This window comes from Gavia stellata, chromosome 23 (assembly GCF_030936135.1).
Source record: "Gavia stellata isolate bGavSte3 chromosome 23, bGavSte3.hap2, whole genome shotgun sequence".
NCBI classification, from domain to species: Eukaryota; Metazoa; Chordata; class Aves; order Gaviiformes; family Gaviidae; genus Gavia; species Gavia stellata.
The window spans coordinates 11205359-11327254 of NC_082616.1; the positions used below are offsets into that span (position 1 = coordinate 11205359).

General features: G+C 38.7%; 5 protein-coding genes across 5 annotated transcripts; 3 read left to right on the forward strand and 2 right to left on the reverse strand.

Moving 5' to 3' along the window:
* The first annotated feature begins 13313 nt into the window (after positions 1 to 13313).
* On the forward strand, positions 13314 to 88248 carry CCDC88A (coiled-coil domain containing 88A). Its single transcript, XM_059828419.1, has 33 exons — positions 13314 to 13414; positions 13533 to 13633; positions 31820 to 31928; positions 36172 to 36241; positions 40720 to 40778; positions 41561 to 41644; positions 42198 to 42338; positions 43511 to 43680; positions 47467 to 47548; positions 48236 to 48394; positions 50422 to 50568; positions 51609 to 51753; positions 52495 to 52679; positions 54879 to 55016; positions 57533 to 58603; positions 59170 to 59297; positions 62863 to 63001; positions 63678 to 63854; positions 64361 to 64522; positions 67361 to 67638; positions 67845 to 67988; positions 69002 to 69188; positions 69569 to 69714; positions 70337 to 70429; positions 70612 to 70826; positions 76346 to 76429; positions 77470 to 77673; positions 77986 to 78057; positions 79041 to 79121; positions 80550 to 80815; positions 82472 to 82961; positions 87264 to 87363; positions 87921 to 88248. The coding sequence occupies exons 1-32, from the start codon at positions 13352 to 13354 to the stop codon at positions 87326 to 87328; spliced, it is 5655 nt and encodes a 1884-aa protein (XP_059684402.1). The 5' UTR covers positions 13314 to 13351; the 3' UTR covers positions 87329 to 87363; positions 87921 to 88248.
* Positions 88249 to 94286: 6038 nt separating this feature from the next.
* On the reverse strand, positions 94287 to 95696 carry LOC104252740 (prolyl-tRNA synthetase associated domain-containing protein 1). Its single transcript, XM_059828603.1, has 2 exons — positions 95613 to 95696; positions 94287 to 94913 (listed from the first exon to the last, which is right to left on the reverse strand). The coding sequence occupies exons 1-2, from the start codon at positions 95694 to 95696 to the stop codon at positions 94476 to 94478; spliced, it is 522 nt and encodes a 173-aa protein (XP_059684586.1). The 3' UTR covers positions 94287 to 94475.
* A 4221-nt stretch (positions 95697 to 99917) lies between these two features.
* Positions 99918 to 110599, forward strand: MTIF2 (mitochondrial translational initiation factor 2). Its single transcript, XM_009816255.2, has 13 exons — positions 99918 to 100142; positions 100653 to 100758; positions 102051 to 102222; positions 102689 to 102849; positions 103257 to 103433; positions 103976 to 104115; positions 105346 to 105470; positions 106262 to 106466; positions 107337 to 107589; positions 108293 to 108433; positions 109269 to 109433; positions 109651 to 109791; positions 110199 to 110599. Exons 1-13 carry the CDS (start codon positions 99918 to 99920, stop codon positions 110366 to 110368), a joined length of 2181 nt encoding a protein of 726 aa, XP_009814557.1. The 3' UTR covers positions 110369 to 110599.
* Positions 110600 to 111053: 454 nt separating this feature from the next.
* Positions 111054 to 113227, reverse strand: RPS27A (ribosomal protein S27a). The gene is made up of 6 exons (XM_059828476.1): positions 113191 to 113227; positions 113049 to 113110; positions 112554 to 112608; positions 112321 to 112406; positions 111533 to 111664; positions 111054 to 111236 (listed from the first exon to the last, which is right to left on the reverse strand). Exons 2-6 carry the CDS (start codon positions 113094 to 113096, stop codon positions 111087 to 111089), a joined length of 471 nt encoding a protein of 156 aa, XP_059684459.1. The 5' UTR covers positions 113097 to 113110; positions 113191 to 113227; the 3' UTR covers positions 111054 to 111086.
* A 2308-nt stretch (positions 113228 to 115535) lies between these two features.
* Positions 115536 to 120177, forward strand: CLHC1 (clathrin heavy chain linker domain containing 1). The gene is made up of 4 exons (XM_059828449.1): positions 115536 to 115664; positions 117874 to 118076; positions 118872 to 119045; positions 120038 to 120177. Exons 1-4 carry the CDS (start codon positions 115642 to 115644, stop codon positions 120175 to 120177), a joined length of 540 nt encoding a protein of 179 aa, XP_059684432.1. The 5' UTR covers positions 115536 to 115641.
* The last annotated feature ends 1719 nt before the right edge of the window (positions 120178 to 121896 follow it).

A 121896-nucleotide genomic window follows, 5' to 3' on the forward strand; every position in this document is an offset into this window, starting at 1 on the left:
CTTGGCTGGACAGGCTTAGCTTACTATTTTAGAGCAAACAACAAAGCAACTCTCCGTTGTAGTGCCAGAGCAGTAATAGAGCACTTACTGTACTTAAAATTCAATTTTACATTCCTTGCAGAAATACACATGGTTTCAGTGAAATAAATACAGTTTAGCATGTTTGGTATTAATATTATTGGCCCCTTGCTGTTTGTATGCATTTTTGTGCCAGAATAATTTTATATGAGAAAAATATGTCTTGAAAGCTTTGGTACAGATGAAATGCAATACTTTTTACTCGGAAAATGCCTCCAAAAGGCCTCATGTGGTGTTCTGTGCTGTATACTAATCTATAATACGACGGAGTGATTCAAACTGACCTTCACAAAATGTTTAGCTCCTAGCTATATACCCAGTGAACACCTTCTGTGGTAGAATTTTCATTTGTAAATCCAGGATGCCAAAGGGAATAATGGATGGGAAAGAGAAGTACTTCCAGAGTGACAGACTGAAGCTGAACCAGCGTGAAAGGATGGGATGATGGCTGAGTAAATCCTTGAGCAAAAGGTACTATTTAATCTTGAAGACTATAGTGATGTTTTTTGTGCAAGGCCTTCAGTGCATTCACCTCTGAACACATGAGTGAGTAGGTTTGACACTAAGAAGTCAGGACAGGGAGCTCAAAAAGATAAGGTGATAGTTGGACACGCTGAATGATGCTTTGGTTGGTTAGGAGGAGATGACTTGAGATATACAGGGCAAGACTGATTCTAAACTGAATCCTTTGCAGTCACCACTTCTGTGCGCCTGATTAGGGGAGGAAAAACTCACATTTACCCAATATGCTAGTATCTGATACAATTTTTTTACAGTGTGTATTGAGTCTGTATCATGAAGTGCTAGTGGCACACAGCAATGGCAGGTGTAATGAGTCTCAAGAAAAATGCCAACAAGCCAAGGTCTCAACTGCAGGACTGGATCTTTGGGTGTGTGTAGGAATTGACAGCTGCCAGATAAAAGGGCTGAAAGATTTGTTCTCAGGGTCTGCTTCAGCCTGTTGCTTCTCCTTCAGGCCTCAGCCAGTCTCTTGCAAAAGACTCTCTGATATTTGAATCTAATGTGAGTCCTAAGTACAAAGGATAGTGCAGCTCTAATCATGACACTAGATCACATAAGCAAACTGCGTGGTTTTGTGGGAAGGCAAGTTGTGTGGGAAAGCACCTGGAGGCCTGCAAAACAACATATAGCTCTGAGGCATCAATATGAAAGGTAGTACCAACTTACTATGCCATCAACTAACTACTTTCTAACAGAAGCATATGTGTACTATCTTACCAGTTGCTGCAAACTAAAATTTGCATCGTATGGATGCAGATCATTTCAATAAGTAGTAACTGAGCTCAGTACAATTAATTTGTTTCAGTTCCTTATGTGGGCACACCCTGTAACAGCAGCATCTCTTGATTTTTAACATCAGCAATTCTCTTACTAAATTTTATACACATTGCACTTTCAGAATTTCTCATATGCTTTTACAAAAAGCTATTCCTCTTCTATTTTTTCAATGTCAGGAAATGCTTTCTCCTTTTCTTCTAATCATCTGGTGTATCTTAATACATCTTGTCTGTTTACTTCTGAAATCCTTTTCACCTGCCTAAATTTCTGAATTTTTTCTCATTCTCATCTTTTGAAGCAAAGCATTTTTATGTTGGTCTTTACTGCAGACCAGCATTGTTATTTTTGTTTAAGATTTATCAGACTTTTTTTCTTCCTCTTTTAGAGAGAACATTGCTTTTGGGAGGCTGGCATTTTAGGGTGCTTTTTAGTTGTGGAAAATGTTTTAGAAGTATTTTCTATAATCTTTAGGTCTTGTATTTCATAGCATGGCAAACTTTCAAAGTGGGGAAAAAATTATTGTTCTCAGTGATCGTTTCCTGTATTCCTCTAATGGTATCTGTAGGTAGTTATTTGGCAATGTGGTAATAGCTTGTGTAGATGTGCTGAGATAGGTTTAAATGAGTCTGCTCAGATACTAGCAGAAATTTAGCTATAATAGTAGAGGCTGTGTAAACCCACTGGGGGCTCTCAGTAAACATGTAGCAGATGAATCCAGAGTTACTATAGCTACGCTGCTAATATTTTAACTGGTTTATTGGTTTCCAGTTTGGACAGAACTTTGAGCTGCAGGCACACTTGAGCTCTGCAGACAGATGTATCCTGAGTCAAATAAGTGCCTCATCAGCATTAGAAGGCATATAGGATCTGTGATGTCATTTTCTCAAAATGCTGGGATCACAGAGGGTTGAGGCTGACAACTTTGTCTACTTTAATGGTCCTACAAGTATCATCCTCACCATAAAATTGCAGAATTTGTCCTGTAGTTGGATACAAAAATTCAGTTATGCATTTTTAGGTAGAGCCAAAATTACAGAGAGGTTTGGAAACAACAATGCTTGTTTGCATCCTCGTTAGCCTAATAGAAAACCTGTAGAAATACCATAATTGTGTGCAACTTTCTGGGGCCTTATATGTAGATAAAAGTACTATGTTTAGTTTACCTTGTAGTCGAACAGTCATCCTCGAGCCACCTACTCCTACGCCTATATAAAAAAATCCCCTCAAGAGGGCACTATTGGTTTAAGCACAATACAGAGCAGGTGCCGTTTCATCCTGATTCTCGTTTGCAGTACACTAACAAAAAAGCTTAAGGAGCTCCTAGAATGACTTTCAAGTCACAGTTAAAATAAATGTTACATAAGGTAAAGGATCTTCAATTCTATAATTCTGGTATAAAGTAAATCTAGTTATATAATTTCTACAGCCAGAATTTTGACTTTCACTTAAAATAGGATCATACTAGGAATGCAAGCTTATTATTTAGAAATTTGGTATTTACTTGACTTACCTGTTTCATTGTTTTTCGTATTGCTTCTACAGCTACTATTTTCTTGGTGTAAAAGCAGGGGGAAAATCGACTGTCGCTATATGTGACATTTTGGATTTCCTGTTACAGACTACGATACATAAATTGAGCAGACCCATAATGACAGTGAAAAATGTGATACTTATGGGAAAAATTTATTTGGTAATTTAGAGGAAGCTTCCTGTTTGGTGTCCATTTCCCAAACCCATGATAATTGAACTGCAATTTATTTCTAAACCTGTATGCTATTAAGCTTCTTTTTCTACAACTGGATTTCTCTTTGTTATCATTGTTATTAAGCACTGGGATAAGTATTAGCTCTTCAAAGAGCAGACACATAAATTTGGTATTATCTATCATAACAATGATATCACAAAGCCCAAGAAAAACTGGCAGTAAGGAAAGAAAATTACATGAAAACCCTATTTTCACTTTTTTATGATTGTCTTGCTGCAAGAGCATTTAGTAGGTAAAACTGGACTATGTCGTGGGCCCTTGAGTGAGAAATTCCTTCAAAGAAACAAGCCTTCTATTCTTCACAAGAAGGATTAGCAGTTCCTAAATGCCTGACTAATTTCTTAAACACAGTCCATGTTGCTATAAAAGAAACTACAGTACTTCTAATACTTCACTGTTACATGCTTCCACTTAACTGCACCGAGACAGAAACAGTAAAAGAAAGAACTAGACAGAGCAAAAGAGCTGAGCTCAGAGCAGAACAGTTATGAAGTCAATCTGAATCATTTGCAAGAGTGTATATCCACTCAGTGTAGAAGGATCAACTCTGAAACGTTAAAAAAACCCTCACAAGCTGGAGGCATGTCAGTCATCTTTTTAATGGAAATATGGATGACTCGGGTAAGGTATCAAGGGTTTAGATGCTGATAATTTGAGTCAGAGGTTACTGGTAGGCTATTTCCACTATTAGTGCCCATGCTCTCTGCAACAGCTTCAGCTTTTCTGCCAGCTGCTATCTGTTCTGCTGTGCTCCACACGCATCACCCCAGGACGAAAGCTTCAGCTCCAGCAGAGATCTCATCAGAGTCAGAAGACCTCTTGATACGTTGAGATAATCATTATTATTAGTGCCAACACCCCTTTTGGGTGACTGTCAGCCTAAACTATAGCACAAAATTGGCTATCCTCGTTTGCTAATTAATTTTGTTTGTAAAATACTCCTCTGAGTGAGAGGGAATAAATGTTACCATTAAGGACTTAAATAGGCTTTCAGATGAAATACCATAACCAGCTGCAGGTCAGCAACAAACCATTCTTTGTTAAGGTGTTTTCCTTTTACAGAGATACAGACTTAACAAGCTGAATAATCTCATCTTTTTAAGGTAGACTGTTAAGGTGGACTACTTCTATGATCAAAAATATCTTAGAGGTCATACTAGCAGAAAGGAATTGTAAGGAATAAATTTTAAACTACTCATTATTTTAGTATAGCATTCTCTGAGAAACCCTGTGAAAAGGGCTACAATATTCTCCTACTTACAGTTAATATTTTATACATTTTTTGACCTGTTACTAATATTTAAAAGTAATAATCTTAAGCAAAAATAAACCCTTTCTGGCCCACACAAGAATTACCAAGCTGGAATCAAGACTGATATACAGAAATTGGAATTCTAATCTTGCCCAAGTTATTAAAAAAAAAAACAAACAAATACAATAATTTTAGTAGATTGTTTATTAATGTAAGAATTTAAAAATCAGTAGTGTATGAAATTGCTTCATAATAGATTAAAAAAAAATCTGACATCTCAGTATAAGCCTCAAATTACAAGGAAAAATTGCTCTTTTGCCAAACCATCCTTTGACCTTTAAGCCACCGGCACACTATGCTATATCCTTAACTTAGAAATTTAATAATCTCAGAAATTCTGTTAGAGCAGTATGTAAAAATCCTAAGGAACTTCAGTATTGTATGACCATCTTAGGAAAAAAATATAGCATTTTATAGGTATATAAAGCTGGCAAGAATCTACCCAAGGAAGATTTTTAGACACTGGAAAGGAATATACAATCTAAAAAATGGGGTAGATTGGGGTAAAAAATGGCACGGTAAAAATATCAGAAAATAAGAGAATGGGAAATAGCTAAGAAGTTCAGATTTGTTAACACGTGGTAGTGGTTACTATTTTAATTGCTTCTACTTAATATCATTTTCCCATTTAATATAAGGGTAGCTATGACAGTGTGATTTAATACATAATAGGAACCTTGGAGTTCCTTCTTAAGATTACTTCTAATAGACTACAGAAAATAACCTAGGTATTGTTACTACACACCATTACCTCATTCAGTAGATGTAACAGAACTGAAGATGATATGAATGTGCTAGTAATTTTGTGCTACTGAAAACAGCCTCACCATTTACTGTGATTCACTAGACCTGCTCTGAATCGATGTTTTGGAATTTTGAGGTGCCTTTACAAACCTTCATGGCATATTTTCCAGAGATGAACAGGAGTAGGTAAGAATTCCAATTTTGTGTCCATCTCCAATTAAAATGAATTCACAATTAAACTGGTATCACAGTGAATTGAACCATCTGGACGTAATGCAAACAAAGGGGTCTTACAGTTAACAGTGGCCTCTGAAGGAGGTGTGAATGAGTAGGCTGTTCCCAGTTTCAGGTGGCTCCTGATCCACACTCTTTAAAGAAGCTTAATCAGGAATGCTATCTAGTAAGTGTAATTACCATTTTCATTCAGCATTAGTTATTTTTTCTTGACTGTTAGTTTTTTCTATTAGTTAGTTCAAATGTTTTAGTATCAGTCTTTTTAATGTAATGATGTGAAAGAATAACTTGTGTTTTCTTGCTCTACAAGCTTGTCGAAGGATCTTCCCAAAGGCAAAATAGGGATTTCTTAAAAGCTTTTAATTGCTTCACTAGTATTTCATAGAGAGAAAAGCTGTTTTCAGACGTAAATAATTTGACAAATAACCAGGGGTAAAATGAGACAAGAACATGAATAGATAATCCTGAGGGAGGGAGCTCAGAAGAACAGACATTTGAACAGAATTTATTCTACTACAATTATGTTCTTAGCGCTGTGTATTTTTCATTCTTCTTGTGGGCATAACTAAGTCCATGTACACAAACCGAAATATTGAACACAGAAAGGTACTGTATCCAGTTAATTATTTACTGACCTTGGGAAGATCCTGAACACCATCTCCAGCTGGTGAGGAATGCCTCTCTAATGAGACATGCTAACATCAAAGGTGATGCAGGGCTCTATGTGAAATGGAAGCTAATAACCTCTGCTGAGCTGATAAATATGGGTTTCATGCCAGCATTGCCCAAACTACTGGGGTCAAGTGACATCAAGACTGCAAATACGTGGATGAAAGTAGGGAGGCACCAGCAACAGTCTGTGGCAAAGGATAGGGAGGCAATTACCAGTAACATGGTGCTGTGTGAAGCAAAGCAAACTTAATGTCATAATAAAATGAAACTGAGGCAACTGGAGTTTGAAGAGGTAAGCAAGTCTTTCACAGGTGATACAAAACCTCTTCTGTTTTGTTAAGCTGAATGGCGAGAGTGCTCTGTACTACAGGAAAATGCTAGAGAAGAAAATCAGCTCAACATTTCTGTACGTTAGGGATCCAAGGTGGCACAGTGCTGTTGATACAACTACAGTGTCTTGCTTTTCTAGCCACTGATCTGCATATACACAGCTAGCTGTAATTGCTAACAATTAGCAGACGGGGCTGCACTTTGTTCTGTGTCAGAGGAAATGCATCCCGTGCCCTATAATTCATCTTTCTGACCCAGTTCATAAGAAACACTACTCATACTGGCAGGAACTTGTTTGACAGAAGGCGTGTCAGCAAGAGCTTTTGCTCAGTCTCACTCCGCTGGCCACAACAGAACTTAGTACCAAAGCTATTGTCCTAGGTAACAGCTGTTCTTGCTGTAATGTTTAAGGCTTGCTTCAACAAAAAAATCCCAATCTATTTTATTTTGTATGCAGCAAATAACAAAGGGAAGTCCATAGACAACATTATTAGACAGTCTTGTAGTTCACAGATGAAAGTCAGAAACACAGATAAATGTTTTATTGGCTAAGCAGGAAAAAGATCTGAATTGTAATACTAAGTTCAAATTTTTTTTTTTTGTAAGGCAGTATTTGTCTGACATTCTCTTAGGAGTCTAAGCCTATGGAAATGTTTAGGAATGGCTATTAAATTTAAAAATCAAGATAAATACTTTATTGTTTATTTTGATCACATCAGCTGACTTGCCACAGTAACATCCTTCCTGCTAGTCCAACTGATTGAAAAGGAACAAAAAGCTGTAAGCGCCTCCCTCTTCACATGAACGGCAGTATTAAATATAATACTTTCACCAACTGTTTCACAGTTTAAGTACCAATGTAGTTCTTCAAGTAAATTAAGACTTGTCTACTGTGCAATTCAGTGATATTGTAGGAGTTAGAATCTGGCTCTACTGTTGCAGTTCTACCCCTACCAATATACTGCATTGACTTCTCTTGAGTTTAAGATGCAGTGTATTTAAAAAACATAGTTAAGTACTTAAAGTTAGAACTTATAATCAAGTCAATGTTTATTTTTAACAACAAATCGTTATTGGAAGTCACAGCTACATTTGTATGAATGTGCTAGATTGTACTTCTAATTGAAATTCAATTGAAAATGATGGATTCGATATCCACATGGCTAAAGAGGAATCAGATTGACGTGGCTATGTTAGCTAGGCATGCCTGGAAACGGTAAATACCTGTTCTTGGAACTAGCATTCTGCCTGACAGGAAATTCTGATGCATTTGCATTGATGCTCATGCGGAGAACTGTCCTGGATCGCAGATATCCATACAAGATATTCCTTGACTGCTGTCTCTATAGTTATTTCTTGTTACTTGGTATAATTGGACATAAACTGTAAAATGCCTGGGATCTGTAAAAAAAACTTAAATGGACAACAGCCATTTTCCCCAATCCCCTACTGTTCTGTTCTTAATTTTTCACTCAAATTACTCTTATTCTGAGGTTACTTACAGTTCTTGCTCAGAAAGTTCCCTTATAGTTGATGGGGAATTTTGGTCACATCAGAGCAGACACAGTAACACGGAAGAAATCTTCAAAAATTGTTGTGGAATTTCCACTTCATTATTCATGTTACAGAGGCATTTCCCCTTCTTTCCACTCCTGTGGAACAAGAAATAACTTTTAGTCTACCGTACTTGTGGCACCTTTAGGAATTCCTAGCCATGCTTAAAAAGACAACCCCTCAGTGCTCCTACTCTTCCCTTTATTGCCCCATCTATTCCTATAGACTCGGTTTGATAGGGGAACAGGTTTCTCTGGGAGCGAACATAGGACAAGGAAGGTGACTGTCCTTGTCATTAGCTTGCAGTTTTCACTAGCCACTGTCCTATCAAGTCAGTCCATATTCAGAAAATTCTAGTTTTGACTGCACCCTGCTGTGGACCCCAAGCATCCACACTTGGTGTCTGTTTTGCCCTCTTCTGAAGTTTCATCAGGCCAGGCAAAGGCCTAGCAAGCCGGCAGCGCAGATCGGTAGGCAGAAACAGCAGCGAGAGCTTTCTCTGCCACCTCCTTCCTTTGCTTATGTAGGAGAGGAAGAGAAAACCACTGCCTCTTGCGTCAGCTAAAGATGGGTAGATTGTTTATACTCTCCTCCCAAAACAGTCCCCTCCCTTGGCTCGCTGTGGGCAGGGCTGACCAGAAATCTTTTGACAAACTCTGCCGAGGTAAATGGGGCTGTACACAGTTACGCTTTCCTGCTGTCTGCAGACTTAAGGCATCACTTTGTGTTCTAATAATTCTTTTTCAATTTTTATTTTGCAACAACAGGCATAGGAAATTATGCTATGAGAAAAACAAGCTCAAGTGAGATGATGAAGTAATTCTGTAATTTGCAGATCTGAGGTCAAGGCACAGATTGTTTATTATTTCCGTGTCTTCTGTGTGGAATCTTTGTGGTACCAAAGGAGAGGCAATAGAAATGAGATGGGGATGCTTTACCCATAGAAGAACAAACTCTACACTTCAAATAACGAGGTTAATATCTAAATCTGTACTTTCAGAAGTAGTAGGCCACACACTGTGTTAAATACTGACAGGTCCATTCTAGAGAATGGACATGTGAAAGAACAAGACTGTTCTCTGTGCATTTTTTCAAATTATGAAAAGGATAATTTTTTTAGTTCTAAAATATTCCTGAATATGCGTTCCTAGAATAGTTAAAACTATTAAAACTTAAGTTTAATAATGTTTCTGCATTTTATTGTTTCAAAGTATCATTCAAACTATCTTTATCAGTTCTACTAAAGCCAAAATAGAGCATTTTGCTTTCCAAGGAGAAGATAGAAATGTAATTTCAAATTGAATCATACCATTTAGGAGACCTGCATATACACTAATGCAATTTGAAAGCTAGGAGTGTGATCTTTAGGAGGTGTACAGTGCTGGGCCTGTGAGAGGAGGAGCATAGATGGGTTCTTATCATCTTAGGTGGCCCACTGGTTTGCTAACTGCGGAAGTGGTACTGGTCTAAGCATCCACCTCACTAGACACCTGAGAATCCAGATGTTCCACCTTGGGGGCAAAGGAGTAGAGGGAGGAGGATTTCAGTCAGCTCACACTGAGACATAAGCAATCACCTGCTACCAGCAGTCTCTATTTCTGGGTCAGTTACCTCAAGTTGCCAACTTCCATCAGCTGGTACTGAATTGTAGTAACAAAGCTCCTGGATTTACCACTGTAAGTGTAATCACAAACTTGCTTTTAGCAGTCTTCCCAGGTAAAAAGTGCTAAAATAATGCAGCCAAATATATCACAAGCTACAGGTTATAGTGATGTGGCCTGGCCACTGGAAGTAGAGCTGTGAATTCTAAGTATTTCCCTGATCAATACTCCTGAAGACTCCTGACAGCTATGCTAAAAATGGAAGCCTTCCATATTCAGCTTGGGATCAGAAAAACAACCCAAGAGACAAGCATTTCCTTCTACCTTTTAAATAATTTCAAGGGATGTCTGTCAAACAAGGGCTCAGCAATCTAAGGTCGACAGCTTCCTGTCCTATGGCAAGTCGTCTCACCTCTCTTAGATGGCTGCATTTTAAACAAGTAGTTTGCATCGCTCTGCAGCTGAGCACAAGCGAGTGAGCGAGCTGTCCAGGACAGCCAGAACTGGTCAAGCCTGGCTACCCCAGGAGGCACCAGCAATGTCCCTCTATAGCATGTATAGGTATCCTGCTGGTGCCTACATGATGAACACTGAAGGCAACTGAACAATCTCTAGTTTGTCCAATTTCTTCTAGCCATCACTACACTGGAAGTAGCTACCATTTCAGCAATTGGTTCTGACTGATGTCTGTGTATACCTGAAAAAGAGGTAAATATTCTTACACTTGGTTTGACAAAGTGTGAGCTACAGAAACTATACAGCTTCTTCACAGGTTTTTAGGGCTCTTAGTTAAAAAAAAAAAAAAAACAACACCAAAACCACACAAACAAAAAAAACCCAAAAAACCCAAACCCCAAAACCAAAAATAAAACTTATGACTGTTTCTGGATATCTTTTCTGAAATTTTCTCTTGTACTGATCTCCAGTTCTAATCAGGCACTGTAAATCATCTGAGATAAAACAGCTTACAATGTATTTCATAAAGATATTATGCAGTATTTATCTAAAATGTAATAGTCTTTCTGCAGGAACAGTGACCAACAGCCATGCTGAGAATGTACGCAAACTGGACGGTGTAGATGCAAGTAAAAACATCTAAAACTGTTTAATCAAATATTTATCTCAATGTTATGAAAACTCAGTGTAAAACATTTTTCAGGAACTCATAAGCCAGCTGCTGTTACTAACATGTGAGTACTACATGGGCTATCAACTTCTACTAGCCAGTCTCTGATTCCTAGAAATTGCTTTATGCCAAAGTCATGACTGCCTAATTAGAGCTCAGAAGAAACAAACCCATGAGCCAGGGAAGTTCCATAGAATTGCATGCACAATTGCATATTATATACTGTTGCCAGATACAGGGAGCTTAGCGGTTGGTTAGTCAGGCTTTTACAAAAATGCTTTTGTAGTTGTCCTTAAGGGCTAGTAGTTTATTGGGAGTTATTTCACCCATGGATCACCAGATTCTTATTCACATCCAAGACTGCAGATTTTTTCCTTGCTCTTTTTTATTTCTTTTGTTTCACAGGAGGACTATGCGTTCACTCTAAAGATCTGGTTTCGGAGGGGAAGACTCAATTTTTGCTAAAAACGTGTAATTGTGAGAATCAAAAGTCATTTAACTAGGCAACTTTGCTTAAAAAAAAAAAAATAATCCCTGGAATACGAATTACATACTAATATTTCAAGTTCCATAATTTATTTTTCTAATCTTTTAAGACATTCTCTCCAGTTTCACATATGGGGAAAAAGTCATGACTGAAAATTTTTTCCAATGTTGGACCATTAGGACAAATACTATATCCAGTATTTGGGTTAAAAAAATCCTAATCTGTTTAGCTGTTACTGTGCTGTTTTTCGAAAGGACTTAATTTCAGTCACTCTTACTGCACTGTTTTGTAGTGTGTTTTTTTTTTTTTTCCTATGTATGTAGAAGTAAAGGTATTTGGGGAAAATGCTGCTGCAATTTAATTTATACTACATGGAAGAGAGGCTGGATTTAGTTTGAGATTTTGTAGAATGCTTTGTCTATAAACTACATAATCTATTAAGCAGATACGGTCATGTTAATGCAGTATTTGAGATTTGAAACCCAAGTGGCAAGAGATGGCTTAAGGACAATAGCTTAGGCAAGCAAATTGCTTGTCATCATTTGCTTTTCTGTAACCGGGTCGCCCCCCCTCCCCGCGCTCCCTTCCCCGCTAAATCTCTCCAGAAAGCTGGATTTTGTGTCAACGTGGGTGCGTCTGGATATCCCCTCCTCAGGAGAAAACCTCTCCTCCTTCCCCCTCCCCCGAAGGGCGGGAGCGTGTGGTTGGGGTGCGGACCGTGCCATTAATCCCCCATTTTTCCTCTTCGAGGGCGTCAGCGACTCCCCTTCCCCCCCGTGACGAGTTATTTCCTCACGGGTACCTTTTTTCCCCAAGGGGAATGGAAGAGCATCTCCCTCCCGCGCCCCGGGGCGGGGGGCAGACCTGCGTGTGCCAGGCCCCCGCCGCTTCTCCTCCTCCTGCCGCTGCGGGGCAGGGGCCGCCTCAGCCGCGCTCCCGCCTCAGCCGCCCCCCTCACTCGGCGCGGCCCTCGGGCTCGCGCGCGCCGCCGCAGCGCCCCTGCGCGCGCCGGGCACGAGTCCTGCAGCGGTCCCCCCCCCGGCCCCGCCCCTTTCTAATTGCGCCGCCATCCCCGAGCGGCGGTTGAGGGCGGGGGGAGGAAGGGACCCGGGCTGGCGGAGGGATAACCGGCTGCCGCACACCGACCGGGGCGGAGGGATCCATACGCTGGAACCGCCCGTCGGGGAGGGAGGGTGGAGGGGGCGAGTGATGCGGCGCGGCCGGGCCGGCTGAGGCGAGGTGGCCGTTATTTGGGAGAAGGGGGGTGGGAAGCGGAGGTGGTGCCGCGCAGCCTGCGGCGGGGGGTGGTGGCAGGGCGGCGGGCGAACAGCTGGACGCGGGCGTTAGGGCTGGGGAGGGGGTCGGGGGGCTCCGGGAGCGGGGGGCGGCGGTGAGGGGATCGCTGAGGGGACGGGGGGAGCGGCCAGCGCGGGGGAAGGGCGAGGTTGCGGGGCGAGGCGGCGCGTGCCGGCCCCGTCGCTGTCGTGCGTCGCAGTTTGGTGGAAAAGGGAAGGGGTTGGAAAAGGGAACCGATTTAAAATAGCCTCTCGTCCCTGCCGGGGACTGGTTCCCTCTCTGTGGGCTGCCGGTGCCGTGGCGGGGGGGGGGGGGGGAGGCAGAGGGAGTCTCTGGTGTGCAGCAGCAGCCCGGGGGGCTTGGCCGGGGGTGGGGGTCTGTGCCCCCCTTGGCCTCCCCTCGGCCGCGTTTGGGTTTTGTGGGGAAGGGGCAGGATGAGCTTGCAGAGTTCTACTGGAATGTCTCCTTCCTTTCTGGGGAGCTGCCGCTGCTGAAGCAGAATTTTCCTTCCTTTCTTTTTTTGTCTGATGCAGAATCCCAGCAGCTAGGCAGCCTCCCTCCTTTCTTCCCGTCCTTCCTTCTACCCCTTCGCTATGTAGGAAGGGAGAGACATCAATGGAAAGGCTGAAATACGCGTAGATGGACTTCCAAATGCGCTTTTTCTCCAAAGAGGAGGATAAATCCCAGTTGCCAGTGCACTGACTTTTTTGTTGCCGTTGCTTTGCTTGGTAGAAATGGGGTTCACTTACTCCAGCTAAATCCTTGGAGCATTTCAGAGAGTTGCTGCAGTGAAGGACTTCTCATATTTTTCGCATCAGAGGAGCTACATTGATGTTAACCATTTTTTTGTAAAATGGAGAATGAAATATTCACACCCCTTTTGGAGCAGTTCATGTCTAGCCCTCTTGTCACCTGGGTAAGCATTCATTTTTCCTCACACATTATTCATTTATTTGCTCATTGTTTGAAGATAAATGCCTTGCGGCAGAGAATGAGGTGGAGTTAGTGTCACGGTGGCGATGGTTATGTTTTAGGTTAAGACATTTGGACCGTTAGCTGGAGGAAATGGGACCAACCTGGAAGAATATGTGGCGCTGGTGGACGGCGTGTTTCTGAATGAAGTCATGCTGCAAATGTAAGTGTGTGCAAGTTGTGCCTCGGGTTTATTTGTTGCTGTTGTCTTGGTTCTCTTGTCTCTTTTGCTTTCTTGTGAAAGCTCTTCCCCCCCCCCCCCCCCCCCCCCCATGTTGACCTTGGTAAAATGTGGTCAGTTAAGAGGAGACTTTAGAGCACAGTGGATATTCTTTACGGTTTAATGTCTGAGTGATGTATTTGCAGGATGTATAGTGTAATACAGGCTGAATCATGATATGTAGAACTTAGTGGAAAATTGGATGACTGTAAATAGTTTCCCAGATTTCCACTGGGAAGCATAAAGGTTCATTCTGCTGTAAGTCATGCTCATAAACAAAATTTTGAATAAATTTGCTTGGCTAATAAGATTCTAATACCTATCTTGATTCACGTGATGTACAACTTACGGATTGTATGAGAGTCACATAATGTTGTTCACTGAGCAAATGGACTGTCCTTTAACTCCTCCTGCTTTATTTCTCACAGTTCCAAATTAGAGTAGGTAGCAGTTGTGCAGTAAAGCTGATGTTTTAATGGAGAGTATAGGATGTTTTCTGGCTATGAACCACAGAAGAAACATTTTTCATGGTTTTATAAGTTGTTTATTGAAAATTCTGATTGTTAGAAAAATTTCTTTGTAACTATAGCAACTTTTTGTTAATCAGTTTTGACTGGAATGTTGCCCACTACTGTAATGCTAGAGAGTAACACTTTTGTCAAGTGTCTAGTGATATAAAAATGTTAATAGTGGAAAAAATTTCTCCATACCTTTTTTTTTTCTCGATATTTTAAGTCTTTACAGATAAATACACCTTTTGTTTGTATAGGTATGAAAAAATACAGGCTTATGGATGGCTGGATAGATACATCAGTGTGTGAGCAGCTTGTGTTGACAGCTGTTCCTCAGGAACACTGCTCAGTTTATAATTTTTACTGATACTTAGTACTTTAAAAGTTTTTGCTGTTGGTATTCAGCTTGTATAACTAACCTATGTAAAAAGATCTATACGTTACCACATTTAAGTTTGAATTCACTACCTTTTGAAACCAGTGTTTTCTTTGTCACCTACTTGTGGAACTAAAATTCCAAGTATTCACTTCTGTAATATTGAGAAACATGGAAAACTTGGTGGAATTGAACTTTTTGAAAAAAATCTTGAGTGTATTTCTGGCATATTTTAATAAGGATTTTAAGTGATGTATTCACTGAAGCATACTTCTTTTATTTTACAATTTTTTTTTTCTGGGACTACATATAAATTAAGTAGCTTGTCAATTATGACCATGCATTTAACATGTAGAGCTTCTATTTGGTAAAAATATTTGACAATTGGAAGGCAAATTTAGTACTGGAACTAGAACAAGGTGATTTTGAAGACTATAGTCTTGAAATTAAACTTTATCAGTAATATTTTTTTTTAATACTAAAAGTATACATTGGTATCTGATACATATGTGGGATGGGTGTATGTAAAATGGAGAGCTGCCGAGAGGGAACGTTGCCATGCTTAAGGCATTGTGCGTTGAATTTGGCTTTGGCTTTGTGCATCTTTGACCTCATACCATGATTACTGTAGTTTACTTAGGAGGAGTTGTGTGTGTGTATATATAAAAAAAATACACATGGGAGATGTAAATTTAAAATAAAATCGGAGCAATTAAAAACAACCTTAAACTAGAGGTGCGTGTAAAGGGACTGGCGTACAAATAAAACTAATTTTACAAATACGTAACTACACTGGAAGGTGTATTTTACTTAAAATACATTTTTGGGGGACTGAAATGTATTACGATTGATTAGTACTTAGAATGGAAGTTTCCACAACTGTATTCTTATTTTGGGGGGTGGGGGTGTTAGTTTGTTTGTTAGTTTGTTTTGGGTTTTTTGCCGGGATTGAAAGAGGGGAAAAAACGTTTCATGTTTTGCAGACAAATTCCGTCTCTGGTGAAGTCACTGTGGAAACCTGTGTTAACTTCTAGTCCTATTCACTTTGAATAGATACCTATGAAACACGTGTCTTCATTTGCAAAAACATTTAAAAGATGCAGGTCCAACTAATCATCAATATAACTTACTTTCAGTGTTTTCCATTTTATTAGTTTTTATCTTTTTTCCTTTCGGTCTTAACTACCATATGTTGAGGAAATGTGGCAGAAAACCGTATATCATGTGACTTCAACATTCTGAACAAAAACATCTTGTGTTTGTTGTTTTGTTTTATTTGTTTGTTTTTTCTAAAAGCTGTCAATGACTGACTTCACATGAGAACTAGAGATCTGTGGTTAGGAGCTATGGCACTCTTAGAAGCTATAGAGAAATGTTGCTTTTGCAGAAGTCACCAGGAGTGCCATTCGTAGAAATATGTGGAAAGCACCGCTAGAAGTTGTTTTCTTTTTTTTACACAAGTTGTGTTATATGGTGCTTACTTTTTACTCTAGTTTTGAGATACTTGAGGCTCTTAATGTTTTGGTGTGAGAGTACAGCTAGTGTGTACCTGGCAGCTGAGGACTTTGAGATGTACCCTTGTTGTAGCTCGTTTCCTGTAGTTGGAAAGCCATTGCAGCATTAGAGGCTTTGAAGGGCGTTAAAAGCATGAACAAGTGGAGGCTGTTAGAGGTGTTGTGGTCCTGCTTTATATATACTTTATTTTTGCAAAACGTTGAAAAAACAAATGCTGTGACCATAAAAGTGAGTGTTAATATTGGATTAGGCATGGCTTGTAAACAGTTACACAATCAAAAAAAGTGGCTTTGTTACTTAAAGAAGGTTTTTTATTCAGTTAAAAAAGAGTTAATCCTGCCCTCCCTCAGCTACAAGTGAGAGTTTGTTAGTATGGCATTTGTTTCTCCTTGTGCTTGTCTAGACCAAATTTATTTGCAACAATTGTAATGATTCAGACAGAGGAAATAAATGTTAGCATTGGAATGGTTGCAGGATAATGGTACCGAGATGGTCGGGTTTTATCCGTGTTGAGTTTATTAGTACCTCATACATGAGAAAGGACAATTATACGTCTTTTGCTTTTGACTTTTTTGACGTTTTAGTACGCGTGAAAATCACACAGGTTCCGTTCAGTGTCCAATTACATCTGAAGAGCTGTTCCTTTGCTGGAAATGCTACAGGCCGATTTTACTACTATTATTTTTAATTTAATTTTATTTTTAATTAAGGAGTGTTCCAGTATTGTAATATTAGCTCCTAAGTTGAGAGAATGTCTCTCATTTCCTGTTTAAATTTAGGTCCAGTTCTTCAAAAGTATTCGGTTACCTACCTTCTGCTGGGATCAGTCAGTATCTGATACCTCTGGATAGAAACCCCATCTGTCTTTCTAAATCTGAGCCTTTTTCTTTGTGTTCTTTGATACAAAAAAGGGTCATGCTTCTTGGAAATAAATCAGAACGCAAGAGATCACTGCAGTGGTGTTCTGCCGTGGCAGGGAGGTGGAGGAACATACTGAGGATACTTCATACCTTTACTATACCTTTATATCGTAATACTACTAACATTATGAAGTGCTCCTGTACTTGAGTAAAATATGTTGTGCATACTACTAAAATAAGTGAAATGGTATAATTCAACGGATTAGTAACCTGTCGTGCATCTAGGTGCAATTACAGTAAAATAATACTTAGTTGTCCTGAAGATATTTTTCCAGAACATGACTAACAACACCTCTTTTTTTTTTTTTAGTCTTAGTATTGTGCTGTTTATATACTCTTCTGATCCAAAAAGATCAAGGTATTCTTACAGAAACACTCATTTTCTGAGTGTTTTTTTATTTTCATTTCTGCTAGGTCTTGTTCTCTGATGTTTGTTAATTGAATTCCAATAGGTTTGTGTAAGAAATGCTCAAAGTCTTGTAGTATGAACTGTGGTTTCCAAACTGACAAGAGTCTTACTAGAATAAAAATACACAGCTGCAAGTAAATACAAGATTGGGACTTTCATTACATTTACAAGTTACAAAACATTACATTACAAGTAACAAAGGCTTGAAACTCTATTTTAGTTTTTAATGGTATTATTTTACTATGCTTTGTATTTGTGGAAATGAATTTGTTTTAAAGGAACTATTGGACAGATATGGTATGCAGAATTGGTAATGTATAGAACCAAATTCTGAAACTGAGTTAATTTAATCCGCTGTCTGGAGAACCTGTCCGCTTTCACCGCACTGTTCCATTCTGAACTTTTGTCTCAATGGAATATATTAATCGATACTATCCATATCAGTTGTTGCATCCAGAGATGCTGAAAACTACTTCAACGGATGAAGTCTTTTATTTTTCTCCTGTTTTTCTCCCTTTTGGCATTCTCCCACTGGTTTTCACTGACTGGATCCACATGCAGGCCTTTCACGCCCATAGAATTTTCCAGGTGGACTGGCTGACTGTTTCCTTCCACCACTCTGGTGGTGTGTGCCTAGAATGTGTGGACTGCTTCATTGACTCCTTTTCTGAGCTCTTAGTCTGTAGTTGTACGCTTTTTTTCCAAACAGTTGAGCTTGCCAGCCCATACTTCTGGCTTGCCTATATCTTTCCCTGAAAACTGGACTCCATCTCTAGTGCTTGAGCCAGCTGCGTGGCTCTGTTAAAGAGTGCAGGAACATGCACTCCAGTCCAGTTAACTCCTTCTTGTGAAGAAGACCAAATAGCAAGTGGCAGCTTCAGCCAGGTTCTGGCTGGGCGGGGAAATGAAAAAAGTTTTGGGGAAAACGAAATTCGTGAGTTTGGCAGTAAAAATATGAGCATGTAATTTAGAAAAAAGTCGAATATTACGAAGTCTGCACCTTTCTCACTTTCCTGAAGCGAATGGATTTGATTCACAAGGAGACATGCTCTGTCGGGCTTCCACAGATGCAAGGTAGGTGTCACTCTGGTAGTTTGTGAGAGTTGTTGCTCTTAAGATAGGTTCTGCAGCAGTAGGGCCGAGATTTTTCTTAAGGAAAACTGAATTTATAACACTCAGGTTTTTTGACAAGAAGCAAATTCTTTAGTAAGTGGTCCAGCAGAATGTGCACCGTGGTCAAGATTGTTGGAATTAAAACCTTTTGATTACAAAAAAGGAAAAGATAGTTGTTATAGTGTAACGATGATTAATTTTAGACTTGAACATCTGCCTGCAGTGAGCTTTGAATTGGGCAAATGAGGTGGACATAGGCTGATGCCTGTGCTTCTGAGGTGCTTGGGTTTTTGATAGCTAAAGGGAAAAAAGGTGCAGGTTGAACATGGAATGCTTAAAGTGTTTGATCTTTGTTTATGTCTCTGTTTCACTAGGGTTTTTTATGCTTTGTGCCCTTTTCCACAGTTGATGTCCACTTTCCTTCATCTTGTCTACTCTGATTTATTTCCATGCAGTAGGCTGTTTTGTGGTTCACTCCTGTTTCTTGCAGTATTTTGAAGATTAGGAAGTAAATAATCTAATCTTCCTCTGCATGTACACATCTGCTTCTTTGCTGTCTTCTTCATGTGCTATCTTGTATATCTTCCTTTGACTCTGTCTCCTTATTTCTTTTGCTAGTGTACTACTTATCCCATCCTTAGTCTAGGCTAGTAGCTGGGGCCAGGGAATGAAAGCTGAGTTAAACATTTCTTTCTACATGCAGAGGTGCTCTATTGAGTCTATCTACCTGTTCCATAAATAGCAATCTTAGTTGAAGGATCTAAAATCAAAATTACTTGTTTCAGCATTAAAAATACTCTGGCAAGGAAACAACATATATTCACTATGGCTTTACAGTTTTATTTTCAGAGTATTTGCATTTCACTCACATTCTACATGCTGTTTCAAAGCGTTCTGTGAAAATAATGTAATAAACTTACTAATAGCTTTCTAGGCATATATTTTGTGTTTCATTGCCAGTAAAGGGAAGTAAGAGTATACTGACAAACTGTTTCCTTCTATGACGTAGCTCAGTTAAGGCTGTTTTATGTGTAGGGACACCTGTATACTACATTGAGGACTGCAGGGCAGAGATGCCTGAGCGAGGCAAGGGAGGAAGTACAGCCGCAGAGCACAGTGCAGCACTGCTGAATAGAGCTGCCCTTACACAAGGCAGAGTTGGCTTTAGCTGAAGTCACAGGACCATGAGGGGAATGCCACGAATGTGACTCTGAGCCAGAAGATGATGTCTCCCGGTTTCGCACTAGTGGCTGTGCCGTGTGCTTTAGCGGTTCAGGGGTGATGTCCGAGTGGCTCATCTAGGCATCATTTGCCCTTAGCAGCACCCAGCGTTGAGGCTGGGTGAGCTTTTCAGCTCCAGTTATGGCTGGCTGTAGTATTTCTGTTTGCGGGGCTGACTTTGCTCTTCACCTGCCTCTGTTTCTGTGCGGCCGCTGTCCTAGCTCCCTGTGTTGTAAGGAAAGGTAATGCACAACTTGTTGTGCTCTGATTTTTATACCAGAAAGGTCAGTTTGCCCAGGTGGCTGAGCTGCCCTGAGCCGCCCTACAACGTTGCCATATTTCTTGGCGGTATAACAGCAGTAAATTCCAGAGTTTGAGGTTAGCTACAAATATCTTACCTGGGCTGATCAGCTTGCAAGGCTGTATTTCTTCAGGTTCCATGGCTACACCACAAACCTTTGCAAAGTATTGCTGTGCTCTGATCTTTCTTTTAAAAACTAATCTAGCTAACTGACAAATTGGTTGCTAAATCAAGCACATCTTAATCCTATGCTAAATTTGAGAAGCTTACTTCCAGATTTTCCTCATTTGTTTCTTCTGTTAAGAAGGGGCTTTTTAGCTTTGTGTTCTGTCATATGTTCCTCTTATTTTTGGTTCCTCCTCCTTTTTTTCTAAACTAAATAGCAATTTGTTGCCTTCCTTGTCTTTCATACTGTACCACTTTTCCCTATGTAGTAATTATTTAGGGATCAAGACATTTTTTCGAAATGCTGCTTTGTTAGAGCACATGACCTCAGTGGTCAGAGATTATTTGGTAATAACTGTGTGGGAATCTCTGTTTATTTGCTTTGTTTTATAGAGTCACATATTTATGCCTTAAGATGCTCCAAAGAGGCATGGCCTCTTAGGCAATTGTTATTAAGCAGTATTTACAAAATGCCCCCCATTCATTTCATTGGACTAATTGATGTTAAGGCATTAAATTGAAGCAAGGCTGCTGCTTGACCCCAACTCAGTTGGTGTGCTTTCCCGTTGCCTTACTCCGAGGAAAAAGTAAAAATTATCTTATGGTGTATTTTTGGATTGGGAAACAGTAAGGGATGAACCCGTAAGTGGCTTGTATTATATTCCTGGCTGTTGTGCTTCCTTTTCTATAGTGATAGGAGATAAGAGTCCATTTAGGTTTATTATAGAATTTTATCTTATTTTAAGCTGCAGGGAAATATTTGCTCTAGTTTTCGTTTGTGTGGTATCTTTGTTTCTCTTAATTAAGCCCTTGAGCAAAAGATGTCTGGTGTAATTTCCTGGTAGCTTGGGAATATACTTGCTGTATATTTAGAGTATTGTGTATTACAGACAAAAATAAAATACAGATACTAGTTGATGTATGATAGAATGTAGACAGATATACTTACAAAGTGCTGGTTTGCATCTTAGCAAGGATATTAATATTAATGTTTTAAGATGAAAAGAATGCACTGATTTTACAGGCTTTTATATGTATGCTTATCTTGTAGCTTTGGGTGGTTAACAGGGGTAAGGTCCTTCATGTGCTGCTCTATTTATATCTAAATCAGTAGGGGATTGTACATGTATTGGTGTGCATGCAAAACTTGCAACACATTTCAGTTAGCGTGCTGAAGCAATGAAGTTGCTCACGTGGATAAAATTTTTACAAGAAATGTAACTTATTTTCTTTGGCAATCCCCTTAAATTCAAATGCAAGGCTCCTGGATATATCTTATTCTCTGGAATAATCTGTACAAAGGGCTCAGATCTGTCACTTGGTTGTCTAAAAATTGGTACGGAAAAAGATGAAACTGTATATTTTATTGTTATTAATTTAGTTATAGAAGTTTATTGTACTTCTTAAGAAAGGGAAATTCTAGAGTCATATTGTTCTAACTAAAAGTATTTAACGGAAATCTATGTGGCACTGTTTTTACAACTTAAGATCTTTTTAGTCCCTGAAACTGCAATATTCAGGTAGCTTTGGTATCATCTCACTAGGCTGATCTTACATCAGTATTTCCTGCGTTTTTTAATACTCTGTGTGCTGAGATGTTTACCTGTGGTCAGACTATTTTGAATCTGAAGTACTAACTAATTATTTTTGAGAATTTATAGCTTCAGCAAAGTTCAAAGTAAGGAATGAAATGAGTGAACATTTTTCCAGGTCTTCTGAAGGAGAAATTATTTTCGGTTATGCTATGATTATCAAATAAGGTAAAGTACATACTGCTGTAGTGTTGGAAGGTGTTTAGGGTGGAAGAGAAAAACTTGTATATACAAACTTAATATCTTATGAGGGTTTTTTTAAGCTTAAATAAAGAAGATTGCATAAATGTGTATTGCTTTTCAATCCTACATAAGTTATTTTCCCTTATATCAATATTTTACATATTTTAGAAAGCATATTAGCTCCACAAATGTCATTTGCAAGGGTAATAAGTGTTTACTTGCTTTTCGTCTCTACCTCTTGCTGCTTCCTATCTGTGATGACAACTTTCTGGCCCTATTCTGCTTCTTTTATAACTGTTTCTGATGTTACTTCCAAACTCCTACCTGTATGTTTGCAGAATGTTCTTTCCCCGGTAGATTGTAAAAACATTTTCTCACTTTAATGCACTCTGACGTTTGGTATCAAGTCATGCTGCATCTTGTGATCCAGATCTGTGAGTGCTTACTTATGTAAAGCTAATCTTACATTGTCACAGGATTATTGTGGGTGTAAATGTTTGCAGTGTTTTAATGGTCAGTTACATTGAGGTGTTAATCACAAAGTCAAATAGTTTTCAGTTACTCTGTTAATTAGTACTGAATAGATATTAAAAATTGAACAGAAAAACCCAAAAAACAAAACGACCCTTGTAAGATATCTAGATTTGTTGAAGTAGTAAAGTACGTTTGTCAGACTTTCTGGTTCTCATCTGTTTGGTCAAAAAGAGTTTTGTTTGTCGAGTTGTTTCTTCTAGGAATTCTCTACTTAATACCCAGGAATGTTTATTTTGTATGACAGTATTAAGTGCTCTGTGATGCTCTGAATTCTATAGATGTTCCTTTCCATCAGTGAAACTTTTGGACTTGGTGGAAGCCAGCTTAGCTTTTTTACCTGTGGAGCCCAGGCTGCTCTGCGTTCTCATTGATTGCTGTGGGGAGCTCACCCAGGTTACTCAGTGCAGTAAGTGATTCACTATTTTCAATTTCTGGTAGAAAGTGGTTTGGTTTTTTTTTGACGTGGTACCTTTTAGCGTTATAGGAAAAGAGTACATCTGATAGTCAAGTTGAAACGATAGTAGTAAAGTTGTTTCATACTATGTGATGATAAAGACAGCTGTTGCTCTGTAAGCTTGGCAGTTACAGATTTTTGGGGGGTGTTAATTCAGTGATACAATTGTGTGCTTAGTAAATGACAGGTGAACCGTTCTATTTCCTCTCTTATTTTCTCTTATATTTTGCTCACCTGCATGCATCTTCCTTATTACTAGTAAGGAAATCTGGGTTGTTGTAGACTCTGCTGTTTTTAAAACCCTGTGAGGGAGAAATTAAAGATCAGTCAGCAGACCTTGAACATAATATGATTCTGCCTGGCTGTTTGCACATACCCATGTAAACCTGGGAGTGTACAGATGTGAGGGGGTGTCTCTTCATGCAAATAATACCACTAACAGTGGCACCACCCAGCAGAGCAGTTGTTGGTCGGAACAGCCCTGAGGTCATGAGGCACAGCAGGTTGGTATGGACAGAGAAGGAACAGACAGGGTTACTCTGCACAAAGGCTTGTGGCACTGCTTCAGATACAGCTATTCTAGCACGCTTCAACCATGAGTAATTAGGCAGCTCCTCTGCTGTGAGTGCCAACAAGAGAGCTTAGGCACTGTGCAGCTACCCTGTGAGTAGTTCAGCCTGGTCAGATGCTGCAGAGCTAAGGCAGGGAGTAAGAAAGCTGTGCGCATATGCTCGGTATCTACTCAAAAGTTCTGGGCTGTGTTCCCTGTGATCCCCACCAGCCAGTCGACTTGTTGTAGGCCACTTGGTTGTGTGGCTTTTTTTAAAGTAGGCATAGGGCTTCAGCCTCCTAATAGTTTATGATGTTGGACGTAATCTTAGGAAATGGGGTTTTGTGCAAGGGCCAAAAGGCTTATGATGTTAGACCTACTTCTAAAACTCACGTTAGCATGAGGCAAAAAACCTTTGCTACAACTGTTGAAATTTTGGTACATATAGTCAATCTTTGCTAAGTGCAGAGTTAGCCAAGTGTCCTTAAATTGAGAGATTAATATGCACCTTACTTTGTGGTAAAGGACATCTCAGTATTTGTAATGATATCTTTAGATGTTTGAGCAGATGTGTGCAGAACTGCATGAACATTTTAACTGTGCGTTGATTGCTGTTCGAACAGTATTGTCTCAAGGGTAGAAATACAGGTGTTTTACAAGTAAGAGGTAGATTGTCATAAATGCCCGCTGAAAAGGCAAAGAAGAGTGGTTAGTATAAATCACAACATTTGCTTGCTTATTGCAAGTTAGGATCCTTTTACTGGATCCTATGCAAGTGCACAAAGATACAGTGGCTAAGCAGGATTCAAAAGTGAACACTTGAGCGACTCTAGTACGTACATCCCTTATGTCTTCAGTAAGTCAGACTGCCGCTCTCCACTTGTAATAGTCATGTGTGCGTTGTGTAATATCACTGGGCCATCACGTCGTTCAATATCATCAATACCTTGCAGCCTCAGGGCTTGCATGTCTTGTATGATGCTCTTCAAGAGGTGGAAAGATTTTATTGCCATCTATTTTTCAGATAAGAATGTGCTGAGTTAGTTCTCTGCACGCTTCAACAGTGGATAGTCTGTGTCATGAATTATTCTTTAGGGAAGTCATCCATTTAAATCCATTTCTATCAACACCGAAATCCTGATGAACGTGTGCCAGAGATACAGAAAAGGAGTTAAAATTTTTTTCTTTATCTTTTTGATAGGTTTAGCATGGAAATACTCTTTGGCAGTAGAAATTGATCATACTGATAGATGCAGGAGGAGTTTGAAGTATGCCATCTTGTACCAACGTTTCTAGAACGTGCGTGATCACAAGGTTCAGATAATTACAATATTGTACTTCAGAATCTGCCCCATTCTTTGATACTGTAACTCCTGCAGACCGACCCTTTGACTGTGATTGATGGTTTTAAAGACTGATCAAACAGTACACTGGTGAAGCCAGTGCTCCTTTTGTCCCATATGCAGAGGTGCTTCTGGTAACTTCATTGCCTCAATGTACTGCTTCGTCTGGTGTCGCTTCAAATATTTAAAGCGAATTGGAGATTCTCCAGTGAAGGCCCTGGTTTTATTTAAACTTTCACAGTAAAAGGACACTGCTGTATTAAATTTCTTAGTAAAACACATTTTGTACGTGTTTTATTATTTTTTTGCTAATAGTAAATAATGAAAATGCTGCTTTATTATTTGACATCTATCAAAAAATTACCATAACGGTAATTACTGAAATATTTGGCAGGAAGCAAGAGTAAGCCTTAGTATTCCAATTAAAGGGACTTCACAAAAAATGTAACTTTATTAGACAAGCAACATCTACGTGTAAAAGTGAATACTGTGCTACTATAAGCTAAAACACAGAGTAACAGTCAATATTTATTACCCTTTGAGATGTACACTTCTGTAGAATTTTTTCCAAAGTGCTTGTTTCAGCATTTCACTGTACTTAACAAATACATTCAAACAATGATATATCTAAAATTAGGGTGCGTTATAATACTAGACTTAATCATTAAGTACCATCAAGGAACAGATGGCAAGAGAGGACACAACTGGTTTGCAGTCTGCATAGATTTAAGCATGAAGCCATTAAGCTATCGCATTCCCATTTCTGATAGATTTTGGTCAATGAAAAATTAAAGACACATAATCCCCGATTATATGAGGTCTCAATCTGTAATTCATGACACTGGTAGTATTTCGAAATCACCGAAGTTCTCTCTGTAATCAGTAGTTTTAAACTAATGCATTATTGGGCTAGATGCTCTTGTCTGGTTTTATTGCTATTGAAATTAATGTATCTTGTCATAAGTAGGTTGCTCTTAAATGTAAAATTGCTTAAGGGTATCTTTTACTGCTCTGCTTCCTATTGACTTTCAGACAGATTTGCCCTATTTTGCTAGGCTATTTGCCACTGAAGCAGCTCAGTATCTCCACCTAATAAAAGGAGCAATTCAGAGTTCAGAGCATGTATTGCCTTAAAAATGTTTATAGTGGAACTAGTGCAGTAGCCACTATAATCTTATGTTTTAAAAATATTGGTTTTTAAAGCTATCTTTTACAAAGGTCCATTTTAGAACTGATTTATTTTTAAATTATTTCCTTTGCATCTTTTTGTCTTCCCAACAGCATGTGCTAGTTTATTTCAGTGGTATTGGACCAAATGTGTTCTAATAAGCAGAATTGTTTAGTATTAATAAAAATGTAATTATTATAAAAATTTTCTCAGACATAAAAATGAAACAATTCAACATATGGATACAAGTAATTTATTAAAATCTGTAATAAATTAGTTGCCAAAAAATGTAAACTAATTTAAAGATGCATGCTCGTGAAAGCAATACAGATTTTGATGATTTATGTTTAGGATTTTACCTTTCTGTATGAAAAATATTTGCACATTGTGTTTCATTAGTTTTTCTCATTAGTTTTTTCAAATGCTTCATAAGAAAATCAGTATGTCTCCTCCTGGCTTGGACCAGTCTGACAAAATACGATTAAACAAAAAACATATAATTGAAAATGTGTAGCTAACATCATGCTATGTTATTTCCTCTTTGAGAGGGATGAGTTAAGACATCAATACTTAAGCTGCCTTTTGAGAAGATGGACTATATTGACTAAGTGAAGATTATTTAAAATGGTGTTTTGTGGATTAAGGAGACTACTGAGCTTTAAAGTTGGAGGCTTTGAGAGAATGAGGCCTGGTTATCAGTATTGGGAGTGAAGGTGAGTTTATTTTTTAAAATAACGAATTTCTTGCTGAGGGACATAATCACAGTTCTTTTGATAACAGTGCATGGTACGAGAAGTGATTTGTCAAGCCTCTTCTTGGCTGTTCAATGTACTTTGCAAGTCAAAACTGGCAGTTCAAACATAATCAGCTAGAAATCAGTGACTGAAGACACTGGTAAATACAAATACTGAAGGATTCTTCTACCAAGTGGCCTCTAAATTAAATGTTTCAACATGTGGGTCATTTTAGTAGGTAGCCTATTAATATTCTGTGTTTATAATCGTTTAATGATGTATTGTGGTTAGAAAGATTTAAATTACCTTAGTACAGAGGTAAAGTCCCATTTGCACTGGTAGTTATTGAGAACAGGATTTCATTTTGGGAAGAGTTAGAAACAATTTTTTTCCAAGTAAAAGTCATCCTAGTCATGGCTAACATGTGTTGATTGAGAGCATCAAAGACAATTTACCTCCCTCGTTTGAAAAATAATGACCCAATATGACAATCTTTACAAGAAAGTGACAAAATCAAGGAAATACAACTTCCTACTAGCTATAGTGAGTAATTAAGGCTACATGTTGAATTACAGTAAAAATTATTTGTAGATATTAGTAGTGTTAGTACTGATATTTAAGTAACTTAATTTTATGAATCCTCAAGAGCAAGGAGTTAAACTTCTTGTTACCATAATCTGTTTGAAAGTTCTGCTGAAAAATGGTAAGGGAACTTTGAGTTTTAGTTTTGTTGGACCTGTAGCCATAATATTTTGGAAAATTTTGAAATTATTAAAATAGATTTATTCTGTGCACCGGGTTGTCCTGAGGCTGACATTCTGATTTTAATTGTTGATAGTCTGCACTAGCAGAGGATCATATAACTGGACTGTGAGTTTTTTTCAAGTGGTAAAGATACAGTTCCAGAACACGTCTGTGGCCCAAGTTTTCCCAGCAAAATTCACGATCCCAGTAACTGTTTCCTGCAATTCGTGCCAAAGAAAAAAAAAAAAAAAAGTGGAATGCTTTCTCTTTTAAGATACAGGAATGAATCACTTTGACCCAAAACAGTGTAACTTTTATCAAAAAAGAAGCCTGGAATTTCCGTAAAATGTAAGGAATGTGTGTCACCCATTGAGTTGGTCTTGATAGATGAAGATATGCACCACATAAAAATAGGTATATAGAAGGGTATACATGGGGTACACATGGGGTGAGTTGGTGGAAATAAAGGAATGTTATTTTACTTTCAACAGTAGTTGAAAGATTAAAAAAATCTTTGATATGTATCAACATTAACTTTGACGCAAGACTAATACCACAGAATTTCTAATTATCTTTGTCAATGCATAATTTGGTAGAGTTGATCCATACGCTGTTGGATTTCTAAGGATTAAGATGGAGAAGATGAAACATAAGAATGATTTGCTGTAGTACTGTTGACAAAGTGTCTGCTAAAGTGTTCTAAAAATGCTCAGCTTCCATTAGTATCTGTTAGGGCATCATTTGAGAGATATGAATGAATTATTTTTGTACTGTGAAGAGAAATGCTGGTATTCAGGAGCAAAGTCCAGGTACAAGTATAATGACACTCTACAGTTCCTGATCTTGCCCAGATGTTATAACTTCTGATTTCAAAAATTTATTTTCATATCATTAGATAAAACACAAAGCACATGTGCTGTATCTTTGGTGTACACAAGTCCCAGTAGTGAAATACCGTCCTGCAAAACACGAAGGTGGCAGTGGTGAGAAAGGTGTGGAACTAAAGGCTGGTGTTCTAAGAAATCTTGGGCTCTAATTACCCATTTTTTTTCCTCCTCCACACAGATATCCTTAGCACTGATTGGTTTTGCTGTTCAGAAATTTGGTTTTGTGTTCATCTCCCATTTGTAGTATTGGGATAGTAAAAATTTGTCTTAGAAGTGTGTAAAGATTTATGTTTACATAGCATTATGAAGACATAGGGCTATACAAATGTTAAAGTTTTTGTTCTTGCAGGATCATCTAGTACAGCTTTTGAAATGAGAAAGTGTAAAGCCTGAGCTTTTATGACATTTGTGTTTTGAATTCTTGTGGTTGCACACCAATTTTTGTGTTGATACTAAAAGAAGACCTATTACAATATCCAGGAAACTCTAGTGCTCTCTGTTTTGAGTGCTCCAAAGGGAGAGTCATCTAAAATGCATGGCTGTAGAAATGCTACTGAAGATGATGAAAAAGCCTGGAGATAATCCGATAGTCATTAAGATTAAAGATGAAGATTAAGTGTCCAAATCGGCCTTTTTGAGATATGAATGTAGAAATAGGAGACGTCAGATGATCTCTATATGCCATCAGGTCAGCAGGATTTATCCTGGATTTTCTCTTCTGATTTTAACAAATTTGAATGAATTCAGTTTGGAAAGGAGTTCAGTTCTGCACATCTGCAAAGTATAATCGTTTTTAGCCCACTTAGTTCCTTTTGCAGCTACAGGTTGGCTGAATTAATAAATCCAAGGTGAGATCTTAGTCACATAGTTTTGGCTAATATATTCTAAAATGTACTTTTAATTGTTTATAGTATTTTTAGGAATGTGGTGATGAGCACTTAGGAATGAGGCAATTACCCATGTAAGAATCTGTGTCCTAATTTTCCTCGATATATATTCATGTCTACGTGAAAAAAGATGCTATGCTCACTGCTTTTCCTTTAGAAATGACTGTGTGTCAGAAGTGCGTTTTATATATTATCTGACTTCCTTTCCCAGCAGTGGTTTTTTCTATGTTATTCCTATTCATGCTTACAAGCCAGGAAATTCTGATAGCAATAAACTGAAGAAAAGACATGTCTCTTAAAAATTATAACATGCTAAAACCAAAGAAAGCTGTAACAGGCAAATAAAAGTTTGTTTAGGTAACTTAAATGTAAATGAAAAATACGTAAATTTTGTCTATAGTGACACTGTTACAAATAGCATGTGAAACTACCAATCAAAGTGATAAATTCCATCAGAATAAATGATGATACTATTATGTTCAGTGGTGTAGAGGGAATAGCTCATTTTTGGGGGTTGGTTGTTTACACTTACACATTGCAGTTGAATTGACTCTCTGTATGGAAATGTATGAATTGCATGTGTATCGATGATCTTGCAGACTACTTACATGTAGTTTCTTTAGCTAAAATATATCTGTCCTGTATCATGCATATTCTTTTTCTGGTGTCCTCTGCACAGCCTTCAGTTTGTGTGCATCAGTAGCACCTGGCTTTCAGGTTGCAAGTCCTAGGTGTCCTGTCAAGACAATGCGTGCTGAGCTGTAACCTGCTCCGTTCAGTCTCCTTCTAAGGAACGCTGCAGGAGTTCGCTGTGTGATGGAGGTGCGGTTCCTATTCTCCAGGTGCAGGTGTACCTGTACGCCACCTGGCAATACAGTACGCCCAAGTAATTGAGGGAAAGCCTGTGATGAGCCTTTGCATGCTGCTTAGAACCCAGGGGATCCATCTGTGGAAAAAGTGTAAATGCAGACCTTCCCTGAAGTGTGACTCTCTAGTAACTGAAGCATCATCTGTACCACACATAGAATAACTACCTCTCTCTTAGACAACACTTGTACTAAAAAATTGAAGAATTAGGGATTTTTTTTTGGCAATGGCATTTCTTTTCCCTCAGCATTCGGTTGTGTCCACTACAATATTCAGGTAATTTCAGTATTATAGCAAGTTACTCCTCTTTCTGCATTTGATTCCTGAGTATAATCCTTTGCCTGGATGTGTTGTTACTGAATTCCATTTTACTGCTGTCACACCACTTTTGCACTTTATCAGGATCATTCTCAATTGTCATAGTGTTCTTTGAAGTTTTTTTTCCTATTCCTCCCGATTTTTGCCAATGGCAGTTCTGGTAAGTGTATTCTGTATTCCATTGTCTAAGTCATTAACGACAGTGTTGAATAAAACCAAACCCAGCAGGCACACACCCTTGCAGGAACCTCCAGTTTGACAGTGAGAAGTTGGTAGTTTCTTGTTTGAGTGCAGTATTCCAGACAACTGTGCGTTTATCTGATAATAATATCATAAAACAATACAATAATATCATTAAATATCAGAAGTTGTGTTGTGCAACTGTACCAAGTATCTTTGTAAAGTTAAGAAACATCACATTAGCCGTCTCTCATGAATTCTGTAAGCCTTTTACAGGGTGTTATGGGGGAGTTGCATTGGTTCTGCATTGTTTTCCTTGAAAAATCACAATGAATGGTTGTTGTGCTGTCTTCTATGTGGTTAATAACTTGGTATGTTACGAGGTATTGAAAAAGGGTGACTCATCTGCATTTCCTCAGATCCGTTCTACTTTTTCAAGGAAAAAGGGATTGATTTCCTCTCTGAAGCCAAGATAAACCAGAAAAAGATCTGGTAGTATGTGAGAGTACATGACAAAAACTCCAATTAATAATCCCTTTGTTGACAGATTTCTGTCATCTGTAAATAAATTTAAAATAACTTTGTGTTAACGTGATATATTTCGTATTCTTCATTGTTCTAAAAGAGAAAACGTACATTCTCTTTTTGTGCCTCATGATAGTAAAATAGCATTGTGTAGTTTTTCAGTGTATAGACATTTGTTAATGTAGCCAGTCTGAATTCTGTTACTCGTAATTGTCTGCATCAGCAAGAATGATTCCTGATGTCTGCAGGGTGTGCTGGAATATTTACATTACAGCTGTGTTCTGCTTTCTGTATTCCGTCAGGGATGGGGCTGCTTGTGGAGAAGTGCAGAGCCACAAAAACTTTCTTCTTATATTCGTTCTCCGGTAATTGTGATGGGAGCTCCCAATTACATACTGCGTTAATAGCCAAAAAGGGTGCTAATCTGACTAGCTGTATCAGACTCAGATGTTTCAAGTTACTTCTTTCTGCCTTTGGCAGTCGCTTCCACAACTCCTTATTTACTTGTGGAGGGGAAAAAAGGCATGGTAACCAAGACTCAAAATTGTTATGCTGTACATTAACTATATAATTTGTTATATAGAGAGCTTTAATGATTAATGTTCAGTGTGTTTAATTTATTTTTTTTCAGTAATCCAAAGTCTGCTAATCAGAGGATAAACAAAAAAGTAAACAATGATGCATCATTAAGGATTCAAAATTTGTCTATTCTGGTGAAACAAATAAAAACTTACTATCAGGTCAGTAATTGTTTCTTGTATTATGTTTTGCTTAGAATTGTTTAGAAGTATTCTTGTGTCGTTATGCCTTTAAGTGTTACAATAATATTAATATTTTCAGATATTGCCTGGATGATTGGTTGTTTATAAATCTGGTCAAATTTTCTATCACACTTAATTTACAGATATAGCAGTAGTCTGGAAACACTTGTATATGAATGATGATATGTTTATACAATAGATATTCTGCATCTTTGATTGCTCATACAGTACATTAAGCAGTATCAGGTGGTATTTTCTGAATTGAGGCAAGTTTTGTGCCTATGAGGGAAATTATTAAATGTGCATTTAGTCTTATCAGTGGAATCTTTGTAAGAAAAATGTGGTAACATTTATTGGGTTTAGAATTAATTTGGTTTTCAGTATGAAAAAATCAGTGAGGTGGTAACAATCAAATGGGAATTCATAGTAAATGCAGTGATTATCTGATCTAGAGCTGTAAAATAGCCATTGAATTTTTGTTTTATGTGATAGGTAAGAGTTGGTACTATGCCTTCCAGATGCAAAGCCTAGTGTGGTGTACACATGGACACGCTATAGTAGGACACTGCAGATGTCACCAGTGTCCCTTATAGTGTGTCTTCTAATGCCCTTCCACAATTCCCTGCACCTTTCTGCCAGGAGAGTCCCGATCTGGCAGAAAATCTCCTTTCATCTGCCTCTTGCAGTGAGTGCATCATGGCAGAGCCTGTACTCTGTTGTATGCTTTTCCTCATGTGTACGCACGCAGTATATGTTCTCAAAAACTCCAAAGTACAGTGAAAATTCCCAGCTGTCACTTACTGCAGTGGTCAACCACTATACATCTTTCTAGCTAGCACTCTGTGCGTCTGCATACTTCACATTGTTCTTTTCTTGGCAGCTACTACATGTGGGTATAAGTGCTGCCTGCGAAGACCCATATGCTTTCCCATGTCCTGATGGTAGTCATTTTCGACCAGGCATTAGTGTTTCACAACTGGTGCAGCGGAAGGCCCAAACTCTGACAGGATTGATGTCTATTTGAATACAAAGCATTCCCTGTGCTTCTTTGGCCTTGTAGTATCAGCCGGTCCTAGTGCAACGGTATCAGGCAGAATTGTTTGCATGTAGGTATCTTACCTTTGAATGATTCAGGATTGTGAGTGTTGCTCCAAACTTTTGTGTTAGAAATAATTTATTAGAGCTTTTTAAAATAAGAAAGTATTCTTATTCAATAAATGTTAAAATCAGTCACCATGCCTTTAATGGTTCACCATGCCTGTGTGAGTGTAAGCTATATAGAACTGCATACACTTTTTCTCCCTTTCCCTCCCCAGTCTCTCAGGCTTCTAGTCTTGTGAGATGCCAGCCTCTTCAGAGAGTGCAAAGGGAACTTACAAACGCTGGAGGTCTGGCATTTTAGCAGGAGTAAAGGCATTTAGTAGCCAAACTGGAACGCTTGTTCAAATTTAAAATTGCTTTTTGCATGTGTTGATGTTCACTCAGAGATGCCCATGTGCATGCAGAGAGGTTTATGCGTTGTGGTAGTTCAGTGGGTTTGGAGAGAAGTGTTAAAGGATGGACTGTAGTCTTTGTTTCCTCTCAGACCTAGTGCAGCCTGGCAGCTGGCGTTTTCCCACAGCCCGTGCGTGGGTTAGCAAGGCAGCATAGCAAACTCTGTTTCAAGAAGGGGTCAGCTGAGTTCCTGTCACCTGTGAAATTACCCAAGGCAGAAGAGCTAGTGCTTGACGGATGCCTTGGAATCAACCTGAGAGGCCTCTCGTAGGCGGGGGTACGCCTTGGCAGAGGCATGGGCCCTCACACCGGAGTGCTTGGCAGCTGGCTGTGCGGGCGTCGTGCTTGGTATATGTTCTGAACGGGATGCACGAGATCTGGGAGTAATGGAACATGGAGAATAATCACTGTATTGAGGTATGAGATTAATGTCTGGAATATTACAGTAGGAATAATATATTAATGGGCATGGGGATTTTTAATTTTTAGCATTACATTAACCTTACTCTTAAAACTTTTTATTGTGAGCCTGTCCGTGCTAGTTTATTCCATGTGTTTTTATAACATCTATGGAAAACATTCTGCAGTTTAGCAAATAATTGCATCAGTGTTGTATAGGTACTTGTGAAAAAACCTGCACTGATAGAATATAACATTCAAAATTAAAATGTTATGTTAGATTATACAAGTTTTTTCATTCCTGCATTGTCTTTGTTCTTCTCTGTAATTATAATTGCATCTTCTTATGCCAAGGAAGCTGCTTTACTTCCTTATAGCATCACCAAACTCTTACTAGGTCCGAAACCGGTCCTTTGAGCCTATACATTTCCTGGCAGCATAAGAGTGTGGTATTGTTCTCAGCAGCTGATTCAGGAGAACTGATTCCCCTATAAGTTTTGGTGGGCTTGGGAGGTTTTGTGCAGTGAGCTTCCATGACTCCCATGGATGCTCTGTCAGCCTCATTTAACAGATGATGTGCGAGTCTTTAATAAAATAAATGCTAATGAACTCTAAAAGTTTGTGCAAGCAAGGCAGAATTTTGTAAATAGGCTTAGTTTATTTTTGCAAGTTAAACAACAGTTAAAAGAAATACGTGAATTTTGGGACACGCAGTTTCCAACTTCAGATTTTTAATAGAAGCAGTCATTTCAGAAGTAAACAGACTGAAAGCAGTTGCACTGAGCTTCCTGATGAAGTTAACACCGTGTGACAGAAGGGTGGTAGACACCTCTGAAGCAAGGTAAAGGTGTTGTAAGAAAAGATGCGATAATGTCATTAGTCTGTAGAGTACACATTTCTTCATTACCCCTGCTTGTACTCTGCTTCACAGTAAGAAAAGCTTTGTAATAGCATCATGGAATTATGTGAGCTATTGCAAAAAAACCAAACGGCAAAGAAGCCACCAAGCCTTCACTTTTTAAAGTATGTGATTTTCTTTTGTAGTAGCTATAAATACACATTGAATTCCTTTACATTTTATCTGTTCTTTATTAATTTAAAACTTCCTGTGGTGCACTTCATATGTTTTTTTTTTTATTTTATTTGAAAATTGTCTTTACCAAGATCTTGGAAGTACAAGAGTCATGGTTGGTTGAAATTCATGATATTTGAGTAGGTCGAAGGTATTTTCTCCCTCCTTGAAATTTGTCTTAGGCATGTGCAATGAGAGTACCTATTTTTCAGTCTAGTATTAATCAGTTCAGATACATTTATGTCCTATATTAACTGGTGAGAACTTTCAAGTATAGCTAATAATTTCCACAGGTGTTTTTCAAGTAATACTGTCATTTTTCAAATCTGGCATAAAATGAGTTGGCTTATGTTACGTTTTTAGCTTACAGTCTGACGCCTCATATGTGCCTTTTGGATGTAAAGCGGCGATGGTTCTGGAATACGTTGCTTTTGAGTATGAACGTTGTATGTATTAATGAATCTGTCACTGTGGAAAAACAAAAAGCATGACTCCAGAGCTGCCGATAGGATGGCATCTGCTGTGAATAAACATCTGGGAACAGGAGGAAGACTATTCTGCTTCGGAAGAATTAGGCTCTGTCTAGACTGAGGATTTGACCTGATTACAGTCATTACTGGCTGACAGAAACTATCCATTGATACAATCTATAGAATAGATAGGCAAAGCTGCTGCTTGAGTGTGTGGGACTTACCAAACTAAAACTCCGCCTGATCATGCAAATAGGATTTTGTACCTTTATATTCAGGATTGTCCCAGCATAACTACAGCAAAAAACCCTGTAATTTTCACATCTGTGTTTTGGTGAGGCCACCAAGACTATGGGCATGAAATAGAGGAAATTGATCTTTTGTAGTCTAAACACAATTTAGAGCCAATACAATAAACATCTGTCAGTAAGCTAGTCAGAGAAACATGAACACTAATAATTTGAAGGAGTTTTGCTGCATTCTGAGACAGAGGATCTAGTTGGCTGAAGATCCATAAGTGAGCCCATTGCCATGAGAGGATTTTACTATGTTGATGTGATCTTGCAAACCTATAAAACAAGGCTTTTGTAGAAGTAATTCATACTTATAAGTTGTTGGGTTTTTAATTAGAGTCCAAATAATCAAGTATTGAACATGTACATACTAAGACCTGATAAGTTTTAAACTACTTATGTAATACTAATTTCTCTTTAGTGGTGGTTAGTATTTGATGTTTGCTTTCATTCAATGCACATGATTTCAATAATACTTTAATTAACTTTTGTAGGAGAACTTGCAGCAGTTGATCATGATGTCGTTGCCAAATGTATTAATAATTGGCAAAAATCCTTTTTCTGGTAAGTTTATTTTTAAATAAGATGAAAATTTGTATCAGTGTAATAATTTCTATTATTTCACTGGAAATATAATTCATATAGGATTGAGCCTTTCAACAGAAGATTGTGCAAATACTTTTAGCAAATAAGTGATTTAGTAATGATGAGTAACACTTTCTTTGTTCACACCAAAGGTCCATACTTTACAAAAATGTGTACTGTCCAAACCTCAGCACTGGCTGTCATTAGGATTTATGCTGAAATGAAGTGCATTTCCCAGCAACCAGTGAGCCACTGATAGGACAAAGTATAAGTTTCATGTGTTCCCAGCTATTACGCTTTCAACTTTCTTTACCTAAGCCACCCCTGAGAAAATTGGCAGTTCAATGCATCTCACTTGATCCGACTCCTAATCCTTGTTTTTCCTTCCCCAAAACTCTCCTGCTTCTCTTGCATCATTACCTGAAAAATATTGCAATTACCTTCTTGCTTTCTCCCCTGAACTGACACTGTCTTCTCCATGCTCCCACCTTCTCTGCTTCCAGCTCTGAGAATTGCAATTTTCAGACCAAGAAAATTAGCCTGTATGGACCCAGCTGACTATCCACAGCCACTTGGGAATCTCTGCACCATGCTCTCAATTCCAGAAGCACGGAGCAGACACATCTGGCCTGCATGGAGCCACTATGGATTGGGCAGAATTTATTTACTTGGGTCTAATGTGTCCCAGGTGTTCTACTTCTGATGTTCTAGCACCTCAGCAGAGAGGTTAGGAACTACTCTAACAGGCTGTGTAGCTTCCCCTGGCTTTTTTTATTTATTTAAGATGTCTTATGCCATGCTTCCGTGTTTGTGAGACAAGATTTTTCTCATGAGCAAGAAGAACCATCTGTGTTACCTCACTTTTCAATTCCAGGGTTCATAATGTTGATAATTCCCATATCCCATCTGCATATATCCCATTTATGTAGGTATCTTGATGTAATTTTTTTTTATTTTTACTTTCTGCTTTTGAATATTGCTGCTTTTGCTTCTGAGGTCACAGCCTTTTAAGTTTTTATATGTGTAGATGCTGTAATCTATCATATGCACCAAGAAGTGTGAATGTGGTCTCTTTTTCTCCAAAAGAATAGAATCCATCATGCTTTCATATTTTGATTCCAGACTTTCTTAAGGTTTTCGAAGGAGTCCATGGATTTGCCTAGAGACCAGATTTAGTGGAAAAACAGAATTAAAAAAAAAAAAGTCGTAGTATTGTTTTTGTAGGGATGTTTTTAATTTTCTTTAAGATACTGAGACAAAATACGTCTTAACGATATTGTGTAGTATAAGATGAAATTTTATTAAAAATGCACTACAAAAACCCACAAAGATAATTTAGTATTCAGTTGTATGCATAAAAGCCTATGCTCTGGTCATTAATAAGAAAGCTTCTTCCTGTTTTGGGACCTCAGCTAAGTCCATGTAGCTTTTGTGGTTTGGCATCCGGAACCTCTGGTGGTGTATGCATTGCTCTCCTGTGGGGACGTTACTGGATTTGTGAGAAAATAGGGACTTTAGCGTAGCCCATATATTAAAAAGATTTGTTATGTATGGACAATATTCTTCAAGATGTTTTGGATTCCTGCCTGAGTTCGTCGTGGAGTTTGATCTGAATCAGAAGATAGACCTGTTCTTTTGGGTTCCATCCAGAACCTTTCCCCTTTGAAATTTAAGACTACTCTTCTTGTGTCACCTTGAAGAGGACCTCATGCCTATAGGGATTTTTAAGCTTTTTTTTCTCTGGTGAGCAAGCCTAGCGAAATCAAACCTCAGTGACCTTTTGAGAGACTTGCTATGTAAATCTGATTGCATCAAAGCAAGCCCCCATAGCAACAGTTGATTCTCTGATAACGATTAGGATTTGGTCCGCTAAAGCTTAGGCTGTAGCTGTGATTTTTCACAGGAATGTCTCTCAGATTTTCCCCTTTGCACTTAAGGAATGAATAGTAGAGAAATACCAGAAGACGACAAATTGCAGAAGGCAAGGGCGGATGAGATTTCAGGAAGAGAAACGTGTGTGACTGTATCAGAGGCAGGTGGCTAATCAAGGAAAATGCAGATAGAATGCTGGATTTGAGCTTTGGTAAAAAAGAGGTCATCGGAGACTTTATAAAGAAACATTTCAGTTGAGCTAATTGGCAGGAAGCCAGTTTGAGGAGAAAACTGGAGGAGAAGAGCTACAGGCTGTGATTGTAAATGTTAAGTTAAATTACAGAGGAAAAGGAAAAAGGAGATAATGACGACGCAAATGTTCTTTAATGGGGGGAGGAGGAAATATTAAAACAGATTCATATTTCTGAGGGAGCAAGCCAGGGGAGGATGGAAGGCCACAGAGGATATGAAAGTCAGGGGTAAGAGTGAGTGCAGGGAGGATCAAAGGATAGCATAGGGTAGGGACAAAGTTCAAGCAGCAAGTTGGAGGGTGTAGAAGAGGATGATCTGTTTCTGTATTGGTGATGCAGGAAAAGGAAGAAAAACATAGAAGATAGTTGGTGGCAGTGGGAAGCTGAGGTTGTTCAATATTTTGCCATGTTCCTTCAGGGAATGTAGGGGAGAGACATGGAAACAATATTCAGGTAGGCTTTTAAAAGCCAGTCAAGAGATGCTGAAGCAGTATGCAAATGAGCATCCAAAGAGGAGTTCAGGGATTGCTTTACCAAAAAAAAAAAAACCCCCTGTGTGATGAATTTAATGGGATAAATGAATTTAGGATATATGATGTTGGGATGGATTTCTTCTATTACAATATTCTGGTTAACCTTTATTGATTAAGACAGGCAGCCAGGTGGAATTCCCCTTCTTTAGCTGAAGTAGTGTGCTTCTGATGAAACATGTTCATTGATGGGTTCTATTTCTTCATAGCTCGAGTCTTTGGGATACAAGTCTGTATAAATGATTAAAGATCTCCCATTTGAGTTCATGTTCTTTGTAACCTATCTACTTGACAAACCTCTTGAAAAATTTAAACATTACATGTTCATAGGGATTACACGTATCTCCCTCTAAAAGAGGCAGGTTGAATCAATGTTGAAAAAAGGCTCTCTACTTAATATTATAATGCACAGAGACCTCCTGAAGCCAAGAGGAAGGTGAAGCTTAGCATCTATCTCTTTCATCTCTGCTTTATGGCAGCAGGCTTGACTCTTTACCGAAAGCTAATCAAAATCTATAAGAATTATGTATCCTTTCAGGCTTTTTCCTGATTTCTTTTTGATTTCCTCTTTTGATCAAGATTACCTCCTATCTGTAACTTTTTTGAGAGGGATTTTACATTTGCTTTACTTATAAAATACTGTAGTGAATCAAATCAAAGGACAATTTTTCAAGTGCTTTTAAGTGAATAGTTACATCTTTCTTACGTGGGGGTTCATCCAAAATAGACTTAGTTGCCCAACATAGAAGACGACTGCAACCTGCCATTTCGGAAGAAAGATTCTGGTTGAATTTTCTTTTAGATGCTTATAACCGTCTCGTGATCGTTGGAGATCATCTGTGATTAGAGTCCTTTAAAAAAAAAAAAAAGGAGGGGGGACTTCAGTAACTCGGGTCAGGTTCAAGAATGACTATGCATACCTTAGTACGTGCTAGACATTCACTGTTTGCTATTTGGATGGAGAGTGAATCTCTTGGTGATGGTAGTAGGTACACCAGCTGTATTGCAGAGTACAGTTTTGTAGAATACAGGTCAGATTTCTAGCCAGACCCAGCATTGTTAAGTTTGACAGCATAACTTTTGTCTGGTTAGCTAATAATGAAATAAACTATTGGCTGAAATCCAGAGTATACTGTAGAAAGGATGATGTTAGGGCCCTTTTATTCCTAGATAGGCCAATGGATAGTGTTTTCTGTTTCAGTAAAGGAAAATGATACATGACTATATAGAATTTAATTCCAACTAGCCTAAGCTATTTTGCCATGCTTAAAGCGTTTGCTTTATGGCATTGATATTCTAGCTATAGCATATTTTTGGTAGCAGGATGAGGACGTTTTGAATATAAAAAGTAAAACATCCTTACTAATCTGTAAACAGAGTTCTTTAAGCTTCTTTAGGAGATTAAGATGCTTAAGGCCAGATTTGGAAATACACTTTGATTTTTAGATGTACAGATGAATATCTCGTGTGTATATATATGAGATATAGCTTTATAAAATAATTTAAATGAACTTGTCACCTAACTCTTAGAGCTTGAAGGTGGCAAATAATTTAAGCACTTTTGTAAATATCTCAAGATACCTGAGATTGCAGTTGGAAACACTGAAAGTTGGCAGTTAAATGGCAAAAAGGACTAAGTTGAAAGCTGGAAAGATGGGCGTTTCTTCATCTTTTTGTTTTCTAAACTTGGTTAACATAAATTGTGTGAAATAATGAGTAAACCTGATGTTTTCTGAGGGGTAGGGGAAGAAACTTAAATAACCATTTTTCACCTATGATTTTTTTGTTCTTGTTTTCTTCTTAGAGCCAGGTACTGAAGAAATAAAAAAACTCCTCCTGCTTTTACTTGGTTGTGCAGTTCAGGTAAGTTTAATGATGTTATATCTGTATGGAATGGTTTAAGTGTTACCGATCTCTTTTCTTACTATTTTAATACCTGAGGTTGTATATAACTTTTACCTACCTTCCTCTAGTGGTCCTATTGCATGCCTTGAAAATCTGGATATTCTTACAGCTAAAATGGCTACAACTGTACACCTCTTACATTTCACAGTACTAATATAGCAAACCATGTATGTAGGATTTCTAATAGTTTATTGATTTTAATATTGTTAATTCACCTGATAACTGTAAAGAAAGGAAGAAAATGGTAAAATACTGAAGAATTATCGTACTGATAATATCTTGCTGAAACTGCTTCACGTATTTAATAAACTTTTTTGATGGACTGCTGTTCTTACTAGAAAAGTTTGTACCATTCAGCTAATTAAACTGAAAAAACAGAATCAGTCATATGTCTTAACTTAAATAAGCAACTTGAGTACTAGAGGAGGACACTGAAAAAATACCTCTAGAACTCACTATCATAAAATTTTAATAAGTAGCCATTAAGACACCACTTCCTTGCCCTATTTCAATAGCTGTTTTTTCTTTATTGTTTTATTAGTGTTGAAAGTTGTTATAATTACTGTAACATGGCATAAAGCAAGTATTTATTGGTCAACAAAATTATTGAGTAATTTAGTATTATGATCATTGTAATGTCAGCTTTATCATTTTTAGCTCTTAGAAATACAAAGGAAGAATGAAAATACTTGTGATTTTATATGTATGTGTGTATATAAAATAGATATCTTTATTTTTAGTGTCAGAAAAAAGAAGAATTTATTGAAAGAATCCAAGGTCTGGATTTTGACACTCGAGCAGCTGTTGCAGCCCATATTCAAGAGGTATATTGTTGTTATTGTGCTTTTAATTTTTTTGGAGGTGGAATATCATATTGTAAGAAAATTAATTGCATTTCTTCAAAAGCAAGTAAATCAAATATGTGATTTGTGTATCTAGTGTTTTTAGTAAGCAAAAAAGCCTTTATTTTTTTAACTTGATTCAGAAAATAGTTCATGATCTTTTGGATTACATTGTTAAAGCAGTACCAGGGAGCCAGTATGTTGCTCCAAGAATGTCTTAGAATTACAGCAAATTTAGGTTGATGAAATTTTCAGATGCAAATCTATTTATAAAATACAATTTCATGTATGTGATACGTAATATATATTATGTCATAGCCACCTTTTGCTTTTTATTTTGCTAGAAGTACAAGGTACTACTTTCAGGTAGGTAAGAAACTATTCTGTAATACACAATTTAACCTACTTTACATGTTTTTTCATACCTTGCCTAGAGAATTTAACCCGCAGAGTTTCAGCTTTATTTTCTTATGCTTCCTTTCTACTCTTATAATTTAAAGAGGATTTTTTTTCTCTTCCATTTCATTCCATGTAGGTAACTCATAATCAGGAAAATGTGTTTGATCTGCAGTGGATGGATGTCATTGTATTGACACAAGAGTATGTTGAACCTCTCTTGAAAAATATGGCGTTACATTTAAAAAGACTTATAGATGAAAGAGATGAGCACTCAGAGGTATGGATGTAGTTTGTTGCTTAAGAAAATATTTTTTTTTAAATTACACAGCTTACCATTTTTATAGCTAATAGTTTAATGTATGTCCTGTTAGCATATTTAAACAAGGCCTCCTTACTGCCAAAAAGTTGTTTCAGGTAGTTATGGTGTGCATACTAGCTGTTGAATACTGTGACAAACTGGAAAAGGTAATAACAGATGATCTTTTTCATGTAACCAGACTCTGAAACAACTTGAAATAACCTTCATCTGTAGTTAGAAACAGAACATCCAAAGCTGTATCAGCTGAAGTTTCCAGGGTTCAGTAACCTATTGGTTTGCAAGCCAGTCACTGCAAGGTGCCTGTTATATTACTGTATCCTACTGTACAGCTTTGAGTGAACTGGAGCAGAATTCATACTAGGAGAGCAGATTTTACAAGCTTATCATGAGGCACAATCATTGTACTGTGTGAGAATCAAGAAACAGAAATGTATTTAATAAAAATTGCAAGTTATGAATCGTCTTGGTGGTCCAGATTTGCCCCTCAGTAGAGTGTGGATATGTTAATGTTGCAATTATTCCAAATACTCCTTTGACAGTTAGTAACTGTCTTTCCAGTTCACAGCCTGGATAAGAGTAAAACAGAAACTTAACTGTGAGGGGAGAAGATGTGTGGTAACCCTTTTATTGCAACGCAAAGGAAAAGTAACTTTAAAACACAAGAGATCTTCATATTAGGATAACACCTTTATATGATGAAATAGGAATATTCCTATAGGTCTGATGCTTTATTCAGTTAACAAGGATGCTGCTGCTCACTGAAGAGCACCAGTTTCTTTAGAGATTTATATTTATCCTCGTTTTCAAGGAACTCATGCCATTTCATTACCCAAACCATTCCAAGCACTGACAGTTTTGTGGACTTAAAGGTCTAAATTTGAGTAGTTTAAGAATAGCCAAACAGTACTGTTAAATAGCTGTGCCTGTTTGCTTTAGGTATAGAGGTGTATGTAGGGCTTCTAACTTCTTTTACGGCAAAACTTTTTGTTATTCTTGCTTCATTTCAGTCTTACTTATTAAGGCAGTGAATGAGACTAGTTTCTGACATATAACTGGCACTCTGAATGCAATTCTGTGCTTTTTTCTTTCTCTTTTTTTTTTTTTTCTTTTCCCCCCCCTAAATTTCTTAGACTATCATAGAACTCTCAGAAGAACGGGACTGTCTCCGTTTCCTACCTCATGCATCGGCAGCACAATCACCTTGTGGATCTCCTGGCATGAAACGCACTGAAAGCAGACAGCACCTTTCAGTAGAGCTAGCAGATGCCAAAGCAAAGATACGAAGGCTCAGGCAAGAGCTGTGAGTACACATAGATTGCAGAAGTGTGTTGAGAGTTGTAGGGTTTTAAAATCCTGATGATTTCACACAATAGTAGTACTCTATAGGCAAATTCTTCATTCTTTCAACTGTTAAATTACATTTTAAAATGCCTTTTTTTTAGTTACTGCACCCCAGGAAGCATATTTTTAGCATGTAAGCATATTTGTGGACCAGTGTGACAAATACAATTTTTCATCTGTGTTTATATTAATTTGTGTTATGAATTCTATTGATGTTTTAACCGTAAACATACTGAAATGGGTGAACTAGTGCTGTGGTAATTTTGTATCTGTTGTACTCTGAACTTTCTGAAAAACTAACTATGTTTGAGCAATCTCTTGAGCGTGTTACAATACAGTAATAGGCTCTTTGCTCTGCATAAATTGTTTGTCTTTTAGAAATACTCACAGCTAATCTCTAATCTGATGCAGCATTACCTTTTTCGTTTACATATTGTGTCCATATTGTTGTTTCAGAGGCAAGTTCTTTGTGCTTCCTCTACTGTTCATTAGCATTAATTAATGTCTGACTATAGTTTTAATATACCTGTATTCATATACGTTTCTAAGAGAATAGCTTGCAGTTGAGGCAACTATGGGGTGACACACTCAAGAGCAGTTGCATGGGGCAGGCAGGTAGGGACTGGAAGTAAGAGCTGTGTCCTGACCATTCCAGGATTAGTGGCAAAAACGTCCTTTTTAAAAGGAGATAGTGCTGTAGCGATTCCTTATCGGCAGCATGATTAGGTTAGCTGTTTCTTGTTGGAAATATAGTAAGAAATAGTCATCTATGGTTCATTCATGTTTTATGAAACATTTTAATTTGTTGCAGATAGGAAAAAAAATTATCATTAGAATAATTTCCTGTCCCCCCTCTCTTTGCTTCTTTCTGTGTAGAAGGTTCTTTGTCTGCACAACACTTGTTTGCTCATGCCCTTCAATACTGTTACACTTCTATCTGCCATGCCACTCTGTGGAGAAAAATAAAAGATAGAAAGAAAATTATGCAAACCAAACTCCACTAAATCTCTTGACCCACTGCAAATCTGGATGCAGTGAAACAGACTTTGAGTCAGGGAGTGGTTATTTATGTCTAACGAATAACGTAATTTGTAAAATGAGTAAATTTTATAGCTCGAGTCAGTTACGGTTTCTTACAGTTTCCAGCTTGCTACGTTCATCCAGTTAAGGGAGTGCTCTCTTCTCCCCCTGGTGCGGACCCCTTAGCTAAGAGCTATATTCCGCTCCTTCACCTCATCCAAATACTGTGAAAAATCAGTCCCATTATAACAAAGACCTTTGTTTCTTTGTTTTTCATATTCTAATGAAAACCTTTTTTATCCCTTCTATTTTATGAAGAAAACTGATTCAGTATCAGTACTTAGTTTGTCTTCATAGTCTAGGAGCAAATCTGAGCAGTAGCGAAGAGTTATTTAAAGAGAAAAACAATAACAAGCCAGTGGAGAAACTCTGTCTCCCTATAGCAGTGTGTAATGTTGTTTTAGCAGAGTGAACTATGTGCAGTTTGAATTTAAAATACAAATGTTAAATCTGAAGAGATTTGGTGTGTATGTATATAGTAATTTGCCTATGGTTTAGAAACAGCATAAATAAAGATTTTTAATCCAGCATACATTGTGGAGAGAGGAAACAGGTAAAATTAAATAAAAAGTTGAAGGTAGTGTAAGTCACAATTATCAGCTCACTGTTCTGCTCTTATCGGAGTCTGTTGATCAGATCATCTCTGGCTGGCTGGATTAAGTATCTGGTTGATTTACTCAGAGGATCCCCTTCCCCCACTACATCTTGGTCTTCATGAAGAAGCAAGGACAAAAAGATAGGGCTCTTTTTTTCTGATGTCTGTGTTATTATGTGTCTACTGAAATGAGCCCGCCCAGGATATTCTATAAACAGCTGCACCAAGAAAATTAGTGAAAAAATTGCTGTTATTAGCTTGATTGACAGTTAATAGATAGCCTAAACAGTGAACACTGGTATGTTCTGTATAATTTAGTACAATCCTCTCTAGTCTGTAGCTGAAGCATGCAATTAGGGCAACAGTGATGGCTCAGAACATTTCACATTTTGCACTCTATTTCAATTCAATTCGTAAATAAATTTCCTTTACGTGTAGCAGTATGTTTAAAAAAACTAGGCTTTGATAAATTAACTTCTGCCTGTAGCATTTGGTATTAAATGCTGTGCATGTATTTGATAAATTTAAAATCAGATTGGTTCCAGAGTTGAAAATATTCAGCTTAAAATTTATTTATAATCTGGCTTTGGCAATGAACCTTCATATCGTGTTTATTATGCGCTTATACAAAAGGCCTGTAAAGATTATTTTTCAGTTGGATGCAAAAGAGCTATTTGAGGCTTGTAATATAGAAACTCCAGAACTGCAAATTTTGCACACCTAATTTTCTGTATTAAGTCCTGTGTGTTTCTATGTAGAACAATAATATAGGAATATGAATGTTAATAGAAAAGTTACAGTAATCTAACATTACACAAATACAAATGTATTCTGTATTTGGTTTCTGAACACCGATGTAGAGGGAAAACTTTGATATCTGCTGTGGACGGTGATGTTGCAGTGAGCTACGCATAGACGAACCCTTGTTTACTTGTAGGGTATCAACGACCTTTTTGAAACAATGTACGGTTGCAAAAAGATCATTCATTGTGAGATTGGCTCATTTTAAAAAACACCTGTTCTAGTTTTGTTTAAAACAAATATTTTTTTGTTAGTATGATTACTTTTAGGTTGTATTATACGTTTCAGTCCGTTAAATTCTCTTATTTCCTCCTTTTCTACTTCTGTTTTTGTTTCACACGTGTATTCCAAAATATTAAATAATATAGTAACATGTTTGAATATGCAATATATCTTTTAAGGGTATACGATTTTGGATGTGGTAGGTTTTTTCAACAGTGAATACTGTGCAATTGTATTTTGAACGTTAGGTATTCTGCATCTTGGAGAGAATTAAGTATTTCCCTTGCATTTACTCATTGTTTAATGAACTAATTTTTTGAGCATCGAGAAATAAGTGTTAGCTGGAAGTTAAGAATGAGTCCTGTAAAAATTGTAGTATTCTATGTCAAATTTGGTTTTATTATAAATTTCTGAATAGACTAAAGCAGACACTGCATTATTTCCATAAAATTAAAGTTCATTATGCGTTTCATAAAATTATAAAGGTTATTAAGTGGTACCTTCTTTTAACAAGTAAAGGTACCTGAAAACCTTAATTCTTCTCTGTAAGAAAAAGAAATTGCAAAAGTATAAAAGTGCTTTTAAAATCCATTCATGCTTAGGGACATGATTTAGTGGTGGACTTGGCAGTGTTGGGTTAACGGTTGGACTTGATGATCTTAAAGGTCTTTTCCAACCTAAACGATTTCTATGATACTATGTGTATTGTCTGGGGTTTTTTAACCAAACAAATCCCTTATCCCTTAATCACAAAAAAAATCCCTTAGTTACACCCTAATGTTTTCTGCCCTGGATAAATAGGAAATCTTAGTGAAAAACAATTTAAAGGACTAAGAAAAATCTGACCAAATTATAAAGATTAGATATAGACTAAAACCTAAAGAATATCTAAAGCATAATGGCATACCTAAGTTTTACACTCTGATGTCCATGAAATCCTGGATTAAATAAGGGAAGCCTTACAAATCTCAGTATTTTGTTCTCAAACAAGATGATAAGTATCAAGTTTTGCAGTCATATTTAACTGTTCCGTGTTTCTCTTTTAAGTGAGGAAAAAACTGAGCAGTTGCTTGACTGTAAACAAGAACTTGAACAGATGGAAGCTGAACTAAAGAGACTTCAGCAAGAGGTATGGGTTTTATAAATCTATTGTTTAAAAAAAAAAGGGGCAAAAAAAAAAAAAGTTGCCACCACCAGAATGATCCCCCCCTCCTTTTTTTTTTTTTGTTAGGAAGTATGTTTTCATGTGGTTTTTTGTTGCACTCTGAACATGATCCTGTGTAATATATTCCTTTATTTGGTCTGGTATGCTGGAAAAATACGCTGAGTTAGGTTAGTATTTCTTCGCTAACTTTTTTTGTTTCCACGTTCAAGCAATTTACTACCAACATACCCTGTGAATGTACACGTGCTGAAGATTTCTCAAAAACAATGCGCTCAAATTTTGTCTGGTTTTCTTTATACTTTGAGTCTATGTGTTGATAATGTGGGAAAACATCTCATTCATTTATTATTAGGATATGAGTGTATAAAATTATTGGGGGTCATTTGAGAATATTATCTGTAAAAGAAATGCGCTGTTCTGAAATTTACACATGTGTACGTACCTCTCCTTGAAAAAGGCCGGTGCAGTTTTCTTGGAAATACATCATCTGGACTGAGCCTCTAAAATACATTATTTTTTTACCTTTCTCGGAATTAACTTACAATATCCCCCTGCATTACCCTGATTTAAATAATGAAGCAGCTGTGTTATCCTTCAGCATGTACTGTCCGGTATTCTTGCCTTTAATTTCTGTTTTTTCATATTTTCTAGAATATGAATTTACTCTCAGATGCCCGTTCTGCCAGAGTGTATAGAGATGAATTAGATGCTCTTCGTGAGAAGGCAATTCGAGTCGACAAGCTTGAAAGTGAAGTCAGCCGGTATAAAGAGAGGCTGCATGATATTGAATTCTACAAAGCTAGAGTGGAGGTATATTGAGGAAAAAAAATACTGAATAACTGTAATTTTTTGTTTGCTGTGGCCTTTTCAAAGTTATTTTGATGACTTAAACATTGGGATGTGGAAACAGTGTTACAGCTTCTTGCTCTGCGATATATGACAGTAAGCCTTTTGTGATAAATTACAGTTTTTGGGTAAGGGTCCCTGTGTCTAATGGCATGCAGTTTCATTTGAAGTCAGCTGTATTCACTAAAGCTCTAATCTAGCAAGGTCAGTAGGAGCCTCTGTTTAGGATATATACTATGTATTGAGGAACCCAAGGAGGCGTTAATTAAAAATATTCTATAAATGTAATAATTTCTTTCTCCTCTTGTGGGTCTCCTAAGAGAAAGTAATCTTCCAAGTAAAGCGTTGAGGAAATAGTGGCTATACACATAAACAAGTATAGGACGATGGCATTCCATGGATAAAAAATACAAGATATTGCTATTCAACTTGAGCTCAGTGATAGAGGTCCAGCGCTGTAATTTATGTTCTCAAATTTCCTCAGAGTTGTTGGCTGTTACCTAGATATGATGTAACAGGCTAGCATACATGGGTCTGGAAAATCAGGTACTGTGAGTGGTGAGCATTATCATCAGCCTGCCTGCATATGAGCAAACCTTTCTATGTGAGCTAGTGAAAATCATCTTACATGAATGACTGTAAACTGAATGTATTCTACTACTGTTGTAAGAGGGACTGAAAGCAGATGGTTAAAAAAATGGGTAAAGGAAAAGAGATTCGTGTACAGGATTTGAAAACAGTGGAAATTTCATTTTCATAGAATGTTTAAAATAGTAAAAACCCTAAAATTTGTTTACATATTTTGTAGCTTGTAAACTATCTGATTTTTCAAGCATGTCTGAATAGAGACAGATGTTAATTAGTTGGTTTTGCTTCATAATAATAAGAAGTTAACTTAATATTTGTGTAGGGAGGACTATGAAGGATAAATATTTATATGTTATATTTACTGATCTTTTTTCAGATTTTGCAGCTTGACTGTATGCTGAAGTTTGAAAAGTTTTGTCTTTCTATCATGAGTAAAATTGGCAATTACATGGTTTTACATATTTTCGTCAGATGCCATTAAAAAAAAATCCTCTATGTACATAAATTAAAGCTGTTTAGGACCTTTGCATATGGCTGGTTGTATTTTAAGAATGTGGTTGCATTTTTAGCATCATGTCCTGACTTTGGTCTGAAGTATGTTTGCCCAGTGGCCTGTAAACCTAATTATGGACTGTAGAAAGTTATTCTGTTAAGTTTTGTTCTCCGTTTCCTGCAACCCAAAGATTAGGGAGTTCAATCTGATAATAAGATAAATCATGGACTTAAAGGAGCATCTACATCCATTTCCAGTCTTTGGCAGTGGCCAATAGTAGATGCTTAGAGGAGAGTAAAAGAACAGGGCAAGCACTTGGTGGTACTTTCCCGTTGTGCTCGCCCAGCCTCCAGCAGTCTCTGCTCAGGAAAATCGTACTCAGCGGTGGTACTTTTGAGCGTTTTGGCCTTCTCTTGCATGCATCAGATAACTTCTCAACCCATGTAAGCCTTTTCATCTGCACAGTCACGTAGCAGTAAGCTCCACAATTCAGTTACATGGTGTGTGAAGTACTACTTTTTATTTGTTTTGAGCCTGACACCTGTAATTTTTATTTCATAGCACCTTTTGTATAGCAGTAGTCCACATACGTGCAGTACATCCTTCCAGGTCACATCTTGGATCACGTGGTTTGATTGTGATTATGAACACCTTATTTATTCTTAACGGTTTAGGGACTTTCATTTCTCTTAAGTTATGTAAAATTTTATTCTCATAAAAATTTCGTAGGTTGCAGTTACATGAAATTGCTCTAAATTTGTTTTTTTTTAATGGAAGTCTGTTACAGCTTCTAAATGAATGTTTTAGCATTAGAGCAACGTTTCTAAGACTAGGTATGATGTGTATCAAAGTTTGTATTAATAAGGGAAATACCTTTTTTGTGCGGTTTTTTGTTGCTTAATTCTTGCAGGAGTTAAAGGAAGACAATCAAGTGTTGCTAGAAACAAAGACAATGTTGGAAGATCAATTAGAGGGGACCCGAGCCCGTTCTGATAAATTACATGAGTTAGAAAAAGAGAATTTACAATTAAAAGCTAAATTACATGATATGGAGATGGTAAGTGTAAATGGAGGATGACAAAGACAACTGATACGCATTGAATTTCATTTCCATTTTTAATAAAAGAAGAACTTCAGTGAAAATGGTGTGGGAGAGGAGGAAGGTATGTCTTGATTTACTAACGTTTTTCAGATACGGCTTCCTACAGTAGCTTTGGTTCCTTCCTGGGGAAGAAAAAATTGCAAAGGCAGTACTCTCCTTAAAGGCAGTACAGTGTTTAATCGGATAGATAAAATATGATGATAAGAAATAGAGACTCATAATTAAGAAAAGTAGGATCAGGTTTTTTTGTGTGAAGATAGTCTGTTGTCACTTAAATACTTGGATAAAAGAGGTTATTCGTGTATTAAATTCTGGCAATATAATGATGTGTTTTTCAGAAGGTTATTCCCCAAATAACTTCTGGTTTTAACCAGTTCTTGTCCAAAAAGCAAATATTCTAAAATATAAAGTCATAATTTGCCTGGGTGGTCTGGGGTTTTTTTTAGTTTTCCTTAAGGTGTGACACATTATTACCTTCTGTTTACTTTCATTTTCTGCAAAATGTTGAGGCTTGCAGCAGCAACTTATTCCTGTTAAAGTAGCACGTGTGGGGAGAGGGGTTTATGAAGAGCCAGATGAGATACCCTGGTCATGGACTCCGTCCTGTTACAGCTTTTTGCATCAAAGTAGTCTTATGATAGTTTAGAGAAGGTACAATTATGCTTCTCAGTCCATTTGGGTTTTGTGTGTGCTACCAAGCTGTGCTTATTACATAGACTTTCTTTCCTGCTATTAGGACGGAAGTGAACTTTGAAAAAGAGTAGGTAGTCATTGCCATAGATTATGATGAGAAGAGGTGGTTCTCTGCATGTTTTTCTTTACTGGTTGTTACACTTCTAAGTTCTCCATATTTTTGTTTGTTCTTCCCTGTCTCACTGTGTATTAGCAAATGGGAAAATGCACTTGGCATTTCTCTATGGCATACTAGATACTAAAATATTTTGTACATGTTGAGACACTTTTTTTTTAACGTTACATGTGAAATAATTTTTAAGGAGCGTGATATGGACAGAAAGAAGATTGAGGAACTAATGGAGGAAAATATGACTCTCGAAATGGCTCAAAAACAAAGTATGGATGAATCATTGCATCTTGGCTGGGAACTTGAACAGATAAATAGGACTACTGAACTGTCTGAAGGTAAACTTAGTAATACTTGCAAACTGATGAAACAGAAAAATTGAAAGTTCAGAGGCTGGACAGTATTAAGAAATTACAGCTCCTGACTTCTAAAGTACAGGGTCTTTTGTCCTCTGGAGAGATGTGACGGTTTGGGGTTATTTTTGTGTTTGTTGTGTTTGGTTTTTTTACTCAGTCCTTTGTATCCTTGGAGATACATCCTACATTAAAAGTCTCTGTTCTTGCAATTCTTGTTCACTTAAACAGAGGTGTAAAACCCATAAATACCTTGGAGCTACCTTGTGTTGCCATTCAGACTTCTATACGCTGTAGCACAGATCTTGAGTCGTCTTGGTTTTGTGTTCTTAAAGTTAAGGAAGATTTGTTGAGGCTTCTGAGAGCAATTGTTTGCAGAGATAACTGTGGCAAAAATTTCAATTCTTCCAATATAGCATGCTTGGTCATACACTGGATCCCATGCAGAGAATTTGTGGAGATTTAGAGATATATATCTTTAGTTGCAGGAAACAAATCTCTGCTGTGATTAGGAACTGTAGGATGGGTAGGACATTTCCTTTTATGCATCTGAAGTGTTATCTGTTGGGTAAGGAGGATGGGTCATTAATCCTTACTAGCTCTATTCACCAAGAAGGCACTGGAGGAGTGTCAAAGGCTTCTAAATCCCCTGAGTCTGAAAATGCAAAGTGCAAGAAATCCAGGTAGTAAGTAACCTTTTTTTTTAATGGTGCTTTTCTCTTACAGTGCCACAGAAATCACTTGGTCATGAGGTAAATGAACTGACGTCAAGCAGACTACTGAAGTTGGAAATGGAAAACCAGAGTTTGCTGAAGACAGTGGAAGAACTACAAAGTGCAGTGGGCTCTGTAGAAGGCAGTAGTTCAAGGATTCTGAAAATGGAAAAAGAAAACCAAAGACTTAGCAAAAAGGTAATCATCAGTATATGGTTTTTTTATGAATTGTGTATGAGTTGCCCAATGCTGCTTGCCATTTTCTTTCTAAACGGTAATTTTATGAATTGCTGTTATTTTGGGTAAAGTATTACTAGGGTCTAAATGGTGTTATGTGTGTAAGTTTATAGTAAAAAAAGAAAACAACCTCAGAGAGGGTTTTCTCTTCTTTAATTAAGCTTTTTATTAATGATGTAAGAATGGGACCATTTTATTCAGAAAGGTCTTATACTAGTGAGGGGAAAAGAATCAATAGGTTAATACTGGGAACATAGTAAGTAGTGAAAGTGTTTTATGAAACTTGAGAACATTATTTTGATTTTTGTAATTATTAAGCAGGGGAATGTATGTGTATGTTGACATATCAGCCAGTCTTCACCTAAGCAAAAAACTTGGTCATGTGTCCTCATTCATAATTGAGAGAAGATGGGCCAAGGAATTGATGAGCAAGTGAATGGGAGGAGTTTGTCATATTTATCTGTGCTGATCTACAATATTTTACTCTCCAAATTATGTATATCAAATAGAATAATTTAGCCAGTGATATTTATAGAGAATAAAAATTTAAAAAAAAGGGAACTAATTACAGTGGAGTGAAATGTCTGAAGTTTCTGAAATAGCTTTTACTTCAGCAGATGTCAGACATTAGAGAGACTATTCTTAGAAGAGTGGGTAAGAGATAATTAAAAAAAAATTGAAAGAAATCCCTTCTGTATTCCATACTTCCATGTTTTTCTGATTTCTTAACAATAATGGTATTTTTTGCAGCAGCCTGTATGGTGCTTTGAGTTTCTGTACGGTACCAGAAAGACAGCTAGGAGGGTACAAAAGAAAGGAACAGGTATAAGAACCAAGCAATAGTAGGTCCTTGTAGTTGTCTGATATTGTTCTTACAACTTTGGATGTCTGGTGATGCGTCCTTTTTCTCACTTGCCCCTAAAAACAATGTTCTGAATGGTGATGACTTCAGCAAAAAGAGTGAAGTTGAACAAATCATCTGTTATGAATCCTCTGTACATAGTCTATTTCTATCTGGATGCACTTTCTCTTAAAAAACCACACTGATATAGAGTCTTATAAATACAATCTAGAGACAGTGACCACAGGAACTCCGCTTCCAATGTCCAGTTGGCAGTTGGGAAGGCCATGGATAAATTTGGTTCCCAGACAGAGTCTGACTGCATCCCTGCTGGGGTGATCGAGCCAGTTACTTCTCCTTTGCAAAAATCAATGAAAGTGCCAATATCCCTGTAAAACCTGCATTGGTCTGCTAAGCAAGGGACCAGGAAAATCTCAATTTGAGAGGAAGAGGGAAAGGGAAGCAAAAGACTGGTCAAACATTAGTATTCTCATCCTAAGAGAAGGATTTAATTTGGGTACTGACCTGATTTGCAGCCTTGCTTTTTGCCTATTTCCGATCATTGAATTGGTTCACAGAGGAATGAATTCCATTCTACTTCCTTTTTGTGATTTTATTTCTCAGTATTATTTAGCAGCAATTTAATGTATCATTCAGATAATTTGTTTCTAAAAGTATTCCCCCTGCCTGGGGTCTGAGTTATGTCTGGACTTGTCTAGGATTGGGGAATGTGGACAGTGAAGGTGACTTAGAATATAAACCTTCCAGCAGATGACTGTTTAAAAATACAATGTGTATGTTGCTTCTGAGTGTCTAATGATAACTTATATGTGACAGAAAAATCAAGCTTGGTTATTTTCACTTGTAAATAGTATTGCTGTCTGGCAACATGAAGAGAGTTGGAGCCATTTGACAAAACAAACCTGTGTATTTAATTCCCAAGGAATCATCAAAAGTGTCTCTTGAACTAGTTAAGTAGGATCAAACAGTATTTGACCCTTTGTAAGCTAAAAGGGACTTGGAGGAGCACTATAAATCTCACTAAAATGGAATTTTAAAAGAAAAAAAGATGCTTGGGAAAACATCCAGAGCCTAATAAAATCTGACCAATTTTTTTATGCAAAAATGCTTTATGGATATAATCTTCTGAAGTAAATTTATTCCTAGAAGAGATTAATTGTTTCAGATAAAGAATAGAAAATTCAATTTTATTCTTTCCTTTAACCTTCTTTATTCATTTTTATAAGAGTACCTTCAACCCAGCTAAGAGTGGTACTATAGTCATGTATATTTTGAAAAATTCATTTCTTTTTCCCTAGCTTGAAGAGCTAGAGAATGAAATTAGCCAAGAGAAACAAAGTCTTCAGAACAGTCAAAATTTGAGTAAAGATTTGATGAAAGAAAAAGCACAGCTTGAAAAGACACTTGAAGCACTTCGAGAAAACTCAGAGCGACAAGTGAGTAGCAGAATCAGAAGTCTTAATGCTGCATTGTTCTGTACTGTTCTCCTTTTGTACTTTTTTACAGGCATAAAGGGATTCTAAATGTAGCAGATTTGCCAAAAGGATGTATCTGCAGCAAAATAGCTTGTCTAAGACCTGCAGCCAGTGAGAGGCATGACTCATTTTTAGCTGAGGCTTTACTGTTAGTTTTAGAACTTTTTAGTGTTTTGTAACGCTTCTGTGGCTTTCATGGGCTGTGCATTTGCTATAGTTGCTTAGAAGGGTGCAGCTCAGCCAAAATAGAAAATTGGGAACTTTGGAGGTAAGCCAAAAACCTCTCAATGGAGGAAAACAGGTTCCAGACGGCTGGTCGGTGTTTGAAGTAATGTCGGAGTATTAATGAGAATTACAGCAGCCCGTCTCTTGAAGGGACCTGACAGAGACCAGTGTAGCAGAGTTGGTCTGCTGCTCTCTGCTGACTCCGTTCCTCCTGTGTCGCTCACGGTCTTGTTTATCTGGGGTAGGAACCATCATATCCAGCTTCATAATAGTCCCCTATACTGAAATGTGTTCTAGCTGTGGCTTGTAGCTGGGTAGCAGAATTTGGTTTTGGTTGCCAGAAACAGGCATCTGGGTCTTTGTAAAAGAAATGAGCTGTATTTGGGAGCGTACTGAATGTCACTGAGGTATCTGTATCTAATGGGTGCTGACACCTTGTAAGGTCTTTGCAGAGCAATTCAGAGGACCTGTGGGAAGGCAGCCACTAGGAAACGAGTTATGGAAACTTCTGGAAATCCCATCTTGAGTAATCAAGTCCTTCAGAATTAGGACACTGATACTTCTTGATGAGATTGATGAGATTTAAATTAAACTAAAAAATGACAGAGTACACTATTTTAGAATACGGAATACTGTATTTCAAAAATCTGGAAAATTTTAAAGACCCGATTTAATCAGAAAATGAAATTCCAGACTTGGAAAAGAATACGAAAAAAACCCAAAGTTGTACTTGACATTGAAGCTTTACTTTCATTTAAAGAGAACAGTGGGGAGAATTTTAAAGAAAATACTCCAGCTTGTCTTGTTTAGAAGTGTTCATTGTTACAATAATTGATTTATACACTGTATTAGAAGTGTGCCCTAGGGAAAACAGGACTACAACTTTCTGGAATAAGTCGTAAGTCCCAATTCAACCATCAGGGATAACGTATAATGGTTTAAATGTGTTGGAGTAGGACTGACATTTCAGCGGGACTATTTCTGCTCAAAAATAGTATACTTGGGAGGTGTGATGGGTGAGCAGCTTGTGTCTTTCACAAATTCTGTGCTGAAACTTACTGGAATCGACTGTACAAGGTTCATTTGATTTCATCAAAATTACAGAGGCATTGATCATGATTTTTTTTGTTAAGTTTGCATTACAGAAGCAGAGTTCATGGAAAGTAATTCTGCATGTTCAGTAGCATATCAGGTTATGTAAAGAAGTGTTACAAAGTTGTCGGTTTAGACACCTGTTAATTAGTTTCTCATTGATCATTTCAGAACAGTTTGTCATTGCTGGGAACAGAGCCGTAGAATAGTTACATTCAGACTTAAATATGAAAGAAGAGTCTATCATTTTCTCAGTCTGTTTTTCATTGCAACTGGCACTTTTGCTTTTCTCCAAAACAGTTTATTGTTGAAACATCCCTTATGCTATGTTATTAGTGTATTCTTAAATATTGATCTAAACCGTTTTCTGGATTTTGCTATCTGTAGTTACATACCCAAATAATTTCAAAATATTTGGAGTAACTGAAAAAATCAAGAAATACTAAAAATTAAGGTGTAAATGCTGCCTTTATCCTTGAGGTAGATCTGGGAATATGTTAACCTGAGAAAATAATTGAGTTGTAATATGATTTACTTACTCTGGAAACTGTTTTGGAACAGCATGTCCAAGGGTTCTTTTTGACTCAAAATTTAGTGTAACTTTGTGTTTCTTCCCAAAGTGTTATTGACTGGGATCAGGATGCCCTCATATCCCACAGATCACCTCTATTTTTTCCTAGTGAAATAAAGACACTTTTGTGGCTCCCACACCTCCCTCCATCTCAACTTTGGTTTATAACTTGACTGCAGTTTTGTTCTTTGTGGACACAAATCTTTGGAAATTACAGAGTTAAAGAAAAATAATCTAAATGTGGGTAAACACAAATGAAAATGAAATTAAGCTAAGAAATAGATACACCTTTGTTTTGGTTTGTGCTTCATTGGTTTTATTTTTATGTTACCTACTAATATCCAAGAGGAAAATATCTGAAGATTCATTTTGACTTATTTTGTTGTCAGACTTCCACCTGTGTACATAGACAATGGTTGTAATGCTGCAAATAAAATAGATAACAATAGAGTAAGAGAATTTTTTAGAAAAACTTCAAAGGGAAGTATGATGTAATCTTATTATCTTAGTAGCTTTCAGTTTATATATGGAAGTAATTACTTGTTGGCATGTTGCTCACCGGAGTTTACAATTTTTCCCCCCAAATTAGATTAAGCTATTAGAACAAGAAAATGAACATTTGAATCAAACTGTAGCTTCTCTGAGACAACGCTCACAAATCAGTGCTGAAGCGAGAATGAAAGAAATTGAAAAAGAAAATAAAATCCTTCATGAATCTATTAAAGAGACCAGTAGTAAGTTAAATAAGATTGAATTTGAAAAAAAGCAAGTCAGGAAAGAACTGGAACACTATAAAGAGAAAGGGGAGAGAGCAGAAGAACTCGAGAATGAGCTGCATCATCTGGAGAAGGAAAACGAACTATTACAGAAAAAAATTACTAACTTAAAAATTACTTGTGAGAAGATAGAGGCCTTAGAACAAGAAAACTCAGACCTGGAAATGGAAAACAGAAAACTGAAAAAAACTTTGGATAGCCTGAAAAATCTGACTTTTCAATTAGAATCCTTAGAAAAGGAGAATTCGCAACTCGATGAAGAAAACTTGGAATTAAGAAGAACAATTGAATCTTTGAAGTGTACAAGCATTAAAGTGGCACAATTACAATTAGAAAATAAGGAACTGGAGAGTGAAAAGGAGCAACTTAAAAAAAGCCTTGAACTCATGAAAGCCTCGTTTAAGAAAACTGAACGCTTGGAAGTCAGCTACCAAGGCCTAGACACAGAAAACCAGAGGCTACAGAAAGCCCTTGAAAACAGCAATAAGAAGATTCAGCAATTAGAAAGTGAATTACAAGATTTAGAGTCTGAAAATCAGACTTTGCAAAAGAACTTAGAAGAGTTAAAAATCTCTAGTAAGCGCCTAGAGCAATTGGAAAAGGAGAATAAGTTGTTGGAACAAGAGACTTCTCAACTGGAAAAAGATAAGAAACAGCTAGAAAAAGAAAATAAAAGGCTTCGACAACAAGCAGAAATTAAAGATAGTACTTTAGAAGAAAACAACGTAAAAATCAGTAATCTGGAAAAAGAAAATAAATCTCTATTTAAAGAAATAGTTGTATATAAGGAGTCATGTGTACGCCTGAAAGAACTAGAAAAAGAAAATAAAGAACTTGTGAAAAGAGCTACCATTGATAAAAAAACCCTTGTCACTTTACGAGAGGTAAACAGAAATTGGTTACCGTTCCTGTCATAATCTGTTTGTAATGTAGAGAAATGATACCTGTATTTTTGAAGAAAGTTTGTCTTTTGTATTTTTTATTCTTTAATCTATATACTATTAGCATCTTTAATGGTTACAGTAGGGAAAGCATTAGATAATAAAAATTTATTTAATCATAATCAGAATAATATAACCATATTACACAAAATTCTGTAAGGTTGCTTACAGACTGTCATGGAGCTTTTGTTAAATGAATGTTGTTCAGATTCTTCACGTTAGTATTTGTTCTGGCTGAAACGTTTCCCCTTTACCGTAATGTTCAAGACCAAATTTGAAAGGGGAGTTCTACAGAAAGGAAGGGAGTAAACAACTACAGTGAAATCATATTATAGTTAACAATGTAATGTCTGATATAGCTGAAAGCTAACAATTGGAAGGAAAGGAGAGTTAACACTGAGTTATTCAAGTCATGTAGTGATAAAAGATTCTTGCCTTGGCACTTCTAGAATTAAGGCTACATTATTTTATTTATATGATAATACTGACAGTAATTTTTTCTGTGTAAGGACTTGGTGAATGAAAAATTGAAGACCCAACAAATGAACAATGATCTAGAAAAACTTGCCCACGAACTTGAAAAAATAGGCTTAAACAAGGAGCGTCTCTTGCATGATGAACAGAGCAGTGATGACAGGTGAGAATGTCAGGGCCTACCTGGAAGAGTGTAGAAATGAGTCTTTTTTATCCATAAAGATGAAATGGTTTTACAGACTGTTTTTGTGCATACCCTTAGATTTAAAGGCACATTAATAGACCCAAAATGGAACTTGCTGTTCTTTGAAATTAATAAGGTAGTTGATGTGCTTTTACATTCAGCTGTCTGTGACAGTGAGTTACCACTCTCTGTTGCTAAGAAATTTCTTGAAGTATGTCAGTAGATACAGGTAACGTATAATTAAAAAGTTTTATGTTCTAGTTAGCAGCAGGAACAGTAACAGTAAAAGATAATAGGCCCAAAGTGTGGTGTGGTTTTTTTTTTTTCCTTTTTGACTGCTTGACTGATAGAAATGTTTTTTACCCTTTTGACACGTAATGGTTACCTTAAACTGTCTCACTCTTTCCTTACAACTATTTCCTTCCAAATCTTCCTACCAAAAGGAAGCTGTTTGCATTCCCACTTACGCAGGCTGGGAAGTGTCCAGTGCTTGAGTCTCCAAAACTTCGTACTGGCTCTATCACTGTACCACACCTGCCATTATAAAGCAGCTGCTATCCTGACATCTGTTTCCTCTACTGTATGTTGTGTTCTGTCTTATCCTGCAGGGATTTAGGGAAAATTTGTGACAGGAGAAAAGGAGACTAGTATGGGCTTCTAGCCAATCTTTATTTCACAATGCTATTCAGTTGTTCTCTTTAAAAAAAAAAAAAAAAAAAAGCTGCTGTCATGATCTGTTTTTACAACTGATTGTCATGAACGTATAGATTGATTTGGGGCTTTCTATGTCAAAAGAAAACCAAACATTTTTTTCTTTCTTCAGTTTCCCTTTCTTGCTGCCAGTGCTGTGTTACTGGGGTGGTGCCAGGATCCTGTAGGGAGGATCTGTTACCACGTCTTGTTTTCTGCCGGTGTCTTTCATCTACCTTCCTCAGCTCACAGATGAGGATTTCTGTCAAGAAGACTCCTCAGAACCTTGACTAGTGCAGTTTCTTCCCATTTGAGCATTACTGTGTAGCATAAAGTGCATAGTATGTGTTTAGTTTGTCCTTAGGTGAATATACCATACAAAGTAGAAGTAATTCTTGAGCTGAGTTGAAGCTTAAACTGCTTAGATGAAGAAGTCCAGATTGAGCAACATGTTTCTAAATCACGTGCTAGATTCCAGGCGGTTGGAGTGAGCACTCCAACAAAGGGAGAGAATATTGTTCTCTAAAGGTGCTGTTGCAGATTATATCAATGAAAAGATTTATGAGTCTGCTTCTACTTTCCAGGCAATGGCGCTTTCCTTTATAAGCGCTCACACTTCTGAAGATCAGATGTTGTGAGTTCACTTCTCATAGGTTAGTTGATTTGTGACACTGTATGAATTATGACTTTAGGCCATACAATACTAGTGTTTTCCTTCGCATTTTACAGAATGATGTTATAATAGATCTATAACTTATAGTTTGGAAGAAATTTTGGAGTTACATGTCTCTGTGGACTGGGGAGTTTTATGCAGCTTTCATTAAATTATAATCTGTAAATGAACTTTTAACATATATCTGGCAGGTATCATGACCTGTTTCATTTCTTCCTTTGCTTCCAGGTTAGATGTGTGTGGGAATTACACAAACAAGTAATTTTCTTTTCATTCCCCCAACCTCCCCTTACTGCTCTTCTAATGGGTATTCCTTTTTCAAGGAGTCAAGGCACATTTTTTGCTATGTATATATTGTATATTAAGACTTTTGACTAAATAGTTTTACATGTGAAGGAATTTGGGCTACACTACTGTTTTAAGCTGTTTCTTAACTTCATGTCAAGGTGGAGGATTGTGAATGGGCAATACTTGTTTTCAAAGTGGAAATGTTGGTTGGTTTGAACTTTTGCTCTGCAGCTATACTGCCTTTCCATTATTCTCAACTTTTTCATTCATCCAAAAGGTACCTGGATTGCTTTCCTTGTATTACTACATAGGTAAGGCATTAGCAATTGTTTCATCAGGCCTGTAGAAAGCTAGGTTTGTTTTGGCCAAAATTACTTTTCAGTGTATTTTTGGTCTGCCTCTCTCATTTTGATGACAGGAGTTAAAAATGCACAATTTTTCTCTCCCTGATTGGAGAGAGCTGCTGGTGTTTCTTGTTGAATGTTCTTGGTAGCACTTCAGTCTTTCTATTGGGGCCTGAGCTGACCACGTTTGAGTTAACTTTGGAGTGTTTTCCATTTTCACTTGGCTTTCAAATGGCTGTTGTCTTTAGACAAACATTTGTGGATTTTGACCCCGAATCTGAAATACCCAAATCTTCATGATATTAGAAAATTTGTACTATCTTTCTTTATTAGTGGTTCAAAAGGAAGCTGGATATTTGGTCTCTGCTATTAGTCTTTTTCCTTCTTTGTTTTCTACATAATTCTATAACTTTTCAGTAACAGAAATTCTTATTTGTAGCTGAATACATGCTTCATCTCAAGAAGATGAAATGCTGTCTATTCTACTAGTCATAGATTGCCTGCTGTTTCTTAAGTCCCTGAGAATTACTTGTCATACCTTAAAATCTAGGATCCTCATCCTACTACATGATGCTACTGGACAGCTTTCTGCTTACTAATTCTCTTACCATTGGTCTTCTGCTCCAGTTCCTGACTAGATCTAATGCTGTTGTCCATTCAGGAGTCTCTTGCAATCTGTTCCATTCACTAAACTGATAGATTATTCAGCAGTCAAGATTAGAAAGGGGGATATTAGTGGTTTGTTTTGTTTTATCCTACTGTGGGGAGAAGTGGGATGTTTTCCAGATTCTGAGCACATGTACAGTGACTGAACTGCTTAAAAGTGATTAATGAGTGTGGTTTTCGGTATTTTCTAAAAAGGAGATACTGTTCTAAACTGATACATTCTAAATCTGACCACTTCTCTCCCAGATATGTGGTTTGGGTTTTTTAGGTGCCCTACAATATTGTAAATATGGTAAAAAATGGAAGCTTTACACCTCAGGAGTGGTAACAGTCTTAAAATATCAGCAGCTGGGCTGAGTGAGCAATTTGCACATTCATACATCAAATAAGTATGCACCTGCGAAGTACTATGTTCCCTCTCCTTCCCTAGTGCCTCCACTTTGTGTGCTGGCAGGAAATGGAAACTGATGAAAATCTTGCTCTCCAAATACTTCACATCCCAATTTAGTTCAGGTCCCCTCTGGATTCGCTGGAGCGGAGCCAGAAGGAAGAGTGCTGTCATCACATACATGCTAATAATCCAAATAAAGCCAGCACCCCACTGGTGTGGCTGAACATGGCTTTTTGTATGCCTAATATGTTTTTAAAAAAAGAAGGATTCAAAAATGTTTTTGATTACCATCTTCTGTTTGTTTTAGACAGAGGACTTGATATACTGAGGTGTATACTTGATAATACTGAGTTGCTTTTGAGTAGAGTCAGCATTCAAGCATTTTTGAATGTAGCTATGAGGCTACTGTTTCAGAACATCTTAGAATTTAAATACCTCAAATAATTTTTTGAAATACATACTTTTTGTGTGTGTGATGTCATTGATCAGTAGGTACAAGCTTTTGGAGTCAAAATTAGAATCCACACTTAAGAAGTCTCTTGAAATAAAAGAAGAAAAAATTGCTGCTTTGGAGGCTCGTTTAGAAGAATCAACAAATTTAAACCAGCAACTGCGTCAGGAACTTAAAACAGTAAGAAGAATGACATTTTTTTCTATACAATTAAATGACTCCTATACCAGCTATTGTTACATCTACACTTGACCTTTTGTGTAAGACAGCAAAAAATGGGCATTGTTGGGGTAATGTAGAGCAGGACAAAGGTTATGACTGCATTTTAAGACTGCAATAATACAGGCCCAGTGTTGAAATCACATGAGAAGTTGTTGAGTTTATTCATTGATCATTGAATATGTCAGGTGGATAAATAAGCTGAAGCTGATTTGATTTGGGATGCCAAAAATAGTAATTTCTTATTAAGTTACATCTTCTGATCTACCTTGAACAGCCTCAGTGGACTGGTTAAAAAAAGAAATACAATCTCCTTGGTTGTTGTACTTTATAATAAAAGTTGGGGAATATAGTTGAAAGCACTGAAATAAAATAGAAAACAGAGGTCTCTTTCTGTTAGACAGGTATGACTATCGGCCCAAGTGTTTGTTATGGTTAAGCTATCAGTATCCATAAATTATTTGTACATCATCTCCCCAGACATACACAAAAAGCAAATTTACAAATACGGTATCATAGATAGAGAGAGATACATAGCACTTTCTGTTCTTTGAAAAGTGATATCGTCATGTAATAAATAAGGATGTAGAAAATGGAAAATTCTAAACCTAATGTAAGTTGTCCTAAATAATTTCAGGTGAAAAAGAACTATGAAGCTCTCAAGCAAAGACAAGAAGAGGAAAGGATGGTTCAGAATTCTCCTCCAAGAAGTGGAGAAGACAATCAATCTGTCAATAAGTGGGAGAAAGAAAATCAGGAAACCACTAGAGAATTATTGAAAGTTAAAGATAGATTAATCGAAGTAGAAAGGAATGTAAGATGTGTTTTTAATATTATTCTGATTTTAATTATTATTGTGAGCTGTTCCAGTAATACAAGTGAGAGTATTGTTACAAAAGTATGCCATTTATCACCTAGTTTACATACCAAGCAGAATCTGAATTAAATGTAGTTTATAAAGCAGCTGGATCCTGCACTGAGAGATGCTGTAAAGCACCCGACCAGCATTTAAAAGGAAATGCGGAAACCTGAATTTGCCCTTTTGAATCCACAGATCTCTCTTAAATTCCTCATATATAATCCTTATTTATGTGAGTCGTGGAGATTTCTCTACTATAATATTGGTTACCCATTTCTTCAGTCTTAACCTGTAGTGATAGTATCTCTGTCTGTTACTTTGTTATATAAGGTGGTTTACAGTTTTGTTCCACAATGCAGTCGTGTTATGTTACTTTGTTTGTTTTGGAGAAATAGGTTTTTTTTCTTGAAGCTCAGTAAACAACTGTGAACTCAAATTTTCCTTTTTTTTAATGTTCAAAGAATGCTACACTGCAGGCAGAGAAACAAGCACTAAAGACACAATTAAAGCAACTTGAGACACAGAATAGCAATCTGCAGGCTCAGATTCTTGCACTTCAGAGGCAGACTGTTTCTCTACAGGAACAAAATACAACTCTACAAACTCAAAATGCCAAGCTGCAGGTAATATTTTCCTATTTTGCTTTCAAAAAGAAAATGAATTCAAAGTTTTTTCAAATGAAAGCTTTAAAGCTAATGGCAATAATGTATTGTAATTCATATTTTGCTTCTGGTACAGACATGGAAAAGAAAGTAATGTGCAAATAATCTGTACTAAGAGCAGTCAAATAATACTTTGTTTGCTGATGAATAATAACATTTCTAGAAGTTGCTTTTAATCCTTCATGTTCCTCTAATTTAAACTCCTGACTTTAATTTCCTCTACTCCTAAGTATATCTTATCCAGTCTTCTAAGATAATTTTTTTAAAATTTCTTTTTTACTTCTAAATCAGGTCAGGGAAGAAGTGTGTCCAAAGAGGCTCTTAATAAATTCAGTATTTTGTCTATTTTATAAATAGAGTTTTTAAAAAAGTAAAATCCATACCTAAGAGGAAAATCAAAATGTTAGTAAGTACAGAAGATTTGAAAACCTTTGAAAACTACATAAATAGGTGAAGATTGAATTCAGATAATTCAGAGGCAAAGAAAGGTAATGTGTGACCATGGAAATTATAAAAATGGTTGCCCACAGTGTCTTACAGCTCTTATCGCCAAAATTCAGATGTCGTTCTTCATAGTTTAACGGGGTTATTAAATACAAATCTTTTTTTCCTCTCTCATAAATGAAATATTCTTGTTAATGGATCTAATGCTTTTTGGAGCTCTAAGAATCAAAACTACTTAAAAGAGGGAACACAAAGTGCCCAATTCAGCAGAAATAGTAAACAGTGTCAGAAATGATGGAAGGTGTAGGGAAATCAGAGAGGAGGAGTCTTTAAACAAGTAAACAAATAATGCATTTTGTGATTGCCTCATGTTATCATCCTGTCTCTTTCTGGAAAGCAGAACACGGTTGTACCACAGATGCACTTTCTGTCTACCACACTGAAATCTAATTAGTGCACAGTACTCCCCTTTGTGGCTGGAAAGCCTATGAACAAAACCCAACATTTGTGCACGCGCTGTGTCTCGTCTAGTTGTTAAAAATTAGTGGACGTGGGCATGGAACTATACATCTTAAACAGATGAGGATAGATCTCTGGGATTCAGAACTCTGAGTATTTTGTAATACCATTTGTCAAAAAAACAGGAATACCTGTGTTCCTTTTTTGCCTCATGAATTGCACAACAGCACGGGCCTTTCCTATCTGATAAACATGGAGAATGAATTAACTGTAGGTATTTGAAAGTATTGAGGCAGTGAGTTGGGAGGAGGAAGAGTTTTCCACCATTAATTTTTTTTTTTTTTTTGTGGTGAACCTCACCAAGCAATGTAATTTTTGTTGCCGGGGATGACTGAATGGTGTTATACCCAACAGACTAAGAGAGGGAGGAGTTCTCCTTCCTTGAGAATTCAGCTATTTTGCTTATAGCTTCAGGCAAGTTGCAGGACAACTCTACATCCACTCTAAATCAAAATGAAAGGTGAAATATGTTCATGACAATAAGCGTGATTAACTGTTAGCTAAATCTGAAGTGCAAACTAAGCTGGTCTACATGGACTACGTCAAAACTGTTCTTGGGCAACTGTAATTCTACTATGCCTTCTGATACCGATAAGGAATATACAAGAGAAAGGGTGTCTTAAAGGATAACTGGGAATTCTGAACTAAATCAGACTCGGGATTCAGTCTGGGAGGTTTCACAGCATACACATGCCATCGGACATTACTTCATTTCCAGTGAAACGTTCAGCTTCTCATCTGTAACAAAGAATGCTGCAGTTCCGACAGAAAGGGACTTGTTCCTTAGTAACAGCGTGCACTGCAGTGATAGATTTTTTTATTTTTTTTCCCCCTTAATAGATACCCTGAGGGTATTAGAAGCCTCAATAGTTTGTGTTTTTCATCTCTTGAATAGGAAGGAGAAGGAAACTAGCCTAATACAGGTCAGATGACAAGCATGTTAGGTATCGTCAATTCTTTAAGATATGCAAGGATTAGATTAGGTTCATCTTTCCAGAGGCATGCAAAGTAAAGTTATTGTTTGGGGTTTTTTTAATCTGTCTAATGTTGAAGGCTTTAATGAATTAGTAGACATTAATACTGTTCTCACATAATTGTTGGAGAAATTGTACTCTTCTACAAAAAGAGTGCTTTCCACGGTATGTAACAACACGTACATCAAGTGATCAGCTGACATTACTGTTGTTGGAAGAGAACTGTGAATGGCAGTTCCTCAGTAAAACAGAATATGGGTAGTTCCTTCCAGGAGCTATTATTTTATTTCCCTTTCTGTTAAATGGATGCTACTGTTTGAATCTCATTGTAAAGGATGTGTGGGTACAATAAGGATTTTATGGTGACAATAGAGATTCTGTACAATAAAGATATTTAAAAAAGAAAAAATACCTATGCCAATATGAAAGTTCCTTTTAGTCACGTCACAGATTTGGCTTCTGTGATATGAGGGTCACTGGTGATCCATTTCTCTAAGATACTTTGATAGTAGAGCTGTCAGTGCTGAGGGGAAAATGTGTCTCTCATCTAGATAGCACTTTAACAGATATTTGAAGGTAAATAACTTGATTTCTTCCCCTGCCCTGTGTCAATTTAAGCATACGCTTAAGTGCTTTCTTGCAATACTGCTATAAAAATATTCTTGGAATAGTTTGGATTGGAATTGTCTATTAGGATATAAGAAAAAAGTATTCCCATTAAAGTTTGTCAGGTAATGGAATAACTAGAGGGTTGCTAAGATGCTAAGGGTTAAACTCAAGAAATCTTTCAAAAGGAGGAGATTGACAAAATAATCTGGACTATGATATTAATTTGCAATTCTTGTCACATGTTTGACTGCAGGTTGAAAATTCCACCCTTAATTCTCAAAGCACATCTCTTATGAATCAGAATGCACAACTGTTGATCCAGCAGTCTGCTTTAGAAAATGAGAATGAATGTGTGCTCAAGGAACGTGAGGATCTGAAATCATTGTATGATTCACTTCTCAAAGATCATGAAAAACTGGAACACCTGCATGAACGCCAAGCTTCCGAGTATGAATCTCTGATTGCTAAACATGGAAGTCTTAAATCTGCACACAAAAATCTGGAGGTGGAGCATAAGGACTTAGAAGATAGGTAAATACTAATATGCATAAGTAAAATGAAAGTCTGCGATTCCTGAGCAAAAAGCAAAAACCACCCTATAACTAGTATGAATAGAATCAGTATTACTTAAATATAACATTAAGATCTTAAAACTGTGAAAGATCACCTTTTCAAAAAAAATCCATGTTTTCTTGTCATTCCAAAAACAGAAACTTAAGTCTGATTTTTGTTTGCAGGTACAATCAGTTGCTGAAACAGAAGGTGCAACTGGAAGAACTAGAGAAAGTACTCAAGACAGAACAGGAGAAAATGCTGCAGCAAAATGAAAAACATGTATCTGTAGCAGCAGAGTATAAAAAACTTCGTGATGAAAATGAAAGGTAAAGCAAAAGTCTCGTATGTGTATTAGTAGAGCTCTGAGCACTTGCCAGTACAGTCTAAACAAATGTTGTATCCTCTCACATTTCTTAATACCTGACGCTGCAATTCAGGACATTTACGAGCCATACCTTATAGCAACTCCACTCCGCTGGTCTGCGATACAGTCATTTCAGAAAAACCGAGCAGGGAAGGAAAAAAACACAAAAAATAATTGCTGTATCCTGAGGATACCGAATTCCATGTAGCATCTTGAGGAATGCCAGGTCAAGCACTGTGCAGTCTGGTTGTGAGTTGTAGAGGGAACAAGCTACTCTGCGTGAGTTGCTGAAGGGGCAAGATAACTGAGGTTAATGCCAGTAGGAGTAGAAACAGAGTGGATGGCGAAGCCCTGCTTGATCCCTGCAGCTGAGGTATAGCTCAGTAACTAGTCTGGTTTAATAGTATTTACATAGCATGATACTTCCCCTCTCAAGAATAGGCATTAAGGTTTGTTCATCTGGCAAAGAGGCTCACAATTAAATGCCTCCTACCTTTGGTGTTATGTGAGGATTAGTAGGAACTGGAGGTTGTTTTTAGAAAGGGACATGGCAGGGCCCAGTAGGGACAAAGGGAGCCCAAGAGTCGGTATATGCAACCTCCATGATTGCCAAAGTTTGGACCATTCCTATGTCCTTACTGGTTTGTGTTGGCAAGAAATTCTAGCCGTTTTGTAAGATTCTTGTATTTTGAAAAGTGGCATCTTGAAACTAGTTGTGATGTCAACCTTTAGAAATCCTGCTTTATTTTTAAACATATGAAGCACCTGGAGTGTTTGGCTTAAAGGCAGAATGCATACCTAAGAAAATTAGACTAAGACGTGACTTACCTACAGTATGTGATACCAAGAAATTTTTATATGTATTCTATGGAGTAGTATAGAGCCCTGGAAATTTCACACTTCAGAGGGAATGTGGGTTATGAATACATTTCCTTCTATCTGCATGTTTTCTTTTATGGTGTCTTTCAATTCCAGGCTTACTCATACATACAGTCAGCTCTTGAGAGAGAATGAAGTTCTCCAAACTGATCATAAGAATTTGAAAACATTATTGAACAATTCCAAACTGGAACAAACACGATTAGAAGCTGAGTTTTCTAAACTCAAAGAACAGTACCAACAGCTGGATATTACATCTACAAAACTAAATAATCAGTGTGAGGTATGTGAGAATTAGGCTATTTTTCATGACTGGTATCATTGTAATATTTATGTAAGTGTATTTGTAGATTCATAAAATCATATGAACTGCTTGAGAAGAATTAGTCATTTGGTTTGTAGATAATGAAGTGGGCCTGAAGACCAATTAATTTGCCTGTTGTACAGGCAATACAAAAATTGGGGCTCGTGTTAGGTAAACTGTTTTAAGTTATTTAAAGCATCAAAGAGGCTTTTATCAGTTGAGTCATGATTTAGTTAAGTTTTCCGTTTGATTTGACTATCGGAATCCTTTGTAGACCTAAATTTTCTTGATAATATCATTATCTGTGTGTAAAATATGCTCACATAATATGCATGTACCATTTCATATATTTTTAACAGCTGCTTAGCCAGCTTAAAGGAAATCTGGAGGAGGAAAACAGACATCTACTAGATCAAATTCAGACACTAATGCTACAGAATAGAACATTACTTGAGCAGAATATGGAAAGCAAGGATCTCTTCCATGTAGAGCAAAGGCAGTACATGTGAGTTTTTTTAAAACAACAAAATTACTGTGATTAGGGCAGTTACACTAATACCTATATTTTTTTAAAAAAAGCTTCTGTTTTATATAGAAATTATTATTTAAAAGTTTCTCTTTTTAAAATAAAAATTTTAATTATACGTGAAAAGCAGATAACTCAAACTACAAACTATATTTTTAGTTCTAAAGGATCAGTGCAACTGTTCATTACTGATGATGCAAATGAGGAATAAAAATGTTATTTATTCCTCATTCTACTACAAGCAAAGTTCCTAGGTTTGTTTGTAATCTGTAAACATTTTTAGTGAATTAGAGAGAAGATGTGCTTGTCTAAATTATTCTGTTAGAGCCTATATATACTTTATTATTGTTAAAAAAGGGGGGCAATTCTATTGTGTAACAAAGGCTAATGGAAATCTTTTCAATTTTATATCATAACGTAAATGTAAGACTGCTTGTTTGCTATATCTCTTTCTCAGTTTTTCAATGAGAAACAAGTGCTATATAAGAATTCTTCATGAAAAGTGACAACTTTCAGATAACAGATATCCAAAGGAACATGCTACTTGCACATTATATATACATTTTTTGAAGCACACATTATCATTTATTTCTGTTTACAGTGACAAACTAAATGAATTAAGGAGACAGAAGGAGAAATTGGAGGAGAAGATAATGGATCAGTATAAATTTTATGAACCGTCTCCGCCACGAAGGTACTGATTAACGTGGCGTAAGCAACGCCACAAATCTAAAACATGACATCTGTTCCAGCTGAAAATCAAGATTCTGTTAAACTTCAGGGGAACAGAATCATGTCTGTGTTCTTGCATACAAATTAGGAAAAGTCTGAAGGCATAAGTAATGTATTACAAATGTACTGTATTGTTGATAACAGAAGGGGCAACTGGATTACTCTGAAAATGAGGAAGCTGATAAAATCTAAGAAGGATGTTAATCGAGAACGTTTGAAGTCTGTGACCCTTACGCCTACCCGTTCAGAATCCAGTGAAGGATTTCTTCAGCTGCCCCACCAGGACAGTCAGGATAGTTCCTCTGTGGGCTCAAACTCTCTTGAAGATGGCCAGACCTTGGGGACCAAAAAGAGTAGTAGTGAGTACTGCAAAACACTTTTTTTTTTTTATTTTGATAATCCTTGGCTAAACGTCTTCTTGATATAATTAAAAATTAAGAGGTGCTTGTAAAAGGCTGTGTCTTTTGCAGGATTTTTAAAGATGATTTTTAAAGTCTTTAGGAACCAAGCCTGAATTCATTTATTAATGACAGATTTATACTGACTTCTTGCAAACTCCTTGAGCGTTTGGGCAGGAACTAGTTTTTAGCATTTCTGTAGCTCTAAATGTAAATGTTAAAATACATTTACAGTGCTTGGGTAAGATGAAGCAAGCACTGTTACTGGGTCAGACGAGCAGAATTTTGGATAGACTGTCAGATGCCACCACTAGTACCCTATTTTGTTTCTCCCTCTTGTCCCAGCATGAATCCTTCCCCCAGTCTTGGAAGTGCTTTCCAAGCTGTGGCTGTGCTAACATCCTTTAGTTGCTAGAAAGATCTTCTGTCTGAAGGTGTTCTTCCAGCGTCTCACAAAACCAACAATGAAGAATTTTGCCAATATTTGAATATGCAATCGGAAGAGTTAATGTAGAGAAGTAACCTCTTAAAAAGATGTGAAACGTTACTGATCCTGAAGATTAGAGTTAAGTGGCTGAGAGGGGGACTGAGGAGGGTTACAGAGGTGTGAAATACTCCAGGCAGTTTGCTAACCTTGAAAGAGCCTGACAGCTGTCATGTTAGGATGCCCACAGTATAAAAGACCAGATTCTGTGCAGCATGTGTATTTATTATCTATATTTTTTGTTATCCACTCCTGGCACAAATCATAAACTGCCCAATTTCTCACAACTTGAGAAATAATATTACAGCAAAGTTATCAGGTTGTACTGATTCTATTTAATAATTATGCACCAAAAGCATTTTGGCTATGCATGTAAAAGCATCAGAATACATGTGTATCAACACTCACTTAAAATCTTTGCAATACTTTTTAAAAATCTAATGTCTTGGGTTTCAGTAGACAGCAGATGGATATTTTGGTTTTTGTGCCAGCTATGAATTTGCTGTGGTAGAAATGATTAAAGCCATTGTGATGTATTTTTTTCTTCCATGCTTATTGCAGAAGCTTAGCCAAAGTTAAAAACATCTGAAAACACTATTTCAGGGAAACTTAAAATCAGATTTTTTTAATAACTGAAGAAAATAGTAGGTTTGAGGGTACATTTTATCACTTCCATTGCTAACTTGTCAATTTGGGAAGCTTAGCATTTTTCAGTGTAAGGGTATGTTAAGGTTCAAAACGGGTATTTCTGAATTTTAAAAAAAGCAACTGTTGCTTTTACATGTAAACTAAGTCCATCAAGTCTTGTAGGATTCAGGAGTGACTGAAGCTATAGTGGATGTGTCTGCAAGTGTGCTAGTTTGAATCAAGAGTGTGCATGCTTTGGTTCAGACCATGTGCATCTGTGTCAACAGTTTCATGTTCTGGAACGGCTCTTTTATGTGACGGTTTTCTTTGCATGATACTTGGGACCTTGTAGTGTGCAGTTACCCTCCTGGTGGAGCCATGAACGAAGTTACGGTGGCTGGTCCTCAAAAGAGGTTTGAAGTTGTTCAGACGTCATTAATTTTTTACTCTGTGGACTTGTTCATGTTCCCCTTAATCCCAGTGTATTTATCCACAAACTGGAAGGGCTGATCTAATTCTGGATCCTAACCTTCTTCCTTTACATGTGTCGCCATGGAAACCACAGTTTTTGATAGAATTTGGATGACTTATGTGCCAGTTCAATGCTGACAATCTTACTGAGACAGTTTGCACCTGATAAAGTTTAGAGACTATCTCAGTGTGAGAAGTACTGGTCATGGTGCACGTTTTGCAGTCTTATTTCTTCTGCTTTTAGAATGACTGTAAATCCTAAATATCAAGATACTGTGGCTCCCTTCTTTTCTTTAAGAAGTGACTTGGCAGTAGCGGCTTCCACTGAAAGAAGCTACAAGAAAGAGAAAACCTGTAAGTTGCCGCCTGTCTATGCAAACGCTCAGGCATTGCAGCTTTCCACACTGGTTCTGTTCCACCCCGATCTCCTGCATCTGGGAATGGCGGTGTTTCCAGAGGGAACTGCTGAGGTGGAATGTCCTCCGTGTCCTTCAGAAGGCAAGAGAAGGCAGCTTGCGCTCCCCAAATTGCAGTCACTGGCACAAATTAGTGGTCTCAAAAGCTAGAGGACAGAGTATCTGACATAAAGGGATCTTTGAGATCTATAGGTTTCCTACCCCATATCCCCTGTCAGAGAAAGCGAGAGGAGATACTGCTTCCGAAATGAATTATCCTGCTGTGACTACTACTGATAAACAGATTCGCTATGTGAAATCTGTAGATTTTCTTCTTTTGAAGGTGGTGATGGAGGCTGCTTTTCTAATACAGGACACTTTCTTATGCAAATGTTTTCAAGAGACCTACTCTCTTAAAAAGGGGTGCCTGTATGGCTGTTACTGTACGCAGCCTAAGTTAAATCCTGCAGGCAGTGTGGATACTGTATGCTCCTCTGACAGCAGAGTTTCACCTTTGCTTTTTGTACCTGTGTTCAGTGTTTGAATCAGGCGAGTACCACAGGTCTGACATCTGCTTTGTGCAGAGCCTTTTTTCTCGGGGGGGGTGGCATACCATTCTGAGCTTTTGCATTAAAACCTGGGGCAGGCAAGTGGAAAATTTTTTTTCTGTGGACAAAAACAGATTACTTTTGCTAGCTCCCACTTTAACCATTTCAGATTATTAACAATGTCCCAAAGAATTAAGGCTGTTAGTAAGCCTGCCGTCTTTAAATAGTAGCGCCAGCAGCAGACACATCGTATCATAGTGGAAGTAAAAGTAGTATATTGGCTCCATTTTCTATTACCAAAACATGTAGAAGATGTCTGCCTAACATTTCGGTACTATCCATACAGAATTCTCCGGAGTATTTCTGGCAAACAGTAGGAGGATTACAGAATGGGAGTTCCTGATCAGGGGAGGAATTCTACAATACCCATCATTCATTTTCAGCTGAGAAAGCAAGAACATATTCATAGAATACTGAAAAGAGAAAGAAAAATTAATGAATTATAACTAGAGTTCTTTGAGTATGATTATTAAGACCAAAACAGTTCTCCTGCTACCCATTTTTAAAGTCTGTTGGAATACAGGTATAAAGAGCTAACGCTGCCTGAGCTAAAATTGGTGGTGTCCTGTTTGTTTCTGTTGTAGCTCTGCCATTCCAGTATTTTTTTGCAGGACATTCCTTCAGTCGTATTCTATGCAGAAATTACTTACGTAATTCCTCCTCTCAAGGAGGTTGCATTTTATCAAAGGACAGGTTCTGATGTATGATTTCCAGGACATCAGTAGCTGCAGTGGAGTTTTCTGTTTGGTACAGTTGCTGAGAGCCATAAATCAGCCCTTTTGGAGGTGGTCTGTATTAATGAACAGGAATCACAGATGACTCAAATGATTCTTGAACATCTTCTGGTTACTTTTTAGTAAGATTAGGGTGGGCGTTTTTAATTCAGAGGGATCAGTTATGTTGTCTATAAAGGATTATAGAAGTTACAAAAGAGTCGTGTTTCTACTAGTTTTCGTCATCACGGTGAAATAGAACAAAATTACCTCTTTGGTTCAGCATTAGTGTTAAAACAGATGAGTTTTATACCTGCTAGAAAACTAGTCTGATGCTGTGCCTCATACTCCTTTGGCAGCGAGCTATTCAAAGCTATGTACTTTATATACAATTAGACAACATGCATGTCTCCTTTATAGGCGGTTTAGCAGCCTCTCTGCTTTGTTGGAGCCAGTTAGCATCTATTTTTATGTTGGTTTTGGCTTATTTCCTCTGGATCTACAAGAGGAGGAATGCTTTATTGATCTGGAAAAAAACAAAACAAAAATCTGGTTATTTTCGAGTACCTAAAAGTGCATGTACAGAATAAAAAATATCTGTATACCTATGTAGAGAATAATTCAAAGGTGAAATTGTACTTAGTGTACTTTTATCTTACATAGGTAACACACATGCCTTTCTTTTCTCCCTGTTCTTCCCCACACCACATCATAAGGACCTGACATAGGAGGGTGTGTGCTGTCCCTCTCCGGTCAAGATACAGTTGTATTCTGCAACTGTGATTGTTTTTGACACTTGTGGCTGTGCCAATCATGCATTCATTGGAAGTTGTAAAATGTATTGCATTGTAAACGTCTTACTCTAAGTGCAAATGCAGAATAATAGGGTGGAGATGGAGATTTATTTCTCTTTCAGGGTAGTTCATGTGCACTTGTAAATGCGTATGTATATATGTACTGCTGTATGAAACAAACTGCTGTATAACAAGGTGCTCGCTGAGTATAAAACCAAGGCAAATGACAAAGCGCATGTCTCAAAAGTGGCTTCAGAGAGAGGAAAATAAGCAGATCTTGGGCTGATAGACTGGACTATGCTGCTTTCATACCTGCATAAATAAGAACTTTTTGGTAATTTCATTATGCATTTCTTTCTGGATCTTTACATGCAAGTTGTTTGCATGTGGCTCCCGTATGCTTGGCAGTCAGCTGACACGTTTATCTGATGCTTCAAAACTCAGGTGTCTGCCAGTAATCGGTTACTAATGCAGAATAGCTGAATCTAAGGACAATATTAACTTGTGGTTTCCCCCTCCTCCATCTTTTAATACTATTTGTAATTTTAACTCTGTTTCCTGATATTATGTTATCTCGATTTTTCTCTTAGCCCTCCTAAAATGTTGTAGGAACGCTCATATTTGGATTTTCTTTTGGTGTTTTTGTTTTTTTAATCTTTGGTATTTTTTCAGCTAAAAATTTGAGGTATACCATTCCAGCCAATAAATCTTGATTTTATTTTTCTTATTACAGATTTGAAGTGGATTATTTCAGTAAAATGTTAAAGTCACTGCACACAAACAGTAGATTGAACATAAGGTCCATGTAATTTTTCTGCAAGACAGTAGATGACCAAAATTATTAATGAGCACAAAACGTAACAAATGAAGGCTGATAATAGATTGTGTCCTACTGGAGATGCAGGGCAAAACATTACAAAAGTTATTAATATCCAAAAAATGATGATGTGAACATAGTTTAAAGTAGATGTACTTAGAGTTGCTCTCATTTTAAGCTTTTTTTTGCTTCACATTTTTCTTTATGTTCAAGAAATGTTATTTTTCACAGTAAAAACTATATAATCATCAATTTCTGTAATTGTCGGCACAGAGTTACATTTATTTTTTCAAGAGTTAGAACTTTCAAACTGTATTACACTCTTCATTATTTTCGGTGCATTTCTGAGTATATTAAAGTTTTCATAGTGTAGTTTTCATATTTCAGTGTAGTTTTCATATTTCATTATCACACAGAAGCATGAGAATGATAGTTTTTAGCATAGCATACATAGCTTAAACTCAGACATTCATTTCTGTCCTTAGTTTCAACATTTAACTTCCATCTGTTCTTCTCCCTTTTTTTCTTTCATTTCCCTGTTTCCGTTTTTCCTCATGCTATGACATAAAAGTGGTTGCACTGAAAAGACTGCCCTTTTTGAGGAACAGACCGAAGGAAAAAGACAAAATGAAGGCCTTCTACCGTCGCTCCATGTGTAAGACTTTATGACAGTTCAGCTTCTTTTAAATGGCAACACTGGCTTCCGTTACTAATTTTTCACTAACCTCTCCCTGGACTGCGCTGTATTTTTCCTCCTATTTTGCAATGTGCAAGTCCTGCTATAATACAAGGAGCTGGAGCTTTTTCTTTTTTCTTTTTTTTTTTTTAAACCTTGGCACTGAATACTTTATATATGTGCACATGTGCACACATGTACCCACACATTTACATGCACAAGCACACGCACATACATATATACATATTCAGTGCATTGTGATTGCATATATTTGTATACATAGTCGTCTATATACACGTCTCTATGTGTATATAAATTTACAGTGCACTCTGTTAACCTAAATAGTTCCAAATTACACATTTCATAAGCCCTTTGTTAAGAAATCACTGTAATTTTTTGTTTAAAGACAGTGTAGAAAATAGTGCAAGGCTGTATGGTGGTCTGTCACTCTTCAGTATTCATCAGTTGTTGTTGCCAAAATGTTGTATTGATTTATTTTCTTTTATAACGAGGGGTGGACAGTTTTCTCTAGTTTTGTGAAGTAAAGGTGAATATCATCAGACATCATCTTTTTCAGATCCTTTTATTTGTTACTATGTAAAATACAGTATCCCTGCAGTAACCTGCACTGTACAAGGATCCCGTATCATTCTTGACATTATATTGTATTAGCACCTTTACCCATTTTATCCTTATTCATTCCATTTTATCATTGCAAACAGTATATCAAAGCTTCTAACATATATATATATTACATATCATTGCAGTGCAAGCATGGCGGTTATACCTTGTAAAATCAGTTTTAAGAACCATACTGAGCTGAAAGAAGTCCTTGACTTGTAACACTCCGCATTCATTGAGCTGATTGCATGTCATAACATGGATGATCTTGTGTTTATATCTTCCAGTATTCAATACGCTTTAATGCTTAGAAAACTGTCAAACGTTTTGCGGTACAAGATAAGAACAGAAGCAAATACATTGACCATGCTGATCATTTGCTTTCATTTGCATCCCAGCCATGAATGACCTGGTGCAGTCCATGGTCCTAGCAGGAGGACAATGGACAGGTAGTTCTGAGCATCTGGAGGGTCCTGATGATATATCCACGGGTAAAAGGAGGAAAGAATTGGGAGCTATGGCCTTCTCTACTACAGCTATCAACTTTGCAACTGTCAACTCTTCTACAGGCTTCAGATCCAAGCAGTTGCTAAATAATAAAGGTATAGGTAGAAGCTTTTTGCACCGTGATGTGACTATGTGTAACAGCAATTTCATGTAAATATTGGGTTTACTTGTATTTTAGGTTTTCTAGCAAAAAGCAACCTTAGTAATTGAGTTGCAGTGCTAAGATACTGAATAGGTTTAATACCTGCAGTTACAAAATGTTTCTGGATTTTCCTACAGAATGTTACCTAAGTAAAAATGGATTGGTTTAAAAAAAACCACTTTTGTATATTTTACAGATGATAAATATTTCAATAATCTTTTCATTTTATTTTATTTTACATCTTTTTTTATGTCTCTGTGTATAGATGCTACATCCTTTGAAGATGTAAGTCCACAAGGTATTAGTGATGATTCTAGTACAGGATCAAGAGTTCATGGTAAGATGTGAACTTTAATTAAATGAATTAAGGATATATTATGTGAATGTTAAGAAAGTTGGCAAAAAAAGTGAATGGCGTTGTTACAAGTGAGCATGCTTTCTGTGATTTGCATATCTCTTGAATGTATAGTATCATTTCTTCAGATTTTTCTTTTCTTTCTTAACTACTATATCAGATAGACATTTTCTACTAGAGATATAGAACATCTATGAAGTGCATCTGAACAGGATCAAAACATTTTTCCTTTAAAAATTTATTTGGAGTTAATAGTAAAATAAAAGAAGTTTATAATTTCAGTCCTAAAAAAAGCCAAATCCAAATCTGGCCTGATTTTTCACTGTTTATTATTCAGTGAAACCTGAATTTGTCATGTACTGTATTTTATAAAGTCATTACATGTTCCTTCAAGCAAAGCTATGAAGTGAAAGCTATAATAGATAATTTAGAAGTGAAGTTTTAACTCTTCTATAAACACTTAAAATTAGTATGAGCAGCAAACATTTTTGAAGATAATAACAGTGCATTTCCCTTGTATTGGATAGGAGTACAGGACATTATCTGTGCAGATGCTCTTGCTCCTCCTGTTCGTGGCATTTCAACAATGTGCAAGGTTCCTTGTCAAATCTGTTGTAAGTCACCTAATGACGAGCAGCTTTCTGCATGCCCATCCTTTCATCTGTAAAATCCTGGTTTCCCACTAACCAATCCGTTCCAGTTCTAAATGTACACTCTATTTCTCTCTTCCTCTCCCTTGTACCTTACTATTCCTGTAGTGCCCTTTTCTAAAGTGTCCTCTTGGACTGCCTGGAAATCCCTTCGCTTTCTGATCTGTAAGAAACCACTTTGTTGACAATGGGCATGCTCAGCCTGTGAAATAGTGCATGATTCCTGCCTCTGAGCATTCTGTGATCAGAATGTAAAGGTACCGTGTCATCTGCTAAAATTTTGTTCATCATGGTGTCTCCTAATTTTCCATTTAGCTTCCAGACCAGCCAGCCTTGATAGTGGCAGAACATCCACTAGCAATAGCAATAACAATGCTTCCCTCCATGAAGTCAAAGGTATGCTGTAGGTGAATTTACATACATGCTTCATTTCCGTTATTTTCTATGTAAGACCATCTATATAGGTTAAAAAATTCCCCCAACACACCACAGCATGTTTTTCTTGAAGCATTTTATAGCCTTCATTCCCCAAATTAGGAAAGGATACAAATACTAATAGAACTTATGTTTTCAATAAATATTAAAAGGGTGATATTAGTATATAAGTTTCAAACTATTTTAAACCTAACCCAAGTAACAATGTTACAAAATAAGAATTCCCCCCAAATCACTTTAAAATCACTTCTTTTTAAGTAGAGAAATTGCTCCATTTTTTTCTCCTAGCATCCTACTCCATGTGCACTGCTGCTGTAAAGCTGTGTAGTGTGCAACACAAACCAGACAAAATGTCATACGTAATACCATCCTGTAAACTTCTATATTGTGTTTTTAAAAGATTAATAACATTCCTGGATTTAGTAATATTCTCTAAATTTCATCTGTTACGAGCCTTGATATATTTTTGTTCATAATGGCCATTCTAGCTGGAGACCATTGTCCATACTAGACTAGAAAGCTGCCAACTGATGCCTTCATTTAATATTCATGGCTTGCGTTTATTAAACAGTATCTCTTTGTTCGGAAATTTAGAGATGAATGTTAGCTTAAGATTTTTATTAGTTTATTTTTTGTTTGTTTGATTACTACCTTCTGTAGAAGATTCTTTGAGGTAGTCCTTGCCCCAGTTTCTATACAGTATTAGAAATTTCTGCTGTAAACAATTTGTATTTCTTCAAACTTAAGTTCATTTCTTAGGAGTGACATGAAGTAGGAAATACTTGATTATTCATCAAGTTTTTTTATGCAATTCACGATTACTGAAAAAGAAAAAGAATTGGTGTTGTGGAATTTATTTTGCATTTAATGCCGTAGGCTTCCTTCAGGTCACAGTTGTAATAAACTGGAAGTAATGGCAGAAACTGTTGGAGAAGCAGCATTCCTAAATAGTACTTGTTGAAGAACTAAGTTGAAGAAAACGTTTTCTTTCCATTCCATCCTTTGTATTTCATTTAATGTAAAACTCATCAATAGTATATCAGAGTGCGTGCCTCACAGTGATGCTGAACAAGAGTGGAGGTGTATCTTTAGCCTCTTGGAATTCAGTGTTCTGTAGGTGGAGGCCCAGATTATAAGTGGAAGGTAGTTTTTTATTCAAAAGCTATCATGTCATGTTTAAAGAGCTGTAAGAGGTAAGTCAGGGGAGTGCAATTGTATTAATAATGTATTTGGTGTGAGTGAAAAAGGACAACTGGATTTTTTTTAGCATTTTAAATAGAATTATTGTCAACTGAATCTGATAATGTTCCAGATTTGAGTAAGGTTATACTGTTTTGCAGCTTTCATGTATTTTTCTTATGGAGTACTTTATACCATTTACCACAAAAGCAGGTGCAGTTAACAATCAAAGCAGGCCACAAAGTCACAGCAGTGGAGAATTCAGTCTGCTACATGAACATGAGGCTTGGTCTAGCAGCAGCAGCAGTCCTATTCAGTATTTGAAAGGTCATACCAGGTCTAGTCCTGTGCTCCAGCAAAGAACGCCTGAAACACTGGATGGTCGTGGAAAACGGATCAAAACCGGTTCTCCTGGAAGTGAAGTTGTTACCCTGCAACAGTTTTTAGAAGAAAGCAACAAGAGTACCTCAAGCGAGGTTAGTTTAAAAAATATTTTAACTATGTATTATCCCATATATGGGCACAGAATTAATAGAAGACTTATAGTGAGTAGAATTGCTTTAAAACTTTGTGGAGATACTGGTTATGCCTGCATTAAGTAGTGCGGACTGTATCCCGATAAACTGTACTTGCTGTATTACACACAAAATCATTTGAAATTGTGCAGCTTGACCCTTTCCGGGTTACCGAATTAGGTAAGAAAGTTGATCTCCCCTCCACAAAATTGTCCCGTGTACTGATGCATGGTACACTCATCCGAGTTCAGAGGGAAGGCCGTAAGCTCAATGTAGGTTTACTTTTCTTCTTCCAGTTCAGCACTTGTCTTCAGTAAGAACTGTTGTCAGATCTGTCTTACATCAGCAGGAAGGAAGATGCTTTACTTCATTCCCTGAGGTTTCTCTTTTTAGCAGACTCTTGTCTGCTTCAGTTTCATCTTTTTATCTCTGCTGAGCAAAAATCTGACCTTGGAACTCATTGAAATCTGAGAGGACTAAGACAAAGCGAATGTTTCTCTAAATCAGTGACAGTTTGTTAGAAGCCCAAAATCACCTTGTCTCTGCTAGTATTCTAATTTCTTCACCACTAGTTTTTGAGTAGATGTGTCCAAAACCTAGAAGTGCTCTAGGATGAAGAGAGCCAGTTACTCTGACTAGGGCCTCTCAAGAGTAAGGATCAGACTCCATCTATTTTTAATGACACAACTGAAACTGAAAAATACACATTCACAGCTGAATTTTCAGATTGGGGTAGTCTGTGACTTGAGTCTGGACTAAGTTTCTGGATTTTTTGTTAGACCTAAAATGACCTCTCACCTATGGTCTCTCTGACAAGGATTTTTGGTTTTTAAGCATTAGACAATACTCTTCTGGCAACAGAAATAAAAGAAACCATGAGTCATCAAGTCTAGGCCACTGCTGTTCATGAATCACAGAATCCTTTTCATAGCGTCATGGAATCATTCACGTTGGAAGGATATTCAAGAGGTCTCTTTCTAGCCTTCTGCCAGAGCATTTCCTTCATGCTCTTAGCTTAATTCTTTCCAAATTGTCCCTTTTACCGTTTTGAAAAAGACTGAAGTCTTTCTGTACTGAGTCTGTGAATAGTATTCACCTAAACTTTTTTTTTTATCTCTGAAGTTCTCCAAAAAGAAAAAATTGGGAGCTGTCTGGTGCAAATTCAGGCATCAAGGGTACCTGAAGGTTATGTGCTTTGTATTACTTCTGCAGGGTTTTGTCTTTGTTATTTGCTTTTATAGAGAATTTAAGCTTTTAGCTCCGGATGATCAGTATAAGTTAAAATAATATGAAATTGCTTAGGCAGTATTGATGAGAGATGGCAGAGGGCAAGTGAGTGAGAAGATGAACTTGAAGTTTTGATCATCTGTTGCATTAATCAGTATTATAGGAACTAATTCCAGATAGTTATGATCTGCCTGACACCTAACTTGTAAGCTGTACAGAAAACTCCTGAGTATTTACTGTAAATGTTTAATACTGCTTTTAGATCTGAGAAATCTAAAAAAAAACAACCCACTTTTTAGAATTGTTCTTCACTTACGTCCACAAAGATTGCTTAAGAAAAGGTCAAAATTACAGTTTATAAATTCATAAGAAGTTTCATGTTTTTGACAGATGAAATCTGCGAGTGAAGAAAATCTTCTAGATGAAGTCATGAAAAGCTTATCTGAGTCTGCGGAGCTGACAGGAAAGGAAAAGCTAAGAAAACAGCCGCCTGCCGGCTGTGGTATTGTGAGATCATTAAGTGTAAAAAATACAGTTGATTTCTCAGATGGACGATCCATTAAACCAGAACAACTCGTAAGGCCCAGCCTTCGTAAAACTGAAGATACCTACTTCACTAGCTCTCCGATAAAATTTACACCAGGCGCTCAAGGGAAGGCCAAATCAGTTAAAGACAAGATACAAGCAACTGTATCACAGCGACAATCAAGAGATTGCAATCCTTATGCTACCTTACCTCGTGCAAGCAGCGTGATTTCTACGGCGGAAGGAACTACTCGAAGGACAAGCATTCACGATTTTTTGTCTAAGGACAGTAGGCAACCTGTATCAGTTGATCCAGCACCATCCACCGCTGACAGAAGTGTTCCATCAACCTCTAGTGAGTACTCAGCACACCAGTTACCCTCTAATTTTTTTCACTGTGTGGCTTACAGAGTAGATTGTGTTCCAGAAGGCAATGCAGCTAATACAGTTAAACCACGTAATTTAGGATGTAACTCTGATGTGCCTAAGACTTCAAGGATGGAAAGGTCAAATTTTCGTGAGAGAACTTTGCTAAGCACAAGTGTGTTTAATGATCAAGTCAGTGTATCTGATAATGACAGCACAGGATCATTTGCTGTGGCTCAGCCATTTTTATCCCTTAACACTGAATTAGTTAGTAATATAAGTGGATTGCCTCAAAGATCTACATCAAAAACAACTGATCGGGCAAACCTGTCAGCATTTAGATCAGTACAGAAAAATCAAGAACAGCCTTCTGCTAATCAGAAATCTGATCATAGTGACCTACGGTCAGTTCGAACTAGTGAATTTGTTCCTACCACCTGTGTAAACACTAGTGAGGCTGAATCCCTGCTACTGGTTTCTGAAGATAATAAAACCGTGTGGTATGAGTATGGTTGTGTATGATAAGGAAGTTGTATTATTAAATATATATATATATAATCTAATATGACATATAGGTGTTCTTCTCAATGTCCACTGGATTTAGAGAAAATTTCACTACAATGAAAAAATAATTTGTTAGATCTGTGGGTTGTTTTTTTCTAAGAACAGTGGCATAGAGCTCAGCTGTGTACTCTAGCATGTTTGAATGTAAAATTGTAACCTCGCCAAAGTTTGCATGAAACATTAATTGCACTGTATATATTTTGCATGCCTTTAAGAGTCTTTATAATACAAACTATATTTTTATTTGTCACGCATTACAAATATTTTGTTTTTTTTCCTGTACATTACTGAATGCATGTTAAACCAATCGCATGCTGCATTGCCAAAAACGGCACAGTGAACAACATACTTTCCGGTACAGAGACAGTACTTTTCAGTTGTGCTCGTGGTTTCAGATGTATCAGTAACACATTGATTATGTATTTGGAGTAAAAATACTTTTTTCCTCCCTCTTTCAAAAATGAGATACTAATGAAAAGAAGCATTCAGAGAGGTTGCGGTGCCTTACCCTTTTCATTTATGCCATGGCCTGGCATAAAGGCACTTTGCACAAGGAACAAGTTTATAGCCCAGTAAGTCAGTGCTTCTAGCTTGCACAATAAACATGAATTACTGTTCCTACTTACTAAAATATTTGAACATTAATAAATATGAAAACCATCTGTAATCCTAAACATAAATGATAATTCTTACGAAGAGGTAATAAATAGACACATGATACGCAGCACTTGCAATGAAAAAATGACCCTTTCCACCTCTCCCTTTTGTATGCTTTGTCTTTCCACGTCTGGTGTACAAATGTGGTGAAGTGTACGGTTTTATCAGGAGTCAAATAACAGAGTTATATGAGACTCCTTGTGATGTATGGTAATAAAAACCTGTATGGATTATGGTGGAAATTCATTTTTTCTTCTTAATAGAAGTAACACTAATACAACAGAAAACAAGATGTGTAACAAAATAACAGAAAAACTGTTAAATTAACGCAGTTAAATAAAAGAAAAAAATAACAAATTTCTTGCCAAGTTACGGGAGTACAGGAATGCTTAAGCCAATAACTCCTTAAATTCCAGATGACCAGCTAAAGAGAAATGTTGAGAAGTAATTACTTAATACGCCACTGTCTCTGCAATTGCTTGAAACTTCTAAATCGTAAATATGAACAGAGTTTAAAATTGTATCATACTTAAACTACAATTACATGAGGCTTTAGACACTAACACTTTTTTGCGAGAGGAAGTAGTTACTGACAGTTTTTGTAGGCCAAAATTACATATGCTATAAAAAAATTGAATGAAAATATATCTAGAGGAAAAATATTTAAAATTGAAAATAAATATTGAAAATAATATCATATTCTGATTTTTACAATTGAATTTATTTTGCCAGCAGTTTAGTGGCAGTCACGCTACTGCTGTGCGGGTTGAACTTTAATTCCTTAGTGTTTCAGTAGGGAGGGGTAGAAGTGCTGCAAATACACAGTTCCTCAAGGAAAAGCAGCAGACGTCCCGTATATTAGTCAGTAAGGTCTCCATTTCGTACAGGAGAATTGGTAATAAAAGGCGGAGATAGCCCTTTCCAGAGCTCCAGCTGCATTTCAAGGTGGGGAAGAGGAGTGCGGGGAGAAAGACATTCTGTGGAGGGTAAAATTACCATCTCAAAATGTAAAGCAGCCATCCTTTACCACGTCTGCAGGCATCCATTATTTTGGGGCTGATAAATTTCTCACTTCTCTTCAACGTTGTTTACAGCATGCTGTTATTGCTGTATTCCCCCTAGAGCTGTCTCACCATTTAAAAAAAAGGAATTCAAATCTGAAATACAATCTTAATTTCACATGTATTTAGTGTCACACAGCGAGATCAGCGTTCTGATCTTGGGTCACGTCATTTGACTTCATTTCCATTCATCTGTAGATGTGTTTGAAATAGCTTTGAGATGAACAGTGCCGTTACCTGAAGTGACACGTGCGTAATACATTTTGCAAGTTATTTAAGGAATGCTAGAGAAAATCTTCTTAGCCCTGACAGTGCTTATTATAAACCCATACTGTGCTACCAGTATCTGTATTTTTCTTAACTGATTGCAAGCCTGTGTCTTGCAGCGAGACTGCTAGTTGTGAGCAGAACGAGGTTTGTAGCTAGAGGTAGTATCTTCTACTTAGATCAGCTGCTATTGTTTGAGAAATCGGATAAGCTTTCAGGCATGCTATTATCTTGTTTGCCAGCCTTGTCTTGCTTAGGTCCTTAGACTGTCACAGCTACAAAAAACACCGTTATTGTCTCCAGATATGTTTATTACGAACTCTCCAGCATCACCACTGAACCCCGATTGCAATCATGAGCAACGCCAAGGTCTAAAGAGAAATTTTAAAGGTTACCCCTGTAGAGTGGAGTTCAAGCTTGCTATTAAGGCAACAAAATACATTTTTTCCAGCCGCTGCCCATGGGGCACTTCATTTTGCATTGTTTCATTTCTTTTCACAGCACTAAGCTTTCACAGGCAAACTGAATCTGATCGGGAATACTCACGCCTGATATTTAATGCCTTTTGAGCCTGTGTTTTACCTTACTCCATTGGGGGGGCAGCATTAAAACAGCTTCTCTCTTAAGCACACAGGGCTTCAGAGTAACGGAGTGTTAGTGTTTTTGAACGCTAGTGTCTCAGACCCTCTGGGAGTTCTAGACTAACCTTGTCCGGCTCAAACTAGTATTCTGCATTTTTTTATAAATTTGTAATGAATGACACTTCAGTTCTGAGGATAATAACTTTCTGTGCTCCTGATTTTTTGCTCCATTGAGTTCAGCTGCAGCAGTGAAAGCATGCTGCTAGAGACTTTTAATGTCTCTCAGAAATAAATTGTCAACATTTGTTTATTATCTCTGAAAGAAAACAAATGTTTTCGTGTACAGAAGGATTATTTTTTCCTCCGCTTTTTGGTCTTTACCCTTTAACAGTACATACGTCATGGATGTCTCTTTCGGTCCATGCTCAACTAGTGGAAGGATCTGTGAAATTCCTTTCAGACCCAATCACTACCGCTCCTCGGCCGTGCAGATGGCTGACTGTAAAACACACGGTGCGCTTGCTCATTTCTTGGTCCCTGCTGCCTTTAAAAATGATAAGTTAGGGCTTTGCATGTTAATTATAAACACTAAATACGTGGCTGATGGCCAAAAAAGGTTTTGTTGTTCAGGCTGAGTAATTTGCTTGCAGTTAAAGGTTTGCTTGATGCTTTGCTTTAAGTGGATAGTAAATTAAGATACTGCATTTTGCACGTTCAGGCTGTTGCATGCAAAGATAATTTTCTGTTTTGCAGAATTGAATGTGAACATTTCTGTCAGTGTGTAGCAGGTAAAAATGCAAAGATGAGTTACGTTCTCTGCGAGGTTCAGTCAGCCTTGATTACATTTGACTGGTTTTTTCCTTTTCATTTATAGGCAGAAACTTAGGGTTAGTGTATCTAAAAGTTAAGTATATCTGATTGTGGCTTTGAAAATAATACCTGGTTATTCTAATGCTAAGATGAATTTTAATGAGTGTAGCTGAGTAGGCACTTCCAGTGAGTTTCTTCTATCCCTCTCCTCTGTCCTTCCCTCTAAAAAAAAAAAAAAAAGTGTTTATATATCCTTTTGCTCTACTAATAAGTAGAATGTATTTTATGCATGAGGGTTTTTTTCATGTCCTGATAAACACAATGAATAACATGAAATGCTTTTCTCTGCAGATGTGGAAGCTATCCCAGAAAGCAGAAATTCAAAAAGCAGGTCTAGGGAGCAACAAAGCTCCTAATTCTATTGCCCACTACATGAGATGTGGGCCAAGTGGTGAGTTTCCTGCCCAAAATGTAAATGAGATTAATTTCATTTACAACAAACTAACAGCATTACATACAAGAACAAGTGCACATTGCATTAACCAGATGTAAATTCTGCTTGCTTAACTGGCTTCTATCTTGCTTATTAGTTAAGCCAGAACAGGTTGGTTTACAGCAGTTATTTTGCCTGTGTAGGCAGGGAACTTCATCCCATTTAGCCTTTTGCCTGTAAAAATTAGATTTATTTCTATTTTTCAAATCTCTTGAAGAGTAAAGTTCAAAGAAATCACATTAAGAAGTAATATTGAAGTCAGTTCTTAGAAAGGGGCAGATAAATCTAAAAGCATAGTTTAACAAAACATGTAAAGTGATCTATACTACAAGGAAACTGCCTTTTTATAAAGCTTGTCTTTGGCATTCTGTCCTTCTCTTGACTTCATTAAAACATCTTTGATGCATGCTATTAGTGCTGTTAGTTCTGTTAGTGACTTAACTCTGTATTTTATACTTCCACACTTTAAGCTTTTCTTATGTTCTTCTCTCTTTCTACCTTTCAACTGAACACAGAGAGAAAAGTGTCCTTCAGTATCTCAGTATGAAGCCTTTATATCTGAAGTAACAAGACAGCGACTGTAGGAATCATTAATAAAAATTAAGGGAATTTTTTACATTCTTCGTGACTAGAGCAGGCAAGAAATATAAACCTACCTACCTTCCTTCCTTCCTTGAATCAAGGAGCTCTACTGGAGTCTACTGCCGAAAATTTGTAGATGGTCTTAGGAATTATTGCACATTGCACTGTTAAGATCTACTGAATAAAGGACAGTTCTCATCTCCCTAAGGACCAAGAATTTTAAGGTCTCAAGAATTACTCCAGGAAAAAAATAATACTTCTTTCATCTTCTGTTTATGAAATTAGCCACTGATTTGCTTAAGCTTCTGCTAATAATTAGCCAAAAAAACCCATAACTAGCAGTTGATATTTACTTCTGTAAATCTAAAATAAATGCTGTAGTATTTTGTTGAAATTGACTGTATATACAGATACAAAAACCTCACAGCTTACTTGGCACTTCACTGCCTTATTTGGTTAGCATAATCTGCATGAAATTGCTTTTTAAAAAGTTTATGCTGATTTTTGTTGCATACTGCAAGAGAAGATTTTGTTTACGTACATGAAAAAGTTCGATAACTAACAAATGTGGGAGTCATGGGATAATCGTATTATATAGAAATTGTTTGTCATTTGTGTTTTTCACATTCCCAAGTTATTCTGCATATATATATGTTCAGATGTTTCTGACAGGAAATTGTCAGGTATGATTTTTCTGTAACTTTTATTTTAATATAAGGCTGTTTTCAACAAATGGCATTTCCAGGATAAGACTGTCTTATGATGTTTGTGTATTGACTGATTTTTTTTTTTATTTTTATTATTGTTTGTCTTTTGACATAAGCTGATTGTGGCTTAGGAGGTTTCTTGATGGCAAAAAGAAATGTAAATAATATCATGTGCATTTTACAATCAGTTCCCCTTAAGGTTATCCTTTATTAGTAAGATACATTTTGTTCATTACTGATTTGTATTAAAGTCAACAAATGTTATTGGTACGTTCAGTGGTTGCACACATTTGTTGTCTTGAAAGCATTTGCAGAGAGCTCAGAGGAAGTGTACATGAACTTACAAGCAGATCCAAAATGAGTTATCATAATTCTATTTTATTACAAACCAGTAAGCACATTCATATTCCTGTTCTAAAGAGTTAAGTTAGCTGTGTAACCTCCTAGTGTCCCGTCTTCCAACAGGCATGTACAGCCATCTCCATTCACATAAGCAGAGGTAAGCGTGAGGCGTTCGCAGCACCAGGGTTGCAGGCTGCCTATAAGTTGATCACGCCGCTGTGTCGCGGAGCCACTACAGCTTCCTCGGCTTATTCACGGCTTGGTCCTGGAGGCTTACAGGTTTTACCATTTGTAACGTCTCGAGCGGTCAGGGACACTTGGAACAGAATCATTTTTCACTGGAGAGAGAATGCAGTTCAAGAGATTCAGAAGCATACTGGCAAGTCATCTTCTTATTGTACTGAAATTTTGTCAAAAAGGGGAAAAAAGAGGAAAGTTTGGTAAGCTTTAGAAGGGGAGATTTTCTTGTTTTTTTTCCTTAAAGTGACTTCCTTCTGAAATTACTTTTTATCATAAAATGTGCTAAAAGATCTAGATCTAAATGGAGTATTTTGGTTTTACAATAGAAGTACTTGGTTCATCCTGGGATTGTTTTCACAGAGAATTTAAACATTTTTTTGTTTTTTCCTTACGTGAAAACAGGACCAACTTTGCAGCTCTCCACCATATAGAATTTCCATTCTTCCTCTGAAGACGTTTCTGGTATTTCATTAAAATCATTGGTTTATTTTGATTACCAGCTCACACTAGCATCCCATTTCTGGTCCTTTATTCTCAGTGTCAAGATTTTCACTGATGTCAGTGAAAGCGTGGGGAGTTTTGTGGAGTATCACCACAAATTAGCAGTCCCAGGAGTGATCTGAAGCCTGGAGCACCCCAAAAGTCCAGCTCCACAGCGGTTCTGTAGGCAGCCTGAGCTCAGTTGCATTTGGAATCATTTCCCACGTTATAACTGATACTGTGACGTTTTTGAGAAGGATTCAGGGTGTTCCAAGCCGTGCAGTGACGGCTGCGAGATGTCACCGGAGGGTGGGTGGGATGGATGGCAGTGGCTGGAAGAGGCGCAGTGCGTACCTGTGTACAGGTAATTTGTGTGCTCCAGGAGAAGCGTACTCCAAGCAATAAGAATCTGGTGTCAAGCCTGATTTCTGCGCCGTTCCTGTGCTGCCATGTAGGCAGAGCCATAGAGACTGAAGGAAAAGTTGCCTTCACAGAATTTCATAGGCGAAGAGACGAAACCTGGAATGCCGGTAGCCCTTACTAAAGGCATAGCTGTTACGAAAGAACTGAAACACCGTAAATAGTAGGAAAATATCTCTGATTCTAAATTAGGACATCTTCAAGCTCATTTCAGGGTCTGATTGTGACTGGATTCTCCTAGCTCTCTTTGACAGCAGAGGACTGATGCATTTCAAACTCTTACACCCTAACCATGTAGCAGTGTCACTATTTTTAGAAGAACACACGTGTCTTGAATTAACAGATTTAAACTGTAGTGCCAAATGCTGTTTGTATTCGCAGAATCCGAGCAGTTGTGTGTGTTTAGGTCCTCCGAGACCCTGGGAATTAGGCGAGAGTGGCATATTGCCATGACTGTTGCACGGCATGCGCTTCTCTGGGAGGAGCATTGCTGGGCACACGTAACCTGCCCTCACCACGCATGGCTGTGTCGTTTTTGTCACACGGGCATCTCCTGACGTTTCATTTATTAGCTCAGCTCTTTCCTGGATTTGTTAAGTTGTCCAAGATTACCTGTCACAACTTCTACACTTGCTTTTTGCATATATTTACACCTTCTTAAAGCACCTGTGCAATCCGAGCCAGGGTGTAGTCACAAACTTTACAGTTACTATTTAACTGATGATGTGTATTGGAAAAGAACCCCCTCATCCAAAAACCTAAGCAAAGTTTCCTTGTGTGAGAGAATCCCAGGAGTTTGGGGGCAGAATTCATCCTGCTAGGTTAGAGTCAGCCTCGGAGTCCTGGCGAGTGCCCGTCTGTGCCATCGTAAGCAGGTTTCCACCCACTCCATCTGCATCGGTACAGAGGCCAGGGTGGGATTTGGGGTTGTATTTGCTAAATTAGGCAAAAGCAGCACTGGGGACGCACTCACATGTAAGAGATCGGAATCGACTTCTACCAGCACCTTTTGCAAAGAAGTTTCAGAGCAGCAGAGCACTGGCCAGGAGGTTCTCTGTGCTCTGATGATTTTTGAATTCTTTTCTTTTCCCTTAATCTTTCTAGTCTGTGCCCTTAAAATAAAATAAAAATGTGAATTGAATTTGGGAGCCGCTCCACATTTTCTGAAACACAAAGTCCCAGGGGAAGAACACGGCAGCTGTCGGGCACCGTGCAAGCGTACATACACAGCCTTTTACCGCCAGAGTTGCCAAGTCTGTCACTGCTAGTTCAAGATGACAAAAGAGATGGTTGTACTATACAATGTATAATTTTTATTTACTTTTCTGATAGTCTGCTGAGGATTTAGTAACATTCCCAACATGTATTATTTCTAAACTTTTTCCAAGGCGTGATGCAGCCTCAACAAAGGAGCTCATGTGTGATTTTTAGAGTTAGGTGATAATGTATATGTAAATAATGCTTTGATATTAATAAAACTGCCTTAAAGGAATGTACCTAGGTGTGAAACAAAACTTAAAAAGCTCTTATTTAAAATTGTAATTTCCTTTACATACTGATTTTTTTTTAATGTTTGCCATTGTATACATTTATTAATGATGTTATTAAAATGCCAAACCAAATAATTTTTATTCTTACTTTGTGTGTACATGTAGACACACTTTTTCTGGAAGCTGCCGTTTCCGGAAGGCTGTCGGTGTTAAGTGATGGCGCTGTGGTCAGTTGATGATGTGTTCAGTGGGTGTTTCTTCCAGAAGGAAACCGATAAAACTGTAGCAGAATTTTTCTGGACAGTAGTTGTGTAGTTTGTTTCGTGTTCTTTATTTGTGTGGACCTGTGTAGCTTTTAACTATACACTATTTTGATATTATTTTTAAAAAAAAACCAACAAAACACTAATTTCGTAAGTAAATACAAAAAGAAATTATAGATTTGCCAAATGTAGTATTTGAAGCTTTGATTTTGCTTGGTCATTATTTTTGCTGGGACAAGTCTCAGAACCTCTTCTGAAGACAAAGGTAGCTTAGGTAGTACAGATTTTAAGATGCGTGAAGTAAACTTGTAAACTGCTATTGTGCACATCTTTAAAACAATTTTTCACGTTTAAAGCTTTCTGGATTTAAAAAGCTTAACAAATCCAATTTAATCTTTTTTTTTTTTGAAGTGATAATTGATTTTGGGGTACCACAAAGAAGAAGCCGTAAAGGGGAGGGAGAGAGAGTGGCAGGCGGAGGGTAAGATAAATTTTACTCTTAAAGGCACGTGAGACTGTATGTTTAGCTAATTCAGTAACACATTCGTCAGTCCAGAGTTCATTGATCAACCCAATATCCCAAATACCAGACGTTCCTTTCAGTCTTTTATTTAACAACAAATATAAAATGACACGTATCTGGACATCTTTCTGGTGACTATTCCTATTCGTTCAACGTTTTTAGGTCATTTCTTTCCCGTTTGAGACAACTGCCATGATAGGCGGGGTTGGTTTGTCTCCTCCCAAGGTAGAGGGGAGAATTTAAACTGCTCTATCGTGAAGTATTCTGTCGTTAAGCTCACATCTCTGAGAACAGGTGCTGCATCCTTCAGAAATGAAGGAAACCGTGGCAAGGATGTTGGTGAAGTAACTTGCCTTGCCCTAGAAGATGCTTTTTCTTTCTTAGTTAATGGTAGTTGTTCATTTTGTAAAACTAAATATTTTGCTTTCTTAATAGGAAAAAAAGCCTCAACACAAATGTTGATGTTCTCATAGAATTGTTTTGACCATATAGAATGAGAGTGAGTTAAATTGGCTGATTTTTGCCTTGTCTTTCTTTGAAGTGCTTCCCTTTATCACTTGGTATTGCATCCTTTAGCATGATGCAGTAGCAAATGGTCACCCAAGATCGCGAGTCCTTTTGTGTGTGTTTTCTTCGTGCCTTTGTTCTTTATTTCCGTTCTGTCTCAACTTGTGTTGACGCTATTGCTTGCCTTTAGGCATAGTTCGTACATGACGTTTTCATTAGGCTGTGTTCAAAAGCCCTTCTCCCCGTCATCTCCAGATTTTGTCCCTCACTTTCACTACTCCCGTCTTTGGGTTTTGTGTGGGTACTCGTTGCCACAGTATGTTTGCTGGACTTCGTGGAGCCTCTGCTGCTTCTCTCTTCAACACAAAATCTGCTTGAAGGGGGTTTTACTAATTTAGGCGGGAGAGGGGAGAATTAGAATAGAAATTTAATGTTGAGAATGTACTGGTCTTGTGATAGTAGATACCTTTTATACTAAATATATATCATCTACTGAAAGCCAAATTGGCCTCCCCTCAGTGTCTTAAACACGTGGATGTTTGTACGTGCAGTCCCCTTCTCCTGAAGGGAGAACCTCAAGTACAGCTACTTGTTGTACCATTTGTTCCATTCCTGTAGGCGCTGGTTAAGGGTACGGTGGAGCAGAGAAGATGCACGTTCTCCATGGGTTTGTGCGTCTGTAGAAATCATGCACAAAAGTTAATACAGTTCGGGTTGTATTAACTTTCCTCCCAGGTGTCACCAGGACGTGCCACACCTGGTCAGGAACCCGCAGTGACACTATTCCTTGGAGCTCTTCCGCCGGGAGAGGCTGGTCCTGGGGTTCGCACCCCGCCCCGGTTGCTGTCAGGTGGCTCCTCCTGTCCGGCTGTTTCTGGAGAGGCTCTAGAAATGGGCATCTGTCTTCGTGGGGCGACTAGTAGCTGTGTTGTCTGGGAATTACCAGAGGAGTTAATAATTATTTCCCAAGGGGAGGATACTGTGAAAGTCAAAATGCAGCTAAAAACGTAGACAATCAAATGCGTTTTCTGTAGTGTAGCTATGTTGTTTCTTTCTAGGTAAAAATAATAAAGCAACATGTAGTAGGGGATAAATGGGTACAGGTACACAATCTAGACATCTCCGTCATGTGTGTATTGACAAGTATTTTAGAACTTCTAAGTTAATTTCTTATTTCCTAATGATGTTAAGTTTAAACCTTCAAGGCCAGTACTACACATGGGAAGTTCCAGTTTTACTCATTTTATTAATAAAGATGATAAAATTATTTTAAATAATGCTTTTTCTACTTACTGGTTACTTAGTGGTAGATTGCAAACACGACTTTTTAAGAATATTCTGTTAAACTTCTAGTAACACGAGGACAGTATTTTTTTCTCACCAGATTATACAATACAGACTTCCAGAATTGAAAAAATAAGGACTAAGCCTGTTTTTTCAAATTTTATTTGTAATGAGACTTTCACCAGTTTTGCAGTACAAAATCTATGCCTAGTAACAGAAAAGTGAACTTCATCTACTTAATGTCTTCATCAAAATGCACAATGATGGGATCATGGCCTGTTGATCTCACAAACTTCAAGAAGTCGCTGGGGCTTAAGCCCATGGTTGCAGAATTTGTCATTGGGTGAAAATACACCTTTTCGTGGCCGCCCTCCAGAAAGCCAGCATCCAGCACAAACCTCACATCTCCCTGGTCACAGAAGAGGGCTAGTGGTGTCGCACAGCCCTGGCCCACTTTCAGTTTTTCCAGCATGGCATTTTCATCAGCAAATCTTAGGTTTCCACTTCCAACGCCTAGTTTTTTAGCAAGATCATTTAAATTGATTTGCCTGTTGTGCAGAACAGTCACCAGCCAGAACCCTTTCTTCTTTTTGTCTTTAAGAAAAAGGTTTTTACTGTGACCTCCTTTCATGTGTTGGACGTGAGGCATCATTTCTTCCACAGTGAACACCTGGAAAATACAATTGGTGTAGTGTGAGACTCTATATCCTATTAGATTTTCAGTTGCGTACTGGCAGCTATCTTTTGTTAAGCACTTAGAAAATACTGAATGTTATACTCAGCCTAAAAACTGTACCCTTTTATGAAGGAATTTTAAAAGATCACAAATAAAATGTGACGTACTGCTCCTGCACACTGTCCAAATCGTTTCTGTCTCATGTATACAGCTAGACCACCACGCTTTAAAAATGCAAAAAGGCAGCCCCGACAGCACTCCTTTTTCCAGCTCCACCACAGGCTGGAAATGATGTGGTGCGCGCACCTTCAGCTGGGAGTGAGAAGTCTGGAAAGCATCTTGGATGCTGTCGACTTCAGGGTGAAGAAGTGGATGGGCTGTAGCTCCTCACACTGGAGGGGAGAGGGGGATCTGGGGGACAGAAACGTGGAGGGGGAGCGACTCTACAACTGACACTTGCTTACGCTAAAAAAATCACGTACAGGGCCTAAAACTGCCCTGCAGCCTGGTCCGTCCTGCTCGTACGCAGACTTTTATTTCCGGATTTAAAAAAGACCCGGAGGACGCCGAGAGGCAGCGCGCCTGGACGCTGCCGGCGCGGCCCGCTGGGAAGGGGAAGGGGAAGGGGAAGGGGAAGGGGCCGGGGCAGCGCCAAGGCCCGCGGGGAGACGCTGCGGCGGCGGCGGCCCCTACCTGGGGGTGCTCGGCGGTGACCGTGGCGATGCCCAAGTCCCGCAGCCGCTGCGCCAGCGCCTCCCGCAGCTCCGCCGCCGCCATGGCCGCCCCGCTCCGCCGGGCCCGGGCAGCGCGGCCGCGCAGCGCCGCCACCGCCCCTTCCGCCGGCAGCGCCCCGCCGAGCGGCGGCTTCCGCCGCCTTAAAACGCCGCCTGTGCTGCTCCGCGGCCGGGAGCCCGGAGCCCGCGCTGGGAGAGCCGCGGCGGAGCCGGCCCGAGCCCGCCCGGCTCCCTCGGCCTGCGCCGCTCTGGGGGTTCCGCCGGCCGGGACGAAGCGCTCGGCAGCTGGGTCGGTCCTGGCGCAGAGCGCAGGGCCGGACGGGCCGCTGAAGGAGGGCCGCGAGCAGGGCTTGTGCAGGAAGCGAGGCGTGAACAGGCTGCGTTTGCAGTAAGCTTTGATAAGGAAAAAGGCCGTAAGCTTCAGACCTGGATGTAAGGGCTGAACGCATTGTTGCTGTAACACTTCTAACCTGGAAGTTGTTCTTTGGGTTGTTTTTTCTTTCCAAGTTAGATCGGAAGCGTGTGAGCACAGGGTGCACGTCAAAACACGAGCAGTCTTGGCCGTCGGGTCGAACTGAAAGCAGGGCAGTTCGGAGCCGGTGCTGAGGCCCTTGCCTTAAAACCAAACACTGGAACAGGGTGCCCAGAGCCTGCGAAGAATCCATCTCTGGAGATAACTCCAAACCCGACGGGACACCATCCCAGCAGCCTGCTCCCCCTGACCCTGCTTGGGCCAGGGCTTGAGAGCGTCTCCAGAGGCGCCGTCCCACATCCACGGTTCCGTGAGGCCGTGACGGCAGAGACCAGAGCTTGCTCTTTCCTTCGGGACAGAAGAACCTGGCTGTCCTTCCCGTCTTACAGCTCCACGGGCCTCCTGCCATCCTCCTTCGGCCTCACCTAGCTGGAGAACAAAATTCTCTGTAACACCTCCCCATAGGACTCCCTGTACCTCCCCTCCTGCACAGTGCAATGCATTTCATGTTTCTTAAAACAATCTCTTTCCTTGTCAAAAACAACACGTTAAATTGTTAATTGACATTAAAATTAAATTGACATTAAACTAATTGACATTAATGCATTGCTTTGACATACACCAGGTTTTCCCGTCCAATGTGAACTGTATTTAGTTCAAATACTGGTTTCAAAACAGGTATTTGTCTCAAATATGTACCAATTAAGTTTTTCATACATGTGCTTACTGTAATTTCAGGTGCTGTCGTGTTGCCTAGGTACAGTTTTGCTGAAAATGTTGCTGCTAAATAAGGACGTTCTGAAAAATTAAAAGCTAGAAAAATCAGAAGAAGGTAAAATGGTTAATGATACACACTAAAAGTGAGAACTGCATAATCAAATGGGTTTTTTTAAAAGCAAACAATAATAATCAAGAATTGCAACTAAGGGACAAAGCTAAGCGTTAACGGCCACGTAGTTAAGTGGAAAATATTTCTACAACCCAAACCATCATCCTGACCTATGACATCAGAAATTATTTGTTTTCAGTTTGCCCTTCAGAAAAACAGGCAACCTATAATAAAGCTTTAAATTAAAACAGTATGAATCTGTGGTTAAGAGACACGTGGATAAAATCTGATCCCACGCTAATTCCCAGAGCCTTACAGCAGTGCATAGAAAGGCTTCCAGGCAGCATCCAGCGGAAGATCAACTCAGAAAGCAGATTTACAGTAGACGCTGGTGACTGTTTTGCACGCTAAATTTATCTTTCAAATAAAACGTTTTTCAGGTCAATCCCAGACTCCCCAGACAGTCCCTTTGCGTGAAGGGCGCATTGCCCTCGGCACGCGGGCTGGCAGCTCAGCGGTGTCCGTGTGCGTGCGCTGTCTTTCTGCCCGATTTGTCTCCCTGTGCCGGAACACAGACCGCGTTTAACGCCCTTTGTACAACCTTTGGTATTTACACTTTTTTTTTTACTGTGGTGTATTTTTGAGATTATTTTTCCCATTTTACCTTTGGAGAAATACTCGAGGGCCCTGTGCATTTTAAGGTATCAGTTAGTACCTGGCACATTCCTCAGCAGATGGTGCCACTGAAATACAGGCACTTTTTTGTCAATACTCAGCATCATAAATGAGCAAAGACTTGCAGGAGCGAGGTACTGAGGGCAGCAAACACATAGCTCCCACCTATTCCAAGTGTGTGGAAACCACCTGTGTGAACTACCACGAATCCTGCATTACCGGCGAAGCATGTGAAATACGCGGCTCCAGCATACGTAGAGGAAATTACGGTTATTAGAGGTTAACACACAATTCGCAGCGGCCTGATGGAGGTCGCCGTAGAAGCAGTGCTGTCCCAAGCAGGCCCCAAAGCTAAAAGATGCCATGGGATGTACCTTGGAATTATCTCTGGGTTTTACAAACGGCACTAACCAGGTAACATTTTTTTTCCCTAGTCTACTATTTCAGAGATGCCACAATAGACAGAACTTAAAAAATCAGCCATGTTAAAGCTTCAGATTGGAGGTGGGTGGGAGGACATTGCAAAGAAAAGCTAGTATCTCCTGGTAGGCAGGAGAACCCGAAGTTTAAGTGTGTGTATAGATATATACACATCAAAAAAACCCCCAAAACCCTAGGACGAGGGTAAAACAGCTCGGAAGAAGGCACCGCCGCCCTCGGCAGCGCCGCCCGAGACCGCCGTCCTCTGAGGGGAACTCCCGCCTCCTGTGAGGGGAGGCTCCGCCCCCGCCCAGGCAGCCGGCCGGTGCGGCGCACGCCGGCGGCGGCCACTGCGCCGGCGCGGTGCCCTCGCGCCGGCCGGCGCCTGCGCAGAGAGCGGCTCGCCCGGCGTCAGGCAGGGAGGGGGAGCGGGCGCGGGCGGCGCGCGCGGGGCCGTTGGGTTCCCTCAGCGATCCTGTCAGGGCGGCCGCCTGCGGCCAGCGCTGCCCCGGGGCGGGGGACAGCGGGGAAAGGGTATGGGGGGCTGCGGGCGCGGGGAGGGCTGCCAGCTGGCGGGTCCCGGGAGCTTGGCGGCCTCGCAGTGTGCCTCGTCGCGGTGTGGTCCCGCCCGCGGCAGGGTGAGGCTGTTCCTGAGGCGGCTGTCGGTGGTCGTGCCCCCCGGGGGTGAACGCCGTTCGTTAGACGAAAGGCCTGTGTAGCCTGGTGGCTTCTCTGCAGTAGCAGCCAAATCGATGAGCGCAAGAGCAGTGCGAGCTAGAGGGGTGCGCCGGTGCTGGCCACTGGTGACCCACGGGCTCCGAGAGCCAGGAGTGGTTTCTTTGCAGTTAGCAACCTCGCGAGGATTTCTCCTCTCTGAGCTTGTGCGGTCTCGCCTTGGCCTTATGTGCCTTTTCGGTGTATGCAGCGTCTTGTGGCGGCTCCTGGGGGTTCCTCGGTTTTACCGATTCTGCCCCTTTAAAGTTCTCTTTAGGAGGGGGAAAAAAAAAAGTAGTTGTTTTTGGTTGGTTAGTTTGTCATTGCTCACTTCCTGCAGGCATCCGGATGCAAGAGAGTTTTTAAAGGGGCCGCAGTCATTCTGGGAGGAATTGATAGCATTTCATTCATTTGGAGCTGCTTGGAATATGGTACAAAGCCACCTTTGAGAGAAGACATAGAAGGTAGAGAGAATGGCATCACTGAGCAGAAGGACAGCACAGGCAACTCTGAACAAAAAGAGAAGTTCAAATAGGAGGCTGTCATACAGGATAGTTAGTAACATGACTCAAACCAAAGTTAAGACAGTTAAAACAAGACGTGGGGTGATCTGACAGAAGCATCTTGGAAAGCTTAATTGCTAAGCCAGGGCTTAGCCTCAAAGGACGTCTCTGTCCATGTGACAACACTGGTATTACTGCAGTGCTACAGTCTTGTAGTGGTGTTATACGCTCATGTAAGCAGCATTTTGCAAATGTGTTTTACTGGCTTAGAGAGGTAGGTTGCACCTGGGTAACTCTCAGTATAGCATGAGGAGTGCAAACGTCCCTTTTTTTCTAGGTAGCGTCAGAGAACGTGAAATGGGGACTTCAGAAGTTTATATTAAAAATCAGTGGAGATAGGCGAAAGATTTGTAAGCTGTGGCGATATTAGTAGATCTGTGTGTCTACAATGGGATACTGGAGAAAGGTGAAGTGCTTAAGGAAACTGAGAAACTGGAACAGTTACTAAGTAGTTCAACTTTCTCAGCATTAAAAAGCCTGTTTTGAAACATAACATTTGTGCCTTGTGTTCCTGTCCATACTGTCATAGGAAAGAGTGTCTTTCAGCTTTGAGACTGATTTCAATGTGTCCTTTGTGTTTTCAGTGAGGAAATGAATCGAGGGTTGATACTGAAGTTTGAAAGTCTGGTCCAGTTACGTGGTGCTTGCCAGCAGCTGCATACTCTCTCCTACAGAGAAGTTAACAGAGCACAATGGAAGCCTGTGCAGTCATCTGCACATCCCGTGTGGTCCGTTCTTCTGTACCCACAGTTCTGGCAAAAAGACAAATCAATCAGTATTGCCTTGTCGCAACACAGGCATCTAGCTACAAAGGAGGTAATTAACAAAATCCAATAATCTCTGGTTCTGTGTGAAATTTCAAAGTACAAGAGCTCAGTTTGAGCATTTTGATTACAAAAAAAAGGAGCTATATTAATGAATATAGAGAAGTTGTTATAAGTTTATAAGACAAAATGTACTTAATGTATGACTGTATTGTGACTTTCTTTCAAATATTGACTTAAAGTGCTTATACCAGCAGCATCATGAATCTTGCAGAGGCAGGAGGAAATGATTACAAACAAAAATGAAACTTACTTTGTTGATTTTTTTTTTCCTTGTTTTGAACAATTAAAAATGAAAAAAGATTAAGTGTAGTATGCTTTACATTTTGAATATTAAGTATAATGTGTTAAGTCATTCATTTATTGTAATTCATTAGTATTGTAGTCAAAAAGATGCATTTACATCATATGGCTTGAGACCATTGTCTTTTTAATGTTGTTTTTATTATTTATTAGTTTATGCCAGCTATGTGTTCCTATATATGTGTCTAATTCCATGTAGGAGACAAAAAAGAAGAAAAAGAAGATACCGCTGACAAAAGGTGAAGTGGAGATAAGGCCGAAGATGACTATTGAGGAACTTGCACGAGCTATGGGTAAAGACATAGGTGAGAGCCTGCTCTGTTGTTTGAGACTGTATGAAACGCAACAGGTAAATTCTGTCATGCCGCTACCATGAGTGGTAAAGGCAAAGATGTCTATGATGGCATTACTTAGTGGTTGCTAATCTCTCCCTTAGCAAGGTAGATTGTACCCATACCAAAGAAAATGTTGGTAGACACAATGGCAGACTAAAGAGAAAAAAAGTTGGGCCATCTGAATTACCAAGCAAGGCACTTTAATGTGAAGAAGCCACAAGACTCTTCCGTCTCCAGCAGAAAGGCTTCAGATCCACAGGCTGCTCTTTGACTGTGTTCCCCGAGTGCTAAATTATTCTGGAAGGAAAAACTGCACCCGGGTTTGTCGAAGCTGGACCCCCATGAGTAAAGAACTCGTGGCTAAAGAGAGAAGGCGCAAAAGAGCTTCAGCCTGTAATCCAACCCTTAGATGTTCACCTGGGAGCAGGAATCTTTGATTCAGGAGCAATATGTATTTCATTAAAACAGTTGTTTGATTAACTGGGAGTGGGCAGAACTTGTCTGGAAACACTCCCCTCTTTAGGTGACTGCCCTAACAACTGGGTTACAGAAGCAGTTCTCTGAATCCCATGAACCATTCCTGGTTGCATAGTGGCTCAACTTGACCGGTTTTCAATGATGTTTTAGGGGGATTATTAGCATGTTTTGACTATTGACATTTGAAAAAATTCCATACCTGTATAATACCAGTCTCGAATTTGTTTTTATCCAGCTGGGTGCTTTTTCTGGCAAGCTTCTCTCTCGGCAGTGAGGAGAGAAGCAGAAAAGCCTGTCATGTCTTGCTGTACATTTCTGAGAGAGATTTGTGATGGTACTTAGGTCGATGTATAGCAATTTCTGACTGCTGCAGTATGTTTTGTATTTCCACTACCAAAAAAAGTGCATATCAATAGGTCTATCAAATTTCTTTCCTCCTTGAATCACTTTTTAGCTATTTGGTTTAGATGATTTTCATTTGTTTTGTTCTTAGGGCTTAATGGGAAAGTAGGCTATGAAAATCTGAGTGAAAAATAAGATTGTAGCATCTAATGAGGCAGTCATTTTCAGTAAACCTTTCTGAATCAAGTTCTTCTCTGCACGTATGTAGTGTAACAGGAACTTTTAGATAAAGCTAACTAAAGGAAAAATGCTTGGTGAATGAAACTTACTAGCACAATATAAACTACTATTGAAAAAGTCTTAAACTGTGTGAAGTGGGTTTTTTTTTTTGTCCCACATGTTTTTGTGAATGTAATTGTTAAATGTCTTTATCTTCTCTACAGATCATATTTATGAAGCGCTGCTATACACAGACGTTGACCTTGATTCACTAGAACCAGATTCCATCTTAAATGAAGACCATATCAAGCTAATTGTTAAAAAATCAGGAATGAAGTATAAATCAGCAAAACTGAAAGAGGAAAAAGAAAGAGAAAACACAGATGCTGTGAAAAGGTAAGTTGTGAACTGGTCTTTTTGGCTCTTTTTATCCTATTTGTTTCTGCAAGTGTGTTTCATATACTCTATTTTCTTTGTTCTGATGGTATGTTGATAATACCTGGTATAGTCACAATCTGATAATATTTAAAAGGTATAGTTTACTATTTTGATTTCTTTGGCTATAAAACTGATACTCAGATTTGATTTGGTTTAGGTGAGCTTTTTTCTTCGCCGTTTTCTGAAGAAAAGCCAATTCTTCTTTGATATACTGAATTGCTGTATTAATTGATGCAGCAGTAAGAGTACTAAGAGGGCTAACTGTGTGGTGTAGCTAGGATTTGCCATTACAGTGGGGAGAAGATAGGCTCACCTGTTCATCACCGAGTCCTGGTAAACGGCTCTTTGTTAGCCATAGCGGGCATGCATGTCACTCAGTGAACTTTTTTGGTATTTACAAAACATGTTTTTGTTTGAATTGTAGGCCTCCTGCAGACCCAGCAGTACTGACCCCACGGCCCCCGGTTGTTACTATCTTGGGCCACGTTGATCATGGGAAAACAACCTTACTTGACAGTCTACGAAAAACTCAGGTGGCGTCAATGGAAGCAGGAGGCATTACGCAACACATTGGTGCTTTCCTTGGTATGATTCAAGTGTATGTGCATGTGTATTAAACAGTTTACTCTCCGTCTTACATGATGAGCTGACTTGCTGCCAGTTTATTGGGGAAAAACATTGCGACATAAACAGTTTGTATGTAAGACAGTATCACAGCTGTCATAAATATGTGGATGGAACTTTGAAGTGGATTGTCTGCGCAGCTGAAATTATATTTAGACTGTTTTGGATTATGCAAGATCAGAGGACACTTTTTCTTTCCTGAGGAATTAAAAGCACCTTTGACTTCCGTGCCAACAGTTACCTGTCTGCCTAAAAATATGTCATTATCACTAAAAAGTTCTCAAAGGAGTGATGCTTGATTTACAATGGGTCAAATAAAGCTATGTGAAACGCTGATTTTAAAATGTACCATATACATTTGTTCACAGTGCATTTGCCTTCTGGGGAAAAGATAACTTTTCTTGATACTCCTGGACATGCAGCTTTTTCAGCCATGCGAGCAAGAGGTACCCATGTCACTGACATCGTCATACTGGTTGTAGCGGCAGAAGATGGAGTGATGCAACAAACTATAGAATCCATTCAACATGCTAAAAATGCAGGAGGTATGGTGTTTAACTTGTTAATATTACATTTTTTAAGTGAGTGGCAATCCCAGTACACAAAGTTAATATGCAAGATGTGCATTACTGTGCAGCTCAAATAATGAGCACTTTGCAAACATTTAGTCACCTCTCAAAAGAAACGCCTTGAATTGGAATCAACAGAACTTGGGAAGTAACTGTTGTAGTCCCGTTCCTTTTCCGCTGCGAACATGTTTGAAAACATACTGAATGTTGCAGTAAGACATAAAAATACATAAAATACTGATATTTTTGCAGGACTAGCAGGTTTGCAAGAATAGCATTCATAGGGTGTGTGTGGGAGGTGTTTATTGTTGGGGTTTTTTTTTTCCCCTTCCCTACTAAGTTAACTCCTCCAGCTTTACTCATGGTAGCTCAGATCTCAATGGCTGCTGAGGGAATAGGCACCGAGTGCGATGATTTGTTCTAAGTGGTCATAAGCCACTCTAACCTTTTATTGCGATTGTGCTAGTAGCAGCAAGTTTTGGTTAGGCTGGTAATGAGTTCGTTTGTTCTCTTTTTAGTTCCTCTAATCCTTGCCATTAATAAATGTGACAAACCTGAAGCTGATCCTGAAAGAGTAAAGAAGGAATTGCTGGCTCATGATGTGGTCTGTGAAGAGTTTGGAGGTGATGTTCAAGCTGTAAATATTTCTGCACTCAAGGTAAAGTTTTGGTGGAAAAAATGATGGTGTTCATGGGCATCTGATATGTTCATACAGCTGCATTTCTATTTGGCAGCTGGAAAATAAAATGCTTATCTTCCTGGTATTTGACACCTTACCGCGAGCTAAATGCTGCTGGCTCTCAGCAGAATTGTTTGAAACATACTCCTATTGTAGTTTGAGGCTCAGACCTTCAGTAAGCAATAATACCTCATTTTTCTTCTGGAAACCCAGTGGATATTTTCCAGGTTAATCCTAATTGCTGTTTCCTCATATATTTGCTCATTATATGAAATGCGTGCAAAAATCAAGGTTGGTGATAATGCTATGCATGAAGGGAGAAATTCCAACAAGGGTAAAGAAATATTTTCATAACACTTGCCTAATCACAGGAACATGTTTTTTTAGTGGTCTTACCAGATTTACCATCTTAGATATCAGTTGTTTGCAAGGATAAAAACTGCACTAAAATCTGAACTTTAGTACTTACTTTTAGTTTTGTGGTGGCCAAAGCAGCTTTGTCCAAACTGATGCAGCAGGGCCTTAGGCTTCTTGCTGTCTTTCTAAATGCATCCCAAGTCATTTTCTAAAATTTCAAGCAAGTTCAAGACCTTTTGAAGTCATGCCCTTACACTTAAAAATAGGCATACATAAAAATGGCTTCTCCATTCATCTCTGTAGCACGTGTTGTTGACCTAATTTCTGTAGGTCTGGATCTGCTGACTAACAGCTAGCTTGTTGTATCTGTTCTCAAAAATAAAATGTAATTAGAACAAAGGAGGAAAAAAAAAAAGAAAACAGACCAACAGTTTTGTCTCTTTGATGTCCTGGAGTCTTGACTGGGTGGTAGATGTCATCAAGTTTCAATTTGTCTGTTTAGGTGTTTTGTTTGTTTGGGTTTTTTTAATTTGCATTCCTAATATACTTGTAGCAGACTATTGCAAGGTCTTTTTCTGCATCCTTAGCCCAGATGCTATTGACAGAGAAGCAAGGAAACTGTCCTTCCTAATGTTTCATGCATTCTGGACCAGCCGTGTAGCAGTCTTAATAGTTCATTACTTTAGTGCCGTCCTGCCTTGAAGGCAAAGGGATCTGTGCTGTTGGACTGTATTGCATTGTTAGAAGTTGTGAATTAAATGGGGGATTTTGTCACTAAGATTTCAAATTCTGATCTTACTTTTAATTGGGCACTTCCTTTATTCTATGTATTTTGTGTATGGTTTTGTACAGGGTGAGAACCTCATGGTTTTAGCAGAAGCAACTGTTGCTTTGGCAGAGATGTTAGAACTGAAGGCGGATTCCACAGGTCTGGTAGAGGGGACTGTAATTGAGTCTCGCAAAGACAAAGGGAAAGGGTAAGTAATCTGCCGCCTTTACAACTTCAATGAAGCAGTTTGTAACAATGCAGAGATACTGTTCAGGTGGTTTGTACCTCAATATTTAACACTGAACTTTTTGTTGTTGTTGTTAAATAAAAGTGTAACGGTTTCTTTGCAGTGTTTGTAACTAAGGCATTGAAACTTACTCTACAGCATAAGAGCCAGAAAAATAAAGTTATAAACTGGTAGGGCAAAATTCATCATATGACTGAAATGAAATCCTGTAAGCAGGGGAGGTAGCTTAAAATGCTAGAACAGATAAATTTTTTTAAATGTCATTAAAAAGTAGGAATTATGAAGTCAATAGTCATAATACATAGACAATTTTGGCGAATTGTGTGTGACATGACATTTTACTCTTAAATATCTTAGTGCTTTTGCAGGTTCTCTGTGAACAAGGTGTGTTCTATCCTCTTTAAAAATGAGCGGAATTCTTGAAAGTTGTTGGGTTTTGAGTGTTGTTTTTTTTTTTTTTTTGGTGGGGGGTCACTTAATGTTTAAAATCAATCTGCTTATTTCACAAATGCCGTATTTTGTATTGATCTGCAGAAATGAAAAGAGTACAGGACAGGTTTTGTGCTTTTTGCCAGTCACTTTACAATTTTATTAGTGCTCTAATAAAATGTGTCACAGGGATATTCTGCCTGTGGTCGATCACAACTATGTTCTGTTTTGTGTTTGCTTACCTTAACTATGCTAATGGTGAAAATAGGGAGAAGAGTCACTTTGATTTTTGTCTGTTGTTTTTCTCCTCTGCTCTTCGCTAGTCCAGTTACTACAGCCATCATCCAAAGAGGAACTCTGAGAAAAGGCTGTGTTCTGGTTGCAGGGAAGACCTGGGCAAAAGTGCGTTTCATGTTTGATGAGAATGGCAAAGCTGTAGATGCAGCCTCTCCAGGCATCCCAGTGGAAATCATGGGCTGGAAGGAAGTCCCTTCAGCGGGAGATGAAATCCTTGAAGTAGAATCTGAGGTACAGAAAGAACCATTTAATGGAAAACTCATACTGCAGTAAGGTGGATGGGAAGGAGCTGTGTAAAAAATAAGCGATGGCTTTCATTCTAAATAACCCAGATAATCTGATGAAGGATGAAGGCCAAGCATGGGTATTAAAGAGACCGGAGCTAGGTGTTCTGTAAGAGGAATGAGAATTTGCATGTTGCCTCATTCTTTTCCACTGCCCCCACCTCTCCCCTGCTGGACTGTCCTCTCCTCATCTCCATGCATCCAGATTAACCTGTTTTACAGTCACGTGAAGAAAGCAGGCTGCCTCTCCAATTCAAGATGAGTCACCTTCGGTTCATGCATTTGCTTCTCACGGTCATCCTGCCTTCCTCCATGCTTTGTGTGCAGTGACTGCAGTCCCGAATGGCTTCTGCTGGGGTTATCTGGGATATATTCTAAATGTTCCCTTTCTAAAGGCACAGAAGACTTTTTTTATATGATTTACACTATCACCTTACCTGGATAACAGTCCAGTTCTTAATGATATCAGTGTTTTAATTTTAGAATGAGAGAACTAGTTTCTGGCAAAAGAACATGCATAAAATATAGCTTGAAATAGGTGTCGTGAGGGCTGGACAAATACCACATGAAAGAATGAACAACAATTCTCTTCTGCAATGCAGAGATACCGTAAAAATAGGCCTTGAGTCATGTTGTTGTAGCCTAGGGAGGAAGCCATTGTGCTCATTCTTTGCCATCCTTGCAGCAAAATCTATTGTTAAACATGAAAGAAAATGAGTGAGCCTGTAGAGAACGTGCAAAAGGGTGAAACTGCATTAATGTGGAGTTTTCTGATGCAGTGCTATGAAAGGTAATGTTTCTGTCTCTTCCTGCCCAGCAAAGGGCACATGAAGTTGTGGCTTGGAGAACCTATGTTGAACAACAGGAGAGGATGAAAAGGGATATGGAAGTCATTGAAACAAAGCAAAAGGAACACAGGATGGAGTATGAGAAGAAGCAACAGAAGCTAGCCCATCTGACCTGGAGGCAGAGGAAAGCAGAGCTGTACAAGGCCAATAAGCATCTGATGTTTTCAAAGCCTAAAGAGAGAACAGAGATGGACAAAAATGTGCTGTCGGTAATTGTTAAAGGTGCTGTCCTGTTCTGTTTGCTGCTCCATTGTTTTTGTGCTTCTCACATGCTCAGTCTGAAGCATAGCTCTAAACTATTAACAAAATTTCTATTACCAGAAGTTTGATCAGTTTAAAACTGAACAGATAATTGAACTTCTCTCAGTAAGGGGAGGGGCAGCAGAAAACATCCTGTAGTCAGAAGGATGCGCTTCCAGCAGGGCCAGAGCAACGGAAAAGTTTATGAGCGTAGTCCCCTTACCCAGGAACTCCCGAGTAAAACCCATACAAGTGCCTATACGTATATATGTAAATTAAATATATATATGTATAAAAAAAAATACAAGCTCTTTGAGCAGCAGTACTGCATCAGCAAAATGGAGGACAAGAACAATTGTATATTAGTTAAAGTGGGACAGGAGGAACTTGGTTTGACCTCCCATTTAGTGATACTCAAGCAGTAATGGGTAGTAGCTGAAAAACTATGCAAACTTGACCTGAAAATGACAGCAGATGTGGAGCCTCTGGTCCTATTGTATTTATTCAGTTCATTTTTGGAATTAATAGACTTGTTAGATGTATTTTAACAAACTACTGAAAATATAGTAAGGATAGATGTCAAAAGACTTTATGTTGCATAGCGAGGAATTGTCATTCCCTTAGTTCTACTTCAGTGTTTCTTTGATGTGTACAAAGTCAGCAGTACTTCCATTTATGTGTGCAGGTGATGTGGATGGATCTGTTGAAGCTATTCTGAACATTCTGGACAGCTATGATGCTGACGGTGAATGTAAATTGGATATCATTCATTTTGGAATGGGAGATATCAGTGAAACTGATATAAGTCTTGCTGAAGCATTTAACGGTGAGTGTGTGTTTAAAAATCTGTTTACAGTTAGTGCAAACTCCTTATTGAAATGGGTAGGTCTCATTCTGGTTTTGTTTTCTCAATAGTAATTAGCAGCATCAATAAGGTAAACTTACACGCATCTTAAAAATGTTTCCTTTAACGTCAAACAGGAGTGCGGGCAGGGAAGACTAGAAACGCCATGAAAATAAAAGGACTCTGACAAGCTGGTGCCTGTAGTTGAATTGTTAAGATTAAACTGTCTCTTCAAGGTTGCTTTATGATGCTCAAACAGGGCAAAGCTAGAAAAGTTGGTTACAAACGAATTTCCTTTTGCTCAGGGAGGTAATTGGAAAGACTCAGTAGTTGTTCCTGTTCGTACCCTGTAATTCTCACCTGCTGTAGAAGTTGTGGGGTCATTGGACTTGCCATAGTCCACAGGTGGACGAGAATGATTTAGTTCACTTCCGGCTTAATTTGGACAATGAAACCGTTTTTCCAGCCCCAAAATGGGGGGTCCTTGTCCTTTACATGAGCTCTGGTGAGCTGTGTGCAAGCGTTAGTTTCTGCTTGGATACCTCCAGTTCTGTCATTGGGGAACTTTCCATGAGGGCTTTTTTCAGCCATTTGTTTTGATACAAGGTTAGTAGCAGCCTGTGCAATGGCGGGAGAAGTAAATGGTCCCTCCTTAAAAGGGAAGCAGTGGTAAAATGCTCTTTCTTGTTTTGCTGAGCGCTAATTCTATCCTGTGCTGCAAGTTCAGCATTACAGAATAGACACAGCAGACGCTTTCACTTACTGTTTAAAGAGTGATCTCTTGTAGTCATCCGTTGCTGATTGTTTTATTTACCAGGTGTTGTATTTGGATTCAGTGTGAAAGCCAATGAAAGTATTAAACAGCTGGCTGCTAAAAAGGGAATAAAAATTAAACTTCACACTGTCATCTACAAACTTATTGAAGACTTGAAAGATGAGCTAAATAGCAGACTACCCTCATCTGTGGTGGAAAATACAATAGGTGAGTTTTCATTGACTGTTAAATTTTTGCTTCATGATGTGGCCTAAAGTTTATTCTCCAATGAAGTGTTCCTATTGTATCAAGTATTTGATATTCTTCTGTAGGTGTTTTTCTCTTTTGTTAGAAAGCTTGGTAAGGGGAAGAGCATAGCTTGCTTCTATATATTGCCAGTTTGTTTTTCTCATGTACTTCATACAACTTTACTTTTTCCTTTTAGGGGAAGCTTCTGTTCTCAACATTTTCTCTGTAACAGTAGGAAAAAACAAAATTCCAGTAGCCGGATGCAGAGTACAGAAGGGGCTGCTAGACAGAAAAATGAAATTTAAGTTAATCCGTAACAGGGATGTTATTTGGAAGGGTAAGTGTAACTGCCACAAAACATGTATTTGCATTCAGTATTAGACACTGCTAGTTCTGCGTGGAGTTAGTGCAAAACGTACGCACCTGATTGTAGGGCAATCCTATATGCTATTTAGGATAGAGTTGCTCCCACTAGAGAAAAGCTGCAAAATGCCACTGTACTGTTACCCAGACCTTTTTCTAACCACCAACTCTGGCAGGAAAGCAGTAGCATCACAGGATTAACGTGCTGAAAATGGCTCATGTCTGATTTTCATTAGCTGCAAGTGCTCACCATCCCTGTTTCCTTGCTTTCATTTTGTAGCTACAAGGTGACACATTAATTCTGTAGGAAGGGCAAATCGAAATGCTTCTGTGCTCTGATGTTAGTGGGTTCTCTTTCTTTGATGCACTTTCTCTTTGTAGGATCTTTATCATCACTGAAGCATCATAAAGATGATGTCCAGGTAATAAAAACAGGTATGGATTGTGGCTTAAGTTTGGACAAGTATATAGAATTCAGTATTGGAGATGAAATTATCTGCTATGAAGAAAAAGAAGTTCAACGGACAACTTCCTGGGATCCAGGATTTTAAAATAAATTTGAATACATTAACACTAAAGGACATGTATTGTTCCTGGCTGGCCTTCAACTCTTAACATAAGATGAACTTTCAGAGATGCACATGAGCTTCTTTGTATCTGCTGTTTATAAGACACATGTTCTGCCTTTACATCTTGTCAAGCAACCAGCTTACCTCATTGGAACATGGGATAAACGACACCAATTCAGTGCAAGCAGTTTAAATGTGTAAAACCATCACAGTATAAAGATTTCTGATGACTATCTATTGGTTCCAAAATTAGCTGAGCCATCTTCTTTCTGCCCCTCAGTGCTGCTATACCATTTTTCAGTGTGTAGTCTGCATTTTGTTTGCAGGACTGTACTACCCTTTTGTAGACATGACTTTGGACCTCCTGATCTCCTTTTTTCTGGATTAGAACTACTGTACTGTCTATGCCTCTCATGTTTAAAGAGACCACTTCTAAGGGGTGAGCTGGAGTGTTGGGTGGTTTTTTTCTCTGCCATTGTACCCATTATCTCCTTTGAAGGAGACTTGACTAACCAAAGCCACTCTTTAAAAGAAGTTGCTGCTTCAGTTCTAAAGCCAAAGTATTTCATCCTAGTTGGCAGCCAGCATCCCAAATCCCACAGATTTCTCGATTATCAGCAGAGGGAAAATACAGTGCCACCGGAAGCAGAAATAAATCCTTAAACCGTACAGAACTTCAGATTTTTATTGTCTAGTACATTTACTTGTCCTCAGGTTTATTGAAGCAGTATGTCAGACAGCACTTGCCACAGTAGTGTCTGTCGAAGTGACTAGCCATGAAAACTCCAGCTCCGCACTCCTCAGAGGGGCACTCCCGGCGCAGACGGCTGATCTTGCCGTTCTCATCCACCTGGGAAGGGCAAAGAGGCAACATCTCACATATACTTGCCACCTTTTAGCACCGATGATAATTTTGAGTATTTTTCTTTGGCAAAGTAGCTTTCGTGATAGTTACTACATCAGGTTTCTCAAAGCAAAGTTCAGAAGTGCCCAATTGCAACAGTCAGTTTCACTTCTATTTAATGGGGGATATTTGCAAATTGAAGGACTTTAAATACACCAGGCTACACCCAGATTAGCTACAGGCTTCATCCTTCATGGTGAGAGCTAAGTTTTCATCAAGCTTCTAGAGTTAGTTCTACATACCTTGTAGTACTTAAGCACTGCAAGCTTAACCTTCTTTCTCTTATGCTTGTTCTTCTTGGGAGTAGTGTAAGACTTCTTCTTTCTTTTCTTGGCACCACCACGAAGTCTCAGCACAAGATGAAGAGTTGATTCCTATTTGTAAAGCACATGAAATAAGGTCAAAATGCTTTCTCAAAACAAGAGTAGCATTTAAGCAGGCTTTTTCTTTTCTCTCAAGTAGATCTCTCAAGCACCAGGCAATTAGGAGAGCTCTAAAAGGATTATTTGCTATTAAATCTGCAAATGAACAGGCTCCAGAGAACAGTGGGCTGCTGCATCCCAAACCCCAAAAGGTTCAATTACTGTCCTCAGTTCTAACTGCAACTGCAGAATACTTTTATGATGTTAACTAAGCCAAACTGACAGCTATTTGTTGCTCTTCCTTTCTAGTGGCACTCACTGGCCTGACTGTCAGGTTAATCTGGCAGAAGCGATCCGGATTTTTCACGTTAGCCCCCTAAAGCAGCTCACCAGAGCGTGCCCAGGGCCAGGGCTGAGAGAAGGGAAGCACTGGAAGCGGAACCTGTTAGAAATGTTTTCTTCTGGCCTGAAACTAGAGACTGGGCTGCAGCAACTGCCAGTTCTAGTCCTAGCATCAGTATGGCCCCAGTCAGAAGTGCTACCCAACCCCAAATCAACTGGTTCGGTTGAATCCATCTGAAGCCTTAGGCTCAGCAGCAACTGTCAGTCTGTTCCGACAGTGCCAGCTAGTTGGTACTACAACACTCTGTTCAGCCTTTCCTACTCACTTTTTGAATATTGTAGTCAGACAGCGTGCGTCCATCTTCTAGCTGCTTACCAGCAAAAATCAGTCGCTGCTGATCAGGAGGAATGCCTAATGGTGACATAAATCAAGATGAAATGAGGAATGTGAATTATGACATTCCGTAATAAAATAGTAGGTTGCTGCAGACAATCGCATGTGCATAAGATACAAATCAGTCCAACAGGGAAGAGGGTAGTAAGTGCATCTTGAACTTACCCTCCTTATCCTGGATCTTAGCTTTTACATTTTCTATCGTATCAGAAGGCTCAACCTATTACAAAACAAAGCAACGGAATGAAAACGCCCTCTGCCTTTTAATTAGCCCAGAAAAGCAACAGAACCATGAGGGGCTTCAGACGCATCCCCTATGCTGTCACGGCCGTTTCGGGCCCCCCATGGGGCCGCTAGCTCCGGGCACGCAAACGCCCCGGGCGGCGGCAGGGCCGGCGTTTCGGTGCAGCGGAAGGCACCGGCCGGGCCGCGGCTCCCCTTCGGCCGGCCCGGGCCGCCGGACACGGGGCGGCACGGAAAGCCCGAGGAGGGCGGGCGCGGCCCTGCCGCCGCACGGGGCCGGGATGCGGCGAGGCCTTTGCCGGCCTGCGCCGCCCCGGGCCGGGGGTCGCGCCTCCGCAGGGCAAACCCTCCCCGGGCACCGCTCCCGCCTGCCCTCGCCCGCCGGGGCAGCGCGATGAGGGGGCCGCGGCGGCTCACCTCGAGGGTGATGGTTTTCCCCGTGAGGGTCTTCACGAAGATCTGCATGGCGAGGCCGGCACCTGCGGGGGAGAGGCGGTGAGGGGCGGCGGGGCGGGGGACGGGACGCGGCCACGCGTGCGGCCGCGGAGCGAGGACTCACCCGCGACCTGCTCGCGGAATGGCGGCTCCCCGAAAGAGCGCCGCGCCGGCCCGCACGGGGTTTCCACCCGCGCCGGAGGAGGGGCGGGCGGCGCGGCGGGACTACGGCTCCCGGCGCGCCCCGCCGCCGCCAGCCGCGCTGAGGCCTGCCGGGAGCTGTAGTCCCGCCCGAGGGGCGCCATGGGAGTCGTAGGCGGGACCGGGCGCGGCGGGGAGGGGGAACTGCAGCTCCCACAGTGCACCGCGGCTCGCCTCGCGCAGCTGCAGGCGCCAACGGTCGCCGGCGGCCGTGAGGGGAGGAGGCGGCGCGGCCGTGAGGGGAGGAGGCGGCGCGGCCGTGAGGGGAGGAGGCGGCGCGGCCGTGAGGGGAGGAGGCGGCGCGGCCGTGAGGGGAGGAGGCGGCGCGGCCGTGAGGGGAGGAGGCGGCGCGGCCGTGAGGGGAGGAGGCGGCGCGGCCGTGAGGGGAGGAGGCGGCGCGGCCGTGAGGGGAGGAGGCGGCGCGGCCGTGAGGGGAGGAGGCGGCGCGGCCGTGAGGGGAGGAGGCGGCGCGGCCGTGAGGGGAGGAGGCGGCGCTCCTCAGCCTCCCTCACGGCCGAGGGCGTGTGCGCGGACGCTGCCGGGCGGGCTTGTCTTTGCAGGGGAGACTTTTGTGCGCTGTAGCCGATTCTGGCGGTGCCTGTTGGTTTTGGGGTCGCGGGTTGTTTCAGGTAGCTGTGTTTCCACAGGGCTGCGCTGCAGCATGAAATCCCAGAAATCGGTGCCCTACCCTCGGTCCGGGCCTGTGGAAGCAGTTTAAAAACATCCTACAGCCGCCTTGCCACCTGCAGGTTCCCCAAGAATTTATCTGGGTTTGTAGGGCAAACATTTTTAGAATTAGAAAACCCGTAAGTAAGTTAGGACTAGAGTAGCACCGAGAGTCGCGTTAATTTGGAAATTACTTATTAGGTGGTTTTATGCTTATGAATTGAATATGGGAAGGGTTGAAGCAGAATGAAGACTTGCTTGAATACATGAGAATCAGCTGATGCTATTTTAACAATTTCAACTTCCAGGTTTTGATCTGAGGCACTTGTTGAACAAAGGAGGAAAGGTGTTTATACTTTGTGTAAGAAAGGTGCTAGGTTGCTATGCCAAACCATTGCATGGGAGCAGAGAAACATTCTGTCTTCCATCCCACCCTTTTTGAGAAGGGTGGGAGATTTCTGGAGAGCGTACAAACATACGTATTGACAGAAACTGCTAAAGTGGGTTGTGCTGAGCAAGGACCACCTGAGGAGTGTTACGTTACATACAGTAATGCGTTTAACAAGGTAACAAACGTTTTTCAGTTAAATGAGCAATGAACAATAATTAATAAGTAAAAAGTGGTTTGCTGCTTCTCTGTCTTCTGGGGAAAAAGGGTATAAGCAGATTGATTGTGAGCTGTTGGTGGTGTTACAGAAATCAAGGATTGGTCTGTTTTCAGCTGGTTTTTATGCCCCTGTGCACACTGCAGTCAAATAGAAGCCACTATGATGAATTCATACTACCAGTAGTTACAGTAGGGTCCATGCTTGATAACCACTTTTCTCAACTTCATTGCAGTTTTGAAATTATAAGGTATTACAAAGCTGTCCTTCCTAAAACAGGAGAAAATCTACATAACTAAAAAGACCCATGACATATATCCCATGTGCTATGTATTAGCGTTAACAGGTGTTATAGTTTATAATTTCATCTTCCTCACAATGTTTTTGTTTGCATTTGGAAACACAAAATTCAGTGATACTGATGATGTCAGAGACTGAAGCAGTGGAGTATTTTGTCCTTCCTTTAGAAGGAGCCATAGGGGCATTGCTGAACTTTACAAGATCAGCGTGGGTTTTTTCACTGCATATTTTATTGGCTTTTGTTCAAGATTTAAAGGCAATAACTGAGAGGAAAACTGTGATAAGCTAGTATTCAGGATCTGAATTACAAAATTACAAAATCTGTAGTCTTAGCAGCATATGTTCTATTTTCTGTATTCTCAGTTGAAAATCTGTATGTTTTAAAGACCCCACCCCACCCCGAGATTTACCCATTACCTGTCAATGGTAAAATACGGTCATGAACCCTCTGCCTTCAGTTTTGAGCAACCTTCATTTGGAGTAATTAACAAAGCATCTGATATGACTCAACCTCCTAAAAGATTTAGTAAGAATTTTGTCAGAGGCATGTGGTGGGTATCAGCAAACAAAGTCTAAAACTTAAGAAGTCTGAAATAGTGAAAGGTACTTTTCTGGGTGCTCAGCCAATGACTTCTGTTTTCATCCCTTTAGCTGTTAGCTGCCTTAAAGGAAGAAATCTCCCTTTGCTGAAGTATTTTGACACTCTGATAAACTCAAGTACTGCAGCTGGACGCCTTCCAAATTCAGCTATAACCCTGGAAGCAATCAAATGAGCATTGTCTGAAAAGCAATTACATCTAGGAATGCGTTGGGTTAAACAGCAAAGGTATGTGGTTCTTCTGCACTGAGATTCACAGAGGGGTATGCCATCCTCCGTTACTTCCCAAGTCATGAGGCTTTGCCTTTTCTTCAAAGTAAATCCTTTCAAGCAAAACACAACCAAAAATACATTAATGGATGTCTTTTTTTTATTCTTCTGTTAAATTCTAAATTCAGTATGAGTGTAGACCAAACAAGTAATATCAACAGCTCCTTCTGAAGGATGCATTTTGTTTTGGTTGCTGTCAGCTTTTCATACAGCATTGTAGACTCCAGTTTTGTTTGAGACTCTTTTGTCATACACTGTACTAAAAAACTATACGGATAGAAGATTTTCACAGCCTTCTGTGGATTAAAAAACCACAATTACTAGGATATTAATTTCTTTCATTTTATTGTTGATGTCAGTACTAGATTCACAGTTTCAAACACAGTTACACTAAAAACACAGTTAAACTGTAAACTCTATACCTGCGCTTGACCTCTGTTTTTCCATTTATGGGGATAGGATACAATCATATTTGAATTTCTAGAAATGTGTCTGTTTCTGCATTTTTGATGTGGGGAAGACATTAAGCTGTCAGAGAGATGTTTTCCTAATCCAATGTAGATTTGTTTGAAATGGTGAAAATCCTACTAGAACAGTTTGATGTTAAATTGACTATAACGGTTGCCTCTCTGCTGAAAGACTCCTGAGAAGAGCAACAACGTTCTTTAACACTAGCCCATATTTCAGTTTTACATTGGGGTTCTAAACCACCTTGTGTCAGGATCAAAACACCACTTCTTTGTTTCAGTCCTAACCCGTAATCTGTCCTACTAATGCAAAAAAATTGTTACAGCCTGCTCTTTTGACATGCTGAAATCATCATTGTTCTTATAGTAGTAAGAACTCGCTAGTTACATCATCACACTGAAACAGTGTTTCTCAAGCCATGCTTTATGACCACCTTGGGAATCATAAAATGTTACTAAATGCAAAGTTAGTAGACAACAGCTTAGTTCCTCTAGGGTGGAAGAGTGAAAAGCAGCTGTAGTTTCTAGTTTCAAGTATTACGGATCTTTGCAGTGAGGGATCTGCAAATTGCTTTTAATTGTTTGCTGGAGAAGCCTGTTGAAAAATACTCTGTTACTGAAACATAACGATGCCTTTTTTGTATAGGTAAATAGGAGCTTTACCTCCTAGTCTAAAACTGTAAAGTTCTGTACTGATTTTAAAACAGTCTTTCGCAAGTACTAAAAATAAATAAAAAAATCCTAAACCACTTAGATTGTAGGCAAAACTGGTAGCAACACCTGTAGCAGAGAGGTTACGTAACACTTGACAGTATAAATCCCTGTGATTGCCACACTATTTTGCTGCACTATATTGTATAATAATTGCCACACTATTGTGCCATTGTAAGTGTGGCAAAATTTTGTCTGTTTCCCATTCCTGTCTCCTTAGGTAGAATTTCTTAGGAAGGTGTTAAAGCCAGCTGAGCTACTTCTGAGAGTCATACTACAAAATAGCTTGTTTTTGTTAATATGACAAAATTTCCTCCACTCTTTCTTTGAATCTGCTTTGTACTTTGAAGAAAATGTGAAGTTGGATAGCAAGCTAAATGGCTCAGGGTGTTGCCATTTTCTGTTCTTCTAATAATCGCTGGAAATCCGACTAGGCTTCAAAAACTCACTTTTTTTTGATGTGTTCCTCTGAGGTTATTGTGAGACTGACAGTAAAAATTACAAATACCACCAGTAGTGAGTAAACCTGCTTCCACAGGCTGTGCTGTGGAACGTGCAGCAATGGCCGCTCTGCTACATCACAGCTTGGGAACAGCACAAGCATTTCCTTTATTCCTGAAACCAGCCTTGAATCTCCCACGTCCAGGAACACTGTAATCCTGCAGTTATTCCTCCCAGCTGCCAGGGACTGGAATTGTGGTAATCCCTGAAAGAAATGTCCCATCGCTTCCTATTGCTTTCAGTGCTCTTAGAGCCCTCTCTGCTGCAGTTGGGAGATTGAAGAAAAGAAGGAAGAGGCTACTTTCTCAAAGGTAGAAAATTCAGGCTGCAAGAGGGGCAGAAGAGCTGAAAGGGTTATAGCTTAATACTTACACATGCAGAAATATGCCCATCTACACAATCCACTTGTTGTAACTTGTTTTGAAATATTCCGAAGTTACGGAACACATTAGTAATGCTGGTTTGTTTTATTACCTTGTCTTCTTCAGGTTAACCTTTTCTGAGGCAGTAGGAGATACTGTTTATGACTACAGGAAAGTGGAACCAAGCAATGAGTCAAAATGCCTGGTTTTGGCTCAGGTCGCCTATGGTCAGTCTGGCGCACACAAAACAGTTGCTCTGTGCCTGTGTAAACAGGGCCAAATTTTGGGAGCAATGGGTTATATTCAGCAACTGGAGCATTTTTCTTTAGGTAAATAATAAGGCTCTTGTATTGTCTTTCGTGATTGTTCTACAATGTATTTATTTCAGGTTTAACGGTGATGTTTTGGACCGCGTTTGTATAGAAAGCATTTGAAGTGAATACAAATATCCGAACTTTTGTCATTGTGTTTACCGAGACGTCAAGAGTTCTGTTAATGTCCCTATGTATTTTTTCATAATATCAATACACCCATGCTCTGATGAAGTAAGGAGTCACTTTTTGTACACCTGCTAGAAAATCTCCACATCATTTTGGGGAGGACCTCAGTAGGAGGCTGTGGGGGTTCTCAGAGCCTACAGTTCTAAAACCAAGGTTGTCCCTCTCTGGTGGATAGTGAGTTCATTAATCAAATGACGAAAGCAAAGAAAGGTGCCCTGTGTTCTTTCTTAGATTCCTTTCTACTTAGCTGCCTTCTGGCAGTGTTCTTTTTTTCTTCTATATGTGTTCTTGCTTAGACTGTTTTTGCTCAGTTAAGTTACAGTTTTTCATTTTTGTTTTATTTCCTGGCCGTGTTTCAGATAATTTTAGGGGAGGATTTTCAAGTTGTCATCTCTTCTGGGGTTTGTTGATTTTCTCATTCTATGAGATTTCTAAAATAATTACAGGAAAAAATATTCCTTATATATATTTTTTCAAGTAAAAGAAGGTTAGATTTTAATGTCACCACTAGCTTTTCCACAGTGTTCAGGGAAATCGGTCAAGATCATTATGGGTTTTTACGGTGAGGAAAGAGAGAGGTAACCATATGCAAATACATAATAATCTTGGTATTTGTTTTTTCAGATGATTACTTCTTTCTCTTGGAAAACCGTCCTAGCACTGCATTAATTTGCTGTCTCAGTCAACAGTGGATTAGAAAACCACCATTTTCATCTATGGAGGCTATAATCCTGTCTTTTTTCTCCGCTGATCACAAAAAGCATGGGTTTGAGCTATTGGAGGACATGAGCAAGAAAAGTAAGCACAGCAAAATTTTAATAACAAACTTTCAAACTTGAGATTTCAACTCAACTCCCATTTCAGCCTATAAATTACTTTGGGTTCAGTGCTCCTAGTTTATAATGTGATCTGAATAAAAGCTTTTCTTTCACAGCGAGCTGAACTGTGCATTCTCGCATCTTCCAGAGCTCCCCCAGGGGTGAGGGTCACTCTGTCAAATTTGAGGGTCCATCTTGCTTGCGCTCACACCCAGGTTTGGTCTGTGCCATTGTGCAGAGCACCCCTCAGGGCAGCCCTGCCACTGAAATAACTCTGGAGGCACTTTGCTTGCTTCTAGCAGAGCCTCTGTAGGCTGGCTTTTGGGCTACCTGCAACTTCAGCACTTACTGCTTAGGATGCAGAAAAATAAAGTCCAACTTTGTTGTAAGGTTTGTAATTTTTCAGAGGGACTTTTTTTTTTACACTGCCAGACACAGCAGCAGAAACTCTTCAGGCAGCATGAACTCAAGCCAAGGGCAGACAGCGGCAAAAAACCACACGGGCAGCCAGCGCCAGGTTCTGAAACTACTCTGCAGACAAACTAGTACTTACTTATCTGCCTGGACTTAGCCAGGAAAAGTGCTTAAATGTAAAGATAATATTTCTGAAAGTTAGGTTTTCTGCATCCAGGGAGGATTATTTGCATCTATTGTGCTTATTGTGTCTTGCTCCAATAAACTGCCCTCAACTTCAGTGCCTGCAACTCCCCTGTCATTCTGTTGCTTGCAGGTTTCAGAAATGATTTTGAGTGCAATTGTGGATTTTGGCTGTTAAGCTTTTTCAATTAAAATAAACACTGTTTTTCTTATGGGTCTTTAATTTGGTCACCTTTCTTTTTTTTTTTAACTCAGTCTTAGGATTTATAATCCATCTAAAAAAACAGTGAATGATTTGTGCAGTATACTTAATGAGTAGTACAAAGCTTATTAGGGCAAATGCAGGATCTGTAAATGCGGTTGGTTTTTTCCTAGATGCATTGGAACAGGTTATTCTAAATGATACCATCTGTACTTTGGAAGACTGGAATAAGATAGCAGTTGCTTGTGCAGAAAATAAGCATGAAAAGTTATCTCAGAAAATCGTGTCTTACCTCACCGGATGGAGTGTTTGAAAATTCGCCGCTTGAAGATGAAAAAGATGCAAGGATAATGGAACATGTTTTCTGGTAGTTTTTCTGTGTAACAACAGAGGGAGCTCTTAGAGCAGTCAAGCGAAGAAGCCTTCTAGCTCTTTGTACGAACTGTGGTAAACACTAAGCATGCGGAAACAGTGCTGAGAATTATTTTACCATCAAATATCAGTTATTTGTCTCTTTTAATATGTCTGTGTGACCATGCATGCATGTTTGTATTTTGTTTAACTGGAAATGTATTCTCAGTGTAGAGGAAAGTTGGCATATTGTATTCCGGAATGGTAGGGTAATGGTATGCATGTGCTTTCCATCCTGTTCTCAGCTTCTGTGCATCGTGTCTGTCCTTTAGCATAGTGCTGGAGGGAGATACTGCACAGGGTTTAGAATCAGCGTGGGTAAGGGAAACTGCTCCGAGTGGATCATTGTTCTGAGGGAGCTGGACAAAGGGCATTGTGCAGTGTAGACATACCCTGATGCCTTGGTCATCTTGTTTTTTCCCCCATAGGCCAGAAGGCTTGCATCACTAGAGTCAAAGTACAAGTCATAGCATCAAAATGATCTAACAAATTCTGCCAAAATACATCAAATGTCTACTTGGAACAAATTTGGGCTTCAGTTATATGCATGCACCTGCTCCTTGGATTGCTGTGGGAATTGTGTGGTTTGAGGACCATATTACACTGTAAGAGCCAGTACGGGAACTTAGCTTAGGCTGATTATTAAGAGATGGGGAATTCACTCTTAGGGAAAGGAAGATGTCCAACTGCAGTCCTACGCCAGCAGATTCACTGGGTGCGTGTTGGCAGAGCCTCTTTTTAGCTCTCAGCCCACAACCAGTATAAACAGGAAGAATACTGAATGTCATTTACTGTTGTCACTGTGCTACATGTTCTCAAATAACAGATATCTCTATAATTAAGCTAGATATAACTACTGCTGTTTTGTTTCAGTTTTAATACATTTTGGCACTCTTTAAAAGCTGCTGGGCCATGTTTATTATACGGACAAATCTGCAATGTTAGGAGTCACAAAAGAACATTCTTTAAAAGAGAAGAATGACAAGTCTACAGATATTGTAAGGATTGTGTGGATGAGGAACAGGGAAAGGTATGCAAGTTCAGTTTTCAACATGTAGAATAATACATTCTGTAAATATAACCCTTAAGTTAAATATATAAATGTAGAGATATTTTCTGAATTAAATTAGTGTTAAGTATTTTTTTCTAGTAATGCCTGCCATTTAGTAGTGTCTTTCCAAATGCTTGTGAATTATTACTGCTCTGAAGAGCTTGCAATTTATGCAAGTTTTAATAGCGATACACTCTTTGTAATGAGCATTAGAACTTATACCTCAAGAGTGGTTCAAATCTGTCAAAGACTGGACAGTTTAGTAGCACTTGAAGTGCATTCGGTGCTGTAGAAAAAGGTAAGTTCTGTGACCCTGCAAAGTAGGCCCTTGCCAGGATGCTTTTGTAGTTGTCTTAGCTGATCACATCTTTTCCTAGGACAGATTTTTTTAATCTGATGTAGCATTTTCTGTACTCCATCTGCTATGCTAAGAAGGAATTCCTGGCATTTTTAAAAGTCAAAGGGCAGTTGATATAATCCTATTTGCAGGAGAAGGGGGAGAAAGGTGATACTGTCAAAAGAATGTGAGAACAGAGATTTAAAATATTTATTAAAGTTTCAGTTTAAAGA

What these genes read in the sequence shown, in the direction of transcription:
- CCDC88A (XM_059828419.1), top strand. Translation starts at nt 13,352, where the DNA reads ATGGAGAATGAAATATTCACACCCCTTTTGGAGCAGTTCATGTCTAGC. An exon ending in AATGAAGTCATGCTGCAAAT is followed by an intron (nt 13,634 to 31,819) that starts GTAAGTGTGTGC and finishes ATTTTTTTTCAG; the next exon opens with TAATCCAAAGTCTGCTAATC. An exon ending in GAGAAAACTCAGAGCGACAA is followed by an intron (nt 55,017 to 57,532) that starts GTGAGTAGCAGA and finishes CCCCCAAATTAG; the next exon opens with ATTAAGCTATTAGAACAAGA.
- LOC104252740 (XM_059828603.1), bottom strand. Translation starts at nt 95,696, where the DNA reads ATGGCGGCGGCGGAGCTGCGGGAGGCGCTGGCGCAGCGGCTGCGGGAC. An exon ending in TCACCGCCGAGCACCCCCAG is followed by an intron (nt 94,914 to 95,612) that starts GTAGGGGCCGCC and finishes TGTATTTTCCAG; the next exon opens with GTGTTCACTGTGGAAGAAAT.
- MTIF2 (XM_009816255.2), top strand. Translation starts at nt 99,918, where the DNA reads ATGAATCGAGGGTTGATACTGAAGTTTGAAAGTCTGGTCCAGTTACGT. An exon ending in AGCTATGGGTAAAGACATAG is followed by an intron (nt 100,759 to 102,050) that starts GTGAGAGCCTGC and finishes TCTTCTCTACAG; the next exon opens with ATCATATTTATGAAGCGCTG. An exon ending in AACACAGATGCTGTGAAAAG is followed by an intron (nt 102,223 to 102,688) that starts GTAAGTTGTGAA and finishes TTTGAATTGTAG; the next exon opens with GCCTCCTGCAGACCCAGCAG.
- RPS27A (XM_059828476.1), bottom strand. Translation starts at nt 113,096, where the DNA reads ATGCAGATCTTCGTGAAGACCCTCACGGGGAAAACCATCACCCTCGAG. An exon ending in TAAGATCCAGGATAAGGAGG is followed by an intron (nt 112,407 to 112,553) that starts GTAAGTTCAAGA and finishes TGTCACCATTAG; the next exon opens with GCATTCCTCCTGATCAGCAG. An exon ending in CAGTGCTTAAGTACTACAAG is followed by an intron (nt 111,237 to 111,532) that starts GTATGTAGAACT and finishes TGCCCTTCCCAG; the next exon opens with GTGGATGAGAACGGCAAGAT.
- CLHC1 (XM_059828449.1), top strand. Translation starts at nt 115,642, where the DNA reads ATGCGTTGGGTTAAACAGCAAAG. An exon ending in CGTTGGGTTAAACAGCAAAG is followed by an intron (nt 115,665 to 117,873) that starts GTATGTGGTTCT and finishes TGTCTTCTTCAG; the next exon opens with GTTAACCTTTTCTGAGGCAG. An exon ending in ACTGGAGCATTTTTCTTTAG is followed by an intron (nt 118,077 to 118,871) that starts GTAAATAATAAG and finishes TTGTTTTTTCAG; the next exon opens with ATGATTACTTCTTTCTCTTG.